This window comes from Dryobates pubescens, chromosome 22, assembly GCF_014839835.1.
Source record: "Dryobates pubescens isolate bDryPub1 chromosome 22, bDryPub1.pri, whole genome shotgun sequence".
Lineage (NCBI taxonomy): Eukaryota > Metazoa > Chordata > Aves > Piciformes > Picidae > Dryobates > Dryobates pubescens.
Window position 1 is genome coordinate 15,162,608 of NC_071633.1, and position 136,747 is coordinate 15,299,354.

At 53.2% G+C, this 136,747-nt stretch overlaps 6 protein-coding genes across 12 annotated transcripts in view; 2 read left to right on the forward strand and 4 right to left on the reverse strand.

Annotated features, from left to right (window-relative positions):
• The first annotated feature begins 3,092 nt into the window (after positions 1-3,092).
• On the forward strand, positions 3,093-13,681 carry GATD1 (glutamine amidotransferase class 1 domain containing 1). 4 transcript variants are annotated; one of them, XM_054171901.1, is made up of 8 exons: positions 3,093-3,214; positions 4,110-4,186; positions 5,451-5,556; positions 7,095-7,202; positions 8,567-8,661; positions 9,386-9,479; positions 10,886-10,997; positions 11,632-13,681. In XM_054171901.1, exons 1-8 carry the CDS (start codon positions 3,142-3,144, stop codon positions 11,633-11,635), a joined length of 669 nt encoding a protein of 222 aa, XP_054027876.1. In that variant the 5' UTR covers positions 3,093-3,141; the 3' UTR covers positions 11,636-13,681. The 4 variants fall into 4 exon arrangements, with proteins under 4 accessions (XP_054027876.1, XP_054027874.1, XP_054027875.1 ...); XM_054171899.1 differs by having other exon boundaries at positions 11,704-13,681; XM_054171900.1 differs by having other exon boundaries at positions 11,707-13,681.
• Positions 13,682-15,988: 2,307 nt separating this feature from the next.
• Positions 15,989-26,094, reverse strand: TALDO1 (transaldolase 1). The gene is made up of 8 exons (XM_054171973.1): positions 25,897-26,094; positions 22,772-22,895; positions 22,175-22,282; positions 20,867-20,998; positions 20,042-20,217; positions 18,682-18,879; positions 17,547-17,692; positions 15,989-16,134 (listed from the first exon to the last, which is right to left on the reverse strand). Exons 1-8 carry the CDS (start codon positions 25,991-25,993, stop codon positions 16,102-16,104), a joined length of 1,014 nt encoding a protein of 337 aa, XP_054027948.1. The 5' UTR covers positions 25,994-26,094; the 3' UTR covers positions 15,989-16,101.
• A 4,337-nt stretch (positions 26,095-30,431) lies between these two features.
• Positions 30,432-71,827, reverse strand: EPS8L2 (EPS8 like 2). The gene is made up of 20 exons (XM_054171888.1): positions 71,768-71,827; positions 70,878-70,933; positions 53,223-53,287; positions 49,226-49,387; positions 48,213-48,362; positions 47,988-48,067; positions 47,740-47,879; positions 46,512-46,591; positions 45,865-45,991; positions 45,434-45,522; positions 44,434-44,508; positions 43,001-43,149; positions 42,223-42,349; positions 41,256-41,362; positions 38,531-38,636; positions 37,314-37,421; positions 35,116-35,257; positions 32,825-33,008; positions 31,280-31,412; positions 30,432-30,522 (listed from the first exon to the last, which is right to left on the reverse strand). Exons 1-20 carry the CDS (start codon positions 71,809-71,811, stop codon positions 30,451-30,453), a joined length of 2,196 nt encoding a protein of 731 aa, XP_054027863.1. The 5' UTR covers positions 71,812-71,827; the 3' UTR covers positions 30,432-30,450.
• Positions 71,828-100,279: 28,452 nt separating this feature from the next.
• TMEM80 (transmembrane protein 80) lies at positions 100,280-104,123 on the reverse strand. 2 transcript variants are annotated; one of them, XM_054171800.1, is made up of 4 exons: positions 104,056-104,123; positions 101,681-101,774; positions 101,485-101,577; positions 100,280-100,800 (listed from the first exon to the last, which is right to left on the reverse strand). In XM_054171800.1, the coding sequence occupies exons 2-4, from the start codon at positions 101,694-101,696 to the stop codon at positions 100,595-100,597; spliced, it is 315 nt and encodes a 104-aa protein (XP_054027775.1). In that variant the 5' UTR covers positions 101,697-101,774; positions 104,056-104,123; the 3' UTR covers positions 100,280-100,594. The 2 variants fall into 2 exon arrangements, with proteins under 2 accessions (XP_054027775.1, XP_054027776.1); XM_054171801.1 differs by having other exon boundaries at positions 101,681-101,753; positions 103,920-104,068.
• Positions 104,124-108,229: 4,106 nt separating this feature from the next.
• DEAF1 (DEAF1 transcription factor) lies at positions 108,230-132,405 on the forward strand. 3 transcript variants are annotated; one of them, XM_054171864.1, is made up of 14 exons: positions 108,230-108,988; positions 110,029-110,126; positions 111,033-111,162; positions 111,969-112,115; positions 113,624-113,763; positions 114,583-114,648; positions 115,425-115,551; positions 118,046-118,174; positions 119,249-119,377; positions 123,097-123,347; positions 128,764-128,829; positions 130,529-130,618; positions 131,714-131,806; positions 131,993-132,405. In XM_054171864.1, exons 1-14 carry the CDS (start codon positions 108,727-108,729, stop codon positions 132,110-132,112), a joined length of 1,848 nt encoding a protein of 615 aa, XP_054027839.1. In that variant the 5' UTR covers positions 108,230-108,726; the 3' UTR covers positions 132,113-132,405. The 3 variants fall into 3 exon arrangements, with proteins under 3 accessions (XP_054027839.1, XP_054027840.1, XP_054027841.1); XM_054171865.1 differs by having other exon boundaries at positions 130,532-130,618; XM_054171866.1 differs by lacking the exon at positions 131,993-132,405 and having other exon boundaries at positions 108,248-108,988; positions 131,714-131,827.
• Positions 132,406-135,458: 3,053 nt separating this feature from the next.
• The window catches only part of DRD4 (dopamine receptor D4), a 10,020-nt gene continuing 8,731 nt past the window's right edge, over positions 135,459-136,747 (reverse strand). The window contains exons 3-4 of the mRNA XM_054171808.1: positions 136,380-136,747; positions 135,459-135,712 (exon numbers count right to left, since the gene is read on the reverse strand). The exon at positions 136,380-136,747 is cut by the window's right edge and continues 180 nt beyond it. Coding sequence (XP_054027783.1) covers positions 135,510-135,712; positions 136,380-136,747 — 571 coding nt within the window. The 3' untranslated portion in view covers positions 135,459-135,509. The remainder of the gene's footprint in view (positions 135,713-136,379) is intronic.

Genomic DNA, 136,747 nt, shown 5'->3' on the forward strand with positions numbered 1-136,747 from the left:
TTTGCCAGGATCAGTGATCCCAGAGAGAACACTGTGAAATGCCAGTTTCTGCCCCCCAAACTGGATTTCAGCCTGTCCAAGGAGAGTGGGCAAAAGGTAATAACCTTCAAGGGTCTCTTCCAACCTGGTGCATTCTATGATTATTGTTGTTCCCATGCAGGAGATGAGATTCTCATCCTCACAAAGATGCTGAGGGATCTGGGGCATTTCTGTGAGGAGCAAAGGCTGAGAGCCCTGGGGCTATTCAGCCTGCAGAAGAGCAGCCCCAGAGGGGATCTGAGCTCAGTGAGAGCTAAAGCACCTGTGGGAGGCAAGATGTTGGGGACAGACTCTTGTCGGGGGGCCCAGGGATGGGACAAGGGACAGAAGTCAGAAGCCAGGAGGTTGCATCTGAAGCTGCGGAGAAAGTTGTTCGGTGTGAGGGTCCTGGAGCAGGCTGCCCAGAGAGGTTGCAGAGTTTCCCTCTCTGGAGAGTTTCCAACACCCCCTGGCCATTTTGCTCCTGGGCAAGTTGCTGTGGGTGCCCTGCTTTAGAAGGGTCTTGGACTTGGATGATCCCCCGAGGTCCCTTCCAGCCCCACCATCCTGTGTGATTCTGTGAGCAGAACAAATAAAGACTTATCCAGAGCTACAGAGGAAACCCCTTCTGATCCCAACAATCTCCTCTCCTTCAGGCTGGTCCCAGGGCTTTAGCTGTTTGCTGTGACCTCTTCCCTGCTCCCATTCACTTGGTTTTGGTTTTAAGTTGGCCCAGGAACATCTGTCTCTCTTCAGAAAGAGCCAACCATCCCACGAGCACCTGGCTGATGTCCATGCAGCCCCCTGAACATCAGCAAGAGCCAGGGATTCCTGGCTCTGTGAGAGGGGAGGTGGGTTTTGGCAGCACACACCACTACAAATGGATGCTGTCCCATTACACTAACCCCAAACAGGGTCTCACAGAAGTCTGAAGCCTTTTGGAAACTCATCTCTTTAGAAGTGAGCAGATAAATATTGTAACTCCTTGAAATCAGGGGATAGGAGCAGCCCAGCCTTTAGCTACAAAAGAATTAATTATCTGATTATTATTTTTTCCTGCAGAAATACAGCTGGGGACCCAAGTTTTGGCTTGTTTAATATTCATAAGATCTGGGGAGCAAATAAATTCTTCTTTTTTTCTGTCTGGATCCTGAAGCTGAGAAGCTGGGACCCCCCTTCTGCCCCCAGTCAGAATGTGTGCAGTAGCACTGAATGTGTGAAGTAAGCAGCGTTGGGATAGGGAGGAATGGATGAACTGGATGGGTGGAAAAGGCAATGGCCCTGACCATGGCTATGAGAGAGCTGCTTGAAGGAGCTGCAGCTCTTTTTCAGCTCCTAGGCTGAAGAAACCAACTCTCTTCCCCAGAGAGCTTGGCCCATCTCTTAACAGAAGTCGTGCAGCTGTGAATGGGAAGGGAGCAGGGATGGGGCCACTTGGAAGGTCTTCCCTTAACCTGGGATCAAAAACTGGCCTTCCTAGCTCAAGAGGGAACAGTGTTGGGAAACAAGGTGGGGAATCTGACTCTCCTGTCTCCTCCCAACAAAAATTGTGCCTCTTTTCTCAGTGCCAAGGACGGCAGCGGTGCAGCTGTGGTGCCAACAGAGAGAGCCAAGCTAGGAAGCAGCTCGGCTGAGGATCTCCTCCGCTCGTCCATTCTTTCATCTCCTTCTTTCTTTCCCTCCATATATTTACATTCTTATAGAAAAATCTAAAAGTACAGAAAAGCAGAGGCTGTGTTCACAATGACCTTTCACTATGTCTTGCTTTCCCCTGCTCCCTTCTGCTCCAGTTATCCATCAGCCACAGCAAATGACACGGTGCCAAATCGCTGCCCTTTAAGTGAGAAAAGCAGCAATTATGTTTTAACCAGACCAGACTGGAAAAGGAAACATCTTTTTGTTTGTTTGTTTGGCTTTCTTTTCCCACCTTACATCACTGTGAAATCCTCTAATACTTTGTGTTTTGGGCAGTCTAGGGAGGATGGGAGGAAGCGATGGGTTAGGATTTGAGGCAGCAGTTTTATTTCTGTCCTTGGATTAAGAAAACAAGCCCTGGATTCACCAGCATGGAGTAAGGATAAATGTGATGCTCTGTGACACAAAGGCTTAGGCTGCTGGATTGGCATTAAGTCCCTACACAGCAGCTGAAATGAGTAGAGAAAGAGACACTTTGGGGTTGTTCGGGGTTTTAAAAAATCATCTTCTGGTAGCTCAGCATTGGAGAAGCAAAAGGAACGACATGAGAACAGCTTGGAGTGAGGTGGGGGTCGGTGTCTTCTCCTTAGGTGATAGAATGAGAGGAATTGGCTTGGAATTGTGGCAGAGGAGGTTTATGTTGGGCATCAGGAAAAAATCTCTCTGCTGCAAGAGTGGTCAGGCACTGGAACAGGCTGCCCAGGGAGGTGGTGGAGTCCCCATCCCTGGAGATGTTCAAGAGATGTGTGGACATGGCACCTGGGAACATGGTTTAGTGGCCATGGTGGTGTTGGGTTGATGGTTGGACTGGATGATCTTAGAGGTCTTCATCCCAAACAATTCCATGAGCACCCAGGCGTCAATGTGGTTAAGCAACTATGGTTTCAGGACACACCTCTGGAGAGAAAAGGAGACTGGTGGACAGTCAGCTGAAGAGATTGGGCAAGCCTTGGCATGAGCTACATTTCCTTTAGGAAGCCAGCTCCTTTCAAATAAACCAACAAAACTACTGGCAGAATGGCACCGCCTTCATTTCCCGTGTTAGGATGGCTTTGTCCCTTTGCAATACACTAACCGTCGAGAGACAAACGCTTTGGACTAACAGAGGTGGAAAACACTGATTCAGAGACCGAGAGGGGCTTCTGCTGAGCTACGAAGCCTCCCAAGCCTCAGCAGTGCCACCGAGGAATTAAAGTTGCTTTAACTGCGGCCATCCCCTTCCCGCAGAACCGCCCTCAGCTCCGACCCAGCTCCGCCCCGGGGCCGCCCTCAGCTCCGCCCCGGGGCCGCCCTCAGCTCCGCCCTCAGCTCCGCCCTCAGCTCCGCCCTCAGCTCCGCCCCCAGCTCCGCCCCGGGGCCGCCCTCGTCTCTGCCTTCTCCGCATGCGCGGCGGCTGCGCCTCCCGCGTTCCCTGCGCGCTTCCGGCCCATGCCTGCCGCAGCCATGTCGGAGCGGCTGGGCAAACCCAGCTGCCTCATCGTCGCCAGCGCGGCTACTGCCGGTGAGGCCTTTTACACCAGGAAACCTCCGTCCTGCCGGGCCCTGCTTCTCACTTCGGCTCCCCGGCCCTGCGGCCTCCCTCGCCCCGGGATGTGAGCCCCGGCCTGCTCGGCCCTTTGAATGCTGCGGTGGTCCTCGGCTGCGTTCCGGGCGTGTGCCTGCCCACAGCTGTGCCCTGCGTTCTGTGTCTCCTCTGTGTGCGAGACACCCGCTCCCAGCATGGTGGGGTTGGAAGGGAGCTCTGGAGCTCAGCCAGCCCCAGCCCCCTGCCCCAGCAGGGCACCCCCAGCAGCTTGCCCAGCAGCACAGTGCCCAGGGGGGGTTGCCAGCTCTCCACACAAGGACACTCCACAACCTCTCTGGGCAGCCTGCTCCAGGCCTCCAGCACCCTCCCCCCAAACAACTTTCTCCTCAGCTTCAGAGGCAACCTCCTGCCTGCCACTTTGTGCCCTCTGTCTCTTGTCTTGCCTCTGGGCACCACTGACAAGAGTCTGGCCTCAGCTTCTTGTCCCCCACAGCTTCTTCAGCTTTTGCTGAGACTTGAGCAGATCCCTTCTGGGGCTGCTCTTCTGCAGGCTCCACAGCCCCAGGGCTCTCAGCCTTTGCTCCTCACAGAGATGTTCCAGGCCCCTTCAGAGCCTGCCCTGGCCTCTCTCCAGCTGTTCCCAGCCTCTCCTGAACTGGGGAGCCCAGAACTGGACCCCCTGGCCTGGCTGGGGTACAGTAGATGGGGAGGACTTCCCTTGACCTGCTGGCCACACTTCATGCCCCCCCAGGAGACCATTTGCCCTCTTCACCACAAGATGTTTGCTTTGCTAGATGAAATGAGCTGATGTGGCTGGGATTAAAATACTGTTGATTTTTTTACTTAAGTTGCTGGCTCTTTTTTTTTTCAGGTGTATCAGCCCAGTCCTTCCTTCACTGCTTTACACTGACCAGCTCTGCTTTCAACCTGCAGGTTGCAACTCCTGGGGTGAGTAAAAATGAGCAGTTCCTGTGATGATTTCAGACTGAAACCTGCTAATAACTGACAAGAGAGGTTTATGCTTAACTTTTTTTTTGCAGACCTGTTTCATTGGCTTCACAGGTTAATTGTTCTTAACATTGAATTCAGACTTTGTAATAATTCCCCCATGGGAAGCAGTGGATTCCTGTCCATTAGACTGTCTTAAGACTCAGCTTGACAGTTAGCATTTGGAATGGGCTGCCCAGGGAGGTGGTGGAGTCACCATCCCTGGAGGTGTTCAAGAAGGGGTTGGATGTGGCACTTGGTGCCATGGATTAGCCATGAGGTCTGTGGTGACAGGTTGGACTTGATGATCTTTGAGGTCTCTTCCAACCTTGGTGATTCTGTGATTATAACTTGTCAGGGTCCTGGGCCGCCCGGTCGCAGCCTGTCAGGGTCCTGGGCCGCCCGGTCACAGCCTGTCAGGGTCCTGGGCCGCCCCGTCGCAGCCTGTCAGGGTCCTGGGCCGCCCCGTCGCAGCCTGTCAGGGTCCTGGGCCGCCCCGTCGCAGCCTGTCAGGGGCCTGGGCCGCCCCGTCGCAGCCTGTCAGGGTCCTGGGCCGCCCGGTCGCAGCCTGTCAGGGGCCTGGGCCGCCCCGTCGCAGCCTGTCAGGGGCCTGGGCCGCCCCGTCGCAGCCTGTCAGGGGCCTGGGCCGCCCCGTCACAGCCTGTCAGGGTCCTGGGCCGCCCCGTCGCAGCCTGTCAGGGGCCTGGGCCGCCCGGTCGCAGCCTGTCAGGGGCCTGGGCCGCCCGGTCGCAGCCTGTCAGGGGCCTGGGCCGCCCCGTCGCAGCCTGTCAGGGGCCTGGGCCGCCCCGTCGCAGCCTGTCAGGGGCCTGGGCCGCCCCGTCGCAGCCTGTCAGGGGCCTGGGCCGCCCCGTCGCAGCCTGTCAGGGGCCTGGGCCGCCCCGTCGCAGCCTGTCAGGGGCCTGGGCCGCCTCATTTTGACTAGACTGTTACCTAGAAAGGTTGGACCAGATGATCCTTGGGGTCCCTTCCAACCTGGCATTCTGTGAAGTGCATTCATGATGTTCCTTGTCTGCCTCTGAACTTCTCTGTCCAGTGTGTGTCACCCACAGAGAGTGGAAGGAGAGCTACGAGAGGAACAACTTCTGTCAGACACTGTCAGGCTTCTGAGGGCTATGAAAATGCTGCGTGAGGACACCTGAAGAAATGCAGTGGGCGCCTGCAGTGCTTCTGGCTGACCACTGGCTCTGACCCATCTTCTCCTCAGGGGAAGCCCATCGATTTTGTGGAGGTGAACGAGGGCAACCTGCGCTGGATCCAGGACTTCCGCATGAAATCCTACGCCAGCCCTGCCAAGCTGGAGTCCATCGACGGTAAAGGGCTCTGCCCGTGGGCCGCTCCCTGCCCTCCCCACTGAGGATCTTGCTGCAGGTTTAGGGCTTTAGGGAAGAGCGACAGAGTAAGAGGCATAAGCCTGGTGGGTTTAGGGGAAGCACTGACAGGTGCTGGGTGTTTTGGGGTTTATTTAAGAGGAATTCCTGCAAATACAGTTCCTGGGTTTGGAGGGGTTTTAATTGAAGAGGAATTTCTGGCAACTGCCATTCCTCATTTTTATTGAAGAGGGATTTCCTAGCAACTACCATTCCTCATTTTTATTGAAGAGGGATTTCCTAGCAACTACCATTCCTCATTTTTCTTGAAGAGGGATTTCCTAGCAACTACCATTCCTCATTTTTATTGAAGAGGGATTTCCTAGCAACTACCATTCCTCATTTTTATTGAAGGGGGATTTCCTAGCAGCTGCAATTGCTATTTTTTTTATCATTTAAAAGGAATTTCTGGCATCTGCAATTGCTCTTCTTTCAATGCAAAGGAATTTTGGACAACTGCAATTTGCTGTTCTTTTGATCTGAGGGAAATTTCTGGCCACCACAATTCCTCATTTTTACTTAAGAGGAATTTCTAGCAACTGCAATTGCTGGGTTGAGGTTGTTTGTTTTTTTTTTAATTAAAGGGAATTTCTGGCAACTACCATTCCTAATTTAGAGTGAAGAGGAATTTCTGGCAGCTACAAATGCTATTTATTTTTTTACTTAAAAGGAATTTCTGGCAACTGCAATTGCTGTTTTTTATTATTTAAAGGGAATTTCTGGCAGCTGCAGTTGCTCTTCTTTGAATGAAAAGGAATTTCTGGCAACTAGGGTTGCTTCTTTTATGATGAAAGGGAATTTCTGGCATCTGCAATTGCCCTTTTTTTTAATTCAGAAGGAATTTCTAGCTACTCCAATGGCTCTTGTTTATTATTTCAAAGGAATTTCTGGCAACTGCAGTTGCTTTTGTTTGATTTAAAAGGAAATTTCTGGCGACTGCAGTTGCTTTTCTTCTATTTCAAAGGAATTTCTGGCAGCTACAATTGCCCTTTTTTTTTGTTTATAAGGAACTTCTGGCAACTGCATGGGACACCCCACATTGCAGCAGGTTGCTCACAGCCACATCCAGCCTGGCTGCAAAAACCTCCAGGGATGAGGCTTCCACCACCTCCCTGGGCAACCTGTGCCAGTCTCTCACCACCCTCATGGGGAACAACTTCCTCCTAACATCCAATCTCAATCTCCCCACTTCTAGTTTTGTTCCATCCCCCCCAGTCCTATCCCTCCCTGACACCCTCAAAAGTCCCTCCCCAGCTTTCTTGTAGCCCCCTTCAGATCCTGGGAGGCCACAGTTAGGTCTCCTCAGAGCCTTCTCTACTCCAGACTCCATAGTTTTCTTTAGATCACTCAGTTTGTGCAGTTTTCTGACAGATTTGGGTGGTATTGTCTTAATTTTTGTCAGCTCTGGAGTGGGTTCATGGTCAGGCAGTTTTGTTTGTGACTTGTTTTACAATGAGGTTCTCCCTTTGTTTCCTTCCTAGGTGCCAGATACCACGCTCTGCTGATCCCAAACTGCCCTGGGGCTGTGACTGATCTTGCAAACAGTGGGTACCTGGCAAAGATCCTGCAGCATTTCAGCACTGAGAACAGTAGGTGAACATCTTCAGATGTTTTGGGAAATGAAATAGTCCTTAGAATCATAGAACTGTTTGGGTTGGAAAAGACCTCTAAGGTCATTCAGTCCAACCCTGAATGTAAGACCCCCAAGGCCACTAAACCCTGTCCCCAGGTGCCACGTCCACAGGTTTCTTGAGCAGCTCCAGGGATGGTGACTCCATGACTGCCCTGGGCAGCCTGTTCCAATGCCTGCTCACCCTTTCAGTGAAGAAATTCTTCCTCATGTCCAACCTAAACCTCCCCTGGCACAATTTCTGGCCATTTCCCCTCGTTCTGTCACCTAATAACTAGGGAGAAGAGACCAACCCCTCCTCACTCCAACCTCCTTTCAGGGAGCTGAAGAGAGCAATGAGGTCTCCCCTCAGCCTCCCCTTCTCCAGGTTGAACAATGCCAGGTCCCTTGAATTTTGTGCTGGTCATGTCAGGCTGTTAACCTTCCAATGGCTTAACAGTGTTGATGTAGTTGAAGAGGACTTGGAGTTGGCAAGAGCTGCTTGAGAGAAACCCTCTGGCAAAGCATCCTCTTGATGCAGTTATATAGAAGACTATCTCAGAGGCTTTGCTGTGCTTGTGGGAGGGTCCTCTGCCTTATAGTGGTACAGAAATGGCTCTCTTCAGGTTGGTAGGATTCCAGGTTCAGAGCCAAGTGTGAAATGTATCATCATTTAGGCTGTAATTGAAGGCTTTCACCACTTGACTGTGTGCTTTTTGTCCTTGGTGCTCTCTCTGGAGTTAACAGCTAGTAACCCTTTACAAGCCTGAGCAATTCTTACTGGAGTTAACAGCTAGTAACTCTTTACAAGCCTGAGCAATTCTTACTGGAGTTAACAGCTAGTAACTCTTTACAAGACTGAGCAATTCTTACTGGAGTTAACAGCTAGTAACCCTTTACAAGACTGAGCAGTTCTTACTGGAGTTAACAGCTAGTAACTCTTTACAAGCCTGAGCAATTCTTACTGGAGTTAACAGCTAGTAACTCTTTACAAGACTGAGCAATTCTTACTGGAGTTAACAGCTAGTAACTCTTTACAAGCCTGAGCAATTCTTACTGGAGTTAACAGCTAGTAACTCTTTACAAGACTGAGCAGTTCTTACTGGAGTTAACAGCTAGTAACTCTTTACAAGACTACTGAGCAATTCTTACTGGAGTTAACAGCTAGTAACCCTTTACAAGCCTGAGCAATTCTTACTGCAGTGTGCAGGAAAAATCTGGCAGCCAAAGAGAGACTAAGCAGTTCAGTGTGATTTGTGACTGTAACACACAGAGAGTCTCCTGAGCACTCCTCTGTTTCTGGGCTGCTTGAAGATGCTGACAGCTGCTTTGCTTTTTCTCCAGAGCCCATCTGTGCAGTTGGACATGGAGTAGCAGCTTTGTGTTGTGCCACCAATGAGGATAAATCCTGGGTGTTTGAAGGATACAGCCTGACAGGGGTAGGTTGAGATTTCACCTTACTCTTGCTGTTTGAGGGTTTTCTTGCTGAGCCAGAGGCCTGTGGTTTTAGGTGATCTGAAATCTTCTGGTCTGATCCCAGAACTTCCTGCAAGTATAAATGGTCAGGTTGGTACTTTTTGGTTTGTGTGCAAGGTGTGTGGGGAGTTATGGGCAAGGGAAGCCCCAGCACTGAGTGCATGAAGGAACTCTCTTGCTTGGCTGTTGTGTAGAGAGGGTTTTCCTTCTGATTGCTGATTCAATGTAAAGTTTACTGGATAAAATGCTGGCAATGACCCCTGCAGCTCTTTGGGTCATGGAATCATTCATGTTGGAAAAAGCCTTTCTGATCATGGAGTCCAACCCTTGAACCAGCACTGCCTGGGCACCACTAAACCACGGTGCTCAGCACTGCATCTCCACAGCTTTGAAACCCCTCCAGGGGGTGACAACTCCACCACAGCCCTGGGCAGGCTGGGGGAGGTTTTTTGGTGTCATCTTTTGTCTCACTTGATTTTTCACTTTGCTCCCCACAGAAAATCCAGAGGAGCTGCCTGTGGTCATTGGTTTTATGCCTCATTTCTCTCTTGTTTCCTCTACAGAGTTGAGAAGATCATAATGGGGAACAAAAACTAAATTGCAGGGGGAAGTGTGTGCTGATTTTACTTTATTCCCCCCCCCCTATAAAAAGGCCTCAGAGTTGGTGCCTTTTGTTCTGTCTTTCAGCCCTCAGTGTATGAACTTGTGAGGCAGCCTAATTTTGCCAGTTTGTCCATTATTGTGGAAGACTTTGTGAAGGACTCTGGAGCTACATTCAGTGGTATGTCACCCTCTTGTTGTCCAGGACTTTCATGGCTGGCCTTTTGGAACATCTGTGTGCCACTTTGACCCAGCTGAAGAGAGCTCTGACAGGGTTTCTCATCCTGTGTTCCCGTTTTGGGGGAGGGGGATGATCAATTATCCCAGTGGATTAGAAACTGGGGTGTGTAGCCAGGGAGGTGGTAGCCAGGTGGGGGTTGGTCTCTTCTCCCAGGCACCCAACACCAGAACAAGAGGACACAGTCTCAAGCTGTGCCAGGGGAAGCTTAGGCTGGAAGTGAGGAGAAAGTTCTTCCCAGAAGGAGTAATTGGCCCTTGGAATGTGCTGCCCAGGGAGGTGGAGTCTCCATCCCTGGAGGTGTTCAAAAATTGGAGGTGAAAATCTGTTGATGAACAATTTATATCCATCTGGTGTTAACTGAATGAGGGGACCAGTCCTGCTGTGCTGTCAGAGAAGGGCCTTCTGATGAAGCTGTTTCAGGATTAGGGGCTGAGTGGTCCTTGTCTATAGAATAGAATAGAATTAACCAGGTTGGAAAAGACCTTGGAGATCATCAAGTCCAACCTATCATCCAACACCATCTAATCAACTAAACCATGGCACCAAGCACCCCATCCAGTCTCTTCCTAAACACCTCCAGTCATGGTGACTCCACCACCTCCCTGGGCAGCACATTCCCATGGCCAATCTCTCTTGCTGGGAAGAACTTCTTCCTAACATCCAGCCTAAAGCTCCCCTGGCACAGCTTGTGTCCTCTTGTTCTGGTGCTGGGTGCCTGGGAGAAGAGACCAACCCCCTCCTGGCTACAACCTCTCTTCAGGTAGTTGTAGAGAGCAAGAAGGTCTCCCCTGAGCCTCCTTTTCTCTAGGCTAGGCAACCCCAGTTCCCTCAGCCTCTCCTCACAGGGCTGTGCTCCAGACCCCTCCCCAGCTTTGTTGCCCTTCTCTGGACACCTTCCAGCAGCTCAACATCTTTCCTCAACTGAGGAGCCCAGAACTGGACACAGCACTCAAGGTGTGGCCTAACCAGTGCTGAGCACAGGGGCAGAATGACTTCCCTGCTCCTTCTGGCCACACTGTTCGTGATCCAGGCCAGGATGCCATTGGCCTTCTTAGCCCCCTGGGCACACTGCTGGCTCATGTTCAGCCTACTATCAACCAGTACCCCCAGGTCCCTTTCTGCCTGACTGCTCTCCAGCCACTCTGACCCCAGCCTCTAGCACTGCATGGGGTTATTGTGGCCAACTGCATGGGGTTGTTGTAGGGGTTATAGATCAACCTGTCAGTCACCCAGCAGATCTCTGTTCAGAATAGTTCTGGTTTGTGTTAGTTCTGTCAGAGCTGTGACACTGACACTGAAGCAGTCTTGATGAACATGCTGCCTGTTGCTCTTTCTCCTGTGTTTAGCCAGCAGTCCAGATGCTGTGCATGTTGTGCTGGACAGGCACCTGGTGACAGGACAGAATGAGAATTCAACTCTTCCTGCTGTCCAGAATCTTCTCCTCCTTTGCAACATCAGGTAAGAAAATGTGGCACATAGGAACTGGGGACAGACCATGCTGATCACCCTTTAGTTTCAGGAATCCCATCATGGAGGAGGTTGGAAGGGACCTCTGGAGGTCATCCAGTCCAACCTCCAGGGCTAAAGCAGGGCACCCCCAGCAGCTTGCCCAGCAGTACAATGCCCAGGGGGGTTTGGAAGCTCTCCTGAGGAGGAGACTCCATGACCTCTCTGGGCAGCCTGCTCCAGGCCTCCAGCACCCTCACACCAAACAACTTTCTCCTCAGCTTCAGAGGCAACCTCCTGGCATCCACTTTGTGCCCTCTTGGTCATGAGAGCACATTTCTGGCTCATGGGCAACTTGTTGTCCACCAGCACTGCCGGGTCCTTCTGTAAACAACAAAGAAGGTGAAATGTCCTGGGAAATGCAGGGCTGGTGAAGTCATACACAGAGCAGGCTTCTCTGAACATCTCTGCTAAGAAGAGCATCTCTTGTGGCAGCCTCTGTGCTTTGGCATGTCAGTGTTTAGCCAGCTGTGGTTTGGGATTCTGGGAATGAATGGATGTAATGCCTGTGGGAATGCTGGGCTGCTTGGCTTTCATGTCAGAGAGAAGAACACAGAAATAACCACCAAAATCTTCTCTTGCTCAGGTGAATGTGTTACAAGCCCTTTCCTGGCTGTGGACTAACAGGTGCTGTCATGTTTGGATGTGTTTGGTTCAGCAGGAAATGAAGGAGCAGGTCTCCTTGCAAATGGGGTGGATGAAGAGCCAGCAGGCTGAGGATCTCCTTGGCTGCAACTGAATCAATCATCCCTCTAAAGCTCTGTCCTGGACTGGGAAGAGACTGGCAGTGAAGTGGCAGTGGCAGGTTTTGTGTGTGTAGAGTGGAGAAGGTTGTAAGAGAGAAACATTTGAAGAGTGTCACATTTGAGAAGTGGTGCTGGGACCACTCTGCAGTTTTGTTGCTACATTTTCCTCCTCTCTGGACCCTTAATTTATCCATGTGGGAATTGTCTTGTTCAAGTTGGTGCTACAGGTTCCTGAAGTCCCTGCCCTAGGCTGATGTTCTGATTGTTAATAGCTGCCCTAAAGAGGAACCTGGAACTGTGAAGCAGCTGCTCTTTGGGTTTCCATCATCAAAACCTCCACCTCCACTGAAATGCCTTTTGAGATGCATCCTCCCCTGACTTTGGTGGCCACAAGTTGCTGTCTGAGCTCTGATAGTGTCTGGAATGCCTTGGATGTGCCTGGAATAAGATGGAAAATGCTGAGCTCTGAATAAAGCAGAGCTGGGTGGTGGAAAGCAACCAGCAGAAGGTGCTGTAGGCACACTGTGGCCCTGTTTTCTTCCTCACCTCTTCACCTGACTCTGCTTCTGTTTAAAGTGTTGGCTCAGCTGGTTTTAAATGGTCTTAACTGGTTTTCTGTTCTCCTCTGTGCTGCTGGTGTTAGGATCTTTGTTCTCGTTGAGATGCTTGAAATACTTCTCCCTGGCCAGTACAGAGAGCTTGTCTCTTGCTGGAATTTTACAGAATCCCTCAGTCCCAGCATGGAGGAGGTTGGAAGGGAGCTCTGCAGATCACCCATTCCAAGCCCCCTGCCCCAGCAGGGCACCCCCAGCAGCTTGCCCAGCAGCACAGTGCCCAGGGGGGGTTGCAAGCTCTCCACACAAGGACACTCCACAACCTCTCTGGGCAGCCTGCTCCAGGCCTCCAGCACCCTCACCCCAAACAACTTTCTCCTCAGCTTCAGAGGCAACCTCCTGCCTGCCACTTTGTGCCCTCTGCCCCTTGGCCTGGCCCTGGGCACCCCTCAGCAGAGTCTGGCCCCAGCCTCTTGCCCCCCCCAGCTCCTTTAGCTCTTGCTGAGCATTGCTCAGCTGCCCTCTGGGGCTGCTCTTCTGCAGGCTCCACAGCCCCAGGGCTCTCAGCCTTTGCTCCTCACAGAGCTGCTCCAGGCCCCTTCAGAGCCTTCCCTGGACTCTGTCCAGCAGTTCCCAGTCTCTCCTGAACTGGTCACCTCTCACCTGTACTGGTGCAGGGTCTTGTTCCTCCCCAGGGACAGGATCCTCCTCTTGCCCTGGTTGAACTTTGGGAGCTTCCTCTCAGCTTTCCAGCCTGGCCAGGTCTGGCTGAATGGCAGCAGAAGCTGCTGGTATTCTCAAATGTCCTAACCAAACTGACTCCCTGCTGTGGTGGTTTCTCCTCTCCCTGCCCTGGGTGTCCCAGGAGGAGCTTGTGGCAGCGCTTGCAAACGCTTGGTGTGTCACTGGCTTTGTTGGGGATGGTTGTGAGAGAGCATTCTGGCTTTTCCACCATGTGACAGCTCCTTTTTGTCCCAAAGCCAGAAAGTGCTTCTCAAACAGATCAAAAGCTTCAAACTCTGGTGATGTTTTTTCCAGCCCCCACAAAGCCTGGCTGGTTTTGTGCTGTGCTCTGGAGCGCTGGGTGCTGCGCTCTGAGGGCTGCTCCCAGCAGCTCTTCGTGTTAGAAGTCAGCTCCTGGCCCCAGCCAGCTGCTGAGCTCTCTTTGGGGAGCCACACACACGAAGTGCTACCATCTCATGTTGCATACTCATGAAGGTTCAACAAGTACCAAGTGCAAGGTCCTCCACTTGGGTCAGGGCAGTTTGTGATACCAGTGCAGGCTAGAGGTGAAAGGCTGCAGAGCAGCCCTGTGGAGAAGGCCTTGGGGGTGCTGGGGGGGGGGTGTGAAAAGCTGGAGAGGAGCTCTGTGTGTGTTTATTAAAGGACATGGACATTGTAAAAGCAAGTTTTAAAGTGTGTTGGCTCGTTGGGACTTACACACACACAATTTTTGGCCCTGCTTGCTGAGTCCAAGCTTGTCCTCGTGGCTGTGATAGCTAAAAAACTTTCCAGGAGAGAGGAGACATCTCCTGCTCCTGATTGCTTAATCTGAAGTGGTATCAGGAGCTGGGAAGCCACTAGGTGGGGTTTGCAAGCTAGGTTTGGACAGGATCCTGGGAGAGATCTCTTCATCTCCTGAGGAGAGATGAAGGTGAGGAAGACCCCTAGGGTGAAGGTGCTGTGTGACTGAAGGGCTGGGTGACTGGTGGGGTTTTGCTCTGTTTCACAGACTCACAGAATGTTAGGAGCTGAAAAGGGACCTTGGAAGCTCATCCAGTCCAACCCCTCCCTGCCAGAGCAGGGTCACCTGGAGCAGATCCCACAGGAACATATCCAGGTGGGTTTTGAATGTCTCCAGAGAGAGACTCCACAGCTGCCCTGGGCAGCCTGTTCCAGGGCTCTGTCACACTCACATTTTCCTCATGGTTCCATGGAACTTTCTGTGCCTCAACTTCCACCATTGCCCCTTGGCCTGTCATTGGGCATCACCCAGCAGAGCCTGGCTCCATCCTCTGGGCACTCACCCTTCACCTGTTTGTAAACATGAATGAGGTCATCTCTCAGTCTCCTCCTCTCCAACCTGAAGAGCCCTCAGCTCCCTCAGGCTCTCCTCTAAGGGAGTAGAACACCTTCCTTACATCATTTTTGTGGCTCTGTGCTGGACTCTTTGAAGCAGTTCCTTGAGGTCCTTCCTGAACTGAGGGGCCCAGAACTGGACACAATACTCCTCACCAGGGCAGACTTAGCCATGTTCATCAGTCAGCTCACCACATCCCTCCTGAAGAGAACAAGCCTCAGAGCTGGAATGGGAATCTGCAGCTGCTGCCAGAACACTTAAGTGACCATTTGGGGCATGACTTGGACATCTCCTGCCCTCTGAGCTCTTGAGGAGGTCATGGGTCTGTAGGCAAGCAGAATAAGGTCTGACTGGGACATCTTTTCCTGTCTCCTCTCCCTGTCTCACTGCAGTATTTTAGTGTCTCTTGAGCAGCTTCCAGAGTGCTTCAGAGTCCTGTATGAACCTCTGGTGGTATTGACCCTGGCCAGCTGTGTCCCAGCTGCCAGAGGTGGCAGATCTGGTGGCTCTTTCGGTGGTGTGAAGGTGCAGAGCACTTGCTCCACCCAGGGGGAAGAAGAGCAGGTTTCTTAGAGAGGCTCAGAGCCCCTGCCCAGCTTCACAGCAGCAAACTGGCCTGAGGCCTGGGGAGCCAGATCAGTGCTGACCCAGGTACCCAGCTTCATGCAGCTTCTCTGCAGTGTAGTCATGCCTGAATCCTTGCACCTGTAAGAACACAGCAGTGGCCTGAAACACCTCCCAATTCCTTTGCTAAGAGGTCAGACAGCAGGACCTGCTGCCTTGGGGCAAGACAAGCTGTGACAGGCTGAGCATCACCCAGCTGTCAGGTGAAGTCACACCCTGCAGAGAGGCTTTTACTGCTCACTGAGCATGAGGAAGGAAGAAAGGAGCAACAACAACCACACAGCAGCTCTGTGTTGGCCACTTTTACAGCCTCAGGTCTTCTTCTGCAGGATCTGGGCAATACCTGAGCTTTTTCATCGGGGGTAATGTTCAGTTGGGTGGATTAAGTAGGCCTGTGGCTGGAGGGAAATAGTTTGGGTCTGGTGGAAGAGCCTCATCCTCCCCTGGCATGTTGTGGTTACTGTAAGAGCAGCTTTGAAAATCCACAGTGCTGGACAAAGGTAGATTTGGACTGGATGTTATAAAGAAATTCTTTACAGTGAGGGTGGTGAGACACTGAAAGAGGCTGCCCATGGAAGCTGGAGGTGGTAAAGGCCAGGTTGGATGAAGGTTTGAGCAATCTGGGCTTAGGGAGAGGTGTCCCTGCCCATGGCTGGTATCTTTAAGGTCCCTTCCAACCCAACCCATGCTGGGATTGTGTGATTTAGGCCCAGTAAAACTCAGAAAGAGGAAACTGCTCTCTGCCTGTCTCAGGACTATGGACTTAATTAAGAATTTAATCCAGAAAGTCCAAAAGTTAAAAGACTGTGTCCAGGTGTGCCCTGCAGCAGGGCAAGGAAGACATTGCAAGGAAAACCTGGGTTCATTTGCATGTATTGAGAAAAGGGCCACCAAAAAAGAGTCAGCAATTCTCTTTGTCCCTTTGATACAGAAAAGAGAAGCATGATACAGAAATCTATCCAGACACAGCATGAGACTCACACAAGGGAAGACATTTGTACATCCAGTTTAATTGGAGGGTGAGCCACTCAAATCCAGCTCAGGGGTTTTTCCTACTTCCCATTTTCAGCACTGAACATTCGCTCCTGGGAAGAGAAGAGGAAAGAGAGAGCAGGTGAGGAAGAGTTTGGGAGCTGTGCTTCAGGGACACAAGTCACTATCAAGTGGTTTTCAGTCAACAAGTCCCTAGCTCAAGGACACTTGAGGTGTATTCCCCCCACCCCCCAAAAACCACACAATTCAACTGATCCCATTTCACAGACTCATAGAATTGTTTGGGTTGGAAAAGACCTTTTAAGATCATCCAGTCCAACCATCAACCCAACAGCACCATGGCCATCAAACCATGTCCCCAGGTGCCATGGCCACACATTTCTTGGACACCTCCAGGAGTGGTGACTCAGTATTTGGTGCCTCCTAGTGCCAAGCACAAGCAGGATTGATTTCCAGCTCACTCTCTGCTGATTTTGGGTCTTGTGCCACTGCTGACAGCTGAGGAGTTTAGGTGCAGGCTGAAGGGGCTTCTCACTCTGACAGTAGCTTTACCTTGGTTAGTTGCCAGTCTAAACACTGCCCTGGGCCCCAGGGAGCAGGTGTGGCTGCCTGCATACATCTGGCAGGAGTGCCTTCTGGAGAGGCAGTCAACTTTACCAGGTTCATTTAAGCTAGGTGGCCTGTTTGCTAGCTGCCTGTCCTACAGAGCTTGTGCTGCCTGTGTGAAAACCTGATCAGACTTGCCCACAGGTTCCTCATCAGTCACAACAGCTCTCTGAAACACTACAGGCCTGGGGAGGAGTGGCTGGAAAGGACCTGAGAGGTTGGTGACAGCAGCTGGAGATGAGCCAGGGTGTGCTCAAGTGGCCAAGAAGGCCTCCAGCATCCTGGCTTGGAGCAGCAAGAGTGTGGCCAGCAGGAGCAGGGCAGGGATTGTCCCCTGGGCTGGGCACTGCTGAGGCCACAGCTGGAATCCTGGGGTCAGTTTTGGGCCTCTCACTCCAAGAAGGACATTGAGGAGCTGGAGCAGGGCCAGAGAAGGACAATGAAGCTGGGGAAGGGTCTGGAGAACAGGGCTGGGGAGGAGCAGCTGAGGGAGCTGGGGGTGTTGAGCCTGGAGCAAAGGAGGCTGAGGGGAGACTTTCTGGGACCTCCTGCAAGGAGGCTGGGGCCAGCTGGGGGTTGGTCTCTTCTGCAAAGGCACAAGTCACAGGACAAGAGGGAATAGCCTCAAGTTGCCCCAGGGGAGTTATAGGTTGGAGATGGGGAGAAGTGACCTCATCAAAAGGAGAGTCAAGGCCTGGCCTGCCCAGGGCAGTGGTGCAATCCCCATCCCTGGAGGGCTTTGAAAGCTGTGGAGATGTGGTGCTGAGGGCCATGGTTTGGTGGGGACTTAGCAGTGCTGGACTCCATGGTCTTGGGAACGTTTTCCAACAGTCATGATTCTAATCCTTAGCCACAGCAGGGGTCAGCTGCAGTCCTTGGGAGGGGACAGAACACCTACCTTTAACATCCTCTCCAGCTTTATGGCATCTGCAGCAAACTTTCTGATCCCATCAGACAACTTCTCCACAGCCATTTGGTCTTCGTTGTGGTGCCAGCGGAAGGCCTTCTCATCCAGGTGGATCTTCTCAAGCTCAGATGCCTGAGCTGTGTGCAAGAGGAATTGGGACAGAAAAAAAAAATATAAAAAAGGGGACCAAACCCCACTATGGGATCATTACCAACTCCCACAGGCTTCCTAAACCAGCCCCAGGGCTCTGAGCACCACACCTCCAGCTGCTGAGATGCAGCTGGCCCTTTCAACGGTGACTTGAGGAGCATGTGGCTCCTCAGCCTGGCTACAGGAACAGCAGGAAACGTTCCTGCTGTGGTTTGTCTCCCTTCCCATGCAGTGGTTTGTGTGTGTGTGTGCTGTTATCTTGTATCTGCTGCTGAATGGTACAGGACTTTCAGGCCTATTATCAGGAATTAGGGAAGCTCCTCCTGCTGGGAGCCATTCTAAGCAAATACCCTGAACAATTGGCTCTTTGATTAGTTGGCAGTGCCTCACAAAGCTCGATTGATAACCTGCCTACAAGCCAGCTAAACACCCTTCCAAACAGCAGCCCAGCACTCCAGCTGGGCACAAACCTCATCCTCCCAGTTGTAAAGCTGAAGGAGCAGTGCAGGGGGAACACAAACTCGGAACCACGGTGGCACAGCATCACCAGATCCAACCACTCAGCCGTGCCTCTGATTAATTCCTGGTGGGCACACAAGGCTTTTGGCATGTCCAGAGCTGACTGCATCACTGATGCAATGTTAACTTAAGATTAAACTGTATTTGGCATCTTTGATAATAGCCAAAAGCATGAAGTTCCTCCTTGTCCTCTCAGGAGAGGGTACAAATAGTTAAACCCATGGTAAGGGCAGTCAGTGAGGGCTCAGGACCCTAGAGAAGTGATTGTGTGTGGCAGAAACTGCAGCAGAACTCTAGTCCTGAGGCCTTTGTTTGCTTTAGAGAAGGATCAAGGGGGTTTTATCCTAGAGCAAAGTGAGAGCAAGAACCACAGAGCTGAGGAGAACCACCAACTCTGAAGCGTCCAAGAGATGGAGCAAGCCCATCCTCAGCTAGGAGTGGGCTTCTCTGGACTTACCCTCTTTGACACTGAGTGTGGGAGTCAACTTGACATACTCTTTGCTGAGCTCTGCCAAAAGCTTGGGTGAAATGGTGAGATAGTCACAGCCTGTGAGGGCTTTTATTTCCCCTGTGTTCCGAAAGGAGGCACCCATCACGATGGTTTTGTAGCCAAACTTCTTGTAGTAGTTGTAGATCTTAGTGACACTCTTCACTCCTAAAGTAATGAATAAGTAGAAGTCAGAGAATGCTTTAGGTTGGAAGGGACCTTTCCAGGTCATCCAGCCCCACCCCTCAGCAGCAGCTTGCTGCATGGGAAGAACAAATCACACAATGCCAGCTTGGAAGGGACCTCAAGGATCATCTGGTCCAATCTTTCTAGGTGATAGTCTAGTTGGAATGAGCTGGCCCAGCAACCTGCCAAGCTGAGTCTTGAAACTGTCCAGTGGAGGGGAATCCACCACTTCCTTTGGGAGATGAGTCCAGTGTCTAACTGTTATTGTGGTGAAAAATGTTCTTTTGGAGTCCAGTTGGAATCTTGTACCCATTACCCCCTATGCTGTCCATGGGACTCCTTATAAAGAAGGAGCCTCCATCATCTTCATCCACTGAATGGTCCCTCCATCAAACCCATACTGCACCAGAAAGCCAATTGTATGCTGGGCTGCATCAAGAGAAGCATACCCAGCAGGTCAAGGGAGGTGATTCTCCCCCTCTGCTCTGGTGAGACCACACCTGGAGCACCGTGTCCAGTTCTGGAGCCTCTATTACCAGAAGGATCTGGAAGTGCTGGAAGGTGTCCAGAGAAGGGCCATGAGGATGAGCAGAGGGCTGGAGCTGCTCTGCTATGAGGACACTCTTGAGGGAGTTGGGGTTGTTCAGTCTGGAGAGAGAAGGCTCTGAGGAGACCTAATTGTGGCCTTCCAGTATCTGGAAGGGGCTACAAGAAAGCTGGGGAGGGACTTTTGAGGGTGTCAGGGAGGGATAGGACTGGGGGGGATGGAGCAAAACTAGAAGTGGGGAGATTGGGATTGGATGTGAGGAAGAAGTTCTTCCTCGTGAGGGTGGTGAGACACAGGCACAGGTTGCCCAGGGAGGTGGTGGAAGCCTCAGCCCTGGAGGTGTTTGCAGCCAGGCTGGAGGTGGCTGTGAGCAACCTGCTGTAGTGTGAGGTGTCCCTGCCCATGGCAGGGGGGTTGGAACTGGCTGAGCCTTGAGCTCCCTTCCAACCCTGACAATTCTATGATCTTGGTAGCCACCCTTTCTGTACTGGTACAAATGATTATTTAGAACATGGTTAAAAGACCACATTTGTTGCCAGCAGGGTTCAGATAAGTAGCTGTTGTATTTTTAACCTGGATGTTGAAAGGAAAACTCACCTGGGTCCTCTGATGGCTCAAAGCTTTTCTTCTCTCCATTTGCCACGTACCAGTCCAGGATGCGTCCTACGAACGGGGAGATGAGAGTGACTCCAGCTTCAGCACAGGCAACTGCCTGGGCGAAGGAGAACAGCAAGGTCATGTTGCAGTGAATCCCATACTCTGCTTCCAGGACCCTGCAGGCACAGGCTGGCTTAGAAGAGCAGTTTGCACACTCCCCTTCCAGAATTCACATTGCTGCAGTAAGCTAACGATGAGGTAGGAAGTTAAATCTACTCAGTCCCTGCAGTTAAATTAGGAGTGTGGGGAAGTGTAAAGGGCCTTCAAGTTTTAAGCTCACAGCAGATGTTCTGCACTGCCAGGCTTTGCTTTATTTGCTGTTGTTCCCTGAACCAAATGCAGACAACTTCACACAGAATGCATCAGGTTGGAAGGGACCCTCAAAGGTCATCAACCCCCCTGCAGTCAGCAGGGACATCTCCAACTAGAGCAGGCTGCCCCAGCAAATTTGATCTTGAATGCCTCCAGAGATGGGGCAGTTCAGGAAACAACCTCTGTGGCCTGGCCCTTGTGTGACCACACTTGTTTCAACAGCACAGGCAACTTTGTGTGGCAGTTCAGGACCTTGTGTGAAGACACTTCTCCTGTCTCAACAGCATGCTGCAGCAGAGCACCTCGCTGGCCAGCTAGAGCCCAGCCCCAGCAACAGATTCCCTGCTGCAGGGCTTTCAAAACAATTCTTGAAGTATCTGATGTGCTTGTCAGGTGGCTGTGAGCAGGCAGGAGCAGGCTGTGAATCAGCACAAACCATAAAGAAGCACTTACTTGCCAGCCTGGATTCCTTCCCAGGTTGAAGAGAGCTTGATGAGAATTCGCTCTTTACTGATTCCTGCTTCCTTGTAGAGGTCAATCAGGCGTCTGGCCCTTTGGATCATTCCTTCCTTATCAAAGGACAACCTTTGAAACAAGAGTAGAGCTGCTTGAAACCTCAGGAGTTTTCAGCCTCTGTCCCTCCCAGAGCCCACTGAAAAGCACTTTCAGCAGCCAGGAGTTTGTTCCTGGAGATACTTCCTGGGATGTCAGCCCATCTAGTAGCTGCATGGCAGCACTGAGGATCCAGAGCTCAGGATGCTTTCACAGAATGCATCAAGTTGGAAGGGACCCTCAAGGGTCATCTTGTTCAACCCTCCTGTCCTCAGCAGGGACACCTCCAACTAAAGCAGGCTGCTCAGGGCCCCATCAAGCTTGACGTTGGATGCCTCCAGGGATGGGCCCTCAACCAACTCTCCAGGCAACCTGTTCCAGTGTCTCACCACCCTCACTGATAACTTTCTCCTAATGTCCAAACTAAATCTCTCCTGCTCTAGTTTCAAACCAGTGCCCCTTGTCCTGTCACCACAGGCCCCTCTGAACAGTCCCTCCCCAGCCTTCCTATAGGTCCCCTCCAGATATTGAAAGGCTGCTCCAAGGTTTCCCTGGAACCTTCTCCAGGCTTAACAGCCCCAACTCTCACAGCCTGTCCCCATAGGGGAGGTGCTCCCAGCCCTCTGATCATCTTTCTGGCCTCCTCTGGACCTGCTCTAGTAGGTCCATATCCTTCCACAAGCAAGTCACAGAGAAAAGTTTTCCTCAAATGTGAGGACTGCAGAAGGTGAGTGCTAAAAGTGAGTTGGCAAGGACAAGGATACCAAACCAGATCTTGTGGTACATGGAGAAGACAACCTCACGTGGAAGAGAAGGAATAAAACTGAGAGTAGAAGCCTGAGCTCTCCTTTGCTTAAGGGACAACAGGAAGGTGACAAAATCCAAGCTGAGCACTCCTTGTTTTCATACTTCCATCACAGAGTTAGAAGCACTGAATCGCTAAGGTTGGAAAAGACCTCTTGAGAGCATCAAGTCCAACCTTCTACCCAACACCTCCATGACCACTTAAACCACCTCCCAAAGTGCCACATCTACTCATTGCTCGAGCACAACCAAGCAAAGCAAGGGAAATCTGTTCTCCAACAAAACCTTATCAGTAGAAACTCTTCTTAGCCTCCTAACAGTGAGCTCTCTAGTCCAGAACATCCTTCTCCAACCTTTCTGCTCTTTCTGTATGCACCACTAACCCAGGAGAAAAAAAGAGCCAACCTTGCATCTACTTCAGTGGACACACGGCCAGGTATCCTCTTCAGTATTTCAGCTCCAAATAGCACAAAGAGTTTGTCACAGGCATTTTTGATCTGTTCCTCTTCTGACCTGAAAACCATGAAGAGCAAAACAATTTCCATGGGGGAAGAGAAGGAAAAAAAACCAAACCCCACCCAAAACAACCCCAAACAAACCAAACCTATTTGGTTTGCACCTTGCCATGGATTTGAGGCTCAAACTTCACAGCCCATTTAACATTAAACTTCAGAGGTCATGCTCTGCTCCACGGTCATCTTCTGCCCTCCCTGCACCACCAGCAGTTTAGCCTTTGGACACCATGTCTTAGGTGCTGTCAACTCAAAAGTGTTTTCCTGAGCAGTTCTAGAGGGCCATGTGTGAACTGGAGAATGGAAATGAACCTCAAAGCACAAAGGAATTACATCTTTCTTTAAGGGTTGAGGGTGTTTGGGGCAGGAGGTACGCCCATGAGTAGGTGAGGGGAAGACTCCAGCACACTGCTAGGAGTTGTAAATGCCAAATGTGTAATTGCAGCTTCTTCAATGGAGATCTCCTGAGATAAAAACCCTCTTGACTTACCCCCCAAGCTTTTTGCCATAGGCAACAGCATCATCCACAAGATTTTGGTAAGCTGGCATCTGAGCAGCAGCCAGGATCAGGGATGGGTTTGTGGTGGCATCCAGGGGCTTGTATTCATCAATTGCTGGGGGGGGAATAAAAAGAGCCTGTTGAAAACAATCAGCAGGGCTGAGCAATTCCAGGGATTTTGGTCTAAACTGGAGAATGGAAACACTTAGGAAGGACATTGAGAGGCTGGAGCAGGTCCAGAGAAGGGCAACAAAGCTGGGGGAAGGTGTGGAGAACAAGGCTGTGGAGGAGCAGATGTGGGACCTGGGGTTCTTTAGTCTGGAGAAGAGAAGGCTATGGGAAGGCTTCATTGCTCTCTACAACTCTCTGAAAGGGGGCTGGAGCCAGGTGGGGGTCGGTCTCTTCTCTCTAGTATCAGGTTTTGAGGTGACAGTGGCTGCTCATCAGGGTGGGCTGTGACCATGTGCTGCCTGTCCCCAAGCACAGCTCAGCTGCCTGGTGTGCAGGGCCTGGCTCAGTAACCAGGGGAGAACCCCTGCAGGTCCTTCAGCCATTTCTGCTCACCCTGTTAACTCAGCTAAAGGTCAAGTATGACAAAATACTTATCAACAGTAACTTGTCCTCAGCTTTTTTTGCCCCCAACCCCCAAGTGAGAGAGGACTACTTTTAGTTTTTCAGTCATCAAAGAAAGTGCATTTTTCCATAGCTCCCTCCTGGGCCATGATCATGATCCTAGAGCAAATCCACTCCACACAAACAGGTCCTTCAAGACACACTTCAATTCACATGGATACTGCTTAAAATCAAGCAGTACAGCAATCCCAGCATGGTGGGGTTGGATGGACCTCTGGAGATCATCCAGTCCAACCCCCCTGCTAAAGCAGTCACTCACAGCAGGCTGCCTAGGATGACAATGTCCAGGTGGCTTTGAAAAGTCTCCAGGGAAGGAAGCACAGCTCTGAAGCACACTCACAATTTTGGAGGAGCCTGTTCTGTCAGAGGTGATTAATCCTTTCCAGCCTTGCAGCATGTGAAGTCTCCTGTGGGTCTTTGGCAGTGTGCAGAAATTAACCTCATTAAACTTGAGCATCTCTCCTGTGAGGAAAGACTGAGAGCCCTGGGGCTGTTCAGTCTGAGAGGGGATCTTGTCAACATCTATAAACATCTGAGGGCATCAAGATGAAGGTGCCAGGCTCTTTTTGGTGGTGCCCAGTAACAGGACAAGGACCAACAGGTATAAGCTGGAACACAGGAGGTTCCACCTCCGTATGAAGAGAAACTTCTTTACAGTGAGGATGATGGAGCCCTGGAGCAGTCTGCCCAGAGAGGTTGTGGAGTGTCCTTCTCTGGAGACTTTCAAGACTCACCTGGATGCATTCCTGAGTGGCTTGCTCTAGGTAGCCCTGCTTTGGGAAGGGGGTTGGACTAAATGATCTCTAGAGGTCCCTTCCAACCCCTAACGTTCTGCCAGTCTGTGATTCTATGAAACCTGTCTCCCAGCTGTCCTCACCCAGTCCCCTTCAGGTCTCTCAAAAAGCAGAGCCTCCATCCTTGGAGGTGTTTAAAAGCCACATGGATGTGGTGCTGAAGGATGTAGTTTAGTGGCAGTGGTGGGATTGTGAGCTCCAGGAAAGAGGCTGGACTTGATCTCAAAGGGCTCTTCCAACCTCAACAGTTCTATGATGTCAGATGGACTCCTGAAGGCAACCCCCCCCAGTTTCTCCATAACACTGAAACTTGGAATCCAGGAATCCAAAGAGTTGAAGAGCTCCACAGCCCCCAGGGTCAGGCACATGCCCAAGCTGCTGCTGTCCCCATGCACTCCCAGTTGAAAATCCACCACCAGCAGACATCTGGTGGCTGCCGTTAGGGCTGTTTGTTCATCGCCCACAGGATTAGGCAAGCAGCAGAGGGATTAGCATGGGCCCCAGTGAGGGCAGAACAGGATTCAGCGCTGCTCCACGCAGCACAGAGATGGCCAGGGGAGGGAATTCTGGGTTCTGTGCAGGCGTTGGGGCTGGGACAGCCTAGGACAAGTGGCTTTAAAAGTGGAATGTCACCTCCCTTCCCGGGAAAGGGCAGAGCTTGTTCTTCTGAGGGAGGGAGGACAAAAGCACTCTTGTGTTATTTGCTTTGCTTCAGGACTGCTTTGCTTCGAAGCACTGAATGGTTTAGCTTGGAAAAGAGCTTTAAGATCATGGAGTCCAACCATTAACTCAGCACTGACAGGCCACCACTAAACCTTGTGCCTCAGCACATCTCACAGAACCACCATGGTTGGAAAAAGACCTCTTAAGATCATGAAGTCCAACCATTAACTCCACAGCTTTGAAACCCTTCCAGGGATGGAGACTCCACTGCTTCCCTGGGCAGCCTATTCCAGGGCTTGACAACCCTTTTGGGGAAGAAATTGTTCCTCACGTCCAACCTACACCTCCTCTGGTGAAAAAAACAACTTCATCAGCCCTCCACAACCCATCGTGCTCAGCCTGGCACTGGTTGGCAGCAGGACACGGAGCTGACCAGCAGGGTTTGCACGCAGCGTGGGTCAAACTGGAAAGGAGCCACTGGAAGGACTGGGAAAAGCAGTGCGCGGACTGGATCCAGCCTAGGGGTGCCAAGACCTGGGTCGGTGCGCAGCAGGAGAAGCAGTAACTGGTGAACTGGGCGGGCAGGGCGCTGCCAGCCTCGGATCTCCGGGAGCCGGTGGAGCGGGACCCACTGCGGGAGCGGCTTTATCCGCTTCGGTAACACCCGGACGATCCTTCAGATCCCATCCTAGAGGACGCCGGGTGGCCCCGGGACAGACAGACCTCGCAGCGCCGAGCCTCCGCAGCCCGACCAGCAGCAGCGCGGCAGCACCCGGACACCTCCGGACTCCCCTTGGCGGAAGCCGAGCCGCCGCCGGGCACGAGTCCCCCGAGAGCGGCCCCACCTTCGGTGCCGGCGCCGTTCCCACCGCCGGGCCTTGCGCAACCAAGCGACCCCGTTGCACGGCGATCCCCACACCCCCACCCCTCCGCCTCCCCAGCAGTTTGCTCCTTTAGGGGACTCGCCCCGATGCCCGGGGAGGGGGGGCGGGATGAGGTGACAGGGGCCCCTCCGCCGCCTCTCACCGTTGAAGTCCCCGGTGTCGGCCACCACCGTGGTGTGGTGCTTGAGTTGGTCCAGCACCGATTCCATCTTCTGCCGCTTCACGGGGGACACCGACATAATCGCGGGACGTGGGGGCTTACGCCGCCTATAAAGAACCGCCTGTGCCCGGAGGGGATCCCGCCTGCGCGCACCCGCCGCTCCCCGCGCGCTCCCGATACCAGCCGCCTGCGAGGCGGGGCGAGCAGCCCGCCTGCCGCCAATCCCATCCCAGGAGGTCGGGGATTAACCAGTCAGAAGAGCCAGAGGCAAGATTGACGTGTCTGGGAGGAGCCAAGGCAGGGCAGGGGGAGGGAGGAGGTTTCTGATTGGGTGGTTTGGCCGCTCGCGAGGGTCGCGGGGCAGCTACCATGGCAACAGGGACGCGGCGGTCTCTGTGGGCCGTTGCGCGCAGCCAGGAGCGCGCAGCGCGGCCGTGGGAGCTGCTGTCCCTGCGGGCTAGGTTTAGGGTTTCTGTCCCTAGCATCGCCCCCCGGAGCCTCTCCCATGGCCGGGCATGTCTTCCGAGCTGCCCCCCGCACACCCAGCCCTCTGGGGCCCGCGGGACGGCTCCGGGAAGGGGCTCTGGCGGTGAGCTAAGATGGCGGCGGGAGTGTTGGTGAGGGTGAGGCCTTGGCCCCGGGTAACAGCCTTGAGGAGGGACTGGCAGCCCTGCCACGCCCGCGTTAACCCGCTGTAGGAGCCAAGTGGTGCGTTTCCTCCCTTGCTGTAGTGGCAAAGCTCAAGGCAGCGCCAGCCTGGGCTGCCGGGCCAGGAAGAGCCCCCCTGACCCAACAAGGCACAGGCTCCTGGGCACCGACGGCTGGTCGTGAGCCCGTGTATCATTTAGACTCTAGAGAAGGCGATGCTGTTGGCATGCGATCCTGTTGTGCTGGGAATAGGACTTGGCTGGTAATGTTGCACAATCTGCCACTTAGTCTTTAAACAGGCTCTTTGGATCATGCTGTTCTTCTCATTTAGTCTGGTATTGTTTTCAGATGTGGATGCTGCCACATTAATTTCCCTTCCTGATGTACAAGGACATGCTTTTGTACAACCTTCTCATGCTTCATCCAGCCCCAAGAGAGGATAATGGAAAGAGGTGTTACATCTAAGTGCTGTTTGAATCCTGTGACCGTGTAGGAAACGTGTTCTCATTGTCTCCAGAATCATCTGACAAGGAATAAAGAGAGTCTCCTTGTACATCCCATCCCTCCTCTTTGTTCTCAGCCCTGCAATCGCTGCCATTGAGCAGAGTTGGGCATTTTTTACTTGCCAGTGCACAATGGAGTCTTGGACAGCATGTGTGCAAATGCTGGCATGTTCTCAGTTGCATGTTTCAGAGCTAAGGGAGATTTCTTCCTCAAGATGATGAGACAAGGGATGTTTTGAACTCAGATGGTGGCTTTCCCAGCATGTGACTGCTAGCACATGTGGAACTTTTCACCTACCCTGGTTTTAGACTTGATTATCATGGTCATAACATTCTTCCTTTTGAATGCAGCCCCCAGGATCAAAAGGAGATGCTGGCTCAGAGCATCTTAGAGCAACAAGTCTTTATGAAAAGCAGCTTCTATCCACTGGGGTTGTGTCCTGTTGCTTTCCTTTGTATCCAAGTGAGACAGAGGAGGAGCTTTTAAGTATAACTTAACTATTTTAATAAATCTTATACAGTGCATGGTTATGTCATTTTATCCTTTGTTCAATTACAGGAATGTACAGTACATTAGAGCATTATCTGCAGCAGTACAGATAAAACAGATGCACAGCTCAGCTGTAGGGATGTTTTGAAAGGTGACTTCTGCAGTAAGGTCTAAGTGATGTATTTACTTGGTGAAAGCCTCCTGTGGCTCCTGGCTTGGCAGAACTCTCGTGTATGCTGCTCTCAAAATCCCAAGCAGCCGTGAATCTGTGTGATTTGTTTGCCTTTATAGCCAAAGACCAGAGTGGTGCTGTGTTTCCTAGCTCACCATTTCTTTTTATTTTAAATAGTTTGCCTCCTGTGCTCCTGACACCGAAGGTTTGCCAGGTGTTCATACCTGCTTCCCATCCCTACCCAAACCCAGAGCCAGGGCTTCTCAGGAGGATTGGCCTCATCATCCCTCCCTGACAAGGTGAGTGCCCTTTGCTGTGACAAGCCAGCAGGGTTGTGCCTAAAACCATCACCCTCCCCTGTAAGCTCCCTGCCTGCACTCTCATCCTGCTGGTGCTCACAATGTCCTGCTTCAAGGTGGAGAAAATGTCTCATGGAAGATCTCTCATCCTTTAGAGATGTTCTTGGAAGAGCAAAAGCAAAGCTGGGAGGTGCATCAGTATCCTTGGATCTCACCACCTGCTCCTCAGCCACTTCCTTACAGCATTTCCCACTAAATGTTCATGGGCAGACCCAAGCTGAGCAAAGACTGGTGCAGGAGCTTCACCTTTCAAGGAGGTGAGAACACTCACAGCTCTTAAAGGAAAGCAAGTGTCAAAGCCTTGGTGGAGCCTTGGGCCTCTGAAAGTGTGACAGAGAGAAAGACAAAGTTTGCCTGCTCAGTGAGCAGCTCCTGCAGATGTGTTTGTTTTGCTGCCTTCCTCACACACAGATGTAAATGCAAACTTGCATCTGCTAGATGCTTGCTTGAGCTTCTCAAACTTTGAGTGAATCATTGATGCAGAACCACTTCATTATGTCTCCAGGAAAAGGGATCTCTCCTCCTCCCTGTTTATAGATGTAAGAATCAGGGGGAATGTCACTGGACAGATACAGCTGCAGGAAGTGAAGAGCATCAGCCTCTACTAAGTTAATTTGATGTGTTTGTCTGTGGCCATTTATTTTGTCTTAAACCAACCTTGCCAAGTGAGTTTTTGCTTCTTGGAGATTTAGGAAGCATTTCAGGTTGCTCTTTGCAATGAGAAGTTGCAGGTTTGGATGAGTGGTGAACACCCTGGGAGGGGCTTTGAGTGTGACTGAATTGGGAACAAATGTCAGAGGCTTATCAGCTCTGTGTTTGAGGCCTGCCTTTGCCAGCACTGCCATTTCCTGGCACAGGATGGGTGCCAGGGGGAAGGGTTGCACAGATGCCCTGAGTCCAGGCCTCTGCCTAAGCGAAAAGGAGCCAGCGTGTGCCCAGGTGGCCAAGAAGGCCTCCGGCATCCTGGCTTAGATCAGCAAGAGTGTGGCCAGCAGGAGCTGGGCAGGGTCTGGCCCTCTGGACAGGGCACCGCTGAGGCCACACCTTGAGTACAGAGTGCAATTTTGGGCCTCTCACTCCAAGAAGGACATTGAGGAGCTGGAGCAGAAGGGCAAAAAAAGCTGGGGAAGGGTCTGGAGAACAGGGCTGGGGAGGAGCAGCTGAGAGATCTGGGGTTGTTCAGCCTGGAGAAAAGGAGGCTCTGGGGAAACCTTCTGGGTCTCTTCAACTCCCTGCAAGGAGGCTGGAGCCAGGTGGGGGTTGGTCTCTTCTGACAAGGAACAAGTGACAGGACAAGATGCAATGGCATCAAGCTGCCCTAGAGATTTAGATTGGATAGCAGAAGAAACTTCTTCATTGAAAGGCTCTCAAAGACTGGAACAGGCTCCACAGGGAGGTGGTTGAATCCCCATCCCTGGAGGGTTTCAGAGCCATAGAGATGTGGTGCTGAGGAGCATGGTTTAGCACCAGCCTTGGTAGAGTTAGGGAATGGTTGGGCTCCATGATCTTAAAGGTCTTCTCCAACCAGAATGATGCTGTGATTCTCTAAGCAGGGACCATCAGGGGCAGATTCCAGTCACTTCATCTGTCACTCACATCCTGCTCCTTTACCCAGAGCAAGCCCATTCCCAGTGCTTACAAGCAGCACTAACTGATACATGTCTGTAAGAAGCAGCCAGGCTTGGGTGATGTGTGTGGCAATTCTGGCCTTGTCCAACAAGGGGGCATGGTGGGGACAGCAGAAGGAGAGTGAATCATCACAGAGCCTTGGCTAGTGGGCTGCAGGGGACATCTGCCACAGAGACTGACATGAAAAGTGGTGGGAAAAGACTTACTTCCCATGGTCCAGGCTCTGCAAACACCTAGGCTGGCTTGTTCTTTGCTGTGTGCTGTGCCCTATCTTCCCAACCCACCCCAGTGAGGGAGGTGGGAGCAGGTTCAGCCCTACAAGAAAAGCTCTGTGGGATGGCTTCTGGCCTGCCTCCAACCACAGCCCTGCGCTCAGACCTTGTGTGAATTCTGACCTGCTCTGATTGCATGCACATAAAATTTCAGTATAAAATATATAGTTACATATATATATATATAAAAAAAAAAAAAGATACTTCATGCAATATTAAAACACCTTTCCCAGTGGGATGTGGTCTTAGTGTCTACCCTTATCAAACAGCTTCCAGGAGGTTGTCACTCGGGTGGCAATTACCCTGCGAAGTGCGGCGCACCGCGGCCTCTCCTCTGGACTTGGGGTTGGGGGAGGGTTGTGTCATTGCTGTCATTCCCTTTTCTCTGCACTACCTAGCACTAAGAGCTGAAATAAAGCAGATAGATTTTAGGTTTGGTTTGGTTTTGGTTTGTTTTTCTCTTTCAGTTAGCAGAATCAATCCTTTCCTGGCGGCGCTTCATGATTTCTTGCAGCTCTGACTCCCCTCTGTCTTTCTAGAATGGAAACAGAAGGCTGAGTTGTAAGTTCAAGTTGTAGTTAAATTGCAATATTTCACTAGTGCTCTAAGAGCAGAGCTGGTTTAGAGAGGGGGGAAGCTGGTTTGAAAGGGGGGAGCTGGTTCGAAAGGGGGGAGCTGGTTTCAAGGAGGTGAACTGGCTTGAAAGGGTGGAGCTGGTCTGAAAGGGTTGAGCTGTTTTGACAGGGGTGAGTAATACTTGCAAGAAGGCAGAGTCATTAGTGGAGACAGAGTGATCTGCCTGATGTATCTGAGGCCCTTTGGAATCATAGAAAGGTTTGGGTTGGAAGTGACTTTAGAGATCATCCAGTTCTAACCCCCTGTCATGGGCAGGGACACCTTCCACTAGCCCAGATTGTTCAAGGCCTCATCCAACCTGCCCTTGAACACCTCCAGGGCAGGGGCATCCACAACTGCCCTGGGCAACCTGTTCCAGTGTCTCACCATCCTCACTTTAATGAATTTCTTCCTGATCCCCAGTCTCAGTCTCCCCTCTTCCAGCTCAAAGCCATCACCCCTCCTCCAATCACTACAAGCCCTTGTAGAAAGCCCCTCCTCAGCTTTCTTGTAGGTCCCCTTTCAGGTACTGAAGCTTAAAAGGCTTCTCAGTCCTTTTAGCTGGTGTGGGGGTTTTGTTTGTGTAGCTTTTGGATGGTTTTGTTTCAGTTTTGGTTCCTAAAAAGTCTTTTCCATGGGCACCCACTCAAGGAGGAGGGATCCAGAAAGCTGCTTACCTCCAGCTGGTTTTTCTCCACAGTGATTTTACTGTATACTCTGTTTCCCTCATCACCACACACTTTCTTCAGCTCCTCTCTGTTGAGGGAGAAGAGCTGAGCTCCAGTGAGGATACCAAGGTGTTCCACTGTCCTGGGAAGACACAAAGTGAGGAGATGATCATTGTGCTACACATGCCCTCTTGCTAAAGGTGAGGAGTGGGAAGCAAGGGGTATCCAAGACTGAAACAGGCTCCATAGGGAGGTGGTTGAATCCCCATCCCTGGAGGGGTTCAAAAGCAGCAGAGATGTGGTGCTGAGGGACGTGGTTTAGAAGCAGCCTTGGTGGAGTTACAGAATGGTTGGACTCAATCCTGAAGGTCTTTTCCAACCAAAGCAATTCTATTCTAGGATTGTATGATAAAAGAGCTGGGAGCAGCTGATGTGCAGCCCTTGCCCTAGGACCATGCCACATGAAGGCCCTGGGGCTGTGCCAAGGTGGCAGCTGTTGGGTAACCCAAGCTGTTGGCACAGACAAGGGAGCCATGAGCGGGTGAAGCCAGTGTCACCCTGGCACCACTCTGCACCCAGCCCTGTGGGTGTTGGCAGGGATTTCACTCCAGTTGCATCATGTTTGGGAGCAATCCTGGAGCTTTTCACTGTGCAGGGTGGGATTGGAACTCATAACCCTTGACCACACGCAGCTTTTTGGTCCTGCCCTGGGGGCTGGGAAGATCTGCAAGTGCCAGCTGAGGAGCTGGCTCTTTGCAACATCTCCAGAGACAGGTAACATTCCTGAAGTTGTGCCAGGGGAGGTTTAGGTTGGATATTAGGAGCAATTTCTTTGCTGCAAGAGTGATCAGGCATTGGAACAGGCTGCCCAGGGAGGTGGTGGAGTCACCATCCCTGAAGGTGTTGAACATGTGGACATGGCATGTCCATGGGGCATGGTTTAGTGGCCATGGTGATACTGGGTTGAAGGTTGGGCTCAATGATCTTAGAGGCCTTTTCCAACCCAAACAATTCTATGATTCTATTTACTTTTCAGCTCACAGCTTCAGTGAGTTCATTGGAGATTTGTCTCCACATTCAGCACTCTGAAACTGGCCAGCTGTGGCCAGACAAGGTCTAGGACACTGTGATCTGAGTTGTGTGAACAACCAAGACCATTCCTTCATCTGTAGCTACTCATTAATAAATGTGTGGACATGGCACTTTAGGACATGGTTTAATGGCCAGGGTGGGCTTAGCTTGAAGGTTGGACTGGATGATCTTAGAAGTCTTTTCCAACCCAAACAATTTTAGGAGTCTATGGTTAGATCTCTTGCTGCAGACAAGGTTTATCTGATAGTGTAGAAGAAATAAAGGGACTAAATCTGGGCAGGAAGGGGCTCTGAATGCACAGGTTGCACAGCCTGGAGTTCATATGATTGGAATCAACATGCAACATGGCTCTGTGAGTAAACACAAGTGACTTGTAATCCAGCTGCAGAGCTGCAAGCTGCCTCCCCCACTCCTTTTTCAGTGAAGCACCAGCACTTCATAAAGTACTAAAGCAGATCTTACTCTTTGCTGAATGACTTTGCCTCCAGCCAAGCTTTGACTTCTTCAGTGGTGGAGTCAAAAGTGAGGGGCACAAAAGCTTCCTGAGGCTTTTCCACTTTGAAATGCCTATGAGGAGGCTGAATCTTATTGTTTGTGATCTTCTTTAGCAGCTCATCGTTCAGCTCGTCCATTTGATGGATGAGTTCTGGGGAAAGAAGGCAGAGAGTAGGGAAGGAAATCAAGTCTTCAAATCCTGTTAAATGAGTGTGCTTGCAGGGAAAATGGGAGGAAGATCAGCCTGAGGCTCAGTGTTTTATGAAACACACCAAAGGGAAGTCCTTACTTTTGTATTTTAAAGGGCAAGCTGAAGGGTTTTTAGAGCACTAGGCTGAGCAGTGACATTTTGACCATCAGGAGCAAATGTGTGAAGGGAGATTGCTGCAGTCTGGAGGCTGGAGCAGCCTGGGGGAATCTTCCCTTTCTTCCCACACCAACAGTCTCCACTTCTCTCAGCTTTTGACACCTCTTTTGCTCTTGGGGAGAAACCTAGATTGCTACAGTTCTTCTCCAGAAGAACTTCTTCACAAAATAACAGCCAAATGCTCCTTGTCCACACAGTGATCACTGAATCTAAAGAGGTGCTTAAGCTTGTGGATGCCTCCTCCCTGGAGGTGTTCAAGGCCAGGCTGCATGGGGCCTTGAGCAACCTGGGCTAGTGCAGGTGTCCCTGCCCATGGGATGATCTTTAGGGTCCTCTCCAACCCAGCTCATTCTATGACTTACCCAGTTCTGATGTCACTAACCTATCCTGTTCATCACACCTCCTCCAAAGGATGTAAGCCCCCCTCCAAACCAACTAGTAGACATTTACTGGAGGGTGTAAAACCTGCTCTGACAGTGTCTATGCTCCCACCAGTCCCTTTCTCCTGTCTGCTCTTGTGTTTTTGCTTTGCTTTGTCATCGTCTTGATTTTCAGTTCCTTAGCTCCCCTCAGGCTGTTGAAATAAGGAAATTACCCTGCAAATTTAGCAGCAGGAGGGGAAAACCCCAGACCACATGAGAGAGAGGAGGTCAGGAAGGCCTGTGACTATCTGTGCCAAAAACATGGTTGCCATTTGTCTGTGCCCCTGTCTTACCCATTATTTTCTTCTCATTGTCCCTTTGCTGTCACCTGATGTGACCAGTCCTGAGGGTACCTACAACTAGGGTCTTGTTTTGGAGCTGTAGCCTTGCACCCTCTGCTTTTCAGTCCTCTCTGTTATTTCTTATAACCAATTTGCTGATCCAAGTCCTTACAGCTCCAGCCTTTGCTATCCAGATAAATAAAAGTGGCAGGAAACATGAAATGGGAGTGAGCAGCACACTGCTAAAACTCCAGAGGGAAGGCAAGGGAAGGGAAGGGAGGAAGGAAAGAAGGAAGGGAAGGGGAGTGGAGGGGAGGGGAGGGGAGGAAGGAAAGAAGGGAGGGGAGGGGAGGGGAGAAAGGAAAGAAGGGAGAGGAGGGGAGGAAGGAAAGAAGGAAGGGGAGGAGAGGAAGAAGAGAAGGGAGAGGAAGGAAAGAAGGAAAGGGAGGGGAGGAAGGAAAGAAGGGAGGGAGGAAGGAAAAGGGAAAAGGAAAAGAAGCCACCAGGACAGAGAGAGCAGAAGCATGTGCTCACAGGAGCCTTTAAGTTAAGTCTGAAATGCAAAGGCATGGTGTCAGGCTGGTGTGTGTGGTGGCAGGCTGGGGGGTGAGGTGGCAGGCTGGGGTGTGTGGTGCCAGGCTGGTGTGTGTGGTGGCAGGCTGGTGTGTGTGGTGGCAGGCTGGGGTGTGTGGTGCCAGGCTGGGGTGTGAGGTGCCAGGCTGGGGGGTGTGAGGTGGCAGGCTGGGGTGTGAGGTGGCAGGCTGGGGTGTGAGGTGGCAGGCTGAGGGGTGAGGTGCCAGGCTGGGGTGTGTGGTGGCAGGCTGGGGTGTGTGGTGGCAGGCTGGGGGGTGAGGTGCCAGGCTGGGGGGTGAGGTGCCAGGCTGGGGGGTGAGGTGGCAGGCTGGGGTGTGTGGTGGCAGGCTGGGGGGTGAGGTGCCAGGCTGGGGGGTGAGGTGCCAGGCTGGGGTGTGAGGTGGCAGGCTGGGGTGTGTGGTGGCAGGCTGGGGGGTGAGGTGCCAGGCTGGGGTGTGAGGTGGCAGGCTGGGGGGTGAGGTGGCAGGCTGGGGGGTGAGGTGGCAGGCTGGGGGGTGAGGTGCCAGGCTGGGGGGTGTGGTGGCAGGCTGGGGTGTGTGGTGGCAGGCTGGGGGGTGAGGTGCCAGGCTGGCAGAGGCGGTGCAGCACACGTACGTTCTTTGGCGTCCTGGGGGGAGTTGCGCGACAGCATTTCGCTGCCCCATTTGTCCCCGGCGTAGCTGGCGGGCAGCTTGTGAGTTGGGCTGGATGGTCCATATCCCCTGTGGCTTGGGTCTCCTTTGTACCACTGATTCGACTGAGTGATAAGAGAGAGGGGGAAAAAAAAAGCCTTGAGAATTTGGGGTTTGCCCATTTTTCATGTCCTTAAACTTTCTGTCTCCCACCCACGAGAGAAAATGGATAGACAAATTGTTCTCCCTGCGCTGATCTGGGAGACCTCAGGTAGAGCTGCATGGAATGTAACAGGTGAGTCCTGGGGGAATGAACAGAACCCAAACTAAAGGCATTTACCCCCCCTGGAGATGTCCCACAGAGAGACAGGCTGAGTTATTCTTCACAGAATAGAATCATAGACTGGTTGAGGTTGGAAAAGACCTTGAAGATCACTAACTCCAACTGTTCTCTAACTCTGCCAAGGCTGGTTCTAAACCACGTCCCTCAGCACCACATCTCTGCCTCTTTTAAACCCTTCCAGGGGTGGGGATTCAGTCACTACCCTGTGGAGCCTGTTCCAGTCTTTGAGAACCCTTTCAGTGAAGTTTCTTCTAATGTCCCACCTAAACCTCCCCTGGGGCAACTGGAGGCCATTTCCTCTCATCCTAGTAGTGATTCTAGACTACTGCTGTGGATGTCTGCTCTCATGTGTGACTTGGCTTTTTGCTCTGCAGAAATTCATGCTCATAGGAGTTCCTCATGAGGCAAGGGAAGCAAAAGGATTTTTATCTGAAGAGAAAGCAAAGAGAAATCCCCTTTGAAGCTCAGGCAGCACAGCTCAAGGAACTGGATGTTACGTGGGGCTGCTGCCAAGTGCCCAGAGCAATCTGGAAGGAATTTTTGACCATTTGGATTAAACTAACAGGGCTTTTATCCACAGGCCTGCTGGGGCACCTTATGCTTTGCCCAAACTGTGAAATAGCAAAGTGGGGAAGCAATTCCATGCTTCCTGAGGGTATTCAGAGCTCTCCAGCTCCACATTTTTGCAGTGCAAGGTGCTTGAGAGCAATGCTCACTTCATATTTCCTTAGCTGGTGTTGCCATCTGCTTCCTCTGCAGGAACTTGTTCCTGCTGCTGAACTGGACTGGGTGAGGGAGCTGTCTGTGTTTAATTCATGCCCCCCACCAAAATCCTCAGTGTTTTCATGGCAAATGAAAATGTGCTTTTAGAGCTGTGGCAGCACTTGTAGCCTGCTCACAGCACAGCCCTGGAAGCAGCAGGGTTTTGCACAGAGGAGGTGGAAAATCATAGGCTGAGGAGTAGGTGGGTTTGTGGGGGGGAAGCACTGGGAAAAGAGGGAATATTTTCAGCCCCTGTAGCCAGCATCTGAGACCCTTCCTCTTAGGATGACCATCACAGTGCTGGGCTTGGGATGGGAATCTCTTTGAGCAGGATCTCACTTCAGAGCAAGCTGCTGCCTGTAGCCTTGTGCCTGTCCCGGGCACTGTTGGCAGCATCAGAGCAGGAGGAAGCTTGAGGCTTCTGTATGGATCATAGAATCACAGCATCACAGGGTTGTTTGGGTTGAAAAACACCTAAGATATTAAGTCCCACCTAAGACCACCATGGCCATTAAAAAGATACTAAGTCCAACCTAAGACCACCATGGCCATTAAATATTAAGTCCAACCTAAGACCACCATGGCCATTAAACCATGTGCAGTGTTGCCATGGCCACATGTTTCTTGAACACTTCCAGGGATGGTGACTTCACCACCTCCCTGGGCAGCCTGTTCCAATGCCTGACCACTCTTGAAGAAAAGCAATTGTTCCTAATGTCCACCTGAACTTCTCCTGGCACAGTTTCAGGCCATTTCCTCTTGTTCTATCACCTGATACAAGGGAGAAGAGACTGACTCCCAGCTGGCTCCAACCTGCTTTCAGGGAGTTGTAGAGAGCAGATAGGGAGGACAAGCCTTGTCTGGGGAGGGGGAAAGTAAGTGGTGGCAAAAGGGGAGAGTTTTCTCACAGAAGCCTCAGGAATCTCCAGGATCCTGGTTCATCTGCTTGTAAGGGTTCATCCTGACTTGTGCAGAGCACCCTAAGCCCTTGCAGGGAGGTCTGATGACAGGATTATTCTCAGAGGGTGATTACACCCTGCAGTTGACTACCAGTTAAATACCACCTGGCCACAGACCTGTTCCACCTCTTCCAGTTTCACCACATCCAGGATGTTATAAGGGACATAACCAGCCTGGCCGCTCCGGTTCAGCAGCTTCCACCACTGCTTGTTATCTTCCAGCACCTGAAAGAGGGGAAAAAGAACTTGGCCAGTGAGAACCTCAGGTCTCTGCTTTACATGAGCAGCAGAGAGTGGAAATCAACCACAGATAAATGTGGAGTGCATGGAATAACATCAGTGAGGCCAGGAGCTGTTGCACTCATCTGAAATTCAGGTCTGGAGTCTTTCATGAAAAGCACCAAAACTTATCCTAATGGTGACAGCAGAGCATCTCTGGGGCAAAATGGACCTGGGGTGGGGAGGAACTCATCATTCCTACTTAATTTGAAGGCTTGGGTGGAGAGGAACACAGTCCAGTTCAACCAGGGCAAGCGTAGGCTCCTGCACATGGGGAGGAACAAGCCCCTGCACCAGTACAGGTGAGAGGTGACCTGCTGGGAAGCAGCTCCAAGGAGAAGGACCTGGGAGTGCTGGGGGACAAGGAGTTGCTCATGAGCCAGCAATGTGCCCTTATGGCCAAGAAGGCCAGTGAAGAAGAGTGTGGCCAGCAGGCTGAAGGATGTTCTCCTCCCCCTCTATTCTGCCCCAGTGAGGCCACAGGTGGAGCACTGTAACTGGTGCCCATTACCCCTTGTTCTGTTACTGGGCACCACTCAGCAAAGCCTGGTCCCATCCTCCTGAAGCCCATCCTTGGAGTATTCCTCAGCATTGATGAGATCCCCCTCAGGCTTCTCCAGGCACACAAGTCCCTCAGCCTTTCTTCATAAGAGAGATGTTTTGGTCCCCTCATCATCTTTGTAGCCCTTTGCTACAAGTGGTTCCATGTTCTTCTTGGGCTGGGGAGCCCAGAACTGCCAGCATTCTCCAGCTGCCAACAGTATTGTGCTAAGAGAAAGGTCACAAAAAGGAAGCTTTCATGGAAAACAACTTTGGAAGGGCAGAGAGGTAATCAAGACCCCAGGCCCAGCAAGTGGCTGTACCCCAGGGACTTGTTTTCCTTCCTCCTCATTGCTAACAAAGATGTGGCCGATGTGTTTCAGCCCAACAACTGACACATGCATGCAGCCAGCCTGCTCCAGCTCCGTGGAGAACCCTGGATCTGAGCACACCTTTGTGGTTCTGCTCAGAAAGCACCCTGTGAAAGGGAGCTTGCACTTGCACCTTCAACCTACCTCCAGGATTTCATCCTTCAGCACCGAGAGCTCGTTGGCATTGCGCGCGGTGAAGTCGTAGCGGATTTTGGCGTATCTCTTGGGCAGAGCCTGTGCCTCAAAACCCCTGCAGGAGAGTGGAAAAGGAGTTTTACTGCAGGCCCATCCCATAACTGGGGCAGTGTAATTGGGTGGCAGTGCCGATCTGCTGGAGGGTAGGAAGGCACTGCAGAAGGATCTGGCCAGGTCGGATCCATGGGGTGAAGTCGTTGGGTTCAACAAGGCTGAGTGCTGCGTATTGCACTTGGGTCACAACGACCCCATGAACACGGGGGGCTGGGGGCAGAGGGGCTGGAAAGTGCCTGTCAGAAAAGGACCTGGGGGCGTTGGTTGACAGCAGCTGAAGATGAGCCAGGGTGTGCCCAGGTGGTCAAGAAAGCCACCAGCATCCTGGCCTGGATCAGCAAGAGTGTGGCCAGCAGGAGCAGGTCAAGGATTGTCCCCCTGGATGGGACACTGCTAAGGCCACAGCTGGAATCCTGGGGTCAGTTTTGGGCCTCTCACTCCAAGAAGGACATTGAGAGGCTGGAGCAGGTCCAGAGTAGAGCAACAAAGCTGGGGAAGGCTCTGGAGAACAGGGCTGGGGAAGAGCAGCTGAGGGACCTGCAGTTGTTGAGCCTGGAGAAAAAGAGGCTGAGGGGAGACCTCATTTCTCTTTAGAACTCCCTGAAAGGAAGTTGAGCCAGGTGGGGGTTGGTCTCTTCTCCCTTGTATCAGGTGATAGAACAGGAGGAAATGGCCTGAAATTGTGCTAGGGGAGGTTTAGTTTGGATATTAGGAACAATTTCTTTGCTGCTAGAGTGGTCAGGCACTGGAACAGGCTGCCCAGGGAGGTGGTGGAGTCCCCATCCCTGGAGGTGTTCAAGAAACGTGTGGACGTGGCACTCTGGGACGTGGTTTAAGGGCCTTGGTGGTGTTGGGTTGGTGGTTGGACTGGATGATCTTAGAGGTCTTTTCCAACCTAAACAATTCTATGAGTCTTAATTCCCAAAACATTTACAGTATGGAAAAACTCTCTTGCTTTGCTGAATGAGGGCAGGTAGGAGCTGCTCTGGTGCACCTTCATGGACCTTTCTGCTTATGACCTGCACTTGCCACAGAAATCTCCTGAGTGCCCTAGGCACAGTGGGTCAGATTCCAGTTCGTGGCACATTCTGTGTCACTCAGTGCTTCCAGTGCTGGTTCTTAGCCTGGTATTTTTCCACTGCCAAGCTCTTGGCTTTGGTCAGTGATTTAAAATCTGTCATGTGTGGAAATCTGGCTCTCTGCTTTTGCTCCTGAGGTGCTGCAAAGCCTGACTTTTGGACTAAAATCCTGATTAATGGGCTGAAAAGCAAGCCCAGCTTGCTTAGTTGTGGTTCATTCTGCTGTCTCCACTGGGTACCTTTTCTGGTGGTCTGGAAAAAGCTGAAGCCACTGGTTCAGTGGTTTGATGTCACCCCTGGGGCTTTAGTGTTGTCTTTAGCTTGCTTGTTTTGAACTAGAGCAGGGCAGATTTAGATTGGACATTAGGAAGAAGTTCTTCACTATGAGGATAGTGAGGGGCTGGAACAGGTTGCCCAGAGAAGTTGTGGACACCTCATCCCTGACAGTGTTTAGGACCAGGCTGAATGGGGCTATGAGGAACCTGGTCTGGTGGAAGGTGTCCCTGCCCATGGAGTGGGAGTTGGAACTAGATGTTTTTAAGCTCCCTTCCAGCCCAAAGCATTCTGTGATTTGGGACAGCTCTTGGTCTAGTCACAGCTATGTGCAATATCTAACTTGTAAGTCTGCAGTCTTGGAGCAGACTCTCAGATTGAATCCATTGGTCAAGCAAGGGAATGGTGGCCTTAACCCAGCAGTGCCCTGGAGGCAGGGAGGAGAAGGAGAGCCCCAGTTGGGTAGAAATTACTTCTTTTGTCACATTCCAAAATGTAAATGAGTCATGAGGAAAGAGGTGAGGGTGGAGGAGTTTGAAGCTAAGGTGGACTTGGTAAGCACCAAGGATTTACACACTGATCTTTGCTGGTTATTGTCACAGTGCTTGGGGCTTTGGTGACACTTGTCTGCAGCCAGAAGCCCTGGTGGAAATGAGAGCCCTGGTGCATGGGTGTTCTTGCTCAGGGAGGGTCTCTTGGCTAGGAAATGAGTTCCAAGTGCTCTGAATAAAGCATGAGTGCGGCAGGAAATATGTTCCTTCATCTGAGCAGACAGCTGGTTGAGGTCTCCTCTGGGCTGAATCACTGTCCCAGCCTGCCCAGACAGGTTGTGGAGTCTCCTTCTCTGGAGAGATTCCAAACCCATCTGGGCCTTGTGATCCTGGGCAAGCTGCTGTGGGCGCCCTGCTTTAGCAGGGGGCTTGGACTGGATGATCTCCAGAGGTTGGCTCCAAGCCCACCATGCTGTTTTTGGTGCAGTGACCTGCTGAGACCAGGCTGTTCTTCCCCAGCACCAGGACTTTTTGGCAGCCAAGTGTTCAGGTGTGCTCAGGCCCTAATGCAGATCCCTCCCATGAGCAGGTTCTTTCTGTGCAGGGTCCGGTGGCTTTAGAATGAGCAGAGAGATACCAGATCCTTGAGCTCTCTTGGCCTCAACCAGTCAGAATCAACAACAGCAGAGAGTTTGCCACGTGCTGGTGCTGTGGTGTGTTGCAGAGGGTGCTTATGAGGTCAGAAGGTGGCAGCCCAAAGTGGTGCTGCTAGGTTACCTGTGAGTCACGTTCTGTTTGAAGGCGTCCGCAGCTTGTGTCTGCTCGGCAGCCTGGCCGCGCTTGAGCGAGGAGTTCCGGTAAGGGTAGCCGTTGGCTGAGGAGAGCTGGGAAGGTAAACATGGAGTCAGTGCTACCAGCAAAGGGGAAAGCTCTGTCAGAGGAAGGGAGGTGGCTAATGGTAGATGAAAAGCCTGGCAGCTTGTGGAGGTGATGAGGAAGAAACGTTCTCCAGGCAAACCAAACCATGGGGCTCAGCAACGAATTGAGTCCTGTTCCCCGGAGAGGAGGAGGTGAGGCTGCCCTTTGCTGGCCTTTTGTTCATTCCATATTTAACTGCAGGGACCAGAACCAACTGAGTTTTCACAGCACATTAGAGGTTGGAAGGGACCTCAAGAGATCATCGGGTCCAACGCCCCCTGCCGAAGCAGGATCACTTAGGGCGGTTTGCACAGGAATGCATCCAGGTGGGTTTTGAAAGTCTCCAGAGAAGGAGACTCCACAACCCCTCTGGGCAGCCTGCTCCAGGGCTCCATCAGCCTCACTGTGAAGAAGTTTCTCCTCATGTTGAGGTGAAATCTTCTATGTTCAAGCTTGAACCCCTTGTTTCTTGGCTTATTAGTGTGCTTCACTGGAAAGAGCTTGGCCCCCTCCACTTGACACCCACCCCTCAGACATTTATACACATTGATGAGATTCCCTCTCAGTCCTCTCAAGACTAAACAGCCCCAGGGATCTCAGTCTCTCTTCATAGGGGAGATGCTCAAGTCTCCTAATCATCCTTGTGGCTCTCTGTTGGATACTTTCCAGCAAGTCTCTGCCTCTCTTGCACTGGGGAGCCCAAAACTGGATGAAGTATCTTGAGCCAGCTACTTGTTACACACCACCCCAAGCTCCACAAATCCATCTCTCACTCTGAAAAACAGGGAGGGAGGGGAAAGAGGATGAGCAGGGGCTCAGGACTGACCTCTTCTTGCAGGTGTCCGATGTCTATTTCCCAGGGAGCTCCTCGGAAGATTTCCATGGGGGGTTCCCAGCCGTTGCGGAACTTGGGGATGTAGGTTGGGATGTTTGCTTCTCGTGGCCATTCAGCTCTAGGACATGAATTTAAGGTTGGAGAAGATCTCCAAGATCATGGAGTCTCTTAACCCAGCACTGCCAGGGCACCACTAAAGCATGTCCCTCAGCACCACATCTCCAGGGCTTTGAAACCCCTCCAGGGATGGGGACTCTACCACTGCCCTGGGCAGCCTGGGCCAGGCCTTGACAACCCCCAAGGAGAAGAAATTGTTCCTCATGTCCAACCTAAGCCTTTCATGGGGCAGCTTGAGGCTGTTTCCGCTTGTCCTGTCACTTATTCCTTGGGAGAAGAGCCCCACCTGGCTCCAACCTCCTTTGAGGCAGTTGGAAAGAGCCAGAAGGTCTCCCCTCAGCCTCCTTTTCTCCAGGCTCAACAATCCCAGGTCCCTGCTCCTCACTAGCCCTGTTCTTCAGACCCTTCGCCAGCTTCACTGCCCTTCTGTGGACTTGCTTCAGCCCCTCAGTGTCCTTGGAGTGAGGGGTCCAAAACTGAGCCCAGGATTTGAGGTGTGGTGAGATTTACAAGGAACATGTCTCTGGAAGCATGGCAGGAAGCAGCAGGGACATCAGGGCGTCCTTGGCCCTCTCACACCACTATATTTGGCATCCCCTTTGCCTTTCTCAAGAGCTTGGGGAACCTGGTGAGATGGCAGCTCTGTCCTCACCTTGATCTGGTCCATGTCTCTCCCAGGGACTCCCAGAGGGTTATCTCTTTCGGTGTCAGGTGTCCTCGGACGAAATCTGTGGCGTCTTTCGAAAGCAGAGGGCTCACGACAGACCTGGCCAGCTCGGGGCCACCACAGCTATTGACAATCTGGATTAAACACAAACAGGAGAGGGTTTTGCAGGAAAGGTCCAAAATCTCAAACCAGCACAAGCACACAGGAGCAGAAATCAAAGAGAGAGACCAGAGAGGGCAAAATATCAGTGGCTCTGATCCTGTGGAGTCCCTACACCTGCCCACTGCAAAGGAAGCCAGTGAGCTCCAGGGTGAGCACCTCAAACCCCAGGCTAATTCACATTTAGACCTTCCAAACTTCTCCTCTGTGCATTCATATGGAAGGCTGTGGTTTCACAACATGGTTTGCTGCCACTTGAAAGGGATGTTGGATTCCCTTCTAGCTTCTTTTTCCAGTTGGGATCTCTGCTTCCTATTTTCAGTGCAAATATTGAGCTGTGTTTGCTGGAAGGAATCACAGTATGGTAGGGTTTGGAAGGAACCCCTGGAGATCATTGAGTCCAACCCCTCTGCCAAGGCAGGGTCACCTACAGAAGGTCACACAGGAACACGTCCAGGTGGGTTTGGAATGTCTCCAGAGATGGAGACTCCACCACCTCTCTGGGCAGCCTGTCCCAGTGCTCTGCCACCTTTAAATTAAAGAAGTTCTCCTCATGCTTAGATGGCACTTCTGATGTTCCAGCTTGTGCCTGTTACCCTTTGTCCTGTCACTGGGCACCACTGAACAAAGCCTGGTCTCATCCTCCTGATACCCACCCTTAAAGTATTGATCAGCACTGATGAGATCCCCCTCAGGCTGCTCTTCTCCAGACAAAACAAGCCCCGGTGCTCTTAGTCTCTCCCTGTCACAGAGATGTCTGAGTCTCCTCAGTGCCTTTGTAGAGCTTTGCTGTACCCTCTCCAGCAAGTCTCTGTCCTTCTTGAACCAGGGAGCCCAGAACTGGACAAAATACTTCAGATGTGTCCTCACCAAAGTAGAGTAGAGGGGGAAGAGAACCTCCCTTGGCCTACTGGCCACACTCTTCTTCATGCACCCCGGGATTCCATTGGCCTTCTTGGCCACAAGTTAGATCAGGCAGCTTCCCAGTGGGAACCCCAGCTGGTTTGCCCTTTTGTTCCCAGTGAGACATTCCTGGGATGGAAAGATTCAGATTTGCTCAGGTTTGTGTATTTAGCTTAAGCTGGAGAACAGAGCAGAGGCCAGAAACACTGGTGGTGGTTCTTCATGGCTTTCCCAAGAAGGTTTGAGCCTATTGTGATTGTCTTCTAACCCTCCTGCATAACCTGGCTGCTGTAGGTGTGAAACCAATGTTAGAAATGAAAAGTGAGTTCACAGGGAAACCTGTGAGGAATATTTACCAGTTCCAGTGGGCCAAACAGGAAATGCACCAGCTCAGAAGCACTGGGGTTCTGGATGTGCTTTCTCAGTTTGGCCTGAAAAGAGAAATAGACCAAGTTTAACCCTAGCCTGACCTTGTCTTCTCTTCTCTGTTACATGGAGGGCTTGCTGCTGCTTGGCATTTGCTGTAGTTCATAACAGCCTGCAAAGTACAAACCCCTCAAACCTGGCATGAAGAGTGACTGGGGATCAGGAATCATTTATAGATCATTTCTCTTTTGTACCCATTTCTAAGGGTGCTGAATTTAAGGAGGGGTGGAGAACCTACTGTGTTTCAAATCATAGAATCCTTTTGGTTGGAAAAGATCTTCAAGCTCATTGAGTCCAGTCATGCTCTCACTCTAGCCAGTCTCATGCTGAAACACATCCCTCAGCACCACATCTCTGGGGGTTTGAAACACCTCCAGGCATGGGAATTCAACCACCTCCCTGGGGGCCCTGTTCCAGGGTTTGGGAACCCTTTCATGGAAGAAGTTTCTTTTAGTCTCCAACCTAAATCTCCCCTGGTACAACCTGAGGCCATTTCCTCTCATCCTGTCACTTGTTACAAAGGAGAAGTGGCCAACTCAGTACAACCTCCTTGCAGGTTTAAATGCCACAAGGGAATATCTAGGGTGGGCTCAATGAGCCTGTGCAGAGCTATCAGCAAAGTGGGCACAGCACTTCTTGGCTCTTTAAGCTCAAAGCTTCACAGATGCTTTAAGCCAGGACTATGTCTGGAAGGAGATCCAGGCATTGCAAGGCTCCTGGCTGCTCAGTCCCATCCTGGCTTTCCACTTCTAGTTTCAGTTTAATAGCTTGACCCAAGAAACCTGCCCAGGCCTGACACAGTCTCTCTTCTTGGGTTCTGAAGGATCTGCAGCTGACCCTTTTGTCCCTTGATTAGTGTTTTCAGTTCAGATTTCACTTCCAATGTTTATTGCTGTGCTAGAAGGGGAAGAGAAACCCTCTGTCTCTTACCAGGAGGTTAAAAGCCAGTTTGGTTTTCTGGAAGCAGTCAATGAACTCTGCCTCGCTTGGGGGTCTTGCTCGAAGGGTCAGCATGCCCTCTTTGATGAGAAAGTGGAGAGAAAGACACTTTGATTAGAAGATCCCTTTCCAGGGAGGTTTCATCTTGTAGAAGACACAGCAAGAATGGGTGTTGGGGTTAGAACTACTTAAAAGCAAGGGGTCAAGAAAAGCCACCAGCCTTTCTCTGTGTTGGAGGCTTCACTAGGCTTTGTTTGCTCTATCAGAGGTCCCCACAGGCCACCAGCACCTTTCAAACTGGTGTGGCTGTGTTGGGTCCAGAGCTGTGCTGCTGAATCAGCCTGGCATTGCTAGGGTGGGAGCTGAGGTCTCCTCCCAACCTTCATCTGTGCCTCTTGTTTGTTCTTGCTGCTGCACTGTACCTGCTGGCCCTTTCTTCTTGTTCTTCTTCCCTTTCTTCCTCTGGTTGAGCTGTCTGAACGCCTCTGCAGCCTTCTGAAGCCTGGCCACAAACACTTCAATGTCATCCAGGGTGCAGTTCAGGATTTGCTGTCAGGACAGAAATGCAAAAAACAAAACAAACCCCAAGGTGTGAAGGAGCTCCCAGCTGCAGGCAGCTGGGAAGCTGGAGTTGTCTCCTGGAAGAATGCACAGGGATGGGGAATCCAGGCATGAAATGAAGCTGAATTCATCACTTTCCAAGCACAAAGCTGTGCCTGCATGTCTGTTGTGCTCACCAATGTGACAAGTGACCCCTGCTAATGGAGGTCTGCAAAACCAACCCCCAGACCAGACCTGAAACCAGCAGAGCTCCCTCAGGTCAGCAGAGTTTGGGACTGACCCAGTGCTGGAGCTTTGCTCTTGACCACCTTAGCCCTGTGCGTGGTTGGTGGCAGTTGACCAATGACTCAAGAGTGCACACGATGTCTGCTCAGGGAGGAGGCTCTTGCTTCCTCCTTCTCCCTCTTGACCTTGCACCACAACCTCCCTGGGCAACCTGTCCCAGTGTCTCCCCACCCTCAGTGTCAAGAATTTCTTCCTGATCTCCACTCTCAATCTGGTGACCAACCGTTTCTTTCTCAATCTTCTGTGCTAGGATGGCTCGGGACTCCTCGTGGTCGTGAGAGCTGGAGCTTCGTCGTTCATAGTCTGCAGAGAAGGGAAGGAGAGGAGAAGCTGTTTACTGTGAGGCTGCAAACATTAATGCAGGGAGCCATGAGATGGGAACTCCCAGCTTGCTTGTTTGTTCTGGCTGCTGAGAGCACCTCAGGAGATGACAGGAGGCGATCAAAGCTGCCGATTCAGTCTTGCATGGTCACGGCACCTGCCCACCCGGGTCAAGACGCTGCCTCCTTTCAAACAGAGCAGTGAATGAATCGTGGAGAGCTGCCAGCTACAGGCAGAGACCTGCAGGCACCATCTCCAGCTGCTGTGAGTCACCAACTCCTTTGCTTTTCATGAATCTAAGCTGACTTAAACCCACAGAGGGGCTGGAAGGCCACTGCTCACTCCATGTGTGTGTAAAGTAGGAGTATCCTGAAAAGAGCCAGAACTTATCCTAATGGTGACAGGAGAGCATCTCTGGGGCACAATAGATCTGGGGTGGGGAGGAACTCATCATTCCTACTTAATCTGGGTGGAGAAGAACCCAGTGAAGTTCAAGAAGGGCAAGCCAGAGGGTCCTGTACCTGGGGAGGAACAACCCCATTCACCAGTACAGGTGAGAGATGACCTGCTAGGAAGCAGCTCCAGGGAGAAGGACCTGGGAGTGCTGGGGGACAACAAGTTGCCCGTGAGCCAGTAATAGGCCCTTGTGGCCAAGAAGGCCAATGGTGTCCTGCAGGGTATGAGGAAGAGTAGCCAGCAGGTCAAGAAATGTTCTCCTCCCCCTCTACTTGCCCTAGTGAGGCCAGATCTGGAGCACTGGATCCAGTTCTGGGCTCCCCAGTTCAAGAGAGACTGGGAACTACTGGAAAGAGTCCAGGGGAGGCTCTGAAGATGCTGAGGGGCCTGGAGCAGCTCTGTGAGGAGGAAAGGCTGAGAGCCCTGGGGCTGTGGAGCCTGCAGAAGAGCAGCCCCAGAGGGGATCTGCTCAGTGCTCAGCAAGAGCTAAAGGGTGGGAGGCAGGAGGCTGGGATTTGGTGTCTGTGTTACTCCTTCACTCAGTGGAAAGCCACTGGGCTTCACTGTGCCTCAGCAACACAGGGGCTGAAATGTTCACAGGCCATTTGAGGAGGGCTGGGTGTCCAGGCTCACGATTCCCTGTCCCCACACAGCCTCCCTGAGCACTGCAGTACCTGGGTTGTGCTGGGTAGGGGGTGCCACCCGGTTCCTGTTCATCCCTGAGCCTCGCATGTCGTGCTGGATGGGGATGGGAGCTGGCCCTTGAGGCGGGGGCAGGATGGATTGTCTCTGCTTGATCTTTTCTTGGTTTGCTCTGCAAGGGAAGGAACACAGGCTGCTGGTCCCATCTCTGAGGGTGGTGTGTGACTGCCCCAGGTGTAACTGGGGCTTCTTCTTTTGAAACAAACCCTGCAGTGCTTACTTGAGTGTCTGTGGCCTTATCTTCTTCCCGTGCTTGTGGTCTGCCAGGGCACTTTCGATGTCCTCATGAACCAGCTCCGCCTCAAAGACAAAAGAGGGATGTTTGGAAGGGCTTTGCTTTGGGAAAGGTTGAGGGCTCTGAGCAGGCAGAGGCAGAAGGGGTTGGCAGGGGGCTTGGTGTGTGTTGTGCTCCTTGTTTCACACCAGCACAGGGGGCTCTGCTCACCTCCACCTCATCACAGTTGAAGAAGTGGATGTCAGGTTTGTGCTGCTCCGAATCCTGGCACACCAGGAGGAGGATGGAGGAGTAACGCATCTGGTTCAGCACTGTCTGGCAGTGCTGGACTGTGGGCAGGGGGAAGTCCTCCAGCTCCTCCTGCAAGAGAAAGAGAAAAGGGTCAGGAAATGGGAAGTGACTGAACCAACAAAGTCTCTGAGGAGACACCTGGCAGAGCTTGTGCTTCTCAGCAGTGGTTTGCTGGGCTCTGCATGCCAAGGTTTGCAGAGGGACAATGGCTCGGGACCGCAATGGGAGTGAGAGGAGTGGCAAACAGAGGTGAGCTCTGCTTCTGCTCCAAGTCACAGGATCACAGATTGCATCAGGTTGGAAGGCAGCCTTGAAGGTCATTTTGTCCACCCCCCCTGCACTCAGCAGGGACATCTCCAGCTAGAGCAGGACCCCAGCAAGCCCGACCTTGAATGTCTCCAGGGATGGGGCCTCAACCACATCTCTGGGCACCCTGTTCCAGTGTCTCACCACCCTCATTGAGAAGAACTTCCTCCTAATGTCCAACCTAAATCTACTTTGCTCTAGTTTCAAACTAGATCTCCCCTGCTCTAGTTCTAAACTCCCTGCTCCATGACCTTCTCTGGCACCAAGGTCAGACTGACAAGTCTCTAGTTCCCCAGGTGCTCCTTGCAGCCCTTCTTCTGCCCTCACCAGTGCTCAGCCCAGGGGCATGATCACTTCCTTGATCTGCTGGGCACACTATTGCTGATCCAGTCCAGGATGCTGCTGGCATTCTTGGCCACCTGAGCACACTGCTGGCTCATGTTCAGCTGGCTGCCAGCCAGCACCCCCAGGTCCTGTCAGCCATCCCCTGCACACCCAGGGGTGGATTTTGATATGGAGTCCCCCTTCTTTGGGCTCCCTAGAAGTGCCTTGCCAGGCAGACTGAGAAGGGGCCATGCTGTACCCCATGTCTCAGCCCCTGGGTAGCTTCAGGGGGCTCTGGGTACCTGTGACTCGCAGTCCAGCAGCCGGATGGACTTGTCATTGACTTGCAGCAGCATCTCCTGCGTCCAGATCTTCTCCTTGGAGTTGAGCAGGATGAGCTTGCGGATCGCGTCGTCCACTGTCACGATGGACTCGCTCTTGTCCATGATGAAGGTGGCCAAGTGCTGAGAGGAAAGGAGCAGGAAAGAGGTGAAGAAACTTTGATGGGGTGTGTGTGCCATGAATTAGTGGTGAAAATATCTCTAGAGGCTTGAACTCTTTGTTCTTAGAGCACAGGCATGAGAGAGTCACAGACTCACAGAATGAGAGGGGTGGGAATGGAGATCATCCAGTCCAATCCCCCTGCCGAGGAAGGGTCACCTAGAGCAGGTTGCTCAGGATGGCACCCAGGTGGGTTTGGAATGTCTCCAGAGATGGAGACTCCACCACCTCACTGGGCAGCCTGTCCCAGTGCTCTACCACCCTTAAACTAGAGAAGTTCCTCTTCATGCTTAGATGGAACTTCTCACTTTCAAGTTTGTGCCTGTTACCCCTTGTCCTGTCACTGGGCACCACTGACCAAAGCCTGGTCCCATCCTCCTGACACCCACCCTCGAAGTATTGATCAGCATTGATGAGATCCCCCTCAGTCTGCTCTTGTCCAGACTAAAAAGCCTCAATTCTCTCAGCCTTTCTTCATCAGAGATACAAATACAAATGCCTGTTGTGTCCAAATGGTGCTTGTGCCCCCTCCCAGCAGTGGGGGAAGGCCAGAAGTCCAGGGAACTCATTCTCTCCAAGGATCAGCAGCCCGGGAGAGCAAGTGCTGCTTTCTGTGGATGGGGAGAAGGTGCTGCCAGCAGAGGGGACTGCAGGGCAGGAGAAGCTGGGAGCCATCCCTGTGCAGAGCAGCCAGACTGGTTTCTGTGTCACTGACAGCATAGTCGGCCCACTGTTCAGGTAACAACAGGTCAGGGAGGGAAAAATCAGGAAAGAAAAGGCTGCCCAGGGTGGTGATGGAGTCACCATCCCTGGAGGTGTTCAAAAACCATGTAGACATGGACCTTCAGGCCAGGCTTCTGTGGTCATGGTGGTACTGGGTTGATAGTTGGACTCAATGACCTTAGAGGGCTTTTCCAGCCTTAATGATTCTAGGATTTGTGGGGTTTAGTTTTCACAGTGACTGCTGGATAATTCCCAGACACTGAAAAGAGCAGAGAGGAGGAGAAACCCTGCAGAAGGTGAGATGTGATGATGAAGCAGAGGTATTGGGTGAGGCACTGTCTAAATAAAGCTCCTGGCAGGTATTGGAGCAGAGATTGGCCCTGCAATCAGCTATGAAAACCATGCTGGGGTGGATGTTACTGTAAGTGTAAAACAGGGCCTGGGAAGACATTCACAAAGTCAACATCATCTGTGCAGAGGTGAGAAACCTTCTGAGCAGCCATGAGAAGTGGTTTATACCCTGTGGGGGACACTCTTATCTCCTCCATTATTTTAACTGCCAGGTTTACAGTCTTCATAAATTCATTCTGCTGTTTGCTGGTAAGTGAATCAGGACAGAAGAGGAAGTTCCTTTTTGAAGGAGGGGGAGTGAGCCAGCTCAGGCTCAGGACAATGTTTTTCTTCCCCCATTTTTATTTCCTTTAGATACTGGGGGAGGAAGAGGAGCAGGAGCTTGCTGCTGTCCTTGCTTAAACCCTTTTCATTCAGGTAGGCCCTCAAAGGCTTTTGGAAGGATGGGCCATGACTCCCTCCACTCTTAAACTTTGACCAGCTCATAGCTTATTTGAAAGGTCTCTTGTGAGGAAACCTTTTCCCACCTCACTCCCTGCCACTCAAAGCCTGTTTGCCTCGGTCAAAGTTCAAGGCAGAGCCTCACAGCTGGGTGGCACATGGCATGATTAATGGGGAAGTCATGTACATGTCACTGTTTAAAGTCCCTTCTCTGCTCCCAGCAGTGACTTTATTTGGTAGGAGTCACTGCTGGGGATGGTTGGCAGGGTCACCCATGGGGCAGCTGGTCACTGAGCTGGTTTCTGTGCTGGAAGAGGGCCTTTGCTGGAAGCTTCTTGCCAAACAAGCATTTTGAAAGTCTGAATCTCATCTTAAACAGCTGTGCAGGCTCCTGGATTTGTGTCTCCTTAAGATCTCTGCTGGGATGGGGTCTTCAGCCAGAGAGTCATAGAATCATACAATGGTTTGGGTTAGAAGAGACCTTTAAGATCAAGTCCAACCTTCAGCCTAGGACCACCATGGCCCCAAGTGCCATGTCCGCAGGTTTCTTGAACACCTGCAGGGATGGGGACTCCACCACCTCCCTGGGCAGCCTGTTCCAGTGCCTGACTACTCTTGCAGGAAAGACATTGTTCCTAATATCCAACCCAAACCTCCCCCAGCACAGTTTTAGGCCATTTCCTCTCACCTGATCCTAGGGAGAAGAGCTCAACCCCCATCTCACTCCAGTCTCCTTTCAGGGAGCTGTAGAGAGCCAGGAGGTCTCCTCTCAGCTTCCTTTTCTCCAGACTAAGCAACCCCAGGTCCCCCAGCTGCTTCTCACCAGATCTGTTCTCCAGACCCTTCCCCAGCTTAGAGGAGAGGGTTTACTAAGCATCAAACTGTCTACTCAATACAGACCTCACAGGGTGTTCTCCTCTCTCCCCATGCCCAGTGTTCACCCAGTAATGGTCCAGCTGCCCCTAGCTGGGCACTTCCCTTCCTGTGGTGGCCTGCACCAGAGTGTTGCATTACAGGCTGGCCAGGCTGGCTTCTGTTTTTTAACTGGATGACACTGGGAGATGAATATGGCTCCGTGCCTGTTGTGATGGAGAGGTTTTGGATTACTTGAGAGGCCACAGTAGCTGTGGGGGAGCTGAAAGGTGATAATTGCTGTGGGCTCTGTTGTTAGGGCAGGTGAGTTCCAATAACCACCACAGGAACCTTGCCTTTAACCCATCTGCCCATGCTGGTCAAGAAGGGTCTGAAGCATGGGGTGATAAGGACAACAGCTCCTCCTGCTCTCCTTCAGGTGTGAGGAGAGAGAGAGAACAACAGCTTCTCCATTCCCTGGCCTTAAAGATACACAGTGGCCAGCTGAGCAGCTCATTAGTGCTGGACCCACAGCAAGCCCCTGAGAAAGTGACCTCCCAAGTGTGTCACACTTCACAGCTAGATGACAGAACTGCTGCCCTCGTGTCCTAATTGTAGCCCAGCAAGAGAAAAGGGACAAGCTAGGAACTTGTGAGCCTTTGGTACAGGTCTCTTCCAAACAGTGCCATACCATGGTGGAACCACTGCTGCTCTTCAAAGCAAGGAGTTGGAGAGGAGCAGCAGAGAAATGAGATGGCAGGAGAGGAGATTTTGACAGAGCGGGAAATGTGTGAGAGGAGAGAATGGAGAGGGGTGCAGTCAACCTGAAACCTCTGACTTGTAGGAAGGAGTGGGGTTAGTCTTGGGAGAAGAATTGTCACAGGACTTGTGGTACACTCACAGTCCTTTGGTTTATCTCCTCCAAGGGTCTGTGATGAAGAGATTCCTGTGCTCCAGCTGCTACAGGCTCTTTCCTTCCCTTCAGTGCTTGAGGGAATTGGGTGGGAAGCCAGGTTCACTCCAGCTTCAGTAGTGTGTTCTGTGTGATCAAGAGGGCTTGTGTAGGCTCAGCCCTTAGGGCCAGGCTGGCAGGACCACACTGACCCACAGCTCAAAGAGGGAAGCTACAGCACATAGCTAAGTCTGGAAGTGTGTCCTACAGTCCAGGAGCTGGAAAGAATGGACCCAGCTGGGTGGGAAGCTCAGGAGACAGATGTATCTCCAGGCATTGGGAAACTCTGCAGAAGAACTGTAAGGTTTCAAGCAGCTTTGATGTTTCTCTCTTAGGGTGTGAAGAGAACCACTTAGGGTAAGAAGGATCCTAACTACTCTTTGACCTAATGAAGGTCCAGGAGAAAGGAAAGGTTGCATTATCAACATCTCCCCCTGCTGTTTTCCTTTCAGCCCCTTCACCTTCCACTGCACACTCACCTGTACATGGTACTGTGAAGTCTCATGCATGATGATGTTGGAGTTGGAGTATTTCTTCCTTTGTTCTGCAAAGAAAAGGAAGAAAAAAACCTTCATTGTAGGGGCTGTTTATATGAGGGGCTGAGAATGGCAGCTCTTGTGAAGGGGTGCTACAGATGTGTTCTCATAGCCACTGAGCTTACAGCTTCAACTGGAGTGTGGGGAACAACGTGAAATTTGAAACAAAGCTCTGGGAGATCCTTGGGAGGTTCTCCTCCCCCTCTACTCTGCCCCAGTCAGGCCACAGCTGGAGTTCTAGGTCCAGTTCTGGGCTCCCCAGTTCCAGAGAGACTGGGAAGTGCTGGAGAGAGTCCAGGGGAGGCTCTGGAGATGCTGAGGGGCCTGGAGCAGCTCTGTGAGGAGCAAAGCCCTGGGGCTGTGGAGCCTGCAGAAGAGCAGCCCCAGAGGGCAGCTGAGCAATGCTCAGCAAGAGCTAAAGGAGCTGTGGGGGGCAAGAGGCTGGGGCCAGACTCTGCTGAGTGGTGCCCAGGGCCAGGCCAAGGGGCAGAGGGCACAAAGTGGCAGGCAGGAGGTTGCCTCTGAAGCTGAGCAGAAAGTTGTTTGGGGTGAGGGTGCTGGAGGCCTGGAGCAGGCTGCCCAGAGAGGTTGTGGAGTGTCCTTGTGTGGAGAGCTTGCAACCCCCCCTGGGCACTGTGCTTTAGCAGTGAGGGTTGGACTGGGTGACCTCCAGAGCTCCCTTCCAACCCCCTCTGTGCTGGGAGTTTGGGATTCCATCCATCAGGTGTGTAGGCAGACACTGGGGTTGTACCCCTTAATGACTTGATTCCTGGGGGTCAGCACCCTGTGTGGAGGAGGTTCAACAAAAGCCCCAGAAAAATGCTGAAGGAAGTTGTTGGAAGAGGGCTGGGGAGGTGAGGAGGGGCTGGGGAGGTGAGGAGGGGCTGGGGAGGTGAGAAGGGGCTGGGGAGGTGAGGAGGGGCTGGGGAAGGCTGGCACAAGGCTATGACATGCATGTGGTGAGGAGAACAAAAACCACCCAATCACCAGGCACTGGTTTGGGCTGTAACAACCTTTGGAACTGTCCTCCAGGAGATGCCCTCTGAGCTACTGTGCCACTTTTAGTTTCCTTTCTTGCATTTCCTGGCAAGCTGCAGAGAAGGGCTGTCCCTAGGCATAGGAAGAGCTGTAGGGGTTGAGGTCCAACCAGTCAGAACCTCAGTTTCTTGTGCAATGTTTTTATGAGGCAGCAAACCTCCATCACTTCCTGCATTTCGTAACTGGGAAGTGACAGTAAAGAGCAGCTGGGGGAAAAGAAGTGCTGGGAAGTTCATGAGGCTGCTGGATGGAATCCTATGAAAATGTGCCCTGCCAGCTAGCACTCACTGGTTGTTAATTGGTGCTTTATTACTCCTAGTAAATGCTTTGCTTGAATACCAGAGGCGTGACTCTCCAAGCTCAGGGTGATCTGAAACCAGCTTCACCAGCAGAAGCTAAACTGAAACCATCTCTGTGAGGAGCAAAGGCTGAGAGCCCTGGGGCTGTGGAGCCTGCAGAAGAGCAGCCCCAGAGGGCAGCTGAGCAATGCTCAGCAAGAGCTAAAGGAGCTGGGGGGGGCAAGAGGCTGGGGCCAGACTCTGCTGAGTGGTGCCCAGGGCCAGGCCAAGGGGCAGAGGGCACAAAGTGGCAGGCAGGAGGTTGCCTCTGAAGCTGAGGAGAAAGTTGTTTGGGGGGAGGGTGCTGGAGGCCTGGAGCAGGCTGCCCAGAGAGGTTGTGGAGTGTCCTTGTGTGGAGAGCTTCCAACTCCCCTGGGCACTGTGCTGCTGGGCAAGCTGCTGGGGGTGCCCTGCTTTAGCAGGGATATTGAACTAGATGTTCCCCAGAGGTCCCTTCCAACCCCCACTGTGGGGTTCTCCAGCAGCTTCCTGTTGCTGCTCCACAGGATTTCAGACCACACATCCTGTTCATCCCTTTCCCTGAGCTTGCCTGAGCCAACTTGTTGCACAAACAGTTGGGGACAAGCAGCAACAGGATGGAGAAATGAGGGTCAGGGTTGGAATGGGCGGCAGTCCCTAAAGCTGCTGAGAGTGATGGAGAAGATGTGACACTGAATTACAGCCTGAGTGGTGTCTGGGGGGTGATTTGCCAGCTCTGACATGCCTTCTCCTTGAAGCCTTGCATGCAGGAGGGTCCTAGCAAGGACTAAGTGCAGCAAACAGAGCATCCTTCAGTGAGTGGAGCAGGAAACAAACCCCAAAGCACCGCTCTGGAGCTTTGGCTTAGTCCTGGGGGGTGTCCTTGCGCTCAGTTCCCACCTGCAGAGCTGGTATTTCAGCCTCCTGCTAGGAGATCCCATGCAGAGGAAAGAGAACTGGCCTGGATCTGCTGCTTTCCCTGAGAGCTGACAGGAGCTGAAAGATCTTTTAGGTAGGAGGATTTCTGCAGCTGGCCTTCCTCGTGGCTCTGCATGTCCCTGCATGCAACATCCAGCTTCATGCCTCGATTTGTCCTGCCTGGAACAGGACAGGATTTCCAGCCAACCCCTGGCAAGCTCCTGTTTCAGGTTACTTGAATTTAGCTCACACCCAGTGGGAGTTTGGGGTTTCTTTGGCTGTCCTAAAATCAGAGAGCTGGGGGAAGGGGGAGGGAGGATGTGCTGAAAAACTGAGGTTGAAGGTTGAACTCGATGATCTTAGAGGTCTTTTCCAACCCAAACAATGCTGTGATTCTGTAAGATGAGTCCTGAGCTCAGCTCAGGCTTGGTGGCATTGCCAGCAGGTGTCCCTCCAGAACAAGCCCTGGCTTGAAGCTCTGCTTCCCCTTGGGATTTATCTTGAGGCTTTCACCTTTCTCCTTGGCCAGCAGAGAAGAGCTTTTAAACTGAGCTCCTCTTGGTACCTCCCTTGAAGAGGCAGGGCTGGGAGGTGTTTGCAAACCTGCCTGTGGCTGAAGGAGCATGGAGAGCATGCAAAGACAGCCCAGGGACCTGTGGAGAGAGACACTGCTGGTTGATTCTGTGATTCTGCTCCTCTGCTCTGCTCTTGTGACACCCCCACCTGGAGTACTGATTCCAGCTGTGGAGGACATGGATCTGTGGCAGAGGGTCCAGAGGAGGGTCACAAAGATGATGAGAAGGCTGGAGCACCTCTCCTATGAAGAGAGGCTGAGGGAGTTGGGTCTGTTCTCAGCCTGGAGAAGAGAAGGCTCCACGAAGACCTTGTAGTGGCCTTGCAGTACCTGAAGGGGCTACAGGAGAGCCAGAGGGGGACTTTGACAAAAGCTTGTAGTGATAGGATGAGAGGTGATGGTTTGAAACCAGAGCAGGGTAGATTTAGACTGGACACTAGGAAGAAGTTCTTTACTATGAGGGTGGCGAGACACTGGAAGAGGTTGCCCAGAGAAGCTGTGGACACCTCATCCCTGGAAGTGTTTAAGACCAGAATTGGATGAGGCTTTGAGCAACCTGCTCTAGTATGAAGTGTCCCTGCCCATGGCAGGGGGTTTGAAAGTAGATGATCCTCAAGGTCTCTTCCAACCCAAAGCATCCTGTGATTTCCCTCTGAGCCTGACAAGGGTTGACAGGAGCTGACTTCAAGCTGGCCTCTAATGCTCTGTAACACTTGTCAAGCACTCTTCAAGTCTGAGCCGTGTCTCCAGCTTGGCAGGACAGCCTTTCACCCCACCAGCTCTGACATGGGAGCAAGGACAGCTTGAGGGGAAAGCCCTCAGACCTCCCTCACAGCTCCTTGCTCAGCACTTAGCTTCTGGAGTGACCTTGAGTGAATGAATGAATACTTCAGCAGAGCCTCCCCTCCAGCTGGGGCTGGCGCTGAAGGCTCAGCAGCGGTGTCTCTCAGCAGGCTGCTTGAGTTGCAACCTGCCCTACTTGGAATGTGGGGCAAGGGCTGGAAGAGGGCACATGGCAACACACACCACAGGGAGCTGGGTCTGATAGGAGCAACTTTTTCCTTGCCTTTTTTCTCTCTCAGTAACCTCAATTTCCTCACCAAGCAATTCTCATGTAAATAGATGACGCTCCTAGAAATGAGAGCACAGAGTCTGTGTGGGATGGAGACCAAAGCTGGAGGATAAGAGGTCCCATCCCCTCCTTTCTTCTTTTTGCCCCAGAAGGGAGTGGGAAAGGATGAAGTGGTGGGTCTGGGAACAAAGAGGTTTTTACATTTGGACAGAGAAATGTTTCCAGACTTGAAAGGAAGGGTGCAGAGCCATGTCAGGAGCTGGTAGTCCCCAAAGATGGGGAGATAGAGCAGGGCATACCAAGTCTGTGTGGGATGGAGACAAAGCTGGATAAGCCTTCCCATCCCCTCCTCTTTAGAAGTTGTGGGTCTGGAAACAAAGAGTTTTCACATGAGGACAGGCAAACTTCTCTGAGATCTGCAAGGAAGGGTACAGAGCCTTGTCAGAAGCTGGTCCCCAAGGATGGGGAGATAAAGCAGGGGGACAGGCTTTCCAGAGGGAGGCTGGCATAGGTCTGTGTTTCTGGTGGGACAACAGCCTACCAGGCTGCAGGGTGGCTTTTCTGGTAGGAGCTGGAGTAATGGGTAGGGCTGCAGCTGGTTGCCTGCAAACTTTCTGAGGTCCCTTCCCATGCCTTTGCCCCATTCTCCAAGCTGGAAGGAGCTGCATTTGTCATGGTCAGGGGAGATCTCAGATGCATCTCTGAGGAAGTGTTCAGAGGGGCTCTTGGGAATTTTTGGGGCCTGTTAGAACCTCATGGATCTGCACATCTCCACTTCCCATCCCCTGCACTTGCCAATAAGCTCACTCAGAGGGGAGCAAAGGCCCCTTTAGGCATTTTCAGCCAGGCAGAAGCAAGCTCCAGGCAGGGAGAAGATGCAGATGTTCCCCCTCCCTCTTGTTGATTCTCACTGGGGACATGTCTGCATTGTCTTCAGGAGCTGCAGAAGTAGAACAAAGTGCTTCTGTGTTGTCTCAAGATGCCATGAAAGTGTGTCCAGGGTGAGGAATGGGAGCATTGCTGCATGTTCCCTGTCTTTAAAATCTCTGCTTGTTCCCTCTGCAGTCCTTTCTGCCTCCTTGGCTCCTACCTGGCCTCCACACCCATGGAAACACTTTATTTTTGTGTATCCCTCTTGGCATCTGCAAATAAAATCAGGCAGCCTGAGAACTTCCAGGCTATCTGGGGACAGCAAGGTGCCAGAACACCAAAAGCTCCTCCTCTTCTAGCATGCAGTTTTGATTTAAACATGGGAAGAAGTTAAGACGTGGCCTCTCACTCCAAAAGGGACATTGAAGGGCTGGAGGGGGTCCAGAGAAGGCTGGGGAAAGGTCTGGAGAACAGTGGTGAGGAGCAGCTGAGGGAGCTGGGGGTGTTGAGCCTGGAGAAAAGGAGGCTGAGGGGAGAGCTTCTGGCTCTCTGCAAGTCCCTGCAAGGAGGCTGGAGTGAGGTGAGGATCAGGCTCTTCTTAGTGTCAGGGGACAGAATGAGAGGGAATGGCCTGGAAGTGTTGGTTGGAGATTAGGAACAATTTCTTCCCAGAAAGTTCTCAGGCACTGGAACAGGCTGCCCAGAGAGATGGTGGAGTCCCCATCCCTGGAGGTGTTCAAGAAACCTGGGGCCCTGGTTTACTGGCCATGGTGGTGCTGGGTTGATGGTTGGACTCAATGATCTCAGAGGGCTTCTCCAACCTGCATGGTTCCATTCTATGCCTGCAGAGAGATACCTGTGGCTGTTTGATTTTTGTGGCCCGAAGGAGATGCTTTGTGGAGGACAGATGAACTCCCTTGACCAGTAAAGACTTCAGAAGTCAGGTTGCTTGTTCTGGGCAGCTCCCCCCCTGCCCTTCTGCACAGCCCTGTCCTCTGCCTGCTGAATTTTGCATGAGTGACCGCTGGCAGTTAGCAGCAGGAGCTCATTTCCTCCTGGTCTATCTGACACCTCTCCTGTAGGACACTTTGCATTTCCACAGCCTCTTGCAACAGAGAAGACCTGAGCTCAGTAAGGTGTTATCCAACCCAGAGCCTGGCTCTGGGAGGTGGAGACTTTGCATAATGCCCCTGTGATGAATAAGCATCACAAGAATATCAAGACCCACCTGGACATGTTCCTGAGTGATTTACTCTGGGTGACCCTGCCCTGGGAGGCATCCTGGCCTGTATCAGGAACAGCGTGGCCAGCAGGAGCAGGGAAGTCATTCTGCTCCTGTACTCAGCACTGGTTAGGCCACACCTTGAGTCCTGTGTCCAGTTCTGGGCTCCTCAGTTGAGGAAAGATGTTGAGATGCTGGAAGGTGTCCAGAGAAGGGCAGCAAAGCTGGGGAGGGGTCTGGAGCACAGCCCTATGGCAGCCCTCAACCCAGCACTGCCAGGTCACAACTAAACCGTGGCCCTCAGCACCACATCTCCATGGCTTTGAAACCCCTCCAGGGATGGGGACTCCTCTCCTGCCTCTAGATTGAGCCCAGTTGAGCCCTCAGATGCCCCTTTCAGGAGTAAAACCACCCTATAAATGGTTCTTTAACTGAATTCACTTGAGCTGTTTGGTCCTTTCCTGGCCAGCCAGCTTTACTCTTGCCTCCTACCCAGATTTGTGGGGAAACTGAAGAGCCATTCTGTGAAGAATGTGATCCATTGCCAATATCTCATGGATAAACAGTGCTGTGGGAATGATGTTTCCCACTGGCACCAGTGGCTGCATGAGGAAATGGAAAAAGCTCAGGGGCAGCGAGATGGATTCCACCCACGGGATCAGAATGGTGCTGGGCTGAAATCCCAGTGACAAGGATGTAATCCTGGCTGGAAGGGAGAGAATCCTGTTTGGCTTTGTGTCAGGCATTGGCACAGGCTGCCCAGGGAGGTGGTGGAGTCCCCATCCCGGGAGGTGCTCAAGAAACGCGTGGCCACGGCACCTGGGGACGTGGTTTGATGGCCTCGGCGGTGCTAGGCTGAGGGTTGGACTGGATGATCTTAGAGGGCTTTTCCAACCCAAACAATTCTATAATGCTGTGAGTGGAAAGGATGAAAGAGCAGTGAAAGGGGAAAGGAGCAGGATCGATGCACATCCTGGAGGGACAGCCTTATCAGCGTGGCCCAGGAGGCCAAACCGCAGCGGCGGCGCCAAGTTCCGTCCCTCTGTCCGTGCAACACCCTCTGTTGCAGGGACTTAGGAGTGACTGAACACTCCCTGCAGCCCCATGGGTTGTGTGCACAGGAGATCAGCCAGTGGGATAAACTCTGCTGGCTGGGATAAGCTTAGAGCTGAAGGAACTTGGTTGGAATCTCTAGGGACAGAGAGCAGAGCGAGGGAGGGCAGAAGTGGGTTCATTTCTCTGGGCACAGCCTCTGCTAAACCAGGGGCAGAGGAGGCTGAGGGGAGACCTCCTGAAAAGGAGAGACCTCTTGCAAGGAGGTGGGAGTTGGTCTCTTCTCCCTAGGATCAGGTGACAGAATGAGAGAAAATGGCCTGAAATTATGCCAGGGGAAGTTTAGGTTGGACATGAGGAACTCTAATGCTGCACCAGGGGAAGTTTAGGCTGGAGGTGAGGAGGAAGTTCTTCACAGAGAGAGTTGTTAGCCATTGGGATGTGCTGCCCAGGGAGGTGGTGGAGTCTCCATCCCTGGAGGTGTTCAAGAGGGGATTGGATGTGGCACTTGGTGCCATGGTCGAGTAGTCAGGAGGTGCTGGGTGACAGGTTGGACTTGAGGTCCATCTTTGAGGTCTCTTCCAACCTTACTGATTCTATGATTCTAATGTCTTCACTGCAAGAGTGGTCAGGGATTGGAACAGGCTGCTCAAGGAGGTGCTGGAGTCACCATCCCTGGAGGAGGTGTTCAAGAAGAGTGTGGACATGGCACTTAGGGAGATGGTTTAGTGGCCATGGTGGTGCTGGCTTGATGATCTTAGAGGACTTTTCCAACCCAAACAACCCCAAACAGTTCTGTGATTCTATGTCAGTGAGGGCAAAGCAGCCTCAGCACTGCCATGACACAACATGTGTCTGGGTTTGAGTCTTTGACAGCATGTTGTGGTGTTTGAGGGCAATTTGAGCCCTTGACACTCTCTACTTGGGGGCAGTTTGAGCCCTTCTTTCCTGCTGCTGGCAGGGGGAGCATCTGTGGTGCTACATGCTGGGCTTACAGGCTGCTACAGGTGGGATCCCAAAGCTCAATCCCAAGACTTTTTCCACCCATTTACCTCCTAAACTGCTCCAAACAAAACCTCACTGCTGCTCCTGCCATACAGCAGGACCAAAGTCAGCTGTGGTACAAACAGAGCTGGGTGGGGGATGACCCAGCCTGCCCTCCATGCACACCCTCCTCTGATTAATGAGCCAGTTGGATCACACAGGATCCTCCCTGATCCTCCCCAGAGCAGAAAATGTGGGGGATGGACAAGTTGGATGTGAAACACTCTGTGAGGAGCCCCAAGGTTCATCAGCTTTGCTTTCATCAGCACTACCACACCGAGGATATCTCCTTTATTTCCCTGGCCTCCAGGAGAACTGCCTAATGAAGTCCTGGAACTGTTGAGGCTGGAAGAGACCTTTTGAGATCATCAAATCCAACCACTCACCTGGGGCTGACAATCCCACCAGCTTCTGGAGCTTGCCAGCCCTTGCTGTTATCTCTGTGTTATCTAGCAGTGCACATGCTGCTTGTAGTAACCTCCCAGCGCAGCAGGAGCTGGGCTCTGCCAAACCAACAGGTCCAGACACAGCCCTCCAGAGCAGCAGATGCCTCTGGATGCTAATGGAGATGATGTAAATGAGCCAAGCCTGTGCTCTGGAGCAGCCCTGCTGAAACACCATGATCCATTCCCAGGACCTGAGCACGGGGCCAGATCTGATCTGGCATTCCCACCACGCATCTGCAGTAGCTCTGCTGATCCAACAGGTTCTGGCTTCCTCACCAAGTGGGAGGAAGCTCCAGCTTCTGTGGGGTTGGAGGCACTGGACAGACCTGCTGTGTATGAGCTCCCAGCAAGGAGGCACAGAATCAGTCATCATTTAGGTTGGAAGAGACCCTTTAAGATCATGGAGTCCAACCCTTCACCCAGCACTGCCAGGGCACCACTAATCCATGGCCTCAGCACCATAGCTTTGAAACCCCTGCAGAGATGAGGACTCCACTACTGCCCTGGGCAGCCTGAGCAAGGCCTTGACAACTCTTTTGGGGTGAAATTGTTGCTCATGTCCCATCTAAACCTCCCCTGGGGCAATTTGAGGCCATTTCCTCTTGTCCTGACATTTGTCCCTTGGGAGAAGAACCCAATCTCCACCTGGCTCCAGCCTCCTTGCAGGGAGCTGCAGAGAGCCAGAAGGTCTCCCTTCAGCCTCCTTTGCTCCAGGCTCAACACCCCCAGCTCCCTCAGCTGTTCCTCACCAGCCCTGTTCTCCAGACCCTTCCCCAGCTTCATTGTCCTTCTCTGGAGCTGCTCCAGCCCCTCAGTGTCCTTCTTGGAGTATCCCCAAACTGAGCTTGGTATCCCAGGTACAGCCTCAGCAGTGCCCAGTACAGGAGTACAGCATCTTCAGATCTATTCCTTGTTTCTGCTGCTGCAGAGGCTTCCCATTCTGGGATCCCCACAGCTGGTTGTCACTGAACCCATGACACTGGCATAAGGAAAGCTCCACTTTGGAAGCATCTTTGCACCTTCTTGTGAAGCATCAAGATCCCTGGTTGTCCTGGTAGCACCAGGGTACTTTCTGAGCTGCCAGAGCTCGTCTGTGTTGGCTGCAGGGAATCTTTGCACAGGCTGTAGCTGATGGCTGGCTCATTAGTGGGTGCTCTGGAAGCTCTTGGAGTGAATGAGAAAGCTCTCATTGAGGCTGGGGACTGCCCCGGGGATGAATGGTCTGCGGCAGCAGGCAGGCAGCTGTGCTACTGGTGGCATGTGGGCAGCTGGCTGCTAGGTGTCAGGAGGCTGGATTCCTCCTCTGCACGCTCAATATTTGCCTCCCCAAGTGCTCACATTCCTGGTTTATTAGCTGAAGACACAACCCACTCTTGAAGAGCAAACACAAACCTGAGCCACCTCCTGGGCTGTGCAAAGCCCGAGGGGAGGAGGAAACGCTGCCTGTTTGTGCCAGCAGCGTGAGCAGGAGCTGGCTAAGACAGGGTTTGTTCCCAAGGTACTTGGGCATATCCAACAGCCCATTTCTAGTCAGGAGAGACACAGAACTACTGGAGAGAGTCCAGTGGAGGATTCAAAGATACTGAGAAGCTCTTGTGGCCAAACATGCCAGTGGCATCCTGGGGGGCATGAAGAACAGTAGCCAGCAGGTCAAGGGATGCTCTCCTCCCCCTCTACTCTGCCCTACTGAGGCCAGATCTGGAGCACTGGATCCTGTTCTGGGCTCCCCAGTTCAAAAGAGACTGAAAACTACTGGAGAGAGTCCAGGGAAGGCTCTGAAGGTGCTAAGGGGCCTGGAGCAGCTCTGTGAGGAGCAAGGGCTGAGAGCCCTGGGGCTGTGGAGCCTGCAGAAGAGCAGCCCCAGAGGGCAGCTGAGCAATGCTCAGCAAGAGCTAAAGGAGCTGTGGGGGGCAAGAGGCTGGGGCCAGACTCTGCTGAGTGGTGCCCAGGGCCAGGCCAAGGGGCAGAGGGCACAAAGTGGCAGGCAGGAGGTTGCCTCTGAAGCTGAGGAGAAAGTTGTTTGGGGTGAGGGTGCTGGAGGCCTGTATTAAATGTCTGAGGCTTTGAATCAAAGGGTCACCCAGGTGGCAGCATCAGAGGGGAGCTGGGGTAACCTGAAGCTGGAGTCTCAGGTGGGAAAGGGGACCTGAAGAAAGGAGCTGCAATGGCACCGAGGGAGCAGTGGGGGAGGACAAAGGAACCATTCAGGGAGTGAATGTCTCAGGAACTGCCCTGACTGAGCCCTCAGCTCAGCACTGCCCAGAGCTTTCTTGTGGTGGGCTGGGGGACCAAAGAGCAACAGGGCATGGGACAGTTGCCCTGATTCACCCCCACTACTTCTGGAGCACTTCAGCTGCCTTCCCCTTCCACTGGGCTGAAGCACCCAGGGCTGTTCTGTTCTCTAAGCAGCAGTGCAGTGCAGCTGGTGAAGGGTCTGGAGCACAAGTCATGTGAGAAGGGACCTGGGGTTTGTTCAGCCTGGAGAAAAGAAGGCTGAAGGGGAGACCTTCTGGTACCTAAAGGAAGCCTACAAAAGAGCTGGGGAGGGGATTTTTACAAGGCTTGCAGTGCCAGGATGAGGGCTGATGGCTTTGGGCTAGAAGAGGGGACACAGAGTGGGGATAAGGAAGAAATTCTTTCCAGTGAGGGTGGTGAGACACTGGCACAGGCTGCCCAGGGAGGCTGTGGATGCCCTCTCTGTGGAGGTGTTCAAGGGCAGGTTGGATGAGGCCTTGAGCAAGCTGGGCTGGTGGGAGGTGTCCTTGCCCATGGCAGGGGGTTGGGGTACCTTTAAGGCCCCTTCAAACCCAAACCCTTCTAAGATTGGCTGCTTCACCATTGGATATCCTGCCCAGGAAGGACAAGCCTCTGCTGGTGGAGCCTCCTCTCCCCACAGCTCCCCAGGCAGATGACACCAGGGCCAGGCCAGGCAGGCACAGCTCTTCTCCTTGTGTTGGTGCCAGTGTCCTGTTACAGCAGCCAAGCCTGTCTTGGGTTACAAGGGGCTGCAGTGTCAAGTGAACCCTCCTCAGGCTGCTCAGCACCAACTCTCCAGCCTAGCTCAGGCTACAGGCAGCTCCTCTTGCTCCAAAAGCCCTTTTCCATCCCCAAAAGTTTGGGTCTTTCCCAGAAATGAGTGTATCAGCTATGGGGTGGGCAGGTTGGAGCCAGCTGCCTTGGTCTCACAGGTTTGGTGAGATAAGCACTGCTCTCCTGCCCAGGTTGTCAGCTCTGGGATGTTTGGGTGTCACCAGAGACAGGGTACTTGGCACTGGTGAGGTCACACCTGGAATCCTGGGCTGTTTTGGGCCCCTTCCTCCAAGCAAGACATTGAGGGGTTGGAGCAGGTCCAGAGAAGGGCAACCAAGCTGGGGAAGGGTCTGGAGAAGAGGGCTGGGGAGGAGCAGCTGAGGGAGCTGGGGGTGTTGAGCCTGGAGAAAAAGAGGCTGAGGGGAGACCTCATTGCTCTCTCCAGCTCCCTGAAAAGAGACTGGAGCCAGGTGAGGGTTGATCTCTTCTCCCTGGTATCAGGTGATAGAACAAGAGGAAATGGTCACAAATTGTGCCAGGGGAGGTTTAGGTTGGACATTAGGAACAATCTCTTTGCTGCAAGAGTGGTCAGGGGTTGGAACAGGCTGCCCAGGGAGGTGGTGGACTCCCCATCCCTGCAGGTGTTCAAGAAATGTGTGGCCATGGCACTTGGGGACATGGCTTAGTGGCCTTGGTGGTGCTGGGTTGAGGTTGGACCTGAACACTTCTGATTCTATCAGACACCCACTGTGGGAAGCACTCAGCAGAAGTGCTTCCTTCCAGCCCTTCCCTTGACTTCTGCTGGAGCCACACTGGTTTTGCCCCCACCCCCAGTCTTTCACCTGGGCTCAGAGCAGACACCAGTAAGAGGAGAAGCAGCTTGATTTATTTATGGTCTGCATTAACATTAATCCAGCTGGGGCTGTGTGGTGGCTAAGGTGGCAACTTGATAGGTGCCAGCCATTACCCTGCTGCCAGCCAAGCTGGGGCTGGCTCCCCCCAGGCAGCCACAAACCCTCCCAGAGCCTGGAGTGGAGCAGATGTGATGCTGCTTTGCTAAGGAGAGGGGGAAAGGATGAGTATCTGTGGCTGTGACAACCAGGAAACTCCTCTGGGGACAGCTGAGCACCTAGAAGGTGTTTCCAGCTCTGATCATCTCTGGTGGGGGTACAGCCAGGGTGAGACATCTCAAAGCTTTGAGGCAATTTCTGTGCATAATTCCCTGGTGCCTTTGGTTGTCTCTCTGCATCTGTTTGTGCTCAGCACAGGGAAGGAGAGGTGGTGGTGTGCAGTGTGCTGTGTGCTTGGGGATCAAGGCAATTACAGGAGGCCAAGGCTGACACCAGGGCAGTCAGCTTCCCCTCTGCCACCATAGAATCACAGAATACAGAATTAACCAGGTTGGAAAAGACCTTTGAGATCATTGAGGCCAACCTATCACCCAACACCATCTGATCAACTAAACCATGGCACTGAGTGCCTCATCCAGTCTCTTCCTAAACACCTCCAGGGATGGTGACTCCACCACCTCCCTGGGCAGCACATTCCCATGGCCAATCTCTGTGTGAAGAATTTCTTCCTAACATCCAGCCTAAACCTCCCCTGGCACAGCTTGAGACTGTGTCCTCTTGTTCTGCTGCTGCTTGCCTGGGAGAAGAGACCAACCCCCACCTGGCTACAACCTCCCTTCAGGGAGTTGTAGACAGCAACAAAGTTCTTTGGGTTGAAAAAGACCTCTAAGATCACTGAGTCCAGCCATCAACCCAACACCACCATGGCCATCAAACCATGTCTCCAAGTGCCATGGCCCACATGTATCTTGAACACCTCCACTGATGGTGACTCCACCACCTCCCCTGGCAGCCTGTTCCACTGCCTGGCCAGCCACCAGCCTGCATCCTCTGTCAGCCTATGTGGCTCTGTTATTGTCACCCTGTCCTTCAACACCTCAGAGCAGATTCCCCACCAGTGTAACTCTTTGTCATCCAGCTGGCTTTCTGTGCACAGCTGCTGCTCTGCCCCAGCCTCACCACTATGCTTTTAAGTATCACTCTTTGGGGTCTCACCTGAGGTGGCTTTAATAGAGCAAGGAAGTTCCTGTTGAGATGGGGACATCTCAGACAGCATCGTGGCCCTGAAGTTGGCACTCCTGTCCTGTTAGGCCAGCAATGGCAGACTCACCAAATCCAGCATGATAAGGGCTGGGAGGGAGCTCTGGAGCTCAGCCAGCCCCAGCCCCCTGCCCCAGCAGGGCACCCCCAGCAGCTTGCCCAGCAGCACAGTGCCCAGGGGGGGTTGCCAGCTCTCCACACCAGGACACTCCACAACCTCTCTGGGCAGCCTGCTCCAGGCCTCCAGCACCCTCCCCCCAAACAACTTTCTCCTCAGCTTCAGAGGCAACTTCCTGCCTGCCACTTTGTGCCCTCTGCCCCTTGGCCTGGCCCTGGGCACCACTCAGCAGAGTCTGGCCCCAGCCTCTTGCCCCCCCCAGCTCCTTTAGCTTTTGCTGAGCATTGCTCAGCTGCCCTCTGGGGCTGCTCTTCTGCAGGCTCCACAGCCCCAGGGCTTTGCTCCTCACAGAGCTGCTCCAGGCCCCTCAGCACCTTCAGAGCCTCCCCTGGACTCTCTCCAGCAGTTCCTAATCTCTCTTGAACTGGGGAACCCAAAATTGGAGCCAGGACTCCAGGTGTGGCCTGACTGGAGCAGAGTAGAAGAGGAAGAGCACCAGCCTGAGTGTGCAGGAGGAAAATGGAGGTATGCAAAGTCTTGTGAGTGCTGAAGGTGCCTTAGCAGCAAGGCAATCACACAGTCAGGACCAGCTCAGCTTGATGTCAATTGTTTCATTATGAAACATTCCCAGGGGAATTTCAGTTCTTGCCTGCCCTCCCCCCCTAGAAGTGCCAGCTCACAGCAGAAGTCTCTGCTGGGCAAGGGGGGAATCTGACCACAAAGGGGACCCAGACATTTTCCTGTTGGTTTCATACATGCAGGGTGCCCTTTGGTAAAGGCACATGGAGTGCCTGTGATGGGCTTCAAGTTCTGCTTAGGAAAATCCCAGTGGATGTGCTGGTTCAGCACTGCACTGAGGCAGCCAACTGCTGCTGCTGTGGGCAGCAAAGGACTGCAGACCTCAGCCTGCCCTCAGCCACAGCACAGAAACAGCCAGCAGCTTGATTTACTTCTGTGCAGGATTTGGTTCATGGACTTAAAGTCCTCATTGAAGTGCTGCTGGAATTTGGTCAGCAAGGTCCCATCCCTGTTGAAATTTGCTTTTGGGGTGTGTCCAGGCAGGAAAAATGTAAAAGATTTCAACTTGGTGTTGAAAATGAGGTGTTTGAGAAACAGTGTTTGGTTTAAAGGTGGTTTGTCAGCCTTTCCCTCTGCCAGCCTTTGGCATGCAGGCATCATGGGGTGGTTCCTTACCATCACAGGATCACAGGATGGAAGGGACCTCCAGAGATCATCCAGTCCAACCCCCCTGCCAGAGCAGGAGCATAGAAGCCAGCACAGGGCACACAGGAACACATCCAGATGGGGCTTGGAAGGCTCCAGAGAAGGAGACTCCACAACCTCTCTGGGCAGCCTGCTCCAGTGCTCTGGGACCCTCACACTGAAGAAGTTCCCTCTCATATTAAGGTGGACCCTCCTGTGCTGTAGTTTCTATCCATTGCCCCTTGTCCTATCCCAGGGTGCAGGTGAGCAGAGCCTCTCCTGCCCCCCAGCCCTCGGATATTGACAGAAATTTGTTAACTCCCCTGTCACTCTTCTCTTCCCCAGGGCTGAGAGCCTTTCCTCACCAGGCAGTGCTCCAGTCCCTTCCTCATCCTTGTAGCCCTCTGCTGGACTCTCTCCAGCAGATCCCTGTCCCTCCTGAACTGGGGAGCCCCAAACTGGATGCAATATTCCAGGTGAGGTCTCACTAGGGCAGAGCAGAGGGGAGGAGAACCTCCCTCAATCTGCTGGACACACTCTTAATGCACCCCAGGATCCCATTGGCCTTCCTGGCCAGGAGGGCACATTGCTGCCCCATGCAGGGCTTGCCATGCTGAGGCACCAAGTCAGCCTTGTCCTCACAGTTAGATCCCATCCCAAACCTCTGTCAGTTCGGAGCCCTGAGTTGCAGCAGCCTTGGTGGTGTGATTGTGATGCTGCTAGGGGATGGAACCAACACAGCTGTCAGCTGTGGGTTTCATGCTCCCACACCCCACCTCTGGTGAGATCTGCTGGAGCTTTCAGTGCACAGCAGGAGCCATGATGCCAGCAGAGGTGGGAGGAGCTCCCCTGAACGTGCAGTTTCCAGCCCTCATCCTCTTGCTTCTTTCTAGGGTTATCATGGAATTGTTTTGCTTGGAAAAGACCTTAAGCTCATTGAGTCCAACAACAACAGCCCAGCTTCCCAGGCTGCTTTGTGAATGGGCTGCCCAGGGAGGTAGTGGAGTCCCCATCCCTGGAGGTGTTCAACAAATGTGTGGCCATGGCACCTGGGGACATGGTTTGATGGCCATGGTGGTGTTTGGGCTGAAGGTTGAACTCCATGATCTTAGAGGTCTTTTCCAACCCAAACAATCCTATGATTCTATAAAATGAGTACCAGCCCCAAGTCATACAGCCTGTGGTCCTATAAATACTGATCATCATGTGGCCTTTCATCTCTAGACAAGTGCCTGTCAGGGTTCAAAGCCCCACTTGGCACTTGCCCACCATGCAGCATCCAAACCACAGGTAGTCCTGGCTGGTAACACCAATTTCTGTTCTCACTTTATTCCCATGGTTGACTTCCTCATCAAAGTTAATGATGACTTTAACTCTTCATCCACCAAGTGCAGCTCCCACCACTTCTCTCCTGGCAAGACAGGTCACTTTTGGGTCATAGCTCCAGGCCACACTGAGAAACCTCTGGCCAAAACCTTTCAGCAACCAAAGTCACTTCCCAAGGACAAATAAACCTTCCCCACCTGTGAAAGGAGATCTGTGATGGAGCACAGGTTCCCCAGCACTCACAGCTTGGTTGTACCCAATGAAAGCACCAACCAGGCCAATCAACAGCTCTCAGGTTGGAGACTTGGCAGGGTCAGACCCCACCCCAAGCTGCTAGTGTTCCACCAGACAACCCCCACCTGCTGATCACAGAATGCATCAGGTTGGAAGGGACCCTCGAGGTCATCTTGTGCAGCCCCCCAGCAGTCAGCAGGGACATCTCCAGCTACAGCAGGATCTCCACTGAGGTTGGTGACTTCTCACATGACTTTGTGCCTACCCCACAGGCCAAGCCTTCAGCTGGGATGTGTTCAGAGTGCTGCTGAGGTCAGGAGTAAGTGGTGTTGACACCTTTGTGTTCTCTTCACGCAGCAATTTGTAGAAGCCCCATCCCTGGAGGGTGGAAGCCTCATCCCTGGAGGTGTTTGCAGCCAGGCTGGATGTGGCTGTGAGCAACCTGCTGTAGTGTGAGGTGGCCCTGGCCATGGCAGGGGGTTGGAACTGGCTGAGCCTTGAGGTCCCTTCCAACCCTAACAGATCTGTGATTCACTGGCTCCTCTGGAGCTGGGGTGCTTCATAAGCAGCAGCTCAGGTTCTGCACAAGCACACATCCTACCAACTCCCTCTGCTTCCAGCCAGCCAAAGGGCACTGGAGCTGCCAGGGTTCACTGGGTAGTTAGAAGGAGATAATCATTAACCTGCTGAGGACAGTCCTGCTTTTGTTAGGTCCTTTATCAGGTTATCTTGCCAACATAACTGGAGAGGACCTGGGGGCTGGTGGAGCTGAGGGGAAGCAATGTTCTGCTCAGCTTGTGCTGGCCTCACAGCTGGCCTCACAGCTGGCTCCAGCCCTGGGAGGAGGTGGCACTGAGGTAAGGTGTGTTTCTGCTGACATGTCAGGCCAGCCTGTTGTGTCTGGAGGTTTGGATTTATGTGGCTTTGGCTGGGTTCCAGCCTAAAACTGCCCAACAGCCATGTGCAGATCTCCAGAGATGCCTTTGCTTAGGAAACCTCAGATGTTAGAGGGCAGGACTCACCATACAGGTCCTTTGCACTCAGCTTGGAAGCTCCATCAGCTCTGCCCATGCTGCCACTGCGAAAGAAAGATGGGACAATGAAACCATTAGCTCCAGGGGCTTTGTATCATAGAATCATGCAATGGTTTGGGTTGGAAGGTCCTTTAAAGCTTATCTAGCTCAACCCCCTTGCTATGAGCAGGGACATCTGCATCCAGAGCAGGTGGCTCAGAGCCCTTGGAGGCAGGAGCTCAGATGGAGAACATGTCCCATGTGAAGGCTCTAACTGTGTAACACTTTTGGGGTGTTGGGTCTCTAAGCATGGGTTGCATCTCCTGCAGGGCCACCCCTCATGCCTGGGCTGTATGCAGGACAGCACAGCCAGGAGATAACTGTTTTCCCCAGCTCAGGGCTGGCAAAGGAGGATCAAAGCAGGACCTCAGGATTTCAGGTGCTGTGGTTAGGTTGTCCTGCATGGTGCAGCGAGCCAATGGGTGGCCAGTGGCTGCTTTCTGCTCTGTTACCATGTCCTCTGAGGGCAGGCAGTGGTTCATGGTGTTCCTACAGAGCTCTCCAGAGCCCAGGAGTGTGCAGGAAGGAGGCAGATAGCTGGTGACTCTGGCTCCATCAGGAAGCTGCCATGAGCTGCTGTAGCTCTCAAGCCATGGAGGAGAGGCTCCTGGTGTCTCTCTACTCTCTGTACCTAATGTGGCATTACCAAGCCACAGCCCACAGGGCATGTGAGGAGTGAGGCAGTGACACTGACTATGGCTACAGCTTCTGAAGTGCCCAAGAAGGGTGAATCAAACACCAGGGACTTGGGGGGCAAGTGGGATGGGTAGGAGCATCCCCTTGGAAGGAGCAGAGGTGCCAGCCATGAAGTGGTGGAAGCCCACCATGGAGAGCCTTACTTTGATGAGCCAGGGTTGCTGCTGAGGGATCCCTTGAGACTCATCTCGCCTCCCAGGACAGGCACCTGCAGCAGAAGCAGAGCAGACAGGGTCAGTGATCTGCAAACACATTCTCAGATGGTTTCTCCACGGGGTGCTGCCCGTCCCACTCCTGACTGGGGGCAGCACCAGGGGCAGATGAGAGCAGATGGGTGAGCACAATGGTCTTTCCTTGCCACCCTGTGCTCAGATACCTCTCATAGCTCTGTCCTGGGCTGGGAGGACACATCACTTCTTCAAAGCCTGTTTCCACCTCTTCCCCTTCACCTGTGCCTCCCAGGCACACCCTGGCTTTGTGCCATTTCAGCACATCTTCTTCTTACACACCAGCCCTGGTGTGTTGTAGAGTCATGGAATCATACAAGTGACTGGGTTGGAAAAGCCTTCTAAGATCATCCAGCCCAACCATCAACCCAGCACCACCATGGCCACTAAGCCATGTCCCAGGTGCCATGGCCACATGGATCTTGGACACCTTCAGGGACAGTGACTCCAGCACCTCCCTGGGCAGCCTGTTCCAGTGCCTGAGAACACCTTCTGGAAAGAAATTGCTCCTCATGGCCAACTTTAACCTCCCCTGGGACAACTTGAGGCCATTTTCTCTTGTTCTGTCACTTGGACCTTAGGAGAAGAGACCAACACCCACCTGGCTCCAACCTGCTTTCAGGGAGCTGTAGAGAGCAATGAGGTCTCCCCTCAGCCTCCTTTGCTCCAGGCTCAACACCCCCAGCTCCCTCAGCTGCTCCTCCCCAGCCCTGCTCTCCAGACCCTTCCCCAGCTTGGTTGCCCTTCTCTGGACTTGCTCCAGCCCTCAATGTCCTTCCAGCCTGCTTCATATCACAGCTCTGAGCAATGTCTTTGAAGAGCATTGTGGAGCTGGTGGCTTAGATTCTTCTTTTCCTGTCTCTCGGGGTCCATCCTGAAGTGCATGCACACACAGATATAAATTCATACTTGGGTTAGAATAGAGACTTGGTGTTCTGCCAGCCCTTTGGGTGTAATGAATCCATCCCCATGCCCAAGCCTAGCTACCTCTGAATTTTCCCTCTGTTAATCACTCTCTGCTGGTTTCCTTTTACACTCCTCAAGCTCTTCCTATCTCCCAGATCTCTGGGTGCATTAGCATAAGATACCTCCAGAAGGGAACATGCTCCTGTAAACCCAGCTCTGCTCTCTTTACACCACCCAATTGCTTTAGCCCCGTGGTTGATGATCAGAGCTGGGAAGGTTTCTGCTTCTTAATGTAATTTTTCTGACTCCCTTTCACTTGTTGCCCCAGGGACATGTCCTGGATGGATTAAAATCCAGGTTACTCCAGCTGGTAACTTGGCCCACTGAGTCAGAGAACGGGTTGGGTTGGGAAGGGACCTTGAAGATCATCCAGTTCCAACCCCCCTGCCATGGGCAGGGACACCTTCTACTAGACCAGGTTGCTCAAGGCTCCTCTTCTTCTTTCTCCTTTCTTCTCTGGACTTCCAGGGAGTCCAGAGCTTGCTTTCAGCCCCCAGCCATCAAACAAGAGAAATGCCTCTAAGATCACCCCAAATTTTGTGCCTCCTTCATAAGCTTTGTCCCAAAGACATGCTGTTTGCTGGAGCAGGTCCAGAGAAGAGCACCTAAGCTGGTGAAGGGCCTTGAACAGAAGCTGTATGAGGAGTGGCTGAGGGAACTGGGGTTGTTTAGTCTTCAGAGAGGAGGCTGAGCAGAGACCTCATCACCCTCTACAACTCCCTGCACGGAGGCTGGAGCCAGCTGGGGTTCAGTCTCTTCTCACAAGCAACAAGAGGCAGGACAAGAGGAAAGAGCCTCAAGTTGCCCCAGGGGAGGTTTAGATTGGATATTAGGGAAGATTTCTTCACAGAAAGGGTTCTCAGGCAGTGGAACAGGCTGGCCAGGGAGGTGTTTAAAAGCTGCATGGATGTGGTGCTGAGGGATGTGGTTTCGTGGTGATGGCTTAGCAGCAGCGGTGGCACTGTGAGCTCCAGGAGGGCAGTTGGACTTGTTGATCTCAAAGGGCTCCTCCAATCTCAACAGTACTGTGATTCCATGACATAGTCTGGGGGTCTGCTTCTGCTTTTAGAGGAACTTACTTGATCAAACCCTGCGTGGCTGCCAGAGGAGCAGAACCCAAAGGCAGAGGTTGCTGCTCGACTTCCTGGGGGAAGCAGGACCAGCCACCAAATGAGCCTCAGTGCTGGTTGCAGCTCCCTGAAAGGAGGCTGCAGTGAGGTCTCTTCTCCTTAGTTTCAGAACAAGAGGAAATGGCCTGAAATTGTGCCAGGGCAGGTTTAGGTTGGACATCAGGAAAAAAAATTCTCTCCTGCAAGAGTGGTCAGGCCTGAAATTGTGCCAGGGAGGTTTAGGTTGGACATGAGGAACAATTTGGTGGCTGGTCAGGCATTGGAACAGGCTGCCCAGGGAGGTGGTGGAGTCCCCATCCCTGCAGGTGTTCAAGAAATGTGTGGCCATGGCACTCTGGGACATGGTTTAGTGGCCAGGGTTTAGTGGCCATGGTGGTGTTGGGTTGCTGGTTGGACCGGATGATCTCAGAGGTCTTTTCCAACCCAACCAATTCTATGAGTCTGTCTCATGTGCTGCTACAGAGGGCTTCAGGGGGGGCAGCAGACATCAGTGCTGGGGCCAGGGATGTGGCTGAAGTTGTATTGTTCTGGAAAGCAAAGGAAATCTTACTCCCTGACATTCCAGACTCCACATCCTTGGAGGTCAAATCTCCTCCCAGAGACACACGGAGCCATGAGAGGAGCCTGGCACTGTGTCTGTCCTGCATTTCTGCCCTTTGAGCACAAATGGAAGCGGGCCATGCATTGTTTGGACTTTGTTGGAGTCTCTTTGAAGAGGGAGCTGCCTTGTTGCAAGGGTGGAGAAGCTCAAAGGGAGGGAATAGATTAATAACACTCTGCTCTGTGAGCTGCTCACTGCCATTGTCCTGCTTCAGTTTTTATTGGGAATCACAGAACCATTCAACTGTTGAGGTTGGGAGAGACCTTTGAGATCAAGTCCAGCCCCTCTCCTGGAGCTCACAATCCCACCACTGCTGCTAAGCCACTGCCACCATACCCCATCCCTCAGCACCACATCCACACAGCTTTTAAACACCTCTAGGGATGGTGACTCCCTCACCTCTGGCCAGCCTCTTCCAGTGCCTGAGAATCCTTTCTGAATGCTTCTCCCTGGCCTGCTGCCTCGTACATGTTTGGTTCTTATAGCAAATGGAAAGAGACTGGGGGAAAGTCTGTACTTTGGGAAAGATTGGACAGTGTGAGAACCATCAAATCCTGGAATGCTCTGGGTTGGAAGGTCCAGCCCCCAGAACAGGGAACACTGGTGTCTGTCATTACCATCACTGTTAGTAACAACAGCATCTGTTGCACCAGTGTGCCTCAAGCTGCACCAGGGGAGATTTAGGTTGGACACAAGGACCAATTTATTCCCCAAAAGGGTTGTCAAGGCCTGCCCCAGGCTGTCCAGGGCAGTGGTGGAGTCCCCATCCCTGGAGGGGTTTCAGAGCCATAGAGATGTGGTGCTGGGGGACATGGTTCAGCGGTGACCTGGCAGTGATGGTTAACAGTTGGGCTTGATGATCTTAAAGGTCTCCTCCAACCAAAATGATTCTGTGATCTGGTGTCTGGGAGCATTTTTCATCATAGGTCTAAGAGTACCTTTAAGACTCATTAAGTTGAGCAAGCTGGAGAAGGTGTGGTGGTCTCAGCGGCTGTTAGGATATCTGACCTTATTGTGGCCTTCCAATATCTTAAAGGGGCTACAAGAAAGCTGGGGAGGGACTTTTGAGGGTGTCAGGGAGTGATAGGACTGGGGGGGATGGAGCAAAACTAGAAATGGGTAGAATCAGATTGGATGTTAGGAAGAAGTTGTTCCCCATGAGGGTAGTGAGACACTGGCACAGGTGGTGGAAGCCTCAGCCCTGGAGGTGTTTGCAGCCAGGCTGGAGGTGGCTGTGAGCAACCTGAGGAACATTTACTGGAGTCATTCCAAACCCACCTGGATGCCATCCTGTGCCCCCTGCTCTGGGTGAACCTGCTGTGGCAGAGGGGGTTGGACAATCTCCAGAGGTCCCTTCCCACCCCTATCATTCTGTGTGATGCCAAGATGCAAAGTGGTCCCCTTGTGCCCCAGCAAGTCACCCCACAGCTGGGAGTGGCTTCATTCAGCAGCACACCTGAGTGCTTGAGGATACAGTGAGGGAAGTCTCTGCACCACACAGATTATGGGGCTTGGGCACTGGTGAAATGGACATGATGGAAACACTGCCTGAGGGTCCTGCCTGAGGTGGCAGGGGGCAGGTGTGGCTTGGGTGCTGCTGTCTCTGCGTGTTGCCCATGCCAGCAGCTTGGGTCAGGCAGAGCTGCCTGATTAGCAAAAGCCTCAGCAGGTAACATAAAGCCTCAGTGAGAAACATTAGCTGGAGACCACATGATGTTATCTTTTCAACTTCCCAGGACAACAAAGCAGTGTCTGTTAGGGCTCCTGGGTGTTCTCACCAGGGAATGTCATGCTGGAGAAAGCTGTTTGACAGACTGTGCCACAAAGCTAAGCCTGCTTGTGCTCACAAGAGCAAAGGGAGCACAGGCAGCCTGATATGTGTCCTGCACTGCCCACCTCTAAACAGCCCCTGGGAGCATCCTGCCCAACTCCCAGCATCTGCTCTGCCTGCTGTGGTTGTGTTGAAGGACCTGGCAGATAAGTGAGGCTGCAACCTCAGTCCACCAACAAAACAGTCCTCAGGTGCTGGTGTGGCACTGGGAGCTGTGTGCTGAGCACTCCTCAGGTGCCACCAAGAGATCTAAACTCACAAGAGCTGGTTTAGGTCATCAGAGAATGGGTTGGGTTGGAAGGGACCTTAAAGATCATCTAGTTCCAACCCCCCTGCTATGGGTAGGGACACCTCCCACTAGATCAGGTTGCTCAAGGCCTTGTCCAACCTGGCCTTGAACTCTTCCAGGGAAGGAGACATCCACAACTCACAAGATCTCTAAATGCTTGTGAGGTGGGAGCCTATCACAGATCTGAGAACTTAACCTGGGTCTCCTGTGTCCTGGTCCAGCCTCCTAGTGATGAAACCATCCTTCTCCTGCTTTTAGCTGCTTTTGTGAACCTGCCTGTCACACCTCACCAAAAGCAAGTCAGGTCTGCTTAGCAGAGTCTTCACCAAGAACATGCATCAGAAAGAAAATCATCTTTGACAAGCATCAGGAGAAACCCAAAGCTGGATAAGAAAGAGCCTGACAGCCAAACAAATGAGCTTCTCAGTGGTCTTGCTGCTGCTGCTTTGTAAAAGCAAGCAAGGATCTTGTCCCATCTTAGAACTCAAGTTTCCAAACCTTCTCTGGCCTTGCAGATCATGGTGGCTCACTGGGACCACGTCAGAACTGCATGACTCTGGTTTAACCTCTTGTTGGTGATTCCTGCTTTGAGGAGGAACACATCCAGCTGGTGTTGCTCAGCGTGGTGACCCTCTGAGTCCCCATTCTTGGCCCATTCTTTACAGTGCCCCAAGGTTTAGGAAGCACTGAGCCCTCTTGTCCTTTCCTTCCACCCATGGCACCCTTCCAAGTGCTCTGCGCAGCGCCGGAGCCACTCGAGTTCACAGGGCGCTCTGGGAAGACTCTCTGGAAGAGGTGAACGTGACTGCCTGTGTAGTTTCAGGGTGTGCATGGCATGTTCCATGGCACAGCAGAGTCACAGGCAGCAGGTCCAACCTCGGAGGTGCCCAGAAGAAACACTCCCTGCTCTGCACGTGGGATTCTTCACATTGTGGAGATTCTCCAGCAGATAAGCACCTGGATAAATATAACCCAGCCCGACAGGTCTGAGCAGAGGAGAACCAAATGCTCCTCAGCCTCCACAGGACAAGCAGCAGCTCTTCCTCACCGAGGTGGCTCAGCCCTACAGCCGCCCCTCTGCCAGCTCTGGGGGACCTCAACTGCCGCGTCTTGAGCTGCCCCCACTCCTAACGCCCTGTGTCCGGCAGAGCGGCAGGCTGAGCTTTGTGGCGGGGGCAGAGGAGCACACCCACGTCGTTGCCTGTGCCTTCCTCTCAGAAACAACTCATTTGTGCTTAAAAAGTATTTCCTGGGAAGATGTTTGGACAGACTTCCCAGCGCCGCGAGAGGAACACCCACAGGCTCAGCCGCCGGCTGGGCCTGGCCGCAGCTCCCTGGGGCACCGCACAGCCCTGGCGGCTTCCACACAGCCCTGGCGGCTTCCACACAGCCCTGGCGGCTTCCACACAGCCCTGGCGGCTTCCACACAGCCCTGGCGGCTTCCACACAGCCCTGGCGGCTTCCACACAGCCCTGGCGGCTTCCACTAAGCCCTGATGGCTTCCACACAGCCCTGACGGCTTCCACTAAGCCCTGATGGCTTCCACACAGCCCTGACGGCTTCCACTAAGCCCTGACGGCTTCCACACAGCCCTGACGGCTTCCACACAGCCCTGACGGCTTCCACACAGCCCTGACGGCTTCCACTAAGCCCTGATGGCTTCCACACAGCCCTGGCGGCTTCCACACAGCCCTGGCGGCTTCCACACAGCCCTGGCGGCTTCCACACAGCCCTGACGGCTTCCACTAAGCCCTGATGGCTTCCACACAGCCCTGATGGCTTCCACACAGCCCTGACGGCTTCCACTAAGCCCTGATGGCTTCCACACAGCCCTGGCGGCTTCCACACAGCCCTGCAGGCAACTCATACAACCCCCTGGCTGGAAAAGACCTCAAGACCACCGAGTCCAGCCATAACCTGACATCCCCCTGTTTCACAGCTCTCAGACCGTGTCCCTAAGCTCCTCATCCAAACAGCTCTGAAACACCTCCAGGCATGGGGACTCCACTACCTGCCTGGGCAGCCTGGGCCAGTGCCTTACCACTCGCTCAGGAAAGAATTCTCTCCTCATTTCCAACCTTAAACCTCCCCTGGGGCAACTTGAGACTGTTTCCTCTTGTTCTATCATTTGTTCCTTGGGAGCAAATGTGACTCCCATCTGGCTCCAGCCTCCTTGCAGGGAGCTGCAGAGAGCCAGAAGCTCTCCCCTCAGCCTCCTTTAGCCCAGGCTCAACACCCCCAGGTCCCTCAGCAGCTTCTCACCAGACCTGTTCTCCAGACCCTTCACCAGCTTCATTGCCCTTCTAATAACAACTCTCAGCTTGGTGCCCTGGCAGGAGATAGGCTTAGCAGACACACAACAAGCCCCAACCTGCTCTGTGCTTTTCCTCCACCCAGCTTCTGTGGGATTCCTCCACCAGAGAGGAAAAGTATGAATTCAGGAGCTGTGACTCAGCACAGGGACTCTGCAAACACATCTTTCAGAGGGGAAAGGGAGTCACCTCCCAGGGTGTTTTTTTCCCCAAGCTCTTGGAGATTGTGGCTATTTGTGCATTTCCCTGGGTATTTATAGAGCAAGGTCCTGTCTGGTGCAGAAGGGGTTCTCAAACACTGGAACAGGCTGTCCAGGGAAGTGGTTGAATCTCCATCCCTGGAGGTGTTTCAAAGGCTGAGAGACATGGTGCTGAGGGACATGGTGAGGCTGTGGAGAGGATGGAGCTGTGGGGGAGGAAGGAGTTGTGGGGGAGGAAGGAGCTGTGGGAAGCTGGTGCTGGCTGTGGGACTGTCTAGGGCTCCAGGCTCATGTGCTGGTGCTGGCAGGACTCATACCCAAAAAGTCTGCTGAAGAAATGTGCTGGTAGGTGTCATGCTGAAGGTTCCTCTGCTCTGCATCCTTATTCAGTCCCCACCTCAACCCTGATCCCTTTGTCCTAGCCTGGTGCTGGGCTCTGGATAACCAGCAGCAAGGGGATGGCAGCTGTGATTCTTAGAAGGGGAAGGATCCAACACTGTGGCTCTGCTGATGGAAGGGATCCTTAGTATTTTCTCTGTGTAGAAATCAGGACTAGGTCATCAGGCCAGGAAAAATAGGGAATGACTCTGCATGTCTGTGTCATGTTCCAGAGCAGGATGGATAACAGCCCGAGGCACTGCCCTGTCCTGCCTTCTGAAGGAGGACATGGACTTGGTTCAGGCAGGACCCTAAAGCTCTGGGTGTAGCTGGCAGTGTGCTCCTGGCTCTGAGCTGCTGACTCCCAGAGCTGCTGGTCCTCATGTGCCCTTCACTCTGTGTCTCTCATTTCTCTTATGGCTTTTCCAGGCACTGGGCAAAGAGCTGAAGGCTGGCACCGATGGGGCAGGATGGGGATGGAGGAGGTGTAAAGGCTCCTGCTGTTGTCTTCACACAGGGCTGTTAAGCCTCAGCAAAGTTCACCTTTGTGGACTTAAGAACAAAAAACTGATTTGCTCAGGGCTGCCAGGCCTGTGCCGGGTGGGTGCTGAGGTGTTTATGCCAAGTAGCCCACAGCAAAGCAGGAGCAGAGACTCCCTCAGTGTGAGGGTGCTGGAGCTCTGCAGCAGGCTGCCCAGAGAGGTTGTGGAGTCTGCTCCTCTGGAGAGCTTCCAGCCCTCCCTGGGCATTGTGCTGCTGGGCAAGCTGCTGTGGGTGCCCTGCTTTAGCAGGGGGCTTGGACTGGGTGATCTCCAGAGGTCCCTCCCAACCCTGCCATGCTGGGATTCAGGGATTCAGTGCAAACTGCTTCTTCCAGAAGCTTTAAATCATCTGGTCCAACCACCACCTGCCACATCTACCCTGACAACACACTAACAGTACCTGGTGGGCCTTGTAAGTCCCTGCTGGGGATCAGTTGTTTTTTGCCAGCTCTGGCCATGCAGGTAGGTGAGAGATTGGCCTTTGCTATCTCCACTTCTTTGAGCTAATCACTCAAGTGCAATAATTGTTTATTAGATGGCTGCTTTCATCTGCAAGTCCTCTGTGACCCCACCTCCCATCAGCACTCTGCAATCCCCACCAGCTAACCTCAGCATTCTTGCTTTGGTCCTGCTTTCACAGCAGACCTGTAAAGCCCAGCAGCTATATTTGGCAGGCTGATTAATTTTCCACATTACCTCCTGGCAAAGACCTTTAGCCCCAGGAGAACCATGATCCTTAAATCTCAGCATCACCTGCCTGGCTAGTGCCAGCCCAAACAGGGCTGAAATGCTTCAAGGAAGGGCCTTGAACACAAGTCCTGTGAGAGAGGGGCTGAGGGAACTGGGGTTGTTTAGTCTTCAGAAGTGGGGGCTGAGGAGAGAAGACCTCACTGCCCTCTACAAGGACCTGAAAGGAGGTTGGAGCCAAGTGGGGGTGGGTGTCTTGCATGCAGCAAGTGACAGGACAAGAGGAGATGGCCTCAAGTTGTGCCAAGGGAGGTTCAGGTTGGACATTAAGACAACATTCTTTCCAGAAGGGGTTCTCAGGCACTGGAACAGGCTGGCTAGGGAGGTGGTGGAGTCCTCATCCCTGGAGGTGTTTAAAAGCCACATGGATGTGGTGCTGAGGGACATGGTTTAGTGGTAGTGGCTGACAAGCAGGGGTGGGATTGTGGGCTCTCAGGGAGTGGTTGGACTAGATGATCTCAAAGGTCCCTTCCAAGCTCAGCAGTTCTGTGATCCTATGATACTGTGAAAGGCCACAGAGTCAGAGAGTGTTAGGGGTTGGAAGGGACCTCCAGAGATCATTAAGGCCAACCCCCCTGCCCAAACAGGATCACCTAGGACAGGTCACACAGGAACAGGTCCAGCTGGGTCCTGAAAGTCTCCAGAGAAGGAGACTCCACAGCCTCTCTGGGCAGCTCCAGGGCTCCATCAGCCTCACAGTGGAAGGGGGTGGGGTGGTACAGCTGGTCCCTCCCCAGCCCTCACTGGGGGCTGAAGGAGTCTTGTTTGTCAAGCGACTCTTCCCTCTCAACTGGTTCATGAGCAAGACAGAGGTGTGGAGATCAATGGGAACTTTCCATCAACTCCTCCTACAGGAAGGGCATTTTTGGTCACTCCCTGGAACGCTGATTCACTTGCCTGGCAGAAATTCAAGCATGCAGCAGGACAGTCAGTGTGCCAGAAGCTTGTTCATCAGAGAACAACCACCTGGAGGCAGCGGGGGACACACACACATTTAACTTCCAGCATGGTCATCTTGAAGTCTCTGAGGTTGCAGTGAGATGCAGAAGATAGTTGGTCCATCTGAACCAGGAAATCCTTACCTCCCTGAGTAGGAAGGTCACACCACAGGAGCTTTCCTCAAAGAAAGGGAGAGGGCAGCAGCCTGGCTCCCTCTCCTGCTCCCTTCCCAAAGGTCTGCCCACAGCAGCTGGGGCTTGGGGAAGCCAATGCATGAACCATCTCCTGTGTTTCCTGTTCCAGGGCTCACCAGGGTGGGGCAGATTTGAGGGAGGAGATTCATCCCTTGAAACTCACATGTGATAGTTGAGGTTTTTCCAGCCACACTTGTTGCCATCTCTTCCCACCCCGTTTTGTCCTTCCCACTCATTTCCTGGCTGGGTATTTTTGGCCATTGCTAACAATTCCCTTGAGCTCAAACTTGGCACATGGCAGCCAAGTCACTGCAGGAAAACAAGCAGCCACCAGATTAACCAGCTCAGTGACCTGGTGGGCAGACCTGGCAGGGTTCAAGCCAGCTTTTGGTGTGGCAGGGAATGGGGCTGTTCCTTACAGGGTGTATTTCAGCCCCTCAGAATGCACCCAAGGCTCTGACCAAGCATCTTTGCTTTGGGACAGGTGACAGCCACATCTCCCAAGCTTTCTGAGCACAGAGGGTGAGTGAGGTCTTGTTTGGGGGCTGCTGCTGAGTTCCTCACTCCAAGAAGGATATTGAGGTGCCAGAGTGAGTCCAGAGAAGGACAAAGCTGATGAGGAGCAGCTGGGGGAAATGGGATTGTTCAGCCTGGAGAAAAGGAGGCTGAGGGGAGATCTTCCATCTCTCTACAACTCCCTGAAAGGATGTTGTAGTGAGGTGGGGGTTGGTCTCTTCTCCCTAGTTTCAGGTGATCAGATGGGAGGAAACTACTTCAAGTTGCTCCAGAGGAGGTTGTGTTAGATATGAGGAGCAATTTCTTCCCTGAGTGGTCAGGCATTGGAACAGGCTGCCCAGGGAGGTGGTGGAGTCAGAGAAGTCAGGGATGGTGGTTCCTGGAGGTGTTCAAAGAAAGCAGACATGGCACTTCAGGACATGGCTTTAGTGGCCATGGTGGTGTTGGGCTGAGGGTTGAGCTCTGTGACCTTAGAGGGCTGCTGGTTCCTCTCTCCTGCTTTTTTTAAACTCTTGCTCTTTAAACTCTGAAACCTGGGCTAAAGGTGAGTGACTGGTCCTGATTCTCCCTGATCAACCTGCACTGTGCCATGGCAAATTACAGTCTTGCTTCCAAGAGCACTTCACACCCTCCTGCTCTCCCTGGCCACCACCCCAATCCAACACTCCAACCCAGAGCAGGAACTGGTGGGGCTTGAACCCCATCCCCCCCACATCCATTTGTTTGACTCTGTGGCTTACTTTCCAGCCAAATCAGCTCCACAACCTGACCTGCAGCCCAGGAGCATCCCAAGAGTGTGACCAGCTGGGAATGGCTCAAGCCAGCACCACTGCCAACTGTGGAGCTTCCCCTTCCATGTCTGAAGGTAACCCCTGCTCCAGGCTGGGTTGCTTTCTAATGGTTGGGTTTTGATGAAGCTCCCAAGCCCTGTGGATGAGGTCAGCAGGAGGGCTTCTGCAGCATGAACACAGAAACCAAAACAATCCCAGGAGAGATGGTTCCAAACCACCCCAAGACTATGTTCCCTTTGCCCTTTGTTTCCTTGAGAATAGAAGGATGTGTGGGGCTGGGTTTATCACAGGGATGGAAGTGGCAGCTCCTAATCTTATGGTGCAGGAATGTTTTAACAGTCTTGCCACCAAAAAAATTCATCTCCTGCAAGGGCAAGGAGGAAGAAGCACAATTGGTCCCTGGGTGAGAGGCTGAGTGCAGCCTGGTAGCTGCTGGTGGCTGCTAGGAGTGGTCACAGGGCTGGAAGGGAAGAGAAGAGTTTCCTGCAATGTCTTAAAGAGGAAAGGTTGCACCAGCTGCTCCCACAGGGGATTGGCACAGGGATTTCATAGAATCATAGAATTGGTTGGGTTGGTGAAGACCTCTAAGATCATCCAGTCCCACCCTCAACCTAAGACCACCACCACCATGAAACCATGTCCCCTGGTGCCATGGCCACACATCTCTTGAGCACCTGCAGGGATGGGGACTCCACCACCTCCCTGGGCAGCCTGTGCCAGCGCCTGACCGCTCTAGCAGCAAAGAAATTGTTCCCCATGTCCAACCTAAACCTCCCCTGGTGCAGTGCTGGGGAAACAACCCCAAAAGCCAGAAAAGCTGCAGCTCAGTCAGAATGAAGCAGGAGCAGGTTCAACAGGATGAATTGAAAGTCAATGCACCATTGCTGGTCCCAGCCAGCATGAGCTGGTAACACCCTAGGTGTGGTCAGGCTGTCAGCTGCCTGAGCAATCCTCTCCCCATGCAATCATCCTCTTCCTACTGCTCCAGCCTTAAAAATGGAGATGGGAGAGTCCTCATCTATGTGATTTCAGTCACAAAACTTCCAGCTCTTCAGCTTGGAAGAGGGACAGAGGAGGTGATGCTCTCCTGGAGATCTGTGAATACTGCCTGTGGCATGGAGACAGGGGAGTGGAAACATCTGTTCACTGCTAGCAGGGCTGGGGGCATCCCATGGAACTGGCAGCTGGTAAGTGTGGCACAGACAAAAGGAGATGGTTGAGCACAGGATGTGGAGCTGAGCTGTGAAGCATCTTGCCACAGGCCCTTCAGGATGGCAGAAGTTTACACAGCTTGGCCAAAGGCAGGTGGACACATTCAGGGATGAAAAAGGGTCCTGGGAGCTCTTCCATCCCACTGCTGCAGGCTGGGAAACTGCAGAGCTCCTGTGCCTGTCCTGTTCTTGTCCTCTCCTGGAATATTGCATCCAGTTTTGGGCTCCCCAGTTCAACAGGGACAGGGATCTGCTGGAGAGAGTCCAGCAGAGGGCTGTGAGGATGATGAAAGGACTGGAGCACTGCCCTGTGAGGAGAGGCTGAGAGCCCTGGGGCTGTTTAGACTGGAGAAGAAAAGAGTGACAGGGGAGTTAATAAATGTCTATAAATATCTGAGGGCTGGGGGTCAGGAGGGAGGGGACAGGCTCTGCTCAGCTGCACCCTGGGATAGGACAAGGGGCAATGGATAGAAACTCCAGCACAGGAGGTTCCACCTCAACACAAGGAGGAACTTCTTCACTGTGAGGGTCCCAGAGCACTGGAACAGGCTGCCCAGAGAGGTTGTGGAGCCTCCTTCTCTGGAGACTTCCAAGCCCCATCTGGATGTGTTCCTATGTGCCCTGTGCTGGATTCTATGGCCCTGCTCTGGCAGAGGGGTTGGACTCAATGATTTTCCATCCCCTAACATCCTCTGGGCTTCCCCTGAGTGTGGTGCTGAGGGACATGGTTTAATGGCACTGTTTTAGCAGCATGGTGGGTTGTGAGCTCCAGGCAGGTGATTGGACTTGATGATCTCAGAGGTCTCTTCCAAATTCATCAATTCCATGGTTTTATGTGCTACAGCCATGTGTGCTCCCAACCTGCCACCTAAGCATGGCTGATACTGGAGAGGTGATGGACCTCATGGCCAGGCAGCTGCCTCTGGCTCCTGTGAGCCAAAAGAGAGGGTGGAAGGGGTGAGAGAAGCTCAGTCCCAGTGACTGCTCAGTGGAAGTAAATATCCTGCAGGTTCGGTCACAGCCTAGGAAGTGAGGGCTGAGGGTGTCTGGAAGAAACAATCTACAGTCACATGCAAACTAGACCAGACAGGTCCCCAGAACATCTGCTCCACACCTGGCACAAGCCCAGAGACACTGCTGCTTTCTGCTCCCTGCCTGCCAACACCTTGTGAGCCAGCGGTCAAAGGTTAGAGGAATGATCTGAAGCAGGGCAGAAGGCTGGGGGAGAGATCTGGGCTGTCCCTCAGCAGTCCCTGGTATTTCCCCTGGAGCACAGTGGGTGATGCTGAGTCCAAGATGATCTCTCCTTGCCAAGACAAGGGCCACATAGCTGCCCAAATGCAGCTTTCAGAGGCCACACTCTGCTCCAGCACCATGAGTGACTGCCACTCAGGTCCTCTTGTTTCGACAACCTGGCCCCTGACAGCACCAGCTGAGAGAGGACTTGCTTAGCTCATGACAGCCAGCTCAGCAGTAGGACCACACAAATCTCTTGCCAGCAGGTAGGGCAGGACTGAGGAGCACCAGGAACAGCCCAGACAGCTGAGATGCACCAGGGCTGCAGTGAAGTTGATGAAGGCTCTGGGGAACAAGTCTTCTGGGGAATAAATGGTTCCTCATGTCCAACCTAGACCTCCCCTGGGGCTGTTTCCCTCATCCCATCATTTTGAAGAGCAGCCCAACTCCCACCTGGCTCCAGCCTTCTTTCAGGGAGTTGCAGAGAGCCAGAAGGTCTCTCCTCAGCCTCCTTTTCTCCAGGCTCAACAAACCCAGGCTGCTCCTCACCACCCCTGTTCTCCAGACCCTTCCCCAGCTTTGTTGCCCTTCTCTGGACCCGCCCCAGCCCCTCAATGTCCTTTTTGGAGTGAAGGACCCAAAACTGAACTAAGTACTTGAGGTGTGGGCTCACCAGTGCTGAGTAAAGGGGGACAATCACATCCCCAGCCCTGCTGGCCACACTGTTCCTGATCCAAGCTAGGATGCCATTGGCTTTCTTGGCCACCTGAGCATACTGCTGGCTCATCTTCAGGCATCCATCAGCCAATACCCCCACAGCCTTCCCTGCTGAGCAGCTCTCCAGCCACTCTTATCATAGAATCACTGAATTGTTTGCATTGGAAAAGACCTCTAAGGTCATTGAGTCTAACCATCAACCTAAGACCACCAGGGCCACTACACCAAGTCCCCAGGTCCCATGTCCCCAGGTTTCTTGAACACCTCTTCCAAGCCTGTAACCTGTCCCAAAGTCCCAGATCTTGACCTAGAAGCTGCCCCAAGAGCATCAGGCTCTGCAAACACCTCAAGCTGCCCTGCTGTGTGGGAGTCAGGGGTGGCCAGAGATGGTCCTTTCACTGCTTCCCTGGGGAAAGCAGAAGTGTCTTCCCAGGGAGCAGGGAGGTTTTAATTAGTGCTCCCTTCTGCAGCAAGCCAGGTTCTCCTGCTTGGGCTCCTCAGATGAACACAGCTATAATTAAGAAGCAGCAGTGTCAGGAAAGAGAGCAGGTTCCAGCCTGTGATTTATTATGGGGTGTCGTGGGTGCAATTACCGTTGGCCTCTCCTCCTCTCCCTGGTGTTTTCACTAAGTGAATGTTCTGATGAAAGGGGTGGCTCAGGCTCAGCAGATGGACACCTCTGGGTTTCTCTACAGCACAGGCAGAGTCCTGCCTTTCCCTCCATGCAGTTACCACTGAGAACCTCAAACCTGGCTTGAAAGCCTTTGTGTCCACAAGTCCAGAGGAGGCCATGAAGGTGATCAGACGACAGAGCAGTCTCCCATGAAGGCAGGCTGAGAGAGCTGGAGTTGTTCAGCCTGGAGAAGGCTCCAGGGAGAGCTTTGAGCAGCCTTACAGTAGCTGAAAAGGGCTACAGGAGAGCTGGGGAGGGACATTGTGCCAAGGTGTGGAGTGACAAGACAAGGGGTTATGGCTTCAAACTGGGAGAAGCTAGATTTAGGTTAGACATGAGGAAAAAAATCTTGGCCATGAGGGTGTTGAGACCCTGGAACAGGTTGCCTAGGGGAGCTGTGGAGGCTCCAAGCCTGGAAGTGCTCAAAGCCAGGTTGAACGGGGCCTTGAGCAGTCTGGTCTCAGAAGGAGGTGTCCCTGCCTATGGCAGGGGGCTGAAACTCAATGGTCTTTGAGGTCCTTTCCTACCCAAACCAGTCTGTGATTCTTTGATTCAATAAGTCACCGTTCTGGGCTCAGCCCCAACCCTCAATGACCACCTGTGAGCAACACCTGGACCAAAGGCAGCACCCATCAGCACCCTCCTTAGTGCCCACCATCTCCTGCCAGCAATGGCAGGACAAGGAGGGACCCCAAAGAAGTCCTGCTGGGGACAGTGAAGCGTGAGCACCAGACTAGAACAGGCAGCTTCCATTGAGGAGGGTCAAGGTTTGGGGTTTGCTTTGGAGACTTGATGGGGTGCTTGGTGCCATGGTTTAGTTGATTAGATGGTGTTGGATGATGGGTTGGACCTGGTGATCTCGAAGGCCTCTTCCAACCTGGTCTGGTCAGTTCAGTTCAGTTCAATTCAGTTCAGTTCAGTTCAGTTCAGTTCAATTCAGTTCAGTTCAGTTCAATTCAATTCAATTCAACTCAACTCAGCTCAGCTCAGCTCTACTCTACTCCACTCTACTCCACTCTACTCCACTCTACTCCACTCTACTCTACTCCACTCTACTCCACTCTACTCTACTCCACTCCACTCCACTCCACTCCATTCCTACTCTATTCTGTTTGCTGGTGAGGGAGTCTGGAGGAGCCCAAAGCTTTGGGTAGCTCTAGGCCTGTTGGCAAGCGACACCTCCAACCTGTGACGAGGTTAGAACTGTCTCTGCTCCCAGGTTGTTCCCACTTCTGGTCATCTCCAATGAGGGGGAAGTTGTGTGTGAGCAGTCTGGGGAGGGTGGTGTTGGCCTGGAGTCTGCCTGTTTGCTTGATCTTAATCTCAGTCCCAGCAGCAGCAGCAGCAGCAGCAGCATTTCACTTCCCGAGTCACTCAGCGGTGGTGAGCACCACTGTTGGGAGTCTGAACTTTGGTTTATTGCCATGCATATGGTCTGCACTTTACCTTTGTAGGATATAAATCTGGACAGGTTGAGACTGATAAGAGAGAGGGGATAAAAATAGAGAGAGGGGGGAAGGAAAGAAAAAAGGAAGTAGGAAGCACAAAATTCAAACAAACTCAAATTATGGAAAGCTTTTGGGGCTTGGGACTCCAAGTACCACACATTTGAAGGTTGAACTTGATGATCTCAGAGGTCTTTTCCAACCTTAATGATCCTACTCCCAGAGCACCAAATGTGGAGGGTTACTACTCCACCAGCCATCAAAGACAAAAGAGTCCTGCCCTGCCCTCCACAGAGTTGCTGCTGAAAGCCTCAAGCCTGCCTTGGAGGGATTTGTGTCCACAAGTCCACAGGAGGCCATGGAGGTGATCAGAGGGCTGGAGCACATCTGCCTTGAGGACAGGCTGAGAGAGTTGGAGGTCTAGGACAAGGGTGGGTTGGAGTTTGTGAGCCATGAGGGCTCATTTGTGCCACACTTGTTCATCATGACAGCCAGAACTGGTGCAAAACGTCATCTGCTGTCCCCTTCTGCCCCGGGTCTTGGTGCTCATCTCCTCCATCCCAGCTTGAATGCCTGAGAGAAGCTGTAGTAGGGTAAGTGGGAAAGGAGAGGGGAATAGGTGGACTAAAGCTTCATCAGGTCAAGACCCAGTTGTGGTCTGGATGTGGGAATGTGCCCCTGGCACATGAGGTGAGGGTTTCTGGCACGTGAGACATGTTTGCCCATCTCAGCAGGATAAGGAGATGCTTGTGAGCAGGGTTGGTTTGTGACCCTCCTCTGTAGGCAGTGATGGATGGAAGGGCTTGGAGCATCCAGAGCAGGCTGCAGGGAGCAGCCCAGCCTCTGCCAGCAGCCTCTGGCCTTGTGCAGATGTGAGGGTCCCCCTGATTGCAGCATGCCTGCAGGAACAGTCACCTCCAGGCTTCACTTGGTGCTTCAAACCACATCAGGGCCCAGGTAGCTTGTCAGGCCGCTTCAGTGGCTGTTCCAGGGCAGCTGAGCAGGCAGAGCCTGTGATTCCCCACTTCTGGCTTTGCCTTCCCATGGGTTGGGAAGCTTTTGGTCGTCTTCTGCAGAAGCCCAGTGGCAGTGAGCACATTGCAGTCATGCCCTTGGGAGCATTTGGGGCTGGGCTCTGCTGGGGACGGGGAAGAGCTTCAAACCGGTCCAGCTCTCAGCTACACACCCTTCCCTCCCTTCTGGATTGCAATTCCTCCTGATTTTCCTGGATTACCAGGAAATGAAACCACCAGGGCTTTTTTGGTTATCCCCCCAGCACTGTGCATGTCAAGTTTGCAGGTGGCACCATCCCCAGGCTCTCGTTGCCGTGGGGAGGGACAAGCTCTTCTGGAATCATAGAATGCATCAGGTTGGAAGGGACCCTCAAAGGCCATCTTGTCCAACCCCTCTGCAGTGAGCCTGGACATCTCCAGCTAGATCAGGTTGCTCAAGTTTGACCTTGAATGTCTCCAGGGATGGGGCCTCAACCCCATCTCTGGGATGACCTTGATGGCTTTGTTCCTGTGGGAGCAATGCAATGACACCAGTGTGTGGGATCAGCTTGCTCTGGGATCCCTCTTGACAGTGATTTGCTGCAGGGGACCTAAACGTTGTGGGGGTGGGTGACAACACAACAGCTCTTCCCTGAACTTGCCATTCCAAACCTGCTGCAAGTGGCTGTTCACAGCTCCCCACTACATGAAAATCCCTGACAGATGACAAACTGTAGGATCTTGTGGGCAGGTGGGGATCTAGGAGCCAAACTGTGATCTCAGGCTTCCTGGGTCCTCCTTTGATCTCATCTCCTCCATTACTCAGGTGTTGTGCTAGTGCCTGGCACCATTTCTGATGGTGCAGACTCTTCTCTAACACAGTTGGATGAGCAGGGAGGGTTTCAGAAGGTACCATCCTTACCATCCTTGCCCTCCTTTGGAGTGAGAGGGTTGAATAGCTCCTGGGCAGGCAGGCAAGCATTTGTCTGGGCATCTGCCAAACCCTGGCCAAAACAGGGTGGTGCAGGAGGTTGTGCTGGCAGTCAAGTGCTGGTAGATCTGCCTGGTGCTCTTCCAGGTGGACACCCTGCTGCTGATAAAGCTTCACCTCAGTGAGGAAACCACCACTGTCACTCCAGGAAGTCTGATGACTTTCCCTGGCGCTTGTGCTTGAGGGCCACTAAGGAAGGCTCTTAAGGCTTGAGTACTTTTAAAGGGTGATTGTTTTATTGCCCCTCACATCAAACTCAGAGGCTAAAGGCTGCGTGCTAACATCTGCCCAGGACTGCTGACTGCTGGTACATGAGGCAGACTTAGTTCCACATGGGCAGAAAACAGCTGAGTCTTCATCACCACCACAAACCTGCCCTGACCCAGACCTTTGAAGTTCACCACTACATGGAAAGGAGGAAGCAAGCAGCGAGCATGATGGAGACACAGCTCCAAAGCAGCACCCCAGGACCCAGCCCTCTGGGAATAATGCTGCCAGCCTCCCCAGCCACTCAGTCTCTGCACCCCAACCTTTCTGTGATGTTTCTCAAGCCCATGCAGCCCAATGCAAATATTCTCCATTTCACTCCTTTCTTTGTCTCTCACAAGGACTGAAACCTCCTGAGTCCTTTAGGCCATCAGGGTCTCTTCTGAATCTCTTTCCCTTCCAGCCTGAGCGATCCCATGGGTCTATGATAAACAATTTGGTTTCCAGCCACCTCCTCAAAGGGTCAGAAGCCAACAAATATCTGGTAGATTTGGCCCCAAGACTGTCCCCCAGCAGGGTCTCCTTCCCTGGACACCCAGAGCAGAGCAAGCTGGCCTGGGTTTCTGCTACACAACTCCTCCCTGGCTCATCCTGCCCTTGGCTGAGGCTGGGCAGGCAGCCCCAACCGGGACAGCCCAACAAAATGGTTGCTGCTGCTGCTGTTCCCTCAGACAGTGTCTTCACCACGCACCACACAAGTGAGCTGCCACCCAACTGGGCAAGCTGGTCTGTACAGGTGCCTGCATCCATCTGCCTGGGAGCTGGGCAGACAGAGCCCTAGGAGCAGCCACCAGCAGGAGCTATTTCAGCAGGCTCAGAGGCAGGGTTTGTCACTCTGTTGGTGAGATGTCTGCAGCCACAAGAGGTGGGTGCTGAAGGAGAGAATCTGTCTGTCCCCTCCCTGGAAGTGTTCAAGGCCAGGCTGAATGGGGTCTTGAGCAACCTGGTCTAGTGGAAGGTGTCCCTGCCCATGGCAGGGGGGTTGTAACTAAATGATCTTTAAGGTCCCTTCCAACCCAAGCCAGCTGAGGATTCTATGAGGATCCTGTGATACAGAGGCTGTGGCCCAAAAGTCATTTCCTCCTCGTGTCACGCAGCATCCAGGCTGCTCACCTCTGTCTCGGTGTCTTTGCCTGCCCTCAGAATGGGTGGGGACTGGCAGAAGAACAGAAAGGCACAGACTGAAAGCTTGTCTTGGCAGACTGCTTCATCACCCCGAGCCAAGGTGCTCCCTTCGCGCTGTGCCCTCACAGCTGCTCCCTTCCTGGGACTTCACCAACATCCAACTCAGTGGTGGCAGCACTCAACTTCTTCTCAGGCTCCCCAAAAGCACCCCCAGTTCCTCTAAGCTCTGTCATCATATGACAAACCCATCCTACCCTGTGGAGTACGAGCAGATCCACACAGGACCTCCTGTACGTGCCGGAGAGCTGGGATCCAGCCAAAAGGGACCAGGTCCTCAGCCACCTTAGCTTCCTAATGCTTCAGCAGCAGGTCCAAACCAGGTCCAAACCGGGTCCAAACCGGGTCCAACCACAGCAGGAGCAAACTGTGTTACCCCAACACAAGTTTAACCTTGGTTTTGAACCAAGCAGTGACCTTTGCCACTCACAGAAAGGTTCCAACAGTGGATCCCGAGTTCCTCTCCACAGTCCCGTTTTAAAGGGCTGCTCGGTCCACACTGCTGCCTGCCCTTGCTGAGTGTCAGGAACCCAGGGTGAGACCCTGCGTTCACCCCTGCTGGGCCGAACCTCTCGGTGTCAGTTCTTGAACTCCATAGAAGTCCTTTTTCGGCGCAGACCCCACCAAAACCAGCCCAGCGCTGGAGCTCTCAGATGATCAAGCACCGACAGACGATCTCGGCTACAGCCCTGGCTTGAGAGCAGCCCAGCCACGCAAGTGTTAACTCCCCGTTGCCCTAATTACGGCAGGGCAGTCGCCGTCATTTACTACCCTGTTGTCTCACAGTTAGTTCCAGTATTTAAAAATAACGTCAGGCAGGTCTTTTGTCCCTGAGCCTTGGCCTCGCTGGAGTTTGCACTGGCATTTTCCAGGCAAATAAGTGAAAGGGGAGAGGAGAGCTGCGCTCCAACTCCTTAGCGGGGAGGTAAGCTCACAGGGAGGCAGAGCTGTGGTGTGAAGGACCAGGGCAGCTTCAGGTGAGGCTCCCCGCTGTTTGAAGAGGGGCGATGATGGATCTTGCCGAGGTCACGGGCAGGGAGAGCTCACCTACAGAACTCTACCCACCAAAAGCAGCTCCTCACCGAGGTGCCCGGCTGGTGAGCAGCCAAAGAGACCCCGGTTCCCTCTGGACGCATCGCAGACAGAGGAAAAGCCGAGGTCTGCAAACAAACAGCCTCTCAAAACTCCCAACTTCATTAGGAGCAGGGGGGAAAAAACCCGAAACCCATCCCCTTTCCGTGCCAGACGGACATTTTGCTGCCAAGAAAGTGCCACCTACTGGAACTGGCTCCGGCGAGGAAGCGCAGGACGGGGGAGCTACACCCCTAACACGCAGCGCTGGGAAAAATGCCCTTTTTGTCCCACCAACTTTTTCAAGGCAGTAAGACAAAGCTCAGTGCTGGGCATGAGCCCAGCCACTGCCCCCTCCCCATCAAGCTCCCTCTGCAGAGGAAACAACCAGGCTTTGGAAGTGGATAAAGGTTGGGTAGAGGAGGGTGTGGAGGGGAGGGGGGGATGCGAACCTTTAGGTTGGCAAGGAGGGACTTACCGCTGCTGAGAAGGTCTCCTGCCGTTCCCTGGGCTCCCCTGTGTCCTCTCCAAGTTTCACCTAGTTCAGTCCTGCTGCCATTCTCCAGCAGCCCAGCTCCCTGCTCGGTGCTTTGCTGCTCCCCCCCAACAAGCTCCGACCACGGAGGAGAGAGCGAGGCAGAGCCCACCCAGCACCCCGACCTGGGGGTCTCTGTGCCACCCGCTTCCCTCTGCCCTTTCGTCCCGGTGCCGCTCGCCCCGGTTGTCTGAGAGCAGGTGACAGAGGTTTCTTGGCAGAGGAGAGAGGAGGGGAGGGATGTGGAGGCAGCGAGAGGTGGAGCTGGGACCCGGAGCAACAGGTTACTGTATAACTAGGAGCTGGTGGCCCCAGCAAGCCGGCTGCATCCCCGCCAGGCACTGGGGGCGACTGGGACCTTCGCCCACTCCCAGTGCAAAGGCGCCAGGAGCTGAGCCTCGGTGCTGCTCGGTGGGGACGTGTTAAACTTCAGGTTTCTTTTGCCTGAAAACGTTTTGTACCCAAGGGGGAGGCTGAAGGTGGCGAGAGGTGGCAAAGGAGAGCTCAGAGCTGGGTTTTCCATCACCAGTCAGGGAGGGGTCGTGCTGCCTGACCGCCTCCTGGGGGGAACAAGGCCCCTTTTGTGCAGCCCAAGGCTCTCCTCCGCAGCTCCACGCTGGCTCCTGGGTTGTTTTCCTCCAGCTTTGCTCCTGCCTGACGTCTGCAGCAGGAAGAGGTTCCCTGAGATGGAGGGAGAGGGCACAAACAACATCCTCCCTCTGCAGGTCCCCAGAGCAGTTGTGGGTGAGCAGCAGAGCCCCGTGTGGGGTACCCCACACCCTGGCACTGTGCTCCTTGGAATGAAGCTGCTATAAAGGCCTTCATCTTGCCCTTTCTTGGTGGGCCTGGCCATGCCACGGGTCTTGCCCCACACATCTTTACCTGGGCACTAGGCAAAGGTGCAACATGGCTTGGGCAGAGCTGTGCCAGAGTTGTGGTGGGGAGAGGGCAGGGACTGGTGAGCTCACTAATGGGAGCAACAGAGGGGATGTGATTGCCTGGTACAGGAGGGGAGTCAGAGGCATCAGGTACAAGTTTGGGCATCAGCATGGTGCAGCTGGAGCAGGGCTTGCTCCTCAGCAGGGGATGCTCCTTTTTGGTAGGAGGTGGTCCTTGCTGGCAGGAGATGGTCCTGCCAGGAGAAGCTCAGGACCCTGTTGCTATTCACACCTGTGTGCCGTGTGCTCTGACAGACAGAATCTACACAGGACCTTTTTGGCCATCTCAGGGGACATCCATCAGGACTACAAAGATGCTGAGGGGACTGGAGCATAACTGATGAGGGAAGACTGAGGTCTTTTTGGTCTGGAGAAGAGCAGACTGAGGGGAGATCTCATCCATGCTGAGCAATACTACAAGGGTGGGTGTCAGGAGGATGGGATCAGGCTTTGTTCAGTGGTGCCCAGTGACAGGGCAAGAGCTAATGGGCACAAACTTGAACATAAGAAGTTCCATCTAAACATGAGGAGGAACTTCTTTACTTAAGGATGCTGGAGCACTGGAATGGGCTGCCCAGAGAGGTGGTGGAGACATTCCAAACCCACCTGGACGTGTTCTCGTGTGACCTTCTCTAGGTCACCCCCCTTGGACTCTATGATCTCCAGAGGTCCCTTCCAACCCCTACCATTCTGTGATTCCCATGCCACTGCAATACTGTCTCAGCCCTCCCTTGCTGGTATCCAGGCTCATTATCAGTGTGGTCAGGAGTAAGACCACCATCCACTTATCACCATGACCCCAGGTGAGGCACAGAGGAGGCAAGAACTGCTTCTTGCTGGAGCAGGAGAGGTAGGAATTGAGCTTCAGAACTGGTGGTGTGGCTCCTGTGCTGTCTGGGAAAGGTTTCTTTAGAAGCCCCAGTTTCATCAGCATACTCTCTTGTTCCTCCTCTCTCTTGCTCTTCAAAACCCAGAGGGAACTTTTAACAGCTGGCACTGCTGCTTCTGAGGCCGTGGAGAGGTTGTTTGAGTTGTGCTTGGTGGTTTGCCATGCTCAGACTGGATGTCTGGGGGCCTAGGGGGACCCAGTGCTCTGGGGAATGGTCTCTGCTGTGAGCAGGTTTTATCACTTTCAAAGAAGAGCCAGTTTCAGTTGTTTCAAGAGCTAACACTTGTTAAAGCAACAGGCTGAGCTCATGAGCTGATCATTAGGTTGGGAAACACTAGCTGAACACATGGGTCTTACAGAGGTGGCTGTGGCCAGGTGGCAGCCATCCCACAGCCAGTTCCTCCCCAGAATGTGGGGCTTGGGAGAGCATGTTGTTGAACCTCCTCACCATCCAGTGCCTGAAGGGGGCTACGACAAAGCCGGGGAGGGACTTTTTATGAGGGCTTGACGTGATAGGGTGAGGGGTGATGGCTTTGAGCTGTGGCTCCTGGAGACTGCAGGCAGTAAAGGACTTGATGATCAGAGGGCTGGAGCACCTCCCCTCTGGAGGCAGGCTGAGAGGGTTGAGGCTGTTCAGCCTGGAGAAGAGAAGGCTCTGGGGAGACCTTAGAGGAGCCTTCCAGTATCTGAAGGGGGCTACAGGAGAGCTAGGGAGGGACTTTGTACAAGGGATTGCAGTAATAGGATGAGGGGTGATGGCTTTGAGCTGGAAGAGGGGACTTTGAGGCTGGAGATTAGGAAGACATTCTTGACAGTGAGGGTGGTGTGACACTGGGACAGGTTGCCCAGGGAGGTTGTGGCTGACCCTTCTCAGGATATGTTCAAGGCCAGGTTGGACAAGGCCTTGAACAGCCCTAGGAGAAGCAGCAGACCACCAGATACATCACCAGGCAGGGGAACAGATGTTGGTCCAATGGAAGGGAAACATGGTGGGAATGTGTCAGAGCCCAGTGAGCATTGCCAGCTGAAAGGCTTTGTGCAGGACATCCCTACCCCCTGAAATGCATCTTCTGCTACTGGGGCTGCTGGGCTAGGGTGGCCTTCCTGAATGTAAACTGGAATTTGGAAGGATTCTGATGGAGAAGCCATTGGATGTCCAAGGCTCTGACTGCTGCTGTCTGGCAGCCACACTCCTGATGAAGACAGGCACAGCAGCTCCTGTGGGGTGCTGCACCCCGCAGGACATCTCAAAGTGCTGAGCAGAGGAGGCAAATTTTCCTCTGGGCAGAGAAGAAAACCACAAGGGAGCTTAATCACATCTTCCCTGCAGGAGCTGATGCTGGTTCAAGTGGGCCAGAGGACAATCACCCTGCTGTGGTGGCCATTCCCCTGACCTGGCTCCCAGATGTGGACCCAAATGAGTGTCCCTCATCACTGGATATTGGGAAGAAATTCTTTACAGTGAGGGTGGTGAGACACTGGAACAGGTTGCCCAGGGAGGTTGTGGATGCCCCCTTCATGGAGGTGTTCAAGGCCAGGCTGGATGGAGCTTTCAGCAGTGTGGTCTAGTGGAAGGTGTCCCTGTCCACGGCAGGGGGGTTGGAACTAGTTGATCTTTAAGGTCCCTTCCAACCTAAACCATTCTGTGAACCTATGATCAGCCTTGCTCCTTTGCCCACTGATGAAACCCTTCAGTGCTGTGACAGTGGCAATGGTCACTGGGGGACTGCACCACTTGAGCTGTTTCTGCTTGCTGAGGACCAGAGAGAAGCTGTGGACCCACAGAGCCCTATCTCTTGGAGTACCTCCAAGGCTGGAATCCCAGGAGGCTCCCTTGCCTCTTGGGATCGGCCTTTTAAATCAGGCTGGCGGCAGACTCGGCTGTGATGGCTTGAGAACAAAGACTTCTTCCTTGCAGAGTAAACACCACCCAAACCCAGCTCCTCAAAATATGTGTTCCTCTCAATTTTTAATGCCTTTTTTCACATCCAGCTTGCTCGTCCTGTTTCAGAAGGGCTGGGCCTCCTAATTAAAAGCTCCAGCAAACTTCTGTCTGGCAAATGTCATCAATGGCTTCACTGTGCTGAGCCTGGCTGCTCTAAGCACTGGGAACGTAAGGAAAACCTCAGAACATCTGAAGATGAGGAGCAACTTCTTTACTTTGAGGGTGCTGGAGCCCTGGAGCAGGCTGCTCAGAGAGGTTGTGGAGTCTCCTCCCGTGGAGAGACTCCAAAGCCACCTGGACACTGGGACCCAGGAGGACTGTTTCCTGCAGGAATCAGCCCAGGGGGCCAGTTCTGTGGCACAGCATCACAGCAGGGGCAAACACCTCAGGGCAGGAAAACCTTCTACTTTTATTAAGTGTCTCCTGAATTTGGGTCTCTTCTGCCTCCAGCTCTGCTTGTGTTTGATTTTGTTTGCAGTGAGCCCCACAGGAGGGAAAGGAAGGCAAAACATGGAGGCTGCAAGTGGAAGTGGAAGTCTGTGACCCCCCCCATCTGCCACACCACCTACAATCAGGTAAAACAAACCATCCACTTCACAACACTTCCTTTAAAACCCACCAGATGCTCTGGGGCCAGACCCTTGTGCAGGGTGCAAACACCAGGGAAGGTCTGTGGGTTCCCTTGTAACACACAAGAAGGGTTCTGCTTGGTACAGGTTTGTCACCAGCAGGGTAGACACAGCTTGGTATGTTGGTCACTCCTTCCACCAGCTACCTGATGGGTACATTCCAGCATGCCAAGCAAAGCTGGAAGGACAAATGGGTGGGGGTTTGCTTCATGCAGATTAAGCACAGAAACATTTGGTGATTGGATTTCCTGGTGGCTCCTTCAGCACCCAGTTCTGCTTTTACATTCTCTTCATGGGTGCAGCCCTGCTCCTGGTGATCAGCAAAGGGTTGGTTGTGCCACTGATCTCACAGCATCAGGCCCAGGGAGGGGTTCATGCCCATGTGTGTGTTTTGGTGTGGGCTGCTGGGTGCTGTAAACGTGAGCAGAAGCTGGTTGCCGAGACCTGGCCTTGGAAGGGGCTCCCCTGGGTAAGGTCAAGGGATGATGCAGGGCCTGTTGTGACAGGACAAGAGGTGATGGGTTGAAACCAAAAAAGGGAGATTTGGACTGGAGAGAAGGGAGAGCTTTATGACACTGAGGGTGGCGAGACCCTGGGCCAGGTTGCCCAGAGAGGTGGGAGATGCCTCATCCCTGGCATCATTGCAGGTCAGGATGTTTGGGCCTCTGAGCACCTTGCTCTAGTTGGGGATGTCCCTGCTGACTGCAGGGGGCTTGGACTAGATGAACTTTCAAGGTCCCTTCAACCCAAACCAGGCTGGGATTCTATGTTTTTCTGTGGAATTGGACAGGAGCTGCTTCTGTGTGTTTTGATTCTTCCACCACCACTGGAAAGAACACAGTGGCTGTGGCAGCGTGGCTCCAGCTCCTGGCTAGTGCCAATCCATGCAGAGCTCAGGTGCTTCTTCCCATTTTAGGATGGGACCAGAAGATCAGGAGTCTTTCACACCCATCCAGGCTTGCCCAAACCTTCCTTTGTGAGCCTCAGCTGGAGCCTAGGATCTGAAGAAGATGCTCTGCACTTCAAACACTGACTTAGATCTGAAACATCATTTATTTGACTAAACAACTGCCAAAATAGGAAGTTCTGAGTGGAAGACCTGCTTGTCCAAAAGCTCCCCAGCTCCCCAAGCTTTACATTAGCACCAAGAGATTTTTTGATGAAGTAATTTATTCCTTTTATTTTTTTTTTGCAGAATCATAGAAATAAAACTTTTAACACCAAAAAGAAGCAACAGCCAACAACACTCTGGTGAGCTTTTAAACAGGACAGAAGGGTGAGTGAATGGTTGAGTGTTTGTGCTCCTCTTATGGCCACCCCATATCAACAACCCCCCCCCACACTGAGGTCTTGGCTTCTGCCTGAGCAAGAACCAGCAGCCCAAACCTTGCAGCTCAGCTCTCTGGGTACACACAAACCTCAATTCCCAGTCCCACTGGGATAAATCAGTCACTGCCCTACTAATGTCTGGGAAATTACCACTGGGGGCTGAAAACACAAATGAGAGCAGAAGAGAATCTGTGTCCTCAAACAGCAGCCTGTGTGGTGCAGCAGAAAGAGGTCCAGGCTGTATGGCCTGATTGGTTTCTGTGTCACTTGGTTGTATGTTGCTGCTACTCTGCACCCCACAACAGCACCTAGCTGGGTGATGCTCTGCTTACTACTCTGTGCTGGGAATGGGTAGTTAGAAATGATCCCTGATGAAGTCTTCTTGCTGAATCATAGAATCACAGAATGGTGGGAGGTGGAAGGGACCTGAGGAGATCAAGTCCAACCCCCATGCCAAAGCAGGGTCACCTAGGGCAGGTCACAGCAGAAGGTATCCAGATGGTTCTTGAAAGTCTCTTAAGGAGACTCCAAAACCTCTCTGGACAGCCTGCTCCAGGGCTCCCTCACCCCCACAGTAAAGGTTTTTCCTCATGGTGAGGTGGAACTTCCTGTCTTTCAGTTTGTATCCACTGCCCTTTGTCCTTTCTCAGGACACCACTGAAAAGAGCCTGGCCCTTCTCCTTGACACCCACCCTTCTCCTTGACACCCACCCTTCTCCTTGACACCCACCCTTCTCCTTGACACCCACCCTTCTCCTTGACACCCACCCTTCTCCTTGACACCCACCCTTCTCCTTGACACCCACCCTTCTGCTATTTGTAAACATTAATAGGATCTCCTCTCAGCCCTCTCCTCTCCAGGCTCAGCAGTCCCAGGTCTCTCAGCCTTTCCTCATCAGACAGATGTTCCAGTTCCTTACTCACCCTCATAGCCTCCCAGTATATCCCTCTTCCTCTTGATGTGGGGAGCCCAGAGCTGGACACAACACACCAGATGTGGTCTGACCAGGGCAGAGTAGAGGGGGAGTAGAACCGCCCTTGACCTGCTGGACATCATCTCTTGCCTTTGCCCATAAATAAGTGAACACAGCTGCCAGCTGGGACATGGCACCTACCAGCACTGCCCCTCACAGATCTGCTCTCCAAGCAGAGGAGAGGTTTACAGGATTGTTATCTGCAGGAGGGTTCAATATTTGAATAGAAACCTGCTCTTTTATAGGAGAAGCGCACGGAGGAGGTGTTGAAACCTGCCAGGGCTTAGCTGACAAAAGCAGCAATGGCCATGACCTTTAGTCCCGACTCCAGCCCATAGGTGGCGAGCAGCAGAGCGTTCAGGATGAGGTCAGCTCGCAGCACGTAGGTTTGCCAGGCCAGGAAATACAGCGCCAGGCCCACGCTGCCCAGCGTCAGCGCGAGGCTGAGCCCCAGCGGAGCCTCTTCTTCTGTCAGGTTACCCTTGGAGCCTCGAGGGAAACAAAAGCCTGGACTGAGTCTTAATTTCTCCACACACTACCACAAGCCCCAAGTCTGGAGCGTTCTCTGGAACAGGTTGCCCAGAGGTGTGGTAGAGGTCCCGTCCCTAGAGACATTCAAGGTTGGCAGTGGCCTTTAAGATCACCCAGTCCAACCATTCTCTAACTCTACTGAGGCTGGAGCTAAACCATGTCCCTCAGCATCACATCTCTTTGACACACCTCCAGGGATGGGGATTCCACCACCTGTTCCAGTGTAGTCATGGTGCAGCCACAGGCTGTTCAGGCATCTCCTTGGTGCTACTTGTTCCATGAGGCCTTGGCCATTTGGTTACTTGGTGGAGCAGCAAATGGAAATCTGTGTGTTCCACCATGCCCCCTCTCACACATCACTCTTGCTTCTCAACAGCCTTCCAGCTGTCCCAGTTAGATTGCTTCCTGACAAGCCAGTGGCTGGTTTTTAATGCTGTTAGAGATGATATTTCAGAAGGGAGCAAATTCTGTTTGCCCCTCTGGCCAACTCTATAGATCAGGCAGCTTAAGTTTAATGACCTAACTGAACAACAGTCCCCCAAATCTGCTGAACTGGCCTGTTAGGACACATGGTAAGTACCACAGTGATTCATCTCTGAGGGTGGTATTCCACTGAGAAGGCAGGGTGATAACATGGCATACCCAAGTAGAGTCGAGGCACTTCCAGAATGGCCATGATGAAAAGCACCAGAAGATCTGGAGCCAAAAAATCATCTGGGTAACTGAAAACTTGACCTGTAGAACAACAAGAGAGTCACTAAGCCAGGAGAAGACAGTGGGCAGGCTGACAAACCAGCAGGAGACAACCTGCTGCTGGGTTAGAATAGCTGCAACTTACTCTTGTACACAATCATCGTGAGGGTAGCCAGGAAGTAGAAGATGTAATAAACCCCATTCACATAAAACAGAATCTGCAGGGGAAGAGATGACAGCTGAGAGCTGTTGTTAAGGATTTCTGGTAGCACTGAGGTGGGATCCAGTTCATACTATGGCCATTTTCCCTGTGGCCCCACATACACTGCTGTGGCTTCTTAGACAAAATGCTTCGACTATGACTGGCCTGCTGGTAGGGTTCAGAGGGTCACTTGAGATTGCAAACACCAGCAGTTAGGAGGAAAACTTGCTGGTCCAGGTTTGGCTTTTGACAGTTTTATTTGGTGTGTTGAGAGGAGGCCACAAAGATGATGAGAGGGCTGAAGCACTTCCCCTGTGAGAACTAGCTGGATGAGCTGGGGCTGTTCAGCCTGGAGAAGGCTCCAGGGAGACCTCAGAGCAGCCTTCCCCAGGATTTGAAGGGAGCTACAGGAGAGCTGGGGAGGGATTTTGTACTAAGGCTTGGAGTGACAGGAGCAGGGGTAATGGCTTCCAACTGGGAAAAGCTGGATTTAGATGAGACATGAGGAAGAAATTGTTCCCCAGAATGGTGGTGAGACACTGGAACAGGTTGCCCTGTTGTGGAGGCTCCCAGCCTGGAAGTGTTCAAAGTCACACTGGATGGGGCCTTGAGCAACCTGGTCTTAGGAGGAGGTGTCCCTGCCTATGGCATGGGGTTGGAACTCAATGATCTTCACGGTCCCTTCCCACCCAAACCAGCCTTTGATTCTAAGATTCTGTGTAGTGGGGTGTTCATTACCCTCAGGAAATGAGGAGGGGGTGCATGTGCACCTGGCCCCAGGCACCTTCCACCCCTGTTAGGCAGCCTTAAGGAAGCTGACAGAGGGTTGGCAGGCTCCAAGACATCAAATTCCTGGAAGTTTCTAACAGTAAGTGGCTGTGAGAAGCAAACTGGCCCCATCACTGCCCATCCCATGGGAAGGCTGAAAGCTGTGCTCCTTCTTTGTCAAGTGCCCGAGAAAGGCCATCAGCTCAACTTCGAGGTGTAAATTGCTAAGAAACAGACTCCCTTGATTTACTGCCCACTCCTGCAGAGCATTGTATTTAGTTTCAGTGATTTGTCTGTCCATGTGGATCCACTGCCAAGGTATGTGAGAGCTCCACAATCCTTAGTACAGCCCCAAAATGTCCCTGAACCCCTACACAGCAGGAACAGGTGGTGAGACACTGCCACAGGTTGCCCAGGGAGGTGGTGGAAGCCTCATCCCTGGAGGCTTTTAAGGCCAGGCTGGATGTGGCTGAGAGCAACCTGCTCTAGAGTGAGGTGTCCCTGGCCATGGCAGGGGGGTTGGAACTGGCTGAGCCTTGAGGTCCCTTCCAACCCTGACAATTCTCTGATTCTGTAACATCTACTCTGGAATCACTGTCTCCTGAGGCACAGCAGCATGTGAATGTAGGATTCATGAGCAGGATGTCCCAGGACTCCCCACCACATGGAGAAGTCAGATTGTGGTTCCAGGAGTGCAGAAATGGAATCATTCCTATGTGTTTTTGATAACCAAATGATTCCAAATGCCTTCCTTAGCCTTAGCTAATACAGTGTAAGGAAGCTACCAGTGCAGACTTCATTCTTTCCACACTCAAAATACTCTTTATCCTCCCCTCTCTCCCCCAGCCCTTCTCAAACCCTCTGAGGATCTCCACACAGAGACTTCATCCCAGGCACCTTGCAGAGGAGCTGAGCAAGCACCCACACATGGTGGATCTCTTCCAGTTCCCAGCTCATTGTATTCCAACAGAACCAGGATTTTGTGTTTTTCCAGTTGAAGGAAGGTGGAGCAAAAAACATAAATTACTAGATAGGTTCTAGGCATGGCAATCTCTGAAGCCAAGGGTGTCTCCTCTCAGGAGATTCCTTAGATCTTGGTAGGAGGAAAGGTAGGGTGAGGTACCAGGAGAGAAGAGGAAGTAGGACTGAAAGCTGCTTTTACTACCTCGTTGGCTCTGTCAGCAGGGTGTGAGGTGTGCTGCTGCATGGGAGTTGTGTCCTCCAGCCCACAAATCCCAGTTTTAGCCTTGCATCCTAAGGAAGTTCATTAGGTGATCATAGAAGGTGGCTGGCAGCCCCCTGCCCAGACTGCAGGGCGGGGGTTCTGCAGGGGTGGGAGCTGACGGGGGCCGAACCTCAGCCCAACCCCAGCGAAAGGCGCAGAGATAATCTTCCTTTTTCCTGGCTGTGTTACCTGTGGCTGGGAAACTCACAGAATAACCCCAAAATCACGCTGTGCAGATGGATTAGGCAGGGAGGGCTGAATGCCTTCCAGCCAGTCTTCCTGAGGACTCCCAAAGGTGAGGGGATGAAAGGCACACAAAGGATACAACCAACGAAGTTCCTCCTTGCCGGCGAGAAGGGAAAAATAAGAGCAGAAAACAAGGCTCAGTGTTTACCCAAGGTGCTGCAGAGACAGTCAAACTGGTGTGGCCAGAGAGCTCAAGCATGCTTGTAAAAATTCCCTTTTTCCAGTTCCCTGGAAAACTGACTCTTTTCTCAGCCTGTGCAGTTGAGGCTCCAAAAGTTAAACTTTTCCAGGCCCCCGTGAATTTTTAAGGTAATTTGAGGGAAGGTCCTGTTGTGAAAGCGCCGTTCAGAGTGAGGAAACCATCTCCTGCAGAACATGCAGTGCAAGTCACCTGGAACCTGTCTATCCAGCCCTCTCCCAGCAGTTGACATTTCATCCCCTCTAACTATGCAGCAATGAGGGAGCCAGAATGTGCCATTTGGTTTTCAGCTGTGAGAAAGGGCTCCCGGTTCCTCCAAGCAACAGCTTTCCAAACCGGTTCCCTTCAAAAGCAGAGGCGCAAGAGGGCTGTGAGAGTTGGGGGTTGTTCAGCCTGGAGAAGAGAAGGCTCCAGGGAGACTTTCTGCTGGCCTTTCACTATTCAAAGGGCAGATCAGAAAGCTGGGGACAGACTGCTGAGCAGGGCCTGTTACGACAGGACAAGAGGTGAGGGTTTGAAACTAAAGGAGGGAGATTCAGACTGAACAGAAAGGTTTGACCCTGAGGGTGGTGAGAGCCTGTCCCAGGGTGCCCAGAGAGAGGTGGGAGATGCTCCAGCCCTGGAACCCCTGCAGGTCAGATTGTTTGGGGCTCTGAGCAACCTGCTGTACTTGCAGATGTCCCTGCTGACTGCAGGGGAGTTGGACTAGATGAGCTTTAAAGGTCCCTCCCCACCCAAACCAGTCTGGGATTCAATGGTTCTGTGATCCTATGTGCTGAGCACCCACAGAAACCCTAACAAATGTTTTCTGTGTATAAAACACAAATACAGTTCTCTTGCAACACATTGGCTCCCACCTACTGAAGTCCCTCCTAAGTAACTCATTCATATTCTCAGCCTCTTTGAGGCACATGAGGAATTGCAAAGTCCTGGTCTCTGTTTCACAGGGAGCCAAAGTGCCTGTGAGAGGCTGTTCCATCCATCTTCTCAGAGGCAGCTCCCACATCCGTGGGACATACCTCCCCAACTCCAGCCCTGCACTCCTTGAGGTTAATGTCCTCATCACCTCATAGTTTTATGCAGTTGGGCCTAAATTAATCCCCACTACCTTTAGGCACCTAATTAAGGTATCCAATTTGGGAATACTGTGGAAATAGGCAAGCAATTGTAGGTGATTCATGCTGCCTAGGATCTGCCTCCTGGATGTGCCTCATTTTCTCTCCACTTGCTGCAACAGGACCACAGGCTCCTGAGAGGGTCATCCCTTCCCTTAGCCATGGTGTGCTTTGAGCCCCTCCAGAAGGACACTGAGGGGCTGGAGTGGGTCCAGGGAAGGGCAACCAAGCTGGGGAAGGGTCTGGAGAAAAGGGGTGGCAAGGAGCAGCTGAGGGACATGGGGTTCTTGAGTCTGGAGGCTGAAGGGAGACCCTTCTGGCTCTCTGCAACTCCCTGAAAGGAGGCTGGAGCCAGATACAGGTCTGGCTTTTCTCTCAAGGAACAAGTGTCAGGATGAAAGGAAACAGCCTCAGGTTGCCCCAGGGGAAGTTTAGGATGGACACAAAGGGTTGTCAAGGCCTGGCCCAGGCTGCCCAGGGCAGTGGTGGAGTCCCCACCCCCAGAGGTTTTTCAAAGCCATGAAGATGTGGTGCTGAGGGACATGCTTTAGTGGTGACCTGGCAGTGTTAAGGGTTGGACTCGATGATCTGAAAGGTCTCTTGCAACCTAGCTGATTCCAGAGTTCTATGAATGCTCTATTTCCTTTTTGCAGAATGGGAGGTAAAGGCTCCATTACACATCATGCTCTGCAGTGACTAATGGTGAAAGATGTTTGTGTTTATACCCCAGCATGAAGCAACACCCATGTCAGCCACTGTGCTTCTCCAGTAAGGAGATGGCTCCATTTAGAAGTTATTTTAGACTGTGAAGTAGGCTATGAATTTAAAATAACCACAACTGCATGTGTGGGCATGTTATTATTCCAAAGAAGTGTCTGGATGTGGAACTTGTTCTGTGTAACCCAACACTAAGCCCTGCCAATGTACCCTCATCCTTGCTGGGGAGCCAGCTGCTGTGCTCACCCCAGTTCACAGGCAAACACCACCACCACACCCCCCCCCAAATTCCCTCATGGCATTTTTCCCAACTTTATTTTTACCATTTATTGATTGGGGTTTTTTAAATCATTTCCCACCAGAGGGCACCGACCACATTCCTGCATCTGTTCCAAGGCAGGTTTGCCAGCCACCATTATTGAGAACATGCTGCCTCCCCCCGAGCAACAGAGACATTTCACATGGGTTAAACATTTACACCCCACAACACACCCCTGAAAGGGACTCTGCAGGTAAAGTAGTCATTAACTACCTCAGCTGAAGATGTAATTTCAGGTGTAACAGCAGGCTGCTAACCCCAGCACCCCGAGATTGTCTCACTGTGAGGTGAGGATTAATGAAATCTGCATTGCTGCTGGGAAGAGGTTTGAATTGAAAGTGAATGTTCTGGCACAGGACAGAAAAATAACACACTAGCTAGCTGAAAGCATTTATTTATGAAGCAGCAGCTCTCAGCAGCAAGAACAGCACTCTGCTGAGGGGAGGCATTGCCATGGGTTAGTTGTTTAGGTGGGTTGGATTGGTTGATGGGTTGGACACAATGATCTTGAAGGTCTCTTCCAACCTGGTCTGTTCTATTCTATTCTATTCCTGAGGTGTAGTGTAATGACTTTCAACTGCATGCAGGTTGGCACCTGATTTCTGCCTCTTAGAAAGCTTGGATGGTCCAAGAGAAAAAGGAGTGTTGACACCAGTTGTATGACTTCTTTAATGCAGGAGGGCAAGTCCCAGGCACTTGGGATGAGGATGAATTGTGAATCTGAATCTTTCCAAGCCCTCTCTGCACCCAGAATGGTTCTCAGGAGCGCAGCAGCTGGAGTGTGCACGCACTCAGTCAGCCCTTTAAACCAAATCCTGACTTTCCTGGGCAGTTTGGTAGTGAACAGCTACAGACCACATTGTGCTTAAGGGTTTCATACAACAAAGCCTTGACTGCTCATGTAAGGGTCACAGAGTACTGTAGCAGGCTGCCCAGAGAGGTTGTGGAGTCTCCTTATCTGGAGACTTTCAAGCCCTGCCTGGATGTGTTCCTGTGTGCCCTGTGCTGGATTCTATGCTCCTGCTCTGGCAGGGGGGTTGGACCCGCGGATCTCCAGAGGTCCCTTCCAACCCATCCCGTGATCCTGTTAGAAATGACTGAGCACATGCTCGCTTGGGAGCCCATTCGCTAAAGCGCTGGTGTCATGCTGTAACTCTAGTCAAGGCATGCAGCAGCTGCAGTTAACATCACCCAGCGGCCCCAAGACTTGCGTTCAGGGCTTTGGCAAACACTAATTGTTCATTGTGTCACTCGGCCTCGTAAAAGTGGATTTGACTGTAGGCAAATATGCTCCTGGACCCGCACAATCGCCAAGCCCCTGCTCACGCTGACACACGTCCCGCAGCTGCCGGGATGTGCCTCAGCGTATCGGGACTGTTGCGATATAGCTATCGGGCTGAGCTCAGCGCCACGGCCTAGCTCGACCTCGGTCACCTCCTCACTCCACCCATTTCCCCGGGCCTCAGGCTGCGAGAGCTGACCTCTAACAGCGGGAAACAGCCGCCCCCGCTCACCCCCGCCTCGCTAAGACACGGCGGGGACAGGGCTAGCGGTATCGATGGCAGCGCGCCGCTCACCTGGCCTCACCGCCGCCATCTTGACTGCCCTTCCCCGCCGGCTGCCGGGCGTCCACCATCCCGGCAGCCCCTGCGCCGCGACCGTTCAAAGCTCGCCGCTTTCCCTCCGCCCACTCCTGTCCCCGCCCTTTCTCTGCCTTCGGGTGCGATCGGAGCGCTCGGCCCGGTTCGGTCGCTTTCGGGCGGATTCGGTCTCTGCCCGCTCGGGTGTCTCCGTTCGAGCCGGCGAAAGGGAATTCGGACGCGATCGGAGAGGACTCGGCACAGCTCGGCTTTCCACGCTTCCGCCTCCCCCGCCTTCGGGCAGGATCGGAAGAGGCTCGAGCGGACTCGGAATTCTTCGACCCTCTGGGCCGGACCGCTCGGGGACTCGGCCCTGTTCGGGCGGACTCGGATTCCCCCACCCGATCTGTCAGGTATCGCTTCGGGCCGCGCTTCTACGGACTCGGCCGGGCTCATCTGAGCCCTGCCTTGGGATTGGCCGGCCGCACGAAACGCGGGCCCCGCTGGTCGGGAACCGCCGTTCGCCTTCCAACGAGGCCTGGAAAGACTCGGGACACTTCGGGCACCATCGGAAGCGGTTCGGAACCGCTCGATTCTGCCCGGGGAGCACATTCGTAAGCGCTCGGGCGAGCTCGGCACCGCTCGGCAGACCGCCGAAAAGCGCACAAGTGACCTGGGGGGACCGACCCCCGCCCCCCCGCCAACCTCGCAGCCCTCTCCCGCCCCAGGGACCCTCTCCAGCGGCGTCCGCGGAGGGAAGCGGCGGGTGTTGGGGCCCGCTAGGGCCATTCGGCTCCCCCGCCGCCGCCGGCCGCCTCGCATGGAGGACGCCGACTCGGCGGCGAAGCAGCTGGGCTTAGCGGAAGCGGCGGCAGTGGCGGCGGCGGCGGCGGCTGCGGCAGCCGCAGAGGAACCCGAACAGCAGCGGCAGCCGCAGGAAGCCGCGGCCTCGAAGGCGGAGCCCGAAGAGGAGGAGGAGCAGGCGGCGGCGCAGGTGACGGTGATGGCGGCAGATGCCGAACACATCGAGATGGGAGCTGAGCCCCTGCCTAACGCCGACGAGGCCGCAACCGCCTTCGCAGGTCAGGGCGGGCGGAGCGCGCATGCGCCGCTCCCCTCCGCGCCGGCGGCTCCAGCGCCATCCAGCCGTGAGGGACGGCGGCGCCTCGGCTCTCACCACCGTCTCCGGTGCTGCGGGCTGCAGCCGGCAGCCCCCGCTCGCCGTACAAGTGCAGTCATCCCCCTCGGGGTGCAGCGACTCCGGGCTGGGCTGGAATCGCTTTTCCTCCCTGAGAAAAATCACACCCTGCACACTTACACATCACACAGCCTCACGTAAAACGAGCCAGAGCTGCCCTTCTGCACCTCAAGTTGCCGTGACCCCTGTGTCCCATCAGCAAAGTGCCCTGAAACATGCAGAGTTTCGAAGGCGAGCTGATAGCAGAGCCCTTCATACCTAGATCCGTATCTCTAGATGAGCTTTCAGTGGTGGTGTTACCCTCAGGCCACGTGTGGTGCTGAAATCTCCCTGCTTAGAATGTTGGGACTTGGATTTTAGTTGGACTTGGTGATTCTTTAGAGGTCTTTCCCAACCTTAACGGTTCTCTGAGTTAAGGTAGGCAGTCCAAAATGACATTCAGCTCTAAAGTTTGGACAGTCTGTAACTGAAGTTAAGTGTATAGGTAATGACACCTTATCAATGAGTTTATGGCAGAGGGAGAGCCAGACAGTCTCTTGATGTTTTCCAGTCATCTCTCTTGTAATAAAATGAATCATGCTTTTGGGGTTGGTTTTGGTGGGAAGGGACCTTTAAAGGTCGTTTAGTTCAACCCCTTTGCAGTGAGCAGGGACATCTGCAACTAGACTTAATAATTATTCCTCCCTTAGTTTTATCCCTTGCTGATAACTCCTGCTGTGGTCTCAGGGGAGTTAAAAGAGTGTTCAGCCCAAAGCTTGACACACATTAGAGTTGACTGTGTTTATTACAACTTAAAGGTGCCCTGAAAAAGAAGGCTAATTGTGAATAGGAAGGAAGAAGGAAATGCAGTTTGGGGTTTTTTGCTGCTTATCAGGCTCTCTGGGTGCAGCAGAACATTGACTTTGTGTCTGGTTTGCATTTCAGAAGTCACCACAGTGACAGTAGCCAACGTTGGTGCCTCGGCAGACAATGTTTTCACCACATCTGTGGCAAATGCAGCTTCAATTTCAGGCCATGTGCTGGTAAGTCCTTTCAGCTGAGGCCTCAGCAAAGTCCCACGTACCTTTCTTAGTGGGAATGAAGAGCTTGCTTTGTGTTTGAGCTGTAGGGAGGTCAAAGAGGAGTTTAGGACTGTATGAAACATTTTCTGAAGCTCCAGAGAGCTAAGAGGAAGATGATGTCACATTACTCTGGCACCAGGTATGGATCTTAGGTCTTTTCTTGTTCTAGAGTGTTCTTGACTTGACAGGCTGTGAGAGAGTTGGGGTTGCTCAGCCTGGAGAAGAGAAAGCTCCAAGGAGGCATTTCAGTATCTGAAGGGGCTCTACAGGAAAGCTGGGGAGGGATTGTTTAGAAGGCCTTGTAGCAGTAGGACAAGGGGCAATGGTTTGAAACTCAGGAAGGGTTCATTTAGATTGGACATTAGGAAGTTGTTTTACTGAGGGTGGTGAAGACTGGAAAAGGTTGCCCAGGGAGGTGGTAGAGGAGGACCCATCTGTTGGAGACATTCAAAGTCAGGCTTGATGGGACTCTGAGCTACATGATCTAGTCAGATATCCCTACTTACTACAGGGGAGTTGGACTAGATGACCTTTCAAGGTCCCTTCAAACCCAGTGCATTCTGTGCTTCTATTCCATTGCAGCACACAGGCTTTAAGCCACAAAACCACTAGCTGGGGGACATCAGTTTCTTCTTTATCCTGTGGAGAGGCTTCTTTTTATCTTTCCACCCCCCCAAAACTCATTCTGTAATGGAACTGTTGGCCTGGAACATCTGACTCTGGCATCTGGTTGGCTGAAACCTCAAAAGCTAACCTAGTAACTGCTGTACTGATTGGAGTTTGAGGGTGCCTTGTGAAGGTTTGGGGGGAAATGCCAAAATAAAGCCTGGGTGTTTGATTAACTTCAACTCTTTATTTCTTCTCTAGTCTGGGAGGACAGCCCTCCAAATTGGGGACAGCTTGAACCCTGAGAAAGCCACTCTCATAGTGGTTCACACAGATGGCAGCATTGTGGAAACCACAGGGTTGAAGGGGCCATCAGCACCTCTCACACCAGGTATAAGGCAATGTGTTCTTCAGGCATCATCCTGCTGGAGAGGTTGCTTTTTCTCCACACCAGTTGTTTCTAGGATTAGCAAAACCCAAAGGTTGTCTGTGCAGAAAATGATGGCAGCTGCCATGTGAGGATCATTTGTCCCTGTTTGTTTGTATGTGTTGGGAGTAGAAGAGTACTTAGCTTGTTTGTTTTCTGTCAGAAATACATTTGATTTGCTTACTCTCTGCCCTCAGCCTTGCAAAATAAGCCTCTTGAAAGGCTCTGTTGCTGGGCTGTCCCTTAACCTTTCCACACCCATCCCACCCCCAAAAGCAGATTTTAAGGCTGCTAATAAAAATAGGATTCTCCTACCTCTGCATCTGGGTTCATTGTAAAGGGTCCTTGAATGGAATTTTCTCCCCACTCATGCCACTTGCTGATATTTTAGTGTCACAAGAGCTGCTGTCTGTATTGCTAAGCTCTTTGCTGACAGCTGCTTGGCCCTTTTTCCCCACACGATGGCAAACCTTCAGCAGTCTCAAAACACCTTCCAGGATCAGCTGCAGATAACCACCTCAGCATTTCATGAGCTGTTAAGAGTCTTCCCTAAGATGCACTTGGCTTTATTTTCAGTCCTTTGGAGAGCATTCCAGCTGCATTGGGGTTTTTGGTGGTGCACCCCAGACCGTGGTGCTGTGGAGAGGTGTGAGCTGCTCCAGTTAACTGCTTCATGTGGTTGCCTGAGTGGAGCATCTCAAGGTGCAGCCAGGTGGGTTTTGGTTGCTGTAACCTTTCTTTTCTCTCTCTTTTTTTCATTTTCCCCAAAGGACCACAGTCTCCTCCTACCCCTTTAGCATCTGTCCAGGGGAAGACTGGAACCAAGTACAACTGGGACCCATCTGTGTATGAGAATGAGCTCCCAGTGAGGTGCAGGAACATCAGTGGCATTCTCTATAAGAACAGACTTGGCTCAGGTAACTGCAACCTTCTTAGAACCCTGGAACTGGTTTGCTTGGAAAAGACTTAAGAGCATTGAGTCTAAGCATTCCCTGACTCTACCAAGTCTGGTGCTAAACCATGTTCCTCAGCACATCTCTGAGGGATGGGAGCTCCACCACTGCCCTGGGCAGCCTGGGCCAGGCCTTAACAACCCTCAGGGACAAGAAATTGTTCTTCATGTCTGACCTAAACCTCCCCTGGGGCAACTTGAGGCAGTTTCCTCATGTCCTATCACATGTTCCTGGGGAAGAGAGCCTGACCCCCAGCTGGCTCCAGCCTCCTTTCAGGGAGTTGCAGAGAGCCAAAAGGTCTCCCTTCAGCCTCCTTTTCTCTAGGCTCAATACCCCCAGCTCCCTCAGCTGCTCCTCCCCAGTCCTGTTCTCCAGCCCCTTCCCCAGCTTGGTTGCCCTTCTCTGGACCCTCAATGTCCTTCTTGAAGTGAGTGGCCTAAAACAACCCAGGATTTGAGGTGTGGCCTCAGCAGTGCCCAAGCCAGGGAGACAATCCCTGCCCTGCTCCTGCTGGCCACACCATTGCTGATCCAGGCCAGGATGCTGCTGACTGCCTTGGCCACCTGGGTACAGCCTGGCTCATCTCCAGCCACTGCCACCAACTCCCCCAGGTCTTTCTCTGCTGGGCAGTTTCCAGCCACTCTGCCTCAACCTGAAGCCTTCATGTGGTTGTTGTGACCCAAGTGCAGGAGCAGGCACTTGGCCTTGTTGAACCTCCTCCCACTGACCTCTGCCATTGATCCAGCCTGCCCATAACGAATGGGCATGGTTACCTAGAGCAGTGAGAAACAGCAGATGGGCATGTTTGCTGATGGCTCTTTTGGCCCTGTTTCAGTCTTCAGTTCCTTAGACAAGTGGGGGAAAAATGATTCTCAAGCTTTCATAGAATCAATAAGATTGGAAAAGACCTCAGAGATCATCCAGGCCAACCTGTCACCCAACACCTCATGACAACTAAACCATGGCTGCAAGTGCCACATCCAGTCCCTTTTTGAACACCTCCAGGGATGGGGACTCCACCTCCTCCCTGGGCAGCACATCCCAATGGCCAATTACTCTTTCTATGAAGAACTTTCTCCTTCTCTCCAGCCTAAACCTCCCCTGGCACAGCTTGAGACTGTGTCAGTGCTGGTTGCCTGGGAGAAGAGACCAACCCCCACCTGGCTACAACCTCCCTTCAGGTAGTTGTAGAGAGCAATAAGGTGACCCCTGAGCCTCTTCTCCAGGCTGAGCAACCCCAGCTCCCTCAGCCTCTCCTCACAGGGCTGTGCTCCAGACCCCTCCCCAGCCTCGCTGCCCTTCTCTGCACACGTTCAGGAGTCTCAATATCCTCCTTAAATTGAGTGGCCCAGACCTGGACACAGGGCTCAAGGTGTGGCCTAAGCAGTGCTGAGTTCAGGGGCAGAATGCCCTGCCTGCTCCTGCTGGCCACACTATTTCCTACCAGTTCCTTTCCTCACTTGGTCCTTCAGGAGGCCGTGGGCGGTGCATTAAGCAAGGCAACAACTGGTACAGCCCCACGGAGTTCGAGGCCATGGCGGGGCGAGCCAGCAGCAAGGACTGGAAGAGGAGCATCCGCTATGCTGGCAGGCCTCTGCAGTGCCTTATTCATGTAAGGTTAAGTTTGCTTGCTTCTCTTCTGCTGCTGGAAGGTGCTGCAGGTGGAGTCAGGGCAGAGTCTGCCCCCTGCTGCTGCCCAGGCCTGGGGCGTGATGGCACTTTGGAGTTGTGGTTGGGTTGAGCGTTGGTGATGTGAGAGGAGATTTCCTGGGTGTGTTTGCAAACAGCCTGTGCTTGGAGAGGGCTTCCAGCTTGTGCAGGATGGAGTCCACCCACAGCCTGCCTGGGCAACCTGTTCCAGTGTCTCCCCACCCTCACTGGAACGAATTTATTCCTAATCTCCAGTCTGAATCTCTCCTCTCCCAGCTCAAAGCCATCACCCCTCACACTGTCACAACAGGCCCTTGTAAAAAGCCTGTCCCCAGCTCTCCTGTAGCCCCCTTCAGCTCCTGGAAGGCTCTTCTGAGCTCTTCCTGGAACCTTCTCCAGGCTCAAAAACCCCCAGCTGTCTCAGCCTGTCTCCATAGAGAGCTCCTTCACTCAAGTCCTTTACTTCCTGCAAGTCTCCAGGTGTCTTGTGGAGAAATTGGCATTGCCATTAGGCTTAAAGATTGATTTCTGCTAGTGCAGGAACTTTACAAAGTCCCAAATGCACAATTTTCCTTTGAAAATGGATTGATCTTCCTTCACCCTCATCCCAACCACTCACTCCAGCACCATCATGCAGGGGAGCAGCCCTCTCTGCCACCACACAGGGATAACCCTAGGAGGGAATTGGTTTTTGGAAGCTGTCTGGGTCTTCTGGCAGAATCCACTCATTCTCTTGGTGGTTTGGGTGGCTCCAAGGCTGACTATGATCTTCTCATTTCAGGATGGGATTTTAAATCCTCATGCTGCCTCTTGCACTTGTGCTGCCTGCTGTGACGACATGACTCTGGTGAGCTGCAGCTTTTACACCCATTGCTTCCAAATCTCATCAGTCAAGCTGCCACAGCCATGTGTGAGCAGGTCATGAGCACCCTGGAAGTGCTCATGAGCATTGGGGTTGCTTTGTCCATGCTTCCTGAAGAAAGGAGAGGGGGTTTGACTCAAATGTCACACTTGTTTTGAGCTGGAAGAAAATGTTTGTGGGGAATTGATGTAAGACTCTTAAGTTGGGTCTGTGTTTCCACATTGAACTGCTTGGGTGGGTGGGTTGGTTGGTTGGTAGGTGGGTGGTGGGTTGGCTGGTTGGTTTGTGGTTTGGTTTGTTGTCTGCTTGTTTGTTTCCAAAACAAGGTTAAAGTCTTGAAAGCAGAAGTCTTCAGTTTTACTTGGTGGTTTGCATTTCTTTCCTGCTGTGAACTGGATGATTTGCTTGTTTCCTAGACCTCAGACTTCCCCTGGGGCCCCTTCTTCCCCTGGGGCCCCATCTTTCCAGTTCTGCTCCTTACCCAACAGAGGGAAGAGGCTGAATTTGTGCCTCTTCAGCAGGAGGGAGCTTCACCTCTTTTTTTCTTCCCCCCCTCCCCCCCACCCCGAGTTCTTTTACTGTGGAGACCTCAAAGTTTCTTGGTCAGTTGTTGGCAAACCACACACCTTCCACGGGTAGGACACATGCTGCATGACCTTAGCTGTGTCTGCAAAGGTGAGAGCAGACCCAAAGCCTCCAGAGAGGTTCCTCAGCTAATGCCTTTTCCTCTTTTTCCTCTCTCTCTGCTGTGTTTTGCCTAGAGTGGCCCTGTCCGACTCTTTGTGCCCTATAAAAGGAGGAAAAAAGACAATGAGATGCCTGCAACCCCAGTCAAGAAGGATTGCCCCAAAAACATCACTCTGCTTCCTGCCACAGCTGCCACTACCTGTAGGTTCTTTTCTCCTGGTCAAAATTGGATGAGGAATTGCCTCAGCCTAGGTATTGTAGGTCTGCCAGCTGCCCCTTGGACCTGGGCAGCTGAGGAAAGTGTCTTGTTTCTTGCCACTGCCCCTTCCCTGGGTGCTTGTGCTGACTCAGTGCCTTGAGCTGATTTCACTTCCTATTGTGTAGAAACTAGCCTGCAGGTCGAGTAGGAAGAAGTGCAGCTCCAGACCTCCAGGAGGCTTGGTTTTAAGCACCTCAGCATCCTTTTGCAGTCAGCAGGAGGTTTCATCTTGTGTTCTGAGAGAGGCCTGAGTGACATTTTCCCCCCCTCTAGCTGCTTTCTCAGCCTGGCAGTGCCAGGGAGTTGTGAAATCCTTGATCTCTGCTGGGTTTCAGGTGGGTTCTTCACAAAGGACATTTGAGACATTTCCTCCTGTTGAAATGAGGTTGAGGGGAAGGCTGGCCCTTCACTGCCCTGCCAGAAACCCCCACCCTGAGCTCAGCTTTTGTCCTCTAGCAGCTAGTGGTGGGGGCTGTGGAGTATGATTTGTGCTATTTCTTCTTGAAGTACCTAGAGGAGTAGCTCTGAGCAGCTGGAATGAAATCCATAGCCTGAAAGTTGTTAATGAAGCAGGCAGAAGGTGATGCTTTCATCTCCATATTCCTCTCTAGCACTCAGCTTTGTTACTTACTGGTTTTGATCATCAAACCATCTGTGTGAGGAGAGAAATTCATTTGCAAGCTCCTCCAGCTCCCACATTCCCTGTCAGGTTCATGTTTCCTACTGCTCTCATCTGGATGGCAACATTGGGCAGGGAATTTGGGGAGGAAGCATCAGAGAGCCAAAACAGAGCAGCTAAAATTAGGGTGAGATGATCAGCAAGAGCAGGAAGAGAATGCACAGGGATGCTGTGGACTTTGGGTTGGGTTTTTCTCATCCCCCAAATAGGTTCAGTGTGGTTTGGTATTGGTTTGTTACTGTGGGGTGCTGTGAGGTTGCTCCTGCTGCCACTGGGAGAGAGGAGAGCTCTTGGTTTTGGTGGCAGCCCCATACTTCACCAGGCAGGAATCTGTAGCCTCAGTGCCTTAAAACTGGATAATTGTGGGTGAAAACTCTTCCTGGCTGAGCAGGGTGCCACAGGATCATCTCTTTGCCAACTAACAGTGCCAGGTTCATTAACACCAGCCCCCTTTCAAAAGGGGTTTGAAAGCACTTTGGAGCCACTCAGGTATATCCATCCAAAAGGATTCTCTGATGTGTTCCTTGGGTATGACCTCACTCTGTGCAGGCTAGGGCTGTCCAGCTAACCAAACTGTCCTAGAGCTAGCTGCAAAGCCACAGGGCTTTATGTGGATGTAAGCATGTTTATGTTGACTGTCCTACACAGACAGTCTCAGAGAGTTGGGGCTGTTCAGTCTGGAGAAGAGAAGGCTCTGAGGAGACCTTATTGTGGCCTTCCAGTATTCTAAGGGGGCCAACAAGAGAGCTGGGGAGGGACTTTTGAGGGTGTCAGGGAGGGATAGGAGTGGGGGGAATGGAACAAAACTAGAAGTGGATAGATTCAGATTGAATGTTAGGAAGAAGTTGTTCCCCATGAGGGTGGTGAGAGCCTGGCACAGGCTGCCCAGGGAGGTGGTGGAAGCCTCAGCCCTGGAGGTGTTTGCAGCCAGGCTGGATGTGGCTGTGAGCAACCTGCTGTGGGGTGAGGTGTCCCTGGCCGTGGCAGGGGGCTTGGAGCTGGCTGAGCCTTGAGGTCCCCTCCAACCCTGACAACTCTGTGATTCTAAGTAGTAAGATCCACTCTTGCTACAGTAGTAAATCAGGATCAGCCAGAAGCTGAGGGGGTTTGTGACCCTGCTGGATCTTGACAGTAAGTGTCAAGTTTTTTGCTCAAATAATAATTGAAAAGGTGGAGATCTGGGAGGCAGCATAGACACTCTGGCCTTGTGCTGCCACAGAACAGACAGCAGGAGGCCAGCAGTGCCTTCTGGAGCCAAGTGGGGCTTTTATCTCCATTTCCAGCTGTGATCCAGACCTGGGGCATCACAGGCTGGTTGTTCATAGAATGGCTTTGGGCTGGAAGGGACCTTAAAGATCATTCAGTTCCAACCCCCCTGCTGCATGCACAGGCACCTCCCACCAGCCCAGGTTGCTCAAGGCCTCATCCAACCTGGCCTTCAACACTTCCAGGGAGGGAGGCATCCACAGCCTCCCTGGGCAACCTGTTCCAGTGTCTCCCCACCCTCACTGTCAAGAATTTCTGCCTAATCCCCAGTCTCAGTCTCCCCTCTCCCAGCTCAAATCCACCACCCCTCCTCCTATCACAACAAGCCCTTAGAAGTCCCTCCCCAGCTGTCTTGCAGGTGCTGGAATCTGTAGGTAGTGGAATCTGTGAGCTCTCTGGCTTTGGACTCTCCAGAGCAGGGCTCTCAGCAGCTAAGCAGCCAAGGCCTCCATGCTGAGTGTTAATTCTGAGACTCCTTCTGCTGTTTGCAGTCACTGTGACTCCTTCTGGGCAGATCACTACCTCTGGTGCCCTGACCTTCGACCGCACCTCCACGGTGGAAGCCACAGCAATCATCTCAGAGAGCCCATCCCAGGGGGATGTTTTCACTGGAGCCACTGGTAAGAGCTCAGGTGGTTGTCTGCCACACAGCCCTGAGAGGGAGGGGGAGGAAGAGTTTGGCCACCCATGGCTACAGGAAGAAGTGTTCTGAGTGCTGCAGGAAGGATTTTCTTTCTCAGGAGCTTACAGAGGGACTGGGTGTAAGCTGCTGCCCTGCCTCTGAGGTGATAGCTTGGGATGCCAGTTGCACAAGAGCTAGAAGCTTTGTCCAGATGCTGCAGCTGCTGAAGTCCACCTCTGCTGATTTCTAGGGCTTTATGCTCATCTCTGGCATGTTTTCAGTCCTCCTGTAATAATAGCTATGAGCTCTGCTGAGGGATCTGTCCTGCTCTGAGAGCCAGGGTGGGGGGCTGTGAGCTCTGCTGAGGGATCTGTCCTGCTCTGAGAGCCAGGGTGGGGGGCTGTGAGCTCTGCTGAGGGATCTGTCCTGCTCTGAGAGCCAGGGTGGGGGGCTGTGAGCTCTGCTGAGGGATCTGTCCTGCTCTGAGAGCCAGGGTGGGGGGCTGTGAGCTCTGCTGAGGGATCTGTCCTGCTCTGAGAGCCAGGGTGGGGGGCTGTGAGCTCTGCTGAGGGATCTGTCCTGCTCTGAGAGCCAGGGTGGGGGGCTGTGAGCTCTGCTGAGGGATCTGTCAAGCTCTGAGAGCCAGGGTGGGGGGCTGTGAGCTCTGCTGAGGGAACTCTCCTGCTCTGAGAGCCAGGGTGGGGGGCTGTGAGCTCTGCTGAGGGATCTGTCCTGCTCTGAGAGCCAGGGTGGGGGGCTGTGAGCTCTGCTGAGGGATCTGTCCTGCTCTGAGAGCCAGGGTGGGGGGCTGTGAGCTCTGCTGAGGGATCTGTCCTGCTCTGAGAGCCAGGGTGGGGGGCTGTGAGCTCTGCTGAGGGAACTCTCCTGCTCTGAGAGCCAGGGTGTGGGGGGCTGTGTGATGACTCTGAATCCTGCAGTGTGGGACAGAGGCCAGCAGTGACATTTGCCTTCCAGATTTGCAGGAAAGGTTAAAGGTGTGGGTGGGAGAGGCATGGGCAGTGCCTGGCAGCCCTGGCAGGCAGTGCCTGACGCTGCTGCTGTCGCTCTGCAGTTCAGGACACCAACGTGCAGCAGCCTTGCCGGGTCAGTCACCCCGAGCCTCACTACCCCAGCTACCAGGAGAACTGCCAGATCTCACCTTTTCCTGAGGCTGCTCTGCCAACAGCTCATCCCAAAATCGGTATGTTGATTGTCCACCACGAGACACAGTCAGCAGTGCTTCACTTTGCTCTTTCCTCTTCCTCAGCACAAGGGAAAAGGCAGGGGCAGAAAAGCCTCTGTCGGTACTTAAGGTTCAGACAAACAGATTTGCCACTCTGTGAGAAGCTTTTCACTCCCTTGTTGAGACCTTTGATTTGTGGGGTGCTACCAGAGGAGGCTGTTGTGATCCTGCTTCTTAAATCAGCTCACAGTTTCCTGTCCTTCCCAAGTAGGGAAAAGAGAAGAAGAGAGGAAGAGAGGGGAGGAAGGGAGATGAGAGGAAGAGAGGGGAGGAAGGGAGATGAGAGGAAGAGAGGGGAGGAAGGGAGATGAGAGGAAGAGAGGGGAGGAAGGGAGATGAGAGGAAGAGAGGGGAGGAAGGGAAGTGGGGGCAGAAATTGTTCCTTATCTCCAACCTAAACCTCTCCTGGTGCAACTTGAGACCATTTCCTCTGGTTCTGTCACTTGTTCCTTGGCAGAAAAAACCCAACCCCCACCTGGCTCCAGCCTCCCTGCAGGGAGCTGCAGAGAGCCAGAAGCTCTCCCCTCAGCCTCCTTTGCTCCAGGCTCAACACCCCCAGCTCCCTCAGCTGCTCCTCCCCAGCCCTGTTCTCCAGACCCTTCCCCAACTTTATTGCCCTTCCCTGGAGCTGCTGCAGCCCCTCAGTGTCCTTCTTGGAGTGAGAAAAGGCGATGTGTGCATGAGGCAAACACCTTCTGTTTCCTCCTGCAGTTTGCTCTTCCCAAAGCCTGTGCTCTCCCCACCGTGTGACCTTCCTCAGAGCCAGGGCAGTGCATTCCTGCTCTGCCCAGAGTTAACTCTGGTTAGGTTTAAATCTTCCTCAGATCTCTCTGTCACTAACGAAAGGCTGGTTGGGGTTTTTTTTCCCCTTACCCTTTCTCTGTCCTGATGGACCTCTGCCAAAATGAGGGGTAGGAAGCAATTCCTCTTATCAATTCCTCCTTATCAAACACCACCCTGGGATAAATACTGTTCAGCAGGAAAAGCTCTTCTGCAAACAGCTCCCGAGGGAAAGGCCAGGGTTATCTCTTACTCATATCTCAGTGCAAATAGTTCTGCAGCACTCATGTGCAAATGGCTGGAGATTAAGGCTTTAATGAAGGGCTTTTGAGCGTGAAATGTCTGTTTGCCCCCGCAGGGGGGGGGGGAGCTGCCAGTTGCTGCCAGGAGGGTCACACATCCACCACCACACCCTGCCCTGCAGCACCGTGGGGTTGGGACTTGTTCTTCTCTTCCAGGTCTCTGCTGGATTCTTTCAGCTTTTGCTGCTTGTGGGGAGAACTACCAGGTGTGACCTGAAAAAGCTGCAAGTGTTAACTGCACTTGGAGGAGCTGCTCAGTGGTCAGAGCAGGCTGGGGAGAAGGCCTGTTTGTGTTGCAAGGTTCTCTCTTGAAAAGTCTCCAACACAGCTGATGTAAAGTGAATATCAGGAGATGTTCCAAGGTTAAACTGCATAGAATTGTTCGGGTTGGAAAAGCTCTCTGAGATCATCGAGCCCAGCCCTCAACCCCAACCCCACCATGGCCATCAAACCATGCCCCCAGGTGCCATGTCTGCACATTGCTTGAACACCTGCAGGGTGGGCAGCCTGTGCCAGTGCCTGACTGCTCCTTTCAAGAAAGAAATTGTTCCAAATATCCAACCTCAGCCCCCCCTGGCACAATTTCAAGCCATTTCCTCTCATTCTGTCCCTTTCAGAGAGTTGTAGAGAGCAGTAAGGTCTCCCCTCAGCCTGCTTGTCCCCAGGAAGAGGAGAGGTCTGCAGCACAGCCCTGTGAGGAGAGGCTGAGGGAGCTGGGGTTGCTTAGCCTGGAGAAGAGGAGGCTCAGGGGAGACCTTCTTGCTCTCCACAGCTACCTGAAGGGAGGTTGTAGCCAGGTGGGGGTTGGTCTCTTCTCCCAGGCAACCAGCAGCAGAACAAGAGGACACAGTCTCAAGCTGCACCAGGGGAGGTTTAGGCTGGAGGTGAGGAGAAAGTTCTTCCCAGAAAGAGTAATTGGCCATTGGGATGTGCTGCCCAGGGAGGTGGTGGAGTCCCCATCCCTGGAGGTGTTCAAAAGGGATTGGATGTGGCCCTTGAAGCCATGGTTTAGTTGTCAGGAGGTGTTGGGTGACAGGTTGGACCTGATGATCTCTGAGGTCTTTTCCAGCCTTACTGATTCCATGAGTCCTCCATCAGCACTGGCTGCATTCACCCTCTCCTTTGGGCTTAGGCAAGCTTCCAGGAGCTTTGGAATGATCCCTCCTGCTGTGAATACCTGTTGGTGGTGGTGTTTCTGTGTGCTGTGTGGCTTTCTTACAGCCATAATTTGGTTTGTGAGGAGGATCCAGGTTGAAGGGGCCTGGAGGAGCTCCAGTGCCGAGGGGTTTCCCAGCAGGTGGCTCTGGAAAGTGATGTTTGTCACACATGGTCACCCTGAGGTGATGGTAACCCTCTTGGTTTGGCTGCAGTCTTGGGCCATGGGTGATGGTGAGGATCAGACTTCAGAGCAGTGTGGTGTGGATTGGTGCCTGGGTTTGGTAGTCTACTGATGGCAGCTCTTAGGTTGCCAGAGTGCCATCAGGGTGGGTCAGAAAATCTCTTCTTACAGCCTGCCTTGGTGATAGTTAAGGCAACCATGAGCTGGTGAAGGAGCTCCTGGGAGTGCTGCTTTCCCTGTGCCTCCCTGCAGCAGTGCTGAGTGGTGTTCCTTCCATCCCAGAGTGAGCAGCTGGGGCAGGAGTGTGCATCCTTCTGCTCCCCTGTTAACAGACTGTTGCTCATGGGCAGAGCTGAACTTCAGGAAGTTCAAGCAGGGCAAGTGCAGAGTCCTGCACCCTGAGGAGGACCAACCCCCTGCACCCAGTACAGGTGAGGGGTGACCTGCTGGAGAGCAGCTCCACAGAGGAGGAGCTGGCAGTGCTGGTGAGTGAGTTTGCCATGAGCCAGCAACGTGCCCTGGTGGGCAAGAGTGCCAGTGGTCTCCTGGGGGTGATGAAGAAGAGTGTGAATAGCAGGCTGAGGCAGGTTCTCCTCCCCCTCTCCTCTGCTCTGTTGAGGCTGCACCTGGAGCAGTGTGTCCAGTCCTGGGCTCCCCAGTCCAGGAGCGACAGGGAGCTGCTGGAGGGGGTGCAGCAGTGCCTCTGTTGAGGCTGCACCTGGAGCAGTGTGTCCAGTCCTGGGCTCCCCAGTCCAGGAGTGACAGGGAGCTGCTGGAGGGGGTGCAGCAGTGCCTCTGTTGAGGCTGCACCTGGAGCAGTGTGTCCAGTCCTGGGCTCCCCAGTCCAGGAGTGACAGGGAGCTGCTGGAGGGGGTGCAGCAGTGCCTCTGTTGAGGCTGCACCTGGAGCAGTGTGTCCAGTCCTGGGCTCCCCAGTCCAGGAGCGACAGGGAGCTGCTGGAGGGGGTGCAGCAGTGCCTCTGTTGAGGCTGCACCTGGAGCAGTGTGTCCAGTCCTGGGCTCCCCAGTCCAGGAGTGACAGGGAGCTGCTGGAGGGGGTGCAGCAGTGCCTCTGTTGTGCACAGAGCAGTTCCGTGTGGCTGGGTCCCAGGAGGCAGCGCTGCTTAGCCAACAACTGCCCCACCTGGATCCTAGTTTAAACAACCACAAAGGCCCACCCCCAGCACACACCAAACCCCCAGCTTCATGGGAGTGACCCCCCCCTAATTCTGCCTGTTTTCCTTTCTTTGTCTGCAGTGTTAACCTCGCTGCCTGCCCTGGCAGTGCCCCCCACCACCCCCACCAAAACCGTCTCGCCCTCGGTGGTGAGCAGGCTGGAGGTGACGGAGCAGCGGAGCTGGCTGTACCTGGAGGAGACTGTCAGCTCCTTGCTCACCACAGCCCAGCAGCTGAAGACTCTCATTGAGCAGGCCAAGCAGGCCAGCTCCTCCTTCCGTGAGGCTGCTGTCACACAAGCCAAGCTCCAGGCTGATGTAGAGAGGAAAGAGGTAATGACGGCAGAGGCGGCTGAGGGCGGTGCTGTGGCTGGGTGGTGGACAGAGTGGGGTTGGCTGTCACTGGCTGTGACTGGGGGGGCCCTTAGGAGTTGCTTCTCAGTGCCTTGAGGGGCAACACTGCCAAGAGAAATCTTCCTGAGTCCCTGGTTTCATGAAGAAAGGCCAAGAGTGCTCTGGGATTCTGGAGGTGTGGGTAGCAGCCCCCAGACTGCTGAGGGTCAGAGTCCTGAGGTGGAGCTGTGGGCACTGAGCCCTGGTGCAGGAAGTGTGGTGAATCTTCAGGCCTGTGGTGACTGCTGCTTTACATCAGCTGAGCAGCTGGGCTATCAAAGAGGTTTGTGCTGGCCCAAAGAAGCAGAGAGAGGAAACGCCAGCAAGCTGTGGAGTTGCTGGGGAAGCCAAGCAGCAGGATGGAGAGGTGTCCTGCTGAGCAGTGTGCAAGCAAAGCTGGTCTCACATGGGGCCTGTGGTGAGGCATTACAGCAATATTGGTGCCCAGGGGCCCTTTCTCCTCCATAAGGGCTGATCTGCAAGGACTGCCCTGTTCTCTCCTCTTCTCTCTAGCTGACACCAGGTAGGGACCCTGGATTCTTCTTGGCACCAGCTTCTGCATGCACCCCAATTCTGGCTCCATGCCCTGCTGAGTGTTTTCCCCTTCTCCCCAAACCCAGAGGTGCTGGTATGGACTTGCCCCCATGTCCTGTGAATGGTCACTGTGGTTGGCCAGTGCCCTCCCTCCCTGCACTCCACTGCCTGCTGTTGCCATCAGCATTGTTGCTGATGTCAGCTTTCCACTGACTCCATAGGCACAGGTGTGCAGCAAGAGAGAGACCTTGGAGGGAAGTGTGTGGGGAGACTTTGCTGAGAGCTGAGAACCCCTAGGACAGTCCTTGCAGCAGTCCTTTGATATCCTTTGCCACACTGTCTCTGCTGAACTCTTCTGTATGCTGCATCCTTCATGTGTAGGTGTGTGACACCTTGGAGTCTCCTCCTTCTTCCCTGCCTCCTGCCTGGGCAGGGCAGGTGTTGGTGCTGCTGGCCTGCTTTGGGCTGTCTGCTGCTGAAAGCTGTGTGGAGTGTGGGATACCAAAGCTTTGGAGGCTCTGAAACAGTTGAGAGTTCAACATCTGACTCTGTTAACTCTGCCCTCTGCTGCTTTCTCCCTTGGTGTGCTCTCTTCCCTTCTGCTTATCCTCACAGTGCTGTCTGGAATGCTTGAGTCCATGCTCTCTGATCCAAACCTCACCTTGGTGTGCTTCTGGTCTCTCCCTGACCTGAGAGGGGGAGTTAAAATCCTTCCTCTGTGTTGATTAAAGCACTGACTTTACCAGGCAAGGGTGCTTGCTTCAAGGGGCAGCCCTTTCCCTGTAGCTCTTGACTCCCCCTGCCATCCAGGGGGACCTAAACAGGCTGGGGAAGTGAGCTCAGGAGAACCTCCTGAGGGTCATTAAGGCAAGGTACAAGGTCTTGGGTCAGGGCTATCCTGGATATCAACCCAGGCTGGGGGATGATTGAGAGCAGCCCTGCAGAGAACTTGGAGGTGCAGGTGGGTGAGAAGCTGGACAGGAGCCAGCAGTGGGCACTTGCAGCCCAGAAGGCCAATGGCAGCCTGGGCTGCATCTAAAGCAGCATGGCCAGAGGTGGAGAGAGGGGATCCTGCCCCTCTGCTCTGCTCTGTCCAGCTCTGGGGGGGCTCCCAGCACAAGAAGGACCTGGAGCTGCTGGAATGGATCCAGAGCAGGCCATGAGGATGATCACAGGGGTGAAGCACCTCTCTGTGGGGACAGGCTGGGGGAGTTGGGGCTGTTCAGCCTGGAGAAGAGAAGGCTCCAGGGGGACCTTAGAGCAGCCTTTCAATATCTGCAGGGGACCTACAGGAAGGCTGGGGAGGGACTCTTTAGAAGGGGCTGTGGGGATAGGATGAGCCTCCAGCTTGCAGGGCTCCTGTGCACTGTCCCTGGGTAGTTAGCCACCAAAGATTGCTTGGGTCACTGTAGCAGAGCCATGGAGCAAAGGCTGTACACCAGATTAAATTCTAATAGAGCTGGGGACTCAGCTCTTCCTGGAAAGGTGACTTAATACACAGAGGGATTAGAGAAATCTCCTGGGAGCAGGCTGCTTCCCAAGTGGGGACACAGCATTCAGTGCTGTGGCTGCAAATCATTTGCCTCTTTGGTTTTCACTGAGGTGTGGAGCTGCTCACCCAGCTGAGTGGCCCAGCTCTTGGGGAGGTTGAGTTCCAACACTTCTGACCTTGTATCCCTGTTGCTATTCCTGCCCATATCCCTCTTCTGACCCTGCAGAAGAGAGAGGTGGCCTCTGCCCTCTGACAAAAGGGGAGGGCAAAGCTCTGGGGACAGCACTGCCTTCTCCTGCCCCTCAGAGGGGTCTGAGGTGGCCCCAGGTTTAAGCAGAGTAGAGAAAGAGAGCAGCAAACATGCAGGAAGTTCTTTGCAAGGGGAGTGGTGAAATCCTGGACCAGGTTGCCCAGAGGTGTTGGGGCCCCATCCCTGGAGACATTCAAGGCTGAACTTGATGGGGCCCTGAGCATCCTGAGCTAGTTGGAGATGCCTCTGCTGACTGCAGGGCCAAGGTGACCTGGGAGGGTTCCTTCCAACCTGCTGCATTCTGTGTGTGTGTGCCTCAGTGAAACCCTGTGTACTGCTCTGCTTTCACTCCTCCCTGGAAAGCAGTCAAGTGAGCAGGAAGAGCTGCTGGCCACAGCTTACCTCCCTGCTTGTGTGGTGCAAATCACTCCCTGCATTGTGCTTATCATTCAGTGAGCTTTGGAGATCCTCAGCCACCCCAGAATGAGGCAGCCTGCTCCCACCTGGCAGCAGCCTGGTTGACCTGCTTGGTTTGGATCTGGAAGTGGTTTGAAAGACCTTTGAAATGGCAGACCTAGAACTGGCAGGAGCTGGGCTCTGTACTGAGTGGATGTGGGGTTTCCTGCCTGGTTTTGATGTAGGGACAAACATTTAGGAGGCAGTGAGCAGGGCACCAAAGGCTCAGTTGTCCCTCAGAGAGAGATTTGCACTTCTGGCCCTGAAGAAGTGGATTAAAAGCAGGGCTGGGTGCTGGCAGTGTGATTTTGTTGAGTGTGCATTAAGCCATCATTCATACCAGCTCAACTTCAGGAGGGGGAGGATACAGGAGCTCACCAAACTCTGTGCCAGAAGGCAATGGAGATCTTCAGGCAATGGCTTAAAGAGGTCTTCTGGAGAGGCTGACAGGGGTCAGTGCCAAAATGGGACAAGGGCTTTTAATTGCAGCAGCCCTCTGGGTGCTGCAGTGATGCTCTCAGAGCCCCAGCCCCCTGCAAAAACAGGGTGGGAGATTACAGCAGCTGACAGCTGGGCCATCTGAATTCTTTTTTAGAGAGATTAAATCCATTTCAGGGCTAAGAGAGTATGAAATGAACCTAGAAAGGGTCAGGCATTTAAGACATGTAGCTCCATTAGGCAGCAGTGGCCTCAGGACTCCAAAGTGGCAGTGAACCCAGTGCAGAACTGGAGGTGGTTGGGTTTTTGCACCTGTTTTGGGGAGAAGTCTGGATGTATCTGGCTTGGTCTTCTCTCTTCTCACACCTTGAATCTTGGGTTCAGTTTTGGGCCTCTTACTCCAAGACACTGAGGAGCTGGAGCAGCTCCAGAGAAGGGCAACCAAGCTGGGGAAGGGTCTGGAGAGCAGGGCTGGGGAGGAGCAGCTGAGGGAGCTGGGGGTGTTGAGCCTGGAGCAAAGGAGGCTGAGGGGAGAGCTGCTGGCTCTGTGCAGCTCCCTGAAAGGAGACTGGGGTGAGGTGGGGATTGGTCTTGGTTGGAAGAGACCTCTGAGATCATCCAGTGCAACCTTCAGCCAAGCACCACATGGCCACTAAGCCATGTCCCCAAGTGCCATGGCCACACATCTCTGGAACACCTGCAGGGATGGGCACTCCACCACCTCCCTGGGCAGCCTGTTCCAGTGCCTGACCACTCTTGCAGCAGAGAAATTCTTCCTCATGTCCAACCTTAACCTCTCCTGGCACAATTTCAGGTTATTTCCTCTTGTTTTATCACCTGATTCTAGGGAGAAGAGGCCAACCCCCACCTGGCTCCAACCTCCTCTCAGGGACCTGTAGAGAGCAATGAGGTCTCCAGATTGAACAACCTCAGTTCCCTCAGCTGCTCCTCATGGGGCTTGTTCTCCAGGCCCTTCCCCTGCTTTTTTGCCCCTGTGTGATGCTGATTCCCAAGAACTCTCATGGCTTGGACACACTTGTGGGTCTCAAAGTGGGCACTGGAGTTTTCCAAACCCAGGATGCTTTGTCTGCACAGTACTGGGAACACTGGGGTGCTGTGCCCATGTCTTGCTCATTAGCCTGCTCCTGCCCTTCTGTCCAGTAACAGCAGAACTCACAGCCCTTCAGTGCACAGCAAGAGGTTTCCCTCTCACCTCCATCTCTCCTTTGCATGGAATTTGTGTCATGGGTTTAGGACTGGTTGGAGGGCTGTGGTTTCACAGGGGGGTAAGCACAGCCATGTCAGGTCAGAGGGACACCTGTACATTCAGCCTTCAATCTCCTCAGACCTTGGCTTGTACTGACCCCTGGATCAGCCTGCTTCACCTGAAGGTGGGGCCTGGGCTTCTTCTGGACCTTTTAGCTGTTCCCAGTAAAGCAAATCAGGGGTCAGGCTTGAAGGTCTTGCTTTAGAACTGCTGTCCCTCAGCCCAGCATGGCACAGCAGTAGGAGGAGCAGCACCTGGCTGGAGGTGGACTGGTTTGAAGTGGATCTAAAGTGAACTTCAGAAGTCCTCTCCAGAGGAATGCTTCATTCAAGCCCTGTTTGAGAGCCCTCCTATGCTTCTGGCCAAAGGAGGAGCAGTGGTTGTGGTTGATGCTGTTTCTGAAGTCTTGGGGGGGGGGTGTTAGTTTTGTCAGCCATTCTGTGGAGCTGTGCCATCCCTCCAGCCTCTTTTGTCTGCTCCTGGATCAGGCCCACTGGACTTGACCCAAACTTTGGCCCAAGAAGATGGCACTTGGCCCTGTTACCCTGGCATTTTCCTCATGTTCCCTTCCCTAGCTTCCTGTGTTCTCATGTTGGGGATGCAGATCCCTTGGGGCAGTTCAGGCACCAGTCTGAAGGAGTGGCTGGAGCTGGGAGGGGGAGCTGAGTGAATGCTGCCCATAGCTGGCAGCTGGTCACCTCAGGCCCCTTACTCACAGTGTTCTTCATCTGTCTCCACCTAAGGGCACAGTGTCCCTCTCCTCTAAGGGCAGAGGTAGCTTCCTCTTCAGCTGCAGCTTTGGGCTTGCCAGAAAGCAAGGACCCTTTCTGTCAGGACCCTCCCCTGAGGGCACCTTTTTCAAGCCCCCCTGTCACTGCCTGGCTGCAGGCTGATGAACCTGGTGTGTATTTCCTTGCAGCAATATCAGAACCAGTTGTTTCAACCCACAGAAGATGTGGATGGCAAAACAGAAATCATCATCAAGGTAAGCTGGGGATGTCTCATGTTTGTGGAATCCCATCACAGAATGGTTTAGGTTGGAAGGGACCTTAAAGATCATCTAGGTCCTACCTCCCCACCATGGGCAGGGACACCCTCCACCAGCCCAGGTTGCTCAAGGCCTCATCCAACCTGGCCTTGAACAGCTCCAGGGAAGGGGCATTCACAGCCTCCCTGGGCAACCTGTTCCAGTGTCTTACCACCCTCACTGTCAAGAACTTCCTAACCTTGAGTCTAAATCTGCCCTCTTCCAGCTTAAGCCCTTTGCCCCTTGTCCCATCACTGCAAGCCCTTGTCAGGAGATGGCTGGACACAGATGCTCTCTAAGGTCCCTTCTAACCCAAACCATTCTGTGATTCTATGAGCCTCTAGCTTTCCAGCTCTGTAGTCTTCCCAGGATCTCCAGGGGCACCACACACTCTTTTCAATACCTTCCAGTCCCATCCAGGTTCTGACCACCCAGGATCCCTCTGGGACAAGCTTTGCAAATGGCAAAGAGCAGCTTTAAGCTCCTTGTTTGTGGCCTGAGCCCCCCTGTACACCAAGCCTGCAAACAGAGCCCAGTCAGCAGCTGTGGGCACCTTGGTGAGGTGTGAGCAGAGGGTGTGATGAGCAGAGTGTTAATCAGGGCACTCTGAGGTCTGGAGAAGCAGCTGCTGAAGCTGCAGACACTTTCACAGGGAGAAGCTCTTCCTGTCAGGGGCTGATGTGCTAATGATCTGTCAGGAAATTAATGAGCTGGAAACAGGAGGCTCTGTGAAGTCCTTATCCTGGTGGCAGTTCAGTGATGTTTGCACCTAAATATCCAGGTTATGTTAATTGGTATCAGTGATGTAAGAACAAAGTGGCAGGCACAGAAGCATCCTTTTGAAGCAGGTGTGATTTCTCAGCCATGTATCATAGCTCACCTTACTCCTGGGTTTAAGTTCTTGCTCCTGTTACTGCCTCCTAATTTTTAGGATCCATAGACTCACAGAGTTGTTTTGCTTGGAAGAGACCTTTAAGATCATGGAGTCCAACCCTTAACCCAGCACTGCCAGGGCACCACTAACCCATAGCCCTCAGAGCTGCAGTCTCCATGGCTTTGAAACCTCTCCAGAGATGGGGACTGCACCACTGCCCTGGGCAGCCTGGGTCAGGCCTTGACAACCCTCTGTGTCCAAACTAAACCATCCCTGGGGCATCCTGAGGCCATTTCCTCTGGTTCTGTTGCTTGTTCCTTGGGAGAAGAGCCCAGCCCCCACCTGACTGCAGCCTCCTTGCAGGGAGCTGCAGAGATCCAGAAGCTCTCCCCTCAGCCTCCTTTGCTCCAGGCTCAACACCCCCAGCTCCCTCAGCTGTTCCTCCCCAGCCCTGTTCTCCAGACCCTTCCCCAGCTTTGTTGCCCTTCTCTGGACCTGCTCCAGCTCCTCAATGTCCTTCTTGGAGTGAGAAGCCCAAAACTGAGCCCAGGATTTGAGGTGTGGCCTCAGCAGTGCCCAGTCTGGGGCACATGATGAGCAGAGCAGGTCTCTGAAGGAGGCCCAGGAACCACTGGGCTCCTTTGGTTTGTGCTCATGTGCTGGTGATATGTTGGCAAATGGAGCTTGGCCACTGTTACCTCACATCAGCTTGCCTACCTGGTGGTCCCCTTGTTGTTGTTGTTGTTCTCTCTGATGTGGTCTCTTTGCTGTCCCTTTTCACAGCAGTCCTGTGTCAACTGCGGCCGGGAGGCGACCAACGAGTGCACAGGATGCCACAAGGTCAACTACTGCTCCACCTTCTGCCAGAGGAAGGTATCAGCTTGTTTGTGAGTCTGGCAGATCCCATGGTCTGCAGGGGGCTCTGTGGCCCTGGAGGAGCTCTGCCTGCTCCAGAGAGAAATAGCCAGAGCCCAAAGTTTGTGAGGGTCAGCAGCTCCAGCATCCCACACCCACCCTGATCCCCCAGCCAGGCCGCAGTGACAGGTCTGTGGGTCAGGGGCAGTGTGTGGATGGAATGGGTGAGGAAGGTGCCAGGAGTGGCACACAGCTCTCAAAGGTGACACCAGAAATGAGGCTGTTCCTCAGGAGCTTGCAGTGACTGTCCTTCAGGAGAGGATTTAAGTCAAGGTTCTGACTCTGGTTTAGTACATTTTCCATGACCTGACACTGAGGGCCTGGACTGGTTTTGAGGTTGAGAATCCATCTTTCTGCTTAGTTTGGTTCCACCTCTGATACTGACCCAGTGTGTGGTTCCTTTGCTGGCCACAGAAGAGAATCAGAGAATTGTTTGGGTTGGGAAAGCCCTCTGAGATCATCCAGTCCAACCAACAGCCCAACACCACCATGGCCACTAGGCTGTGTCCCCAGGTGCTGTGTCCACACATTTCTTGAACACCTCCAGGGATGGGGACTCCACCACCTCCCTGGGCAGCCTGTTGTGGTTAGCCTCCTTTGGCCATGCACTTGAGATCCTCTCCACCACCTCCTTGGGCAGCTTCTTGTTCTTAGCCTCCTTTGGCCATGCACTTGAGATCTTCTCCAGCACAGATGGGCTGCAGAACAAGAGGACACAGTCTCAAGCTGTGCCAGGGGAGGTTCAGGCTGGGTGTTGGGAAGAAATTCTTCACAGAGGGATTGGCCATTGGAATGTGCTGCCCAGGGAGGTGGTGGAGTCACCACCCCTGGAGATGTGTAAGAGGAGTCTGGATGAGGCACTTGGTGCCATGGGTTAGTTGATCAGATGGTGTTGGGTGATGGGTTGGACTCGGTGACCTCGAAGGTTGATTCTGTTCAGGTGCTCCTCAAGCACAGCTTCTGCTGAGGCCCTCTGAGCGTTTCCAGGCTGCCTGCTTTCCAAGAGCCTTTTCTCTCTCCCCAACCTGTGCCCCTCTCTCCTTCCCCTGGCAGGACTGGAAGGACCACCAGCACATCTGCGGGCAGTCGGCCACGGTGACGGTGCAGGCGGAGGAGGTGCACGTCCCGGGCGGCGTGATGGAGAAGGTGCCGGTGTGAGCGCCCCCGCTCCGCCCCCCGGGCCTGCGCCGCCGGCCGGCTCGGCAGCGCCGCCTCTGCCCTCCCTCCCCCCGGCCCGGGCTCTGCTCACCCGCAGCAGCTCTCAAAGACGTTTTGATACTGCCACAGCACCGCCCTCCTCCTAAGCCTCTTCCCAACCTCTGAATCACACAGACTGCGAAGCCTCACCTGCAAGACGTGGATCTGCCTGACTGCAGCCCAGCGGCTGGGAAGCACCCCTTGGCCCGAGGAAGCTCTGAGGTGTCCAGGCTGGAATCTCCACCATGTGGATAACAGTGATCATCTCATCTGCCTCAGGATGGACCTCAGCAGGTGCTGCAGTGAGACCTGCCCTGTGTTCCCTCCCCCTTCTGCCTCCCTACCTCTTGTTTGCTAAAAGAAACACACTTTGGTTTGGGTTATTTAATGGCTTTGAAAGGATCACTACAAGTTCCTGGTGTGCCATGGGAAGGACTTCTGGGGTTCATCTCTTGTGTTCCCTCTGTACTGAGCAGTTTTGGCACAGGGAGGAGCTTCTGCACCTGAATAAAGAATGACACATTGGTGAACAAAATGGGCTGAGAGCACCAGTGTGCCTGGCAGCCCTGCTGCATTCCATGGCAGCACTTTGAGAGGTGTCACAGAATCAGAGAATCACACAACCTGTGTGGGCAGGAAAAGCCCTCTGAGGTCAGCCAGTCCAACACCACCATGGCCATGAAACCATGTCCCCAAAGTGCCATGGCCATGCTTCTTGAACACCTCCAGGGATGGTGACTTCCAGCCTGTTCCAGTGCTCTGTCACCCTTAGATAAAAGAAGTTCCTCCTCCTGCTTAGATGGAACTTCTTATGTTCAAGTTTGTGCCTGTCACCTCTTGTCCTGTCCCTGGGCAGCACTGGACAAAGGCTGGTCCTATCCTCCTGCCACCTACCCTTGAAGTATTGATCACCATTGATGAAATCCACCTCAGGCTTCTCTTCCCCAGACTGACAATCTCAGGCTTCTCATCACAGAGGCACCCAGGCCCCTCAGCATCTTTGCTCTCCATCACCAGAGGAGCCCAGCCAGGACAGATTTGTGCAGCAGGTCTCACCACCTCCTCTGCCTCAGCTGTGGCCAGAATCAGATGTGGTCCAACCCCAACCACTGACAGGGTGGAACTCCACCTTCTGAGGGTGAGGAATTGCTGTTGGAGAGGGACAGCAGCAGCATGCTGGCCTCTTCTGATGGGAATTACTTCTGTGGTGAGAAGGCAGGCATGAAATGGAGTGGGATGGGAGCAGAAATTACCTGGGTGGGACTACTGGGAAGGCAAGAACAGGCAGTTCCTTGGGTTCCCTCAGGAGAAATGCTGGCTCCTGCTTCCCAGACTGACACTTCAGAGCTGTTATGGTTTCTTCTCCCCATTAAATTGCAGTTTCCTGTTTGCTAAAACTTCAGGACAATTAGTTAATTGAAAATAGATGGAGCTGGAGTAAAGCAGCTGCTTCCCAGGATTTGTGCCTCCATCTGCTGCTCAGCCAGGCTCTGGCCAAAGGGTGCAGAGCCTTGAGGGCCTGAGCTCTTCTTGGGCAGAGCTCACACCCCAGGTACTCTTCAGCTTGCTGGGGCTGCTGCTGGAGGTGATGGGGCAGCAGCTCACACACACAAAAATCATGTCCTCCACCAGCATCAGGTTGGAAGGGACCTTCAAAGGTCCAACCCTCCTGCACTCAGCAGGGACATCTCTAACTAGAGCAGGTTCTGCAGGGCCCCAGCAAGTTTGACCTTGACTGTGTCCAGGGATGCAGCCTCCACCACATCTCTGGCAACCTCTTCCAGTGCCTCACCACCTTCATTGTGGAGAACTTCCTCCTAATGTCCAGCCTAAATCTCCCCTGCTCTGGTTTCAAACCATTGCTCCTCATCCTATCCCCACAGGCCCTTCTGAACAGTCCCTCCCCAGCCTTCCAGCAGGTTCCCCTTCAGATACTGAAAGGCTGCTCTAAGGTCTCCCTGGAGCTTTCTCCAGACTGAACAGCCCCAACTCTCCCAGCTTGTCCCCACAGGGGAGGTGCTCCAGCCCTCTGATTATCCTCATGGCCTCCTCTGGACCCTCTCCAGTGGATCCATGACCACCTTGTGCTGGGGCCCCAGAGCTGGACACAGCAGAGCAGAGGGGCAGGATCCCCTCTCTCCATCTCTGACCACACTGCTTTTGATGCAGCCCAGGCTGCCATTGGCCTTCTGGGCTGCAAGTGCCCACTGCTGGCTCCTGTCCAGCTTCTCACCCACCTGCACCCCCAAGTCATCTCCAGGGCTGCTCTCAATCTCATCATTCCCCAGCCTGGATTGATATCCAGCACTGCCCTGACCCAAGTGCAGGACCTTGTATTTTGCCTTACTGAACCCCATGGGGTTCTGAGCTCACTTCTCCAGCCTGTCCAGGTGCCTCTGGCTGGCATCTGCCTCTTTCCACACTGCTTGTGGCTGAGCAAAGCTGAGCCTTGGTCACCATCTGAGTTTGGGCTTCACTAACCAAAAAAAAGTGGAGAGAGTGGGACAAATATCCCAGGTATGACTCATCTGTGCTGAAAGCTCTCAGGGTGCTCCTCATCAGAGTCCTGGTAGCTGGGGGGGACTCCAGCTCTCAGAAACCTGCTCCACAGTCCCTGGAGGAACTGAATGTGGTTATTTGTTGGTGATAACTTGGTGCAGCAATTGCCACTCCTGAGCAAAGCACAGCTCCAGGCCTCCCTGCAGAGCCTTCTTCCCTCAGTTTCCAAGCAAACAAATTGCCCCCTGGCAAGCAACAGCTCCCTGCAGAAGTTGTCACTCCAAAGATGGCTGGATTGGGCAATGATCATTTTCTCCCCCTTCAGTGCCAGGCTGGATGAGGCCTTGAGCAAGCTGGGCTGGTGGAAGGGGTCCCTGCCCATGGCAGAGGGTTAGAAGCAGATGATCTTTCAGCCCAACCCAATCTATGAATCTATGATTCAGCTTCCTAGAACAGCATCAGCTGCTCCTTCTGGCCACCCATGGTGTCCCACATGCTCAGGGTCACCAAAAGGCTGCAAAGGCTGCAGTGGCTTCCTGCAGGTGAGGAGCTGTGGGGAAGTCACAGCAGCCTTTGGGTGGCTGTTTTACTTTGCTCAGGCCCAGCCCAGCCCAAACACACCCAAAGCAGGGGCTGCTCTAAAGGCCATCCCCACTGTCCTGTGGCCTCTCTTGCCCTTAGGTCAAGCACCCAGTGGCAGCTCAAGCCCTTTCCAGTGAGGAGTGGAAAGCTGTGCCCAAGATGACAGGAGGGGAGGGGTTGAAGCTTGAGGAGAGCAGATTCAGACTGGAGATGAGGAAGAAATTCTTGCCAGTGAGGGTGGGGAGACACTGGAACAGATTGCCCAGGGAGGCTGTGTGTTCAAGGCCAGATTGGATGGGGCCTTGAGGAACCTGGGCTAGAGGGAGGTGTCCCTGCCCACGGCAGGGGGTTGGAACTGGATGATCTTTAAGGTCCCTTCCAATCCTGACCCTGTCATGAACCTACAGAACGTTGTCCCTTGGTACTCACCCAGAACTGCTCACAGAGAGCTGGGCACAAGCATCCTTCAGCTGCCACCTCCTTCCCTCCTCCCCAACAAAGACAGCAGAGCTTAGGCAGAAATAGACCTTTAATGGACTATCCAAAGCCCAGCCTGGGGGTTGGGCTGGGCTCAGCAGAAGAGGTGCAAGACTTTGCGGAAGAAGTTCCTGAACTCGGCGTTGAAGACGGTGTAGATGATGGGGTTGAGAGCGCTGTTGACGTAGCCCAGCCAAGTGACAGTGCTGGTGACTTGAGTGGGAATGCTGCAGGACTTGCAGAGGGCCCTGGTGATGTGCACCACGAAAAAAGGTGTCCAGCAGAAGAGGAAAGCCCCTGCCAGGAGGACGGTCAAAAGAGAAAGCGACCTGTTAAAACCCAACCAACCCCAGCAGAGTTGAACTTCGCAAGCAGAGCCTGGGCCAGAGGGGAATGGAGAGAGAGCTCAGGCAGCAGCAGAGGTGCTGAGGCCCTGGCAGAAGACGTGGGATGGCTTCCTCATCCTCAAGGTTGAGAGGAGGTCTGAGTTAGGGGTTGTTTTGGGCTCAAAAAGCTGCATTAGAAACCCTGCACACAGAGTCACACAATGCATCAGGTTGGAAGGGACCCTCAAAGGTCATCTTGTCCAACCCTCAAGGGCCCTTGGGTGGCTCAGGGGGACACCGAGATGCTCAGCATCCACATCCTCTCAATAAGAAATGGGTGCAGCAGGTCTTAAACCACAACCAGGCTGCTCCTCAGGCACAGTTCTCACAAAAAGGAGAGTGAGGAGGACCAGAGACGTGGCACCAGGGGGAGGTGGCACCAGGGGGAGGTGGCACCAGGGGGGGAGGCCCTTTCACCCTCACCCCCTCCAGCAAGGAGAAGGCTTGGTTCTCAGCATGGCACATTGGAGTGCACAAAGTGTGTGTCTGCTTCACCAGGGTCAGGCAGGTCCTGCCCTTCTGTAGGTCATCCCAGGAGGTGTCTCACCCTTCCCCAACCCTCCCCAGCCACCACTCACCGACCACCACTGGCAGCACTCTCATGGCCTTCTGCTCCCTGCCGTTGATCTTGGCCCTCTTCCGACTGTGTCCTGGGTGGGGGTACTTGAGGTGGGGGTAGGAGACAGTCTGGATCCCATTGTGCATCACATAGTCCCTGGGGTGGGCAGAGCCGGCGTAGGGACTGCACTGCCCCGGCTCCAGCCCGCTCTGCTCCCTCTCGATGGAGGTGGGAGGGTGGTAGAGCTTCCTGTTGACCCCATAGATGCTGCCCCTCAGCTTGGCCTTCCGAGCCTCTTCCCAGCGCCTGAGTCCCTGGAACATGGCGCAGTAGAGCACCAGCATGACGGGGCAGGGGATGAAGAAGGAGCAGATGGAGGAGTAGACG

Coding starts and splice junctions, on each gene's coding strand:
- GATD1 (XM_054171899.1), top strand. CDS start 3,142: ATGCCTGCCGCAGCCATGTCGGAGCGGCTGGGCAAACCCAGCTGCCTC. Junction 3,215..4,109: donor CGCCAGCGCGGCTACTGCCG/GTGAGGCCTTTT, acceptor TTTTTTTTTCAG/GTGTATCAGCCCAGTCCTTC. Junction 7,203..8,566: donor GCATTTCAGCACTGAGAACA/GTAGGTGAACAT, acceptor CTTTTTCTCCAG/AGCCCATCTGTGCAGTTGGA.
- TALDO1 (XM_054171973.1), bottom strand. CDS start 25,993: ATGTCGGTGTCCCCCGTGAAGCGGCAGAAGATGGAATCGGTGCTGGAC. Junction 22,896..25,896: donor CGACACCGGGGACTTCAACG/GTGAGAGGCGGC, acceptor TTCCCCCCCCAG/CAATTGATGAATACAAGCCC. Junction 16,135..17,546: donor AGCTGGAGAGGATGTTAAAG/GTAGGTGTTCTG, acceptor TTCTCTTCCCAG/GAGCGAATGTTCAGTGCTGA.
- EPS8L2 (XM_054171888.1), bottom strand. CDS start 71,811: ATGAGTCTCAAGGGATCCCTCAGCAGCAACCCTGGCTCATCAAA. Junction 48,363..49,225: donor TGCTGGACTGCGAGTCACAG/GTACCCAGAGCC, acceptor TTTCTCTTGCAG/GAGGAGCTGGAGGACTTCCC. Junction 43,150..44,433: donor TGTTTGGCCCACTGGAACTG/GTAAATATTCCT, acceptor TGTTTAATCCAG/ATTGTCAATAGCTGTGGTGG.
- TMEM80 (XM_054171800.1), bottom strand. Junction 100,801..101,484: donor AGTGCCTCGACTCTACTTGG/GTATGCCATGTT, acceptor GTTTCCCTCGAG/GCTCCAAGGGTAACCTGACA.
- DEAF1 (XM_054171864.1), top strand. CDS start 108,727: ATGGAGGACGCCGACTCGGCGGCGAAGCAGCTGGGCTTAGCGGAAGCG. Junction 114,649..115,424: donor GCTGTGACGACATGACTCTG/GTGAGCTGCAGC, acceptor TGTTTTGCCTAG/AGTGGCCCTGTCCGACTCTT. Junction 115,552..118,045: donor TGCCACAGCTGCCACTACCT/GTAGGTTCTTTT, acceptor TGCTGTTTGCAG/TCACTGTGACTCCTTCTGGG.